Raw genomic sequence first — 141235 nt, 5'->3', positions numbered from 1 at the left:
CTGTACCAGGTGGAGCAATCAGATCATCACATGGAAATTAATTTGCAGAGCCACTGTTCCCATCTCACACACCCCACACACCCCCCAGACTCACAGCCAAGCACACAGCCCTGAGTGCTGCTAATTGTGATTGCAGCCAAAGGCCACAGGGCACGCTGCCCTCCATCCCAGGGAAGCATAGCCCTCCTCCTGCTTCTACCTTTTCAATTCCTTTGACATTATCTTTCTAATCTTCAGGTAGGCTCCTGCATTTCAGCAGCACCTCAGAAATGAGCATCATTGAGTGGGCTTGCTGATAGGTAGTTCCCATCTCAGGCTCCCTCTCAGGAAAGCAGGGCATGTTCTTGGCCTGGAAATGGAAAGACAGATTGTGTGAGTGGTTTGGTCAGGCTCAGTCACCCACCAAGACAATGATCAGTGCTACCAGAATCACAGAATGTTAGAGGTGGGAAGGGACCTCCAGAGATCATCCAGGCTAAGCCCCCTGTCAGAGCAGCAGCACCCAGGGGAGTCCACACAGGAATGCATCCAGCTGGGGTTGGAAAGGCTCCAGAGAAGGAGACTCCACAACCTCTCTGGGCAGCCTGCTCCAGGGCTCCAACACCCTCACACCAAAGAAGTTCCTCCTCATGCTGAGCTGAAACCTTCTCTGGTCAAGTTTGGCTCCATTGCTCCTTGGCTTACTGCTGTGCACCACCCAAAAGAGCTTGGCCCCCTCCACTTGACCCCCAGCCCTCAGCTATTGATAGACATTGATCAGATCCCTCTCAGCCTTCTCTTCTCCAGACTCAACAGCCCCAGGGCTCTCAGTCTCTCTTCCCAGGGGAGATGCTCAAGTCCCCTAAGCATCCTCCTGGCTCTCCCTTGGCCTCTCTCCAGCAGGTCTTTGTCTCTCTTGAGCTGGGGAGCCCAGAACTGGACCCAGGATTGCAGGAGTGGTCTGAGCAGGGCAGAGCAGAGGGGGAGCAGAACCTCCCCAGCCCTGCTGGCCACACTTTGCTTGCTGCACCCCAAGTGTCCTATATCCCAACAGTCAGACACTCTTGTCTTCATCCAGCCCTTCTGTCCCTGTGTTCAGACACTGAAAACCACTTGGTTGATTTCTGAACTGAACAGCCAGGGTGTCACAATGGCCAGGGAGGGCTGCAACAAGGCACAATGAGACAGAGACAACTTCAGTGCAAGAAGCCATAATAAAATATTCATGAGAACAGTTCCACCAACACTAATTTCAATCCCATCCTGTATTCTCATTTGAAGTGGCCAAAACTCTGACTCTCATAAAAGCAAGGATTCTGGTGGTGGGAAACTCTGCTAGGCATTGCAATTTCCTCTCTGGGTGGGATACTTTTCCTGAAGCCTCTGGGTGCTCCTTACATTCATTGCCTATGCACTGCTTGGCCCCTCCAGCAGGAGCTGGAGCTGGTGACTTGCCCATGAGCTGGACCTCCTCCAGCACACATCAAAGCCTGGCAGGCACTGGCCTGCAAATGGAGCTTGGGAGAGTGCAGGGAGCTCTGAGGAAAGCCTTCCCAAGGCAAACTGTAATTGAATGTGTTTCTCAGTGAGCTGTTAAAATCAGCATGTGAAGACAGCACCATGTACAACCTACCCTGTGCTGCTCCTGGGGACCCACACTTCTGAAGGAGGTGAACCAGGAGCTGAAGGATTGCTTCAATGTTTGGGATTATCTCAAGAGCAGAGTGGTTAGTTAAAGCACCTTAAGCACCTGCTGCAGGCTGTCCCCTCAGAAGCTCAGCACAAGGAGCTGGCAAAGAGCTGTCCAGCATGGAATTACATCTCCATCCTGAATGAAAGAATCTTCCTCCTTGGCACAGCACTGCTGGGCTGGAGCAGGGTTGCAGCAGAACTCTCGAGATCCTCACAGCAAAAGGGCAGATACAAGGTGTATCACAGGATCCCAGGATGATAGGGGTTGGAAGGGACCCAAGGACATCATCAAGTCCAACCCCCCTGCCAGAGCAGGACCATAGAATCCAGCACAGGTCACACAGGAACACATCCAGACAGGGATGGAAAGGCTCCACAGAAGGAGACTCCACAACCTCTCTGGGCAGCCTGCTCCAGGGCTCTGGGACCCTCACAGTGAAGAGGTTCCTCCTTGTGTTGAGGTGGAACCTCCTGTGCTGCAGCTTACATCCATTGCCCCTTGTCCTATCCCAGGGCACAAGTGAGCAGAGTCTGTCCCTGTCCCTTCCTTCCTGACCCCCAGCCCTCAGCTATTGATACACATTGATCAGATCCCTCTCAGCCTTCTCCTCTCCAGACTGAACAGCCCCAGGGCTCTCAGCCTCTCCTCCCCAGGCAGTGCTGCAGTCCCTTCAGCATCCTCATAGCCCTCCCTTGGTCTCCCTCTAGCAGATCCCTGTCCCTCCTGAACTGGGGAGCCCAAGATTAGATGATTACAGCCCAGGCAAAGGGACTGGAAGCTACTCGTGGTATCTGACCCCCACCATCTCTCCCCTTCTCAGCTCATCCAAGCTGCACATCTCCTACCCACACAGGAACTCTGTGACAAGTGGGCTCCATGGGGCTTTCAGACACCTGGAGGGACAAAACCATCTGCATTCTGCATTTGAGTCCTGCCTGGTCCCAAACACACCTTACCTTCAATTTCTCAGCACTGTACAAGAAGGAAGGAAACATTTACCTTATTGTTACCTGACTGGAGAAAAAAGCCACATCAGTCATCAGCTTTGTGTCCTGTGTTCCAGCAAAGTCTGAAGCCTAAGGCATCCAATCACCCAGGCATGCCAGGGCTGCCACTGGGGGGGTTGTCTTTCATTCTCTCTACCTATCATTAAGGAGAAGAAAATGAAAATGAAGGGATACTCTAATACTCTGTAGGTAGAAGGAAAAAGAAAAGAAACAGAATTACAGAGTGCTAGGGGCTGGGAGGCACCTCCAAAGCTCAGCCAGTCCAACCCCCTGCCAGAGCAGGAGCACCTAGAGCAGATCACACAGCAACACATCCAGGCAGGGCTTGAATAGCTCCAGAGAGGGAGACTCCACAACCCCCCTGGGCAGCCTGCTCCAGGGCTCTGGCACCCTCACAGGGAAAACATTTCCCTCCTGTTTCCATGGCACTTCCTCTGCCTCAGCTTCCACCACTGCCCCTTGTGCTGGCATTGGGCATCCCCCAGCAGAGCCTGGCTCCAGCCTCTGGGCACTCACCCTGCACAGCTTCATCAGCAACAATGAGGACACCTCTCAGGCTCCTCCTCTCCAAGCTCCAGAGCCCTCAGCTCCCTCAGGCTCTCCTCATGGGGAAGATCTTCCACTCCCTTCAGCATTTCTGTAGCCAGCATTCCTCTGATGCAGCAGGAGGAGCAGGCAGCCATTCTCAGCAGAGCTGGGATTAAACCAGCTCCTTTCCAGAGGTCTGTGTCCATCTGAGTTGCCAGCAGAGCAGGGATGTGTCACCAGAACAGTGGTGTAAAGCGCAGCATCCCCCACTCAGCACTGAAGGCTGTGCTGGTGGCTACTGGTAGCTCACATTTAGGCACAAGTTTGTGATCAGCACAGCTCAGCAAGATCTCTGTCTCACTCGCCTCCCATTTTGGCTGATGTTCCTGACAGTTCCAAAGCAGTCAGAGCCACAGGCAGAGCCTGGCTGGTAGCCAGCTCTATTTCCAAGGGATATCTGTGCTGCTTGAGCGCTGTCTCCCAGAGGGCACTCCCAGCAGGGCCTTCTCAGCACTGAACACCACTCTGCCATCATTTGGGGGTCAATAGCTCATTGTCCCCCAAAGCATAAAGCAAAGCCACATGTGCACTGTCAGGAGGGGAGAACATGACAGAATTCCTTGCTAATACCATCCTGGTTCCAGCCACCCTCATGGCTACTTTCTAGTACATGCAGGTTATTCGTTAAACAGGAATCAGCTTTTATAGGCTCAGGATCACAGAATGACAGATCAGAGGATGTTAGGGCTTGGAAGGGACCTCTGGAGATTGAGTCCAACCCCCCTGCCAGAGCAGGACCACGGAATCCAGCACAGGTCACACAGGAACACATCCAGACAGGGCTGCAAAGGCTCCACAGAAGGAGACTCCACAACCTCTCTGGGTAGCTTGCTTCAGGGCTCTGGGAGCCTCACATTGGAGAAGTTCCTCCTCGTGTTGAGGTGGAACCTCCTGTGCTGGAGTTTATAGTCATTGCCCCTTGTCCTATCCCAGGGCACAAGTGAGCAGAGCCTGTCCCTGTCCCTTCCTTCCTGACACCCAGCCCTCAGCTACTGATAGACATTGATCAGATCCCTCTCAGTCTTCTCCTCTCCAGACTGAACAGCCCCAGGGCTCTCAGCCTCTCCTCCCCAGGCAGTGCTGCAGTCCCTTCAGCATCCTTGTAGCCCTCCCTCCAGCAGATCCAGTATCTGAAGGGGGCCTACAGGAAGGCTGGGGAAGGACTTCTCAGGATCTCAGGTAGTGATAGGACTAGGGGGAATGGAATGAAGCTGGAGGTGGGGAGATTCAGGCTGGATGTGAGGAGGAGGTTCTTCACCATGAGAGTGGTGAAACCCTGGAATGGGTTGTCCAGGGAGGTGGTCGAGGCCCTGTCCCTGGGGGTGTTTAAGAGCAGGCTGGATGAGGCTCTGGCCAGGCTGATGTAGTGTGGGGTGTCCCTGCCCATGGCAGGGGGGTTGGAACTAGATGATCCTTGTGGTCCCTTCCAACCCTGAATGAAACTATGAAACTATGAAACTATGAGATCCCTGTCCCTCCTGACCTGGGGAGCCCAGAGCTGGATGCAATATTCCAGGTGAGGTCTCAGCAGGGCAGAGTAGAGGGGCAGGAGAACCTCCCTGACTCTGCTGGACACACTCCTCTTAATGCTCCCCAGGACCCCATTGGCCTTCCAGGTTGGACTGGATGATCTTGGAGGTCTCTTCCTACCTGGTTGATTCTGTGCTTCTTGTCCCCCCAGGGCACATTGCTGTCCCATGCAGAACTTGCTGTCCACCAGCACTCCCAGGTCCTTCTCCACAGGGCTGCTCTCCAGCAGATCACCTCCTGGATTGATAGCAAGTGCTGGGGCACCTGCAGCAGAGAAGCAAGGCTTCCTTTTCTCATTTATCAGTGTGAAAATGCAAAGCATTACATCTGGAACCTGCATGTACAGCAGTTACAGAATCACAGAATGGTCAGGGCTGGAAGGGACCTCAAGGATCAGCCAGTCCCAACCCCCCTGCCATGGGCAGGGACACCTCACACTACAGCAGGTTGCTCACAACCACCTCCAGCCTGGCTGCAAACACCTCCAGGGATGAGGCTTCCACCCCCTCCCTGGGAGTTATGATGAAGTCCTTCTCAAGTTCAACTAAGCTCACAAGCAGATGCAGCACAGCCAAGCTAACTTTACTAAATTAACTTCTGTCCTTAATTAATAGCACACAGAACAACTGCAGCTGACAAATCATCCAGAGCCAGGACCAGCGAGTGAAGCCTGACACCATGTCTCTGCTTCACACCATTAAGCTTTTGTCACAGCTTGGGGGGTTAAGAGGCAGAACATCAGTCTCAGCTTTAAAGCAGGAGAGATGCCTCATCCCTCCCATTGTTTCAGCTTAGCCTTTCTAGTTGATTGCAGATTACCCTTCTGATGCAGGGAGCTTACTGCCAGTTTCATTTGCTCTTGTTTACATTTTCCTATCGATCCCCCTCCCCCCCCATCTGCAATTTAGAGCCTGCTCAATGGCACTAATGTTAATGGCATATATTAGGCTTCTGTTCCACAGCACTGCATCGTTTGTAAAAACATGAAGTGCCCATTTTGCAGATGCTCTGACAGGCTCAGACTCTTCTCCCTGCCTCTGCTCTGCAGTCAAACAGAGCCCTGACCAAAAGGGACATCAAGAGACCAAAACCACCTGAATTCGTCCCATGCAAGGTCTTCTCTCACCCTCTCACTGCCCTGGCAGGGGAGGCTTGTCTGCAGTGCTGCTGATGCAGCCAAACAGTGTCCAAAGGGCTAAATCAATATGGAAGAAGAGCAGATGTTGCCCAGGATTGGTCCCTACCTCATCACTGGGGAACTTTCTGGTGGCAGGATGTCACTGAAGATCACATAGGGGATCATAGAGTCACAGAAATGTCAGGGTTGGAAGGGACCTCAAGGATCAACCAGCTCCAACCCCCCTGCCATGGGCAGGGACACCTCACACTGCAGCAGGTTGCTCACACAGAATCATAGAATAGAATCACAGACTCAACCAGGTTGGAAAAGACCTCAGAGATCATCCAGTCCAACCTATCACCCAACATCATCTGACAACTAAACCATGGCTCCAAGTGTCACGTCCAGTCCCCTCTTGAACCCCTCCAGGGATGGGGACTCCACCACCTCCCTGGGCAGCACATCCCAATGGCCAATCTCTCTTTCTGGGAAGAACTTTCTCCTCACCTCCAGCCTAGACCTGCCCTGGCACAGCTTGAGACTGTGTCCTCTTGTTCTGCTGCTGGGTGCCTGGGAGAAGAGACCAACCCTCACTCACAGCCACATCGAACCTGGCCTTCAAAACCTCCAGGCATGAGGCTTCCACCACCTCCCTGGGCAACCTCTGCCAGTCTCTCACCACCCTCATGGGGAACAACTTCTTCCTAGCATCCAATCTGAATCTACACACTTCTAGTTTGGCTCCATTCCCCCCAGCCCCATCACTCCCCGACACCCTATCATGAAAGGGACAAGACCTGGGCAGCACAGGGGTCCTCACAGCTTCAAGCAGAGCCAGGTGGGGAGGACTGTGGCGATTTCAAGACTCAGGAGATGCAGGTCCTTCCTAGCCAACCTGAGCTGAGCCTGGGAAAACACAGAGCTGGCACTGCCACTGGGCTTTAAACACCAGAGTGAGGCCTTTTGCCTGGCAGCCACAAAGCTTCCTGAGAACCTGTAGAAGTCATTTCAGAACAGATACTCAGTTCAGGGAATTTGTTTAAAGCCCCAGGTGAGGCCAACAGAAAGGATCTGCCCAGTGCTTGCTGCAGACAATAAGAAGGACAAGTGTTGATACCAGCAATAATGGGAGAGCTGTTGCTGTTCTTCCTGGTGAGCAGCAAGACTGAGTCTGCTCACAGTGAGACAATACTCAGAGCCTGTTCCAAGGCAAAGTGCTCTTCTCCTGAAATTCTTGCTTTCTCCAACAGGAGAGGTCACAAATGTTGGTCAAGCTTTGTGTTCCTTCACAGGAATCTGAGTTTCCACAACCTCTCTGGGCAGCCTGCTCCAGGGCTCCAACACCCTCACACCAAAGAAGTTTCTCCTCATGCTGAGCTGAAACCTTCTCTGGTCAAGTTTGTCTCCATTGCTCCTTGGCTTATTGCTGTGCACCACCCACAAGAGCTTGGCCCCCTCCACTTGACCCCCAGCCCTCAGCTATTGAGAGACATTGATCAGATCCCTCTCAGCCTTCTCTTCTCCAGACTCAACAGCCCCAGGGCTCTCAGTCTCTCTTCCCAGGGGAGAGGCTCAAGTCCCCTAAGCATCCTCCTGGCTCTCCCTTGGTCTCTCTCCAGCAGGTCTCTGTCTCTCTTGAACTGGGGAGCCCAGAACTGGACCCAGGATTGCAGGAGTGGTCTGAGCAGGGCAGAGCAGAGGGGGAGCAGAACCTCCCTTGCCCTGCTGGCCACACTTTTCTTGCTGCACCCCAGGATCCCATTGGCTCTCTTGGCCACCAGGCCACATTTGATTCTTCATAATACAACAGCTGGAAAAAAAAAAGTATTTATGGCCTCATATTATCCCAAAGCTCCAGCTGTTCTTTTTCCTTGTAAAACCAGCAAAGGCAAAGAGAGGAAAGTGACACAGTGTGGTGCACTTACTACAGCAAGATGCAAACACTTGATTTTGTCCTACTGGTGAAGCTATTTTCGGCTTTAATTATATGAGTTGTCCTTGCTCATTAGCCATACACTACTGAAGTGCAACAAAAATAAGTGATTCATTGCTGACACATGGCATTTCATGAGCAGTCATTAATTAGCAAAGTAGCACTTGGATATAGATTGGTGAAGAGCATCAGTAAATGGAGCTTTAATCAGAGCCTCCCTTAACCCTCCCGAGGTGTGCAGAGGCTGAGCTCCTGTGGAATCACAGAGTCAAAGCACTGGCAGGGTTGGAAGGGATCTCAAGGATCAGCCAGTCCCAAGCCCCCTGCCATGGGCAGGGACACCTCACACTACAGCAAGTTGCTCACAGCCACATCCAGCCTGGCTGCAAACACCTCCAGGCAGGAGGCTTCCACCACCTCCCTGGGCAACCTCTGCCAGTCTCTCACCACCCCCATGGGGAACAACTTCTTCCTCACATCCAATCTGAATCAACTCACTTCTAGTTTTTTCCCATTCCCCCCAGTCCTATCACTCCCTGACACCCTCAAAAGTCCCTCCCCAGCTTTCTTGGAGCCCCCTTCAGATACTGGAAGGCCACAATTAGGTCTCCTCAGAGCCTTCTCCTCTCCAGACTGCACAACCCCAACTCCCTCAGTCTGTCCTCAGAGCAGAGCAGCTCCAGCCCTCTGCTCCTCCTCATGGCCCTTCTCTGGACACCTTCCAGCACCTCCAGATCCTTCCTGGAAGAGAGGCTCCAGAACTGGCCCCAGAGCTCCAGCTGTGGTCTCAGCAGAGCAGATTAGAGGGGGAGAATCACCCCCCTCACCTGCTGGCTATGCTTCTCTTCACAGTATCAGTAAGGTTGGAAGAGACCCCAAGGATCATGGAGTCCAACCTGTCAGCACATACCTCATGACTAGACAATGGCACCAAATGCCACATCCAATCCCCTCTTGAACACCTCCAGGGATGGAGACTCCACCACCTCCCTGGGCAGCACATTCCAATGACCAATGACTCGCTCAGTGAAGAACTTTCTCCTCACCTCCAGCCTAAACTTCCCCTGGTGCAGCTTGAGACTGTGTCCTCTTGTTCTGGTGCTGGTTGCCTGGGAGAAGAGACCAACCCCCACCTAGCTACAACCACCTTTCAGGTAGATGTAGAGAGCAATGAGGAAGCGCACAAACACACACACAGAGGTGTAAATATTGAATTCAATGCCCAAGAGCAAGCAGAAGGCTTCATAATCTACCACCCTTTGTGCTCTGCAAGGTATAAAGCACTGCTGGTTACGGTTTTGTTTTCAAAGGAGATCAAACCATGATAACCAGGGGGTTAAGGAAAGGGCTTTCCATGCCACAGCACAGAACCTTTCCTGCTAACACAAAAGGCTTCAGCTTGCTAAACTCCACTGCTGTGAGAATCGATGCAATTAATGATTTGTCAGTTCTGCCACAAGGCTAAGGGCAAACCTGGCTTTGTTTTTCCAGTCCCACGAAATGGGGGGGGGGGGGGGGGGGGGGGGAGGGATCAAGCTTTTACAACAGGAGAGCTTTGTGGTCCCTTCCTAGTTGGAGGGACCTCGACAGGCTGGGCAGATGGGCAGAGTCCAAGGGCAGGAGATTGAACACATCCAAGTGCCAGGTGCTGCACATTGGCCACAACAAACCCATGCAGTGCTACAGGCTGGGGTCAGAGTGGCTGAGAGCAGCCAGGCAGAGAGGGACCTGGGGGTGCTGGTTGATAGTAGGCTGAACATGAGCCTGCAGTGTGCCCAGGCAGCCAGGAGGGCCAATGGCATCCTGGCCTGCATCAGGATCAGTGTGGCCAGCAGGAGCAGGGAGGTCATTCTGCCCCTGGACACTGCACTGGTTAGGCCACACCTCGAGTCCTGTGTCCGGATCTGGGCCCCTCAGTTTAGGAAGGAGGTTGACTTGCTGGAACACATCCAGAGAAGGGCAACAAAGTTGGTGAGGGGTTTGGAACACAGCCCTGTGAGGAGAGACTGAGGGAGCTGGGGTTGCTTAGCCTGGAGAAGAGGAGACTCAGGGGAGACCTTCTTGCTCTCTACAACTCCCTGAAGGGAGGTTGTAGACAGGCAGAGGTTGGTCTCTTCTCCCAGGCAAGCAGCACCAGAACAAGATAGGTTGGACACAATGATCTCAAAGGTCTCTTCCAACCTGGTCTGGTCTATTCTACTCTGCTCTACTCTGCTCTAAAGGAGGCATTCATCCATGTGGACAGGTTTCAAACCTGGGTATTGCCCTGAGCTTGAAAGCACTCCCCATGAAGGGGGGTTAGGGCACCCTGTAAGGTGGTGGTGGTGGTTTCTGTGCGTTGCTGTGGTGCAGGTACCCTTCTTAAGAGTTGCATTTGCCAGGCAGATGTGAAACTGGTGCTGGGCTGAGCAGAGGCTGCTTGTGCATTCAGGATCTCTTTGCAGCTGCCTGAAGCTATTAAACCAGAAGAGCACCAAAAAAATCAAATTCTCTGCTGAAAGTCACTGTTATTTTTCTCAGCTGGAACATCAATTTAACATTTTAGGGCTTTCTGTTTAAAGTGAGGCTGTGAAAAGAAATTTCCACTGGTAGGTGACCAGGAGCAATTTATTCATCCTGTGGTAGCTGTGCTAAGCTTGATCCCAGATAAAGAGTTGGTAGAGAGCAGATGCAGCTGACCCCCTTCCTGGAATGGTCCTACACTGTCTGTGGGAACATAACTGAATCATAGAGTCACAGAGTTTTCAGGGTTGGAAGGGACCTCAAGGATCAGTCAGTTCCAACCCCCCTGCCATGGGCAGGGACACCTCACACTACAGCAGGTTGCTCACAGCCACATCCAGCCTGGCTGCAAACACCTCCAGGCATGAGGCTTCCACCACCTCCCTGGGCAACCTGTGCCGGTCTCTCACCACCCTCATGGGGAACAACTTCTTCCTAACATCCAATCTGAATCTCCCCACTTCTAGTTTTGCTCCATCCCCCCAGTCTTACCCCTCTCTGGTTTGGGGTTTGGGTTTTTTTTTCCCTCCAACATGGTGATCAAGCCTGTGACAACCTGGGGAGTGCTACCATTGAAGTTCCACAGGAAATGGAAAGCAAACTGTACTTTGATATAGCCTGAGACACATTTAAGGCATCAACAACAAGACATCATTAATCTCTCTGCTGAAATGGACCAGGAGAACTAGCAGGTCACTAATTAACTAGAAAATCTAATGAGGAATACAGACTTTAGTAGACAACAGAACAGGTAAGTTCTACATTAGCACTAAAATTGTAGCTACCATCCAACCTGGCTTTGAACATATCCAGGCCTGGAGCCTCCACAGCTTCTCTGGGCAACCTGTTCCAGTGCTTCACCACCCTCCTGTGGAAGAGTTTCTTCCTAATGTCTAAGCTAAACCAAGCTTCTTCCAGCCTGAAGCCACTACCTCTTGTCCTATTGCTCTGTGCCTGTGTAGAAAGTCGCTCTCCATCTCTCCTGGGGGCCCTTAAAATGCTGGAAAGACTCTGCAAGATCTCCCTGCAGCCTTCTATTTCCCAGGCTGATTAACCCCAATTCTCTCAGCTTGTCTCTCTAAGAGGGATGCTCCAGCACCCAGATCATCTTTGTGGCCCTTCAGTAGACCTGCTCTAACAGTTTCATGTCCTTCTTGTGTTGTGGGGTCCAGAGCTGGATGATCTTTCAGGTCCCTTCCAACCCAAACTGGGCTCTAATTCTATACTCTCAGTTTAAACCTCTCTGCTCCCCAAGAAGGACACAGAGCAGGCTCTACAAATGAGTAGGAAACACAGTATCACAGTATCACAGTATCACTTAGGTTGGAAAGGACCTCGAGGATCATCGAGTCCAACCTATCAACACAGACCCCATGACTAGACCATGGCACCAAGTGCCACGTCCAATCTCCTCTTGAACGCCTCCAGGGTCGATGACTCAACCACCTCCCTGGGCAGCACATTCCAATGACAGATGACTCTCTCAGTGAAGAACTTCCTCCTCACCTCGAGTCTAAACTTCCCCTGGTGCAGCCTGAGACTGTGTCCTCTTGTTCTGGTGCTGGTTGCCTGGGAGAAGAGGCCAACCCCTTCCTGGCTACAACCACCTTTCAGGTAGTTGTAGAGGGCAATGAGGTCACACCACACACTGAGGAAATTCTTCTGCACACACATTACAAAGTCTGTCAGTTTCTGAATCCACCATTTAGACACATCCTGAGGATAGCTCTAAGAACACTGAAACCACTCAGACAATCTTCAGACGTTCTAGAGGTGGCAACTGACTGACTTGCTTGTATGGGCATCCAACCCATGCTGATAAATGATATTGGTGCTTTGATTTCACACAATCACAGAGACATTCAGCTTGGAAAAGAGCCTCAGGCTCACCAAGGCCAACCCAGAACCCTGCTCTACAAGGCTCACCCCTAAACCACAGCCCCAAGCACCACAGCCAAACCACCTGCAAACACAGCCAGCCTTGGGGACTCCACCACCTCCCTGCCCAGCACATTCCAATGCCTGACCACTCTTGCCCTGAAAAAAAGCTTTCCTAATGTCCAGTCTGAACCTCCCCAGGGGCAGCTTGAGGCCATTCCCTCTTCTTCTGTCACTAATGACCTGGGAGCAGAGACCAGCAGCAACCTCTCCACAACCTCCTTGCAGGGAGCTGTAGAGAGCCAGGAGGTCTCCCCTCAGCCTCCTCCTCTCCAAATTCAACAGCCCCAGCTCCCTCAGTTGTTCCTTATCAGATTTATTCTCCAAACTCACCTGTTCCTGTGACACAAGAACCAGAAGGCTGCTTCAACATAGAGATTTTCATAAGTACATTGGATAATCCTCTCATAAACTCATCTTCAAACACATGCGCACACTAAGCTCCAGCCATGCTCATAGTCTGCCCTTATGCTGGCAAGAGCATGGCAGTCTCATCTGTCATGTTTTACCAGAGAGGTTCAGTGTAGATTCTGTTCCTGTTGCATCACATGAGACCTCAGGGATCAGGAACTCCATCTGAGCTTCAGCTCTCTGTGAGTACTGACCAGAACACTCCACACTGAGATCTGAAGACCAGAGTCACAGAATCACAGAATCAACCAGGTTGGAAGAGAGCTCCAAGATCATCAAGGCTCCAAGGATCTGAAGGGGTCTCCAAGAAAGCTGGGGAGGGACTTTTGAGGGAGTCAGGGAGTGATAGGACTGGGGGGAATGGAGGAAAACTAGAAGTGGGTAGATTGAGGTTGGATATTAGGAAGAAGTTGTTCCCCATGAGGGTGGTGAGAGCCTGGCACAGGTTGCCCAGGGAGGTGGTGGAAGCCTCATGCCTGGAGGTGTTTGCAGCCAGGCTGGATGTGGCTGTGAGCAACCTGCTGCAGTGTGAGGTGTCCCTGGCCATGGCAGGGGGTTTGGAGCTGGCTGATCCTTGAGGTCCCTTCCAACCCTGCCAACTCTGTGCTTCTAAGTCCAATGGATCACCCAACCCTAACTAATCAAGCAGACCATGGCACCACTTCAGTCCTTCAGTGTATTGTTAACATAAACAAGAACCAGAGAGTGAGCAGCTGTGAGTCTGGCTGTGGTTTCAGCTAGCAGGGCACCATCCCCTGCTCCAGCAGCCATGATGCATTTTAATGAGACCACATTAGAAGGGTGACCTTCAGGTTAAGTGGGATATGCAGAGTTTGTCAGCTTGGTTTGGTGGGCTTTTTTACTTCTTTTATGGTACAATTCATGCTCTTCAATTTCAATCCATCTGTGTCTAATCAAATACTCTAAAGCTCTAAAACTCTTCATCCCATCATTTTCCTTTCTTGACTGCACAGGGTGACAGAGCATTGCTGCACTAAAGGTCAGTGGTGTGATGGTTTAACTGAGCTGCAGCAAGCAGTACTTGGCTAATGCTGGGAGCTGCCTCTCGCAACAGCCCTGAGTGCGCTTCAGAGTTTGTGGTTTCTGTCCTTGGGCAGCCTTAATTCTCAAATAAGGCAGTGTGCATTGCTTGTCTACAGCAATTAGACCCCAGATGAGGTCCTAGGTGACTCAGCTCTCTATCCACAGCCCTACCAAAAATCATAGGATCATAGAATCCACCAGGTTGGAAAAGACCTCAGAGATCAGCAAGTCCAACCTATGACCTAATACCTAACACCTCCTGACAACTAAACCATGGCTCCAAGTGCCACATCCAAGCCTTTCTTGGACACCTCCAGGGATGGCGACTCCACCACCTCCCTGGGCAGCACATTCCAATGGCCAATTATTCTTTCTGGGAAGAACTTTCTCCTCACCTCCAGCCTAAACCTCCCCTGGCACAGCTTGAGACTGTGTCCTCTTGTTCTGCTGCTGGTTGCCTGGGAGAAGAGACCAACCCCCACCTGGCTACAACCTCCCTTCAGGTAGTTGGAGAGAGCAAGAAGGTCTCCCCTGAGTCTCCTCTTCTCCAGGCTAAGCAACCCCAGCTCCCTCAGCCTCTCCTCATAGGGCTGTGCTCCCGACCCCTCCCCAGCTTTGTTGCCCTTCTCTGGATACCTTCCAGCATCTCAACATCTTTCCTGAACTGAGGAGCCCAGAACTGGACACAGGACTCAAGGTGTGGCCTAACCAGTGCTGAGCACAGGGCACAATGACTTCCCTGTTCCTGCTGGCCACACTGTTCCTGATGCAGGTCAGGATGCCATTGGCCCTCTTGGCTGCCTGGGCACACTGTAGGCTCATGTTCAGCCTACCATCAACCAGTACCCCCAGGTCCCTCTCTGCCTGGCTGCTCTCAGCCACTCTGACCCCAGCCTGTAGCACTGCCTGGGGTTGTTGTGACCAAGTGCAGCACCTGGCACTTGGATGTGTTCAATCTCCTGCCCTTGGACTCTGCCCATCTGCCCAGCCTGGCAAGGTCTCTCTGCAGAGCTCTCCTACCCTCTACAGATCAACTCCTACCCCAGCTTGGTGTCATCTGCAAAGGCAGCAGTGCACAGAGGGGCTGCTTCTGCCAAAGCCAAAGGAAATCAAAAGCTGCCCATATGGAAACAGGGCACTTGGATAAGTGCAGGAGCCACAACAGCCACACTCCTGAGGTTAGACAATAATGAACACAAACACAGATACTATGCTTGTAAGGGCCACAAATGGCTTTAAAAGACAAATCTGAGAATTGTGAGGGTTGGGAGGGACCTCAAGGATCATCCAGTTCCAGCCCCCCCTGCCATAATTCCTTCATAAAACTCCTTTGAACTTCAACCCTTCAAACCCTTTCAAAGTTATCACACATGAAACAGCAGGGTCAAGCTTGAACAGAGAAGGTTTCACTTCAGCATGAGGAGAAACTTCTTTGCAGTGAAGGTGACAGAGCCCTGGAGCAGGCTGCCCAGAGAGGTTGTGGAGTCTCCTTCTCTGGAGCCTTTCCAACCCCACCTGGATGCATTCCTGTGTGGACTCCCCTGGGTGCTGCTGCTCTGGCAGGGGCTTGGACTGGAGGAGCTCTGGGGGTCTCTTCCAACGTCTAATGTTCTGTGATTCTGGCTCAGTTTAGGCAAAGTCACAAAGTCTTTGTGCTCCTCACCAAGGTGCCTGCCACCACCTAACAGAGGAGGGAGTGTTGTACTAGCTCTGTACTCACCGTGTCTCAACCGTGCTGAACTCTGAAGCTGCTCAGCCCAAGCTCAAACCAGGAGTCACAGCAGGAGGAGCAGCAGACTGAAAACGTGAAACAGGACAAAATTACAACCAGGGCAAAAAATTGTGCCAAGAGTTGTGCTTCTGATCTGTTCCTCATCCCTGTGTCTGAGCAGAGGGTGGTGAATTTCCCAGGGAAAAGCCTAGCTGCTATGGAATCAAATCAGAATAAACCCCAAAGAAAGGAAATATGAGGCTGGAGCTGATAGATTGCAGATAACTCTATTTTATCTCCCTCATGCAAAGCTGCATCCCCTGAACACAGACAACTCACAGACAGCTGATGCAGATTACATGGGTGCCTCCGGGGTGTATGTATTGTTGCTCTTCCCTGGTTTGGTTGTTTATATCCTTATTTTCATCTGTGATATAGGAACTAATGTTCTGAGAAGCCAGATTTGCCACTGAGGGTCTATATATTTGCTGGCCAGCTCCTCAGAAGCCAGCATCCATTCCCCCAGTCTCATATTTAAGAGTGATTGAGTGTGTGTTGTTATTCATTGGTCCATTTTGGTGGGGAGTTTTTTTGGTGGGGGGGATTTTTTGTTGCTTGTTTGCCTATTTTTATGAGAGTGTTTTGTTCAAAGATAAAAGAAAGGCAAAAAAGAAAGGGCAAAGCAAAAGGCTCCCACAGACTTTCAGCAGTAAATCAGCTGCTACCATTGCCATACACACAGCAGAGCTGCAAATATCCTCTCCCTGTCCCTCCTGGATTTCAGGGTTTATCTTCCTAGAACATCTGCACATTCTGAATTCAAGACATGCCATGACCTTTATTTCCTTAGTCTGCTGTGACCCCTGGGATGGAACCAATACTCCTTTTATTCTTGTTTTTGACATGGAAGCAAATTCAGATGTTAATGGAGCTGGACGCAGCAACTGGGTGACTTACATAAGTGAATTGAGAACACAGAGCTCTCACTCAGGGGAGTTTGAGGAGTTTGCAAAAGAAAACCAATATGAACAAAAATCACAGAACCACAGAAACATTCAGCCTGAACAAGAGCCTCAGGATCACCAAGGCCAACCCAGAACCCTGCTCTGCAAGGCTCACCCCTAAACCACAGCCCCAAGCACCACAGACAAACCACCTGCAAACACAGCCAGCCTTGGGGACTCCACCACCTCCCTGCCCAGCACATTCCAAGCCCTCACCACTCTTGCCTGAAAAAAAGCTTTCCTAATGTCCAGTCTGAACCTCCCCAGGGGCAGCTTGAGGCCATTGCCTCTTCTTCTGTCACTAATGACCTGGGAGCAGAGACCAGCACCAACCTCTCCACAACCTCCTCGCAGGGAGCTGTGGAGAGCCAGGAGGTCTCCCCTCAGCCTCCTCTCTTTCACACTAACCATCCCCAGCTCCTTCAGTTGCTCTTCATCAGATTTCTTCTCCAGGCCCTTCCCAGCTTCCTTGCCCTCCTCTGCCCTGGCTCCACCACCTCCACATCTCTCTTGTCCTGAGGTGCCCAAAACTGGACACAGCACTGGAGGTGTGGCCTGCCCAGAGCTGAGTGCCAGGGGACAATCCCCTCCCTGCTCCTGCTGGACACAGCATTGCTGATCCCAAACAGGATGCCTTTGGCTCTCTTGGCCCCCTGGGCACACTGCTGGCTCCTCTTCAGATGCTTGTCCATCAGCACCCCCAGGTCCCTTTTCTACCAGCAGCTTTCCAGCCACACTGCCCCAAGCCTGGAGCCTTGCTTGGGGTTGTTGTGCTCCAAGGGCAGGACCTGGCACTTGGCCTTGCTGAAGCTCCTCCTGGTAACGTTGGCCATGGATCCAACCTGCCCAAGTCCTCTGCAGAGCCTCCCTGCCCTGGTGCAGATCAACACTGCCACCCAACTTGGTGTCATTTGTGAACTTGCCGCTGACACACTGCATCTACTACTAAAACCAGAGCTGCACTCAAGCAAATGAGTGTCATTAACAGATTGGAGCCCAGGTTTAGGAAAGGTCCAGATTCACCAGGCATGAGTCTATCTATCTGGAAGCTCTCACTACTGCCACACAAAAAATAACCCCAACAAACCCCACACCCTGACAGCTGCTCCTGCTAATCACTACAAAATTTTCTGGCTAATCCCTAACCATTTCCAAACAGATGCTGCAGTCCCTGCATTAAGTCACTCTGAATTCAACAAGTGGGGATGTAATAAAATGGGATCAGGTGGGGATTTTACAGCATCAGTTATAAAGTACGATGTCAAAATGCTCTTTTCCAGTGATCAGAGGGGAGGAAAATACAATAGTGGCTAGCTGAGCCCTGGGGGTAGAATAGACAACACATTGCAGCCAGCTGCCCCACAGGTGGGAACAATGAAGGGCATCAAAGGTAAAGGAGAGGCAGAAGGAAAATAAATAAATAAATAAAATTTGGAGGCTATAGAGACCACTCCTGCAATCCTGGCTCCACTTCTGGGCTCCCCAGCTCAAGAGAGACAGAGACCTGCTGGAGAGAGGCCAAGGGAGAGCCAGGAGGATGCTTAGGGGACTTGAGCATCTCCCCTGGGAAGAGAGACTGAGAGCCCTGGGGCTGTTGAGTCTGGAGAGGAGAAGGCTGAGAGGGATCTGATCAATGTCTCTCAAGAGCTGAGGGCTGGGGGTCAAGTGGAGGGGGCCAAGCTCTTGTAGGTGGTGCACAGCAATAAGCCAAGGAGCAATGGAGACAAACTTGACCAGAGAAGGTTTCACTTCAGCATGAGGAGAAACTTCTTTGGTGTGAGGGTGTTGGAGCCCTGGAGCAGGCTGCCCAGAGAGGTTGTGGAGTCTCCTTCTCTGGAGCCTTTCCAACCCCACCTGGATGCATTCCTGTGTGGCCTACCCTGGGTGATGCTGCTCTAGCAGGGGGTTGGACTGGATGTTCTCTGGAGGTCCCTTCCAGCCTCTAACATTCTGTGACAAATGTCACAATCCAGAAAGCTCTTCATTAATGTTTTGGGGGTTTTAATTATCCAGTTTCTTCTGCCAAAGTTTGTGGACAAAATGAATGAAAACAATTTACAAAACCTCTATCAAAACATTTCAGCTCCTCAAAATTGCTTTTCCAGGCCAAAAATATGTCCATACCATGGCATTAAAGGCATAATGAAAGACACTACCAGCAACAGTGGGAAATGGATTCATCTGGCAAATTGCAAAGTGAGAACTGAGAGCATTCCCCTAGCTTTTACTGATGACACTTCAGGCTTTGTAATACTTACAATCATAGAATTGTCAGGGTTGGAAGGGACCTCAAGGCTCAGCCAGCTTCAACCCCCCTGCCATGGGCAGGGACACCTCACACTACAGCACGTTGCTCACAGCCACAGCCAGCCTGGCTGCAAACACCTCCAGGGATGAGGCTTCCACGACCTCCCTGGGCAACCTGTGCCAGTCTCTCACCACCCTCATGGGGAACAACTTCTCCTTAATATCCAATCTTAATCTTTCTAGTTTTGCTCCATTCCCCCCAGTCCTATCACTCCCTGACTCCCTCAAAAGTCCCTCCCCGGCTTTCTTGTAGGCTCTCTTCAGATACTGGGTACTCCTCCAGGAGAAAAGCAAGGCGAGGCGCGGCAAGGCAAAGAGAGGCGAGGCGAGGCGAGGCGAGGCAAGGCGAGGCAAGGCAAAGCGAGGCGAGGTGAGGTGAGGTGAGGCAAAAAGAGGCAAGGCAAAGCAAGGCGAGGCAAGGCGAGGCGAGGCAAGGCTAAGCAAGGCTAAGCAAGGCAAGACAAAGCAAGGCAAGACAAAGCAAGGCAAGACAAAGCAAGGCAAGACAAAGCAAGGCAAGACAAAGCAAGGCAAGGCAAAGCAAGGCTAAGCGAGGCTAAGCGAGGCAAAGCAAGGCAAAGCGAGGCAAGGCTAGGCAAGGCGAGGCGAGGTGAGGCAAGGCGAGGCGGGGCGAGGCGAGGCGGGGCGAGGCGAGGCGGGGCGAGGCGAGGCAAAGCGAGGCGAGGCGAAGCGATGCAAGGTGAGGCAAGGCGAGGCAAGGCAAGGCGAGGCAAGGCGAGGCAAGGCGAGGCGAGGCAAGGTGAGGCGAGGCGAGGCAAGGCGAGGCGAGGCAAAGCGAGGCAAAGCGGGGCGAGGCGAGGCAAAGCGGGGCGAGGCGAGGCAAAGCGGGGCGAGGCGAGGCAAGACAAGGCAAAGCGAGGCGAGGCGAGGCAAGGCAAAGCGAGGCGAGGCAAAGCGAGGCAAGGCAAGGCAAGGCGAGGCGAGGCGAGGCGAGGCGAGGCGAGGCGAGGTGAGGCGAGGCGAGGCAAGGTGAGGCGAGGCGAGGCGAGGCAAGGCGAGGCGAGGCGAGGTGAGGCGAGGCGAGGCGAGGCGAGGCGAGGCGAGGCGAGGCGAGGCAAAGCGAGGCAAAGCGAGGCGAGGCAAAGCGAGGCGAGGCGAGGCAAAGGAAGAGAGGCGAGGCAAAGGAAGCGAGGCGAGGCGAGGCAAAGGGGGCGAGGTGAGGCAAAGGGGGCAAGGCGAGGCAAAGGGGGGCGAGGCGAGGCAAAGGGGGGCGAGGTGAGGCAAAGGGGGCGAGGTGAGGCAAAGGGGGGCGAGGTGAGGCAAAGCGGGGCGAGGTGAGGCAAAGCGAGGTGAGGCGAGGCGATGCAAGGCGAGGCAAAGCAAGGCAAATCGAGGCAAGGCAAGGCGAGGCGAGGCGGGGCAAGGCAAGGCGAGGTGAGGCGAGGCGATGCAAGGCGAGGCAAAGCGGGGCAAGGCGGGGCGAGGCAAGGCGAGGCAAGGCGAGGCAAGGCGAGGCAAGGCGAGGCAAGGCGGGGTGAGGTGAGGCAAGACAAGGCAAAGCGAGGCGAGGCGAGGCGAGGCAAAGCGGGGCGAGGCAAGGCAAAGCGAGGTGAGGCGAGGCGAGGCAAAGCGGGGTGAGGCGAGGCAAAGCGGGGTGAGGCAAGGCAAAGTGGGGCGAGGCGAGGCAAGACAAGGCAAAGCGAGGCGAGGCGAGGCGAGGCAAAGCGGGGCAAGGCAAGGCAAAGCGAGGTGAGGCGAGGCGAGGCAAAGCGGGGCGAGGTGAGGCAAAGCGGGGCGAGGCGAGGCAAGACAAGGCAAAGCGAGGCGAGGCAAAGCGGGGCGAGGCGAGGCAAAGCGGGGTGAGGCAAGGCAAAGTGGGGCGAGGCAAGGCAAGACAAGGCAAAGCGAGGCGAGGCGAGGCGAGGCAAAGCGGGGCAAGGCAAGGCAAAGCGAGGTGAGGCGAGGCGAGGCAAAGCGGGGCGAGGCGAGGCAAAGCGGGGCGAGGCGAGGCAAGACAAGGCAAAGCGAGGCGAGGCGAGGCAAGGCAAAGCGAGGCGAGGCAAAGCGAGGCGAGGCAAATCGAGGCAAGGCAAGGCGAGGCAAGGCGAGGCGAGGCGAGGCGAGGCAAGGCGAGGCGAGGTGAGGCGAGGCGAGGCAAGGTGAGGCGAGGCGAGGCGAGGCAAGGCGAGGCGAGGCAAGGTGAGGCGAGGCGAGGCGAGGCAAGGCGAGGCAAAGCGAGGCAAAGCGAGGCGAGGCAAAGCGAGGCGAGGCGAGGCAAAGGAAGAGAGGCGAGGCAAAGGAAGCGAGGCGAGGCGAGGCAAAGCGGGGCGAGGCGAGGCAAAGGGGGCGAGGTGAGGCAAAGGGGGCAAGGCGAGGCAAAGGGGGGCGAGGCGAGGCAAAGGGGGGCGAGGTGAGGCAAAGGGGGCGAGGTGAGGCAAAGGGGGGCGAGGTGAGGCAAAGCGGGGCGAGGTGAGGCAAAGCGAGGTGAGGCGAGGCGATGCAAGGCGAGGCAAAGCGGGGCAAGGCAAGGCAAATCGAGGCAAGGCAAGGCGAGGCGAGGCGGGGCAAGGCAAGGCGAGGTGAGGCGAGGCGATGCAAGGCGAGGCAAAGCGGGGCAAGGCGGGGCGAGGCAAGGCGAGGCAAGGCGAGGCAAGGCGAGGCAAGGCGGGGTGAGGTGAGGCAAGACAAGGCAAAGCGAGGCGAGGCGAGGCGAGGCAAAGCGGGGCGAGGCAAGGCAAAGCGAGGTGAGGCGAGGCGAGGCAAAGCGGGGTGAGGCAAGGCAAAGTGGGGCGAGGCGAGGCAAGACAAGGCAAAGCGAGGCGAGGCGAGGCGAGGCAAAGCGGGGCAAGGCAAGGCAAAGCGAGGTGAGGCGAGGCGAGGCAAAGCGGGGCGAGGTGAGGCAAAGCGGGGCGAGGCGAGGCAAGACAAGGCAAAGCGAGGCGAGGCGAGGCAAAGTGAGGCAAAGCGGGGCGAGGCGAGGCAAAGCGGGGCGAGGCGAGGCAAAGCGGGGCGAGGCGAGGCAAAGCGGGGCGAGGCGAGGCAAGACAAGGCAAAGCGAGGCGAGGCGAGGCAAGGCGAGGCAAAGAGAGGCGAGGCAAAGTGAGGCGAGGCGAGGCAAAGATAGGCGAGGCAAAGTGAGGCGAGGCGAGGCGAGGCAAGGCGAGGCAAGGCGAGGCGAGGTGAGGCAAAGTGGGGCGAGGCGAGGCAAGACAAGGCAAAGCAGTTGAAGTTAACCAATGGCTTCCCCCTCAGTGCTGTGGAATCTATTAAATGGGTTTGTGCCTGTGTGCTGTCTAGCAACAGGCATTTGGCACAGTGGAAGGTGGCAACCCCTTTTGTAAAAGAATGGGTAGAGTTCAAGCCCAAAAGGGACTCAGACTCTCCGTCCTCCCTCGGTGCTGCCTTTCAAGGGGAAAGCATAGTGGCATGTTTCTGTGGCACAAAATGCTCCTGGGTAGGGTGCTTGCATCAGCAGAGGACAGAGATGCTGATGAGGAGCAGCAGAGCCAGAGGCAAGTCTGCACTGGCAGAGCAGCTCCCCAGGCTGGAGAGGTGCTCTCTGTCATGGAACCAGAGGCCCAGGGGAGCTGGGCAGCTGGTGCTGGGTGCTGGCAAGGCTCCCTTGGGGGTAGCCTGGTTTCTTTTAGCCTTTCCCTGGGGGCCTGCTGCCAGCCACCAGCAGAGACAGTGTGTTTTGGCACTCCTGTAACGTGCCGGCTCCATACATAAGGCAGACACTGCACTTTCTGCCTCTGAATCCACAGCCAGAGGGTACAGCAAAAGCAGCAGAGACTTGGTAGACATCAGATCTGAGCTTATCTCTCTTGAATCCATTGCATTTCAGAGGCCTTGTGCTGATCAAAATGCTCTTTAATTCTTGACAAACTATCTACATCTATTTCTTCTCCCCCCCTGCCACTGCATCTTAAGGGGGAATCATTCTAGGATATTAAACGCCGTGGATGGCAGCTAGGGATGTGCTTCTTACCACCAACAGAAGGAAATGAGAGGCACATATATTAATTCCCAATTCCCTTCAGAGAAAGAGCTCCAGCCCCAGTCTCCTCCACACACACTATCACTTCAAGGCTTGCCTTCATTAAAGGCCATTCCCACTGCAAACAAGGAGGTTTGTATTTGCTCAGCATTGAGAACAACACATTGGGGCTTTGGTTTAATTGAACTTTTCTGCCCTCTTCTAACTTAAATAAAATCCAGCAAGCAAACAGCAAGCAGAAACCAATCATCCTTCTGCCACAGTTTTAATCTTTCAACCACCTTTTTTCCCTTCCCAACCTGCCATGTTATTAACCACTGCACAAAGCCATGCAGGACAAACCCACTGCATCACCAGAGATGCACAGCTCAAGCACAGGCTCCTGAAGGGAAACATTTTTAAACCCCACCTCACTGTAAAGCATCTGCAGTGGGGCTACCTTCTCCCCACCTGGGGCTCAACAAACCTCATCCAGCAAGGAATTACTCTGTGCCTGGCAGCAGGACTGGCAGAAGTGTCTCTCTGTCATGGTGGCTGAGACTGGGCACAGCACTCACAGAGTCACAGGTCACATCAGGTCAGAAGGGACCCTTCAGAGGTCATCCTGTCCAGCCCCCCTGCAGTCAGCAGGGATCCCTCCAACTAGACCAGGCTGCCCAGGGCTACATCAAGTCTGATCTTGAATGTCTCCAGGGATGGGGCCTCAACCACATCTTTGGGCAACTTGTTCCAGTGTTCCACCACCCTCACAGTGCAGAACTTCCTCCTGATGTCCAACCTAAGTCTCCCCTGCTCCACTTTCAAACCATTGCCTCTCATCCTAGCACCACAAGCCCTTGTAAAAATCCCTCCCCAACTCTCCTGTGTAGCACCCTTCAGATACTGAAACGCTGCTCTAAGGTCTCCCTGGAGCCTTCTCTTCTCCAGGCTGAACAACTCCAACTCTCTCAGCCTGTCCCCATAGCAGAGGTGCTCCAACTCTCTGATCATCTTTGTGACTTCACCCAGGTCCACACCTCTTGGGTTTAGACTCCTGCAGACCACAGGCAGGCAGTTTCTGTGCCTGAATTCATCCAGGGAAAGCACACTTTGGGATGGTTTAGGGGTTTCTTTATGGAAGTCTTCTACTACCCCTTCGTATGAAATCCATAGGAACTGCCTCAGTGTTAGTCAGACTGTTAAGAGCTGAGTGCTCTTCCTCCATGATTACAGAGTGGACCTGGTTCTGAGAGCTTTCCTGCTTCCATGCAGGCTGGATGCTAAATGAAACTAGAGAGCCTACCTGAAGGGTCAGCAAAGAAGCAATGGGAGCACTTAGATTGTAGGAAATCTTGAGAGGGGCTTCAGGATTGTTTGAACATTGAATCACTGAACTGTCAGGCTTGGAAGACACCTCAAGGATCAGCCAGTTCCAACCCCCCTGCCATGGCCAGGGACGCCTCACACTACAGCAGGTTGCTCACAGCCACATCCAGCCTGGCTGCAAACACCTCCAGGGATGAGGCTTCCACCACCTCCCTGAGCAACCTGTGCCAGTCTCTCACCACCCTCGTGGGGAACAACTTCTTCCTCACATCCAATCTCAGTCTACCCACTTCTAGTTTTGCTCCATCCCCCTCAGTCCTATCACTCCCTGACACCCTCAAAAGTCCCTCCCCAGCTTTCTTGGAGCCCCCTGCAGATCCTGCAAGGCCACAATTAGGTCTCCTCAGAGCCTTCTCCTCTCCAGACTGAACAGCCCCAGCTCCCTCAGTCTGTCCTCAGAGCAGAGCAGCTCCAGCCCTCTGCTCATCCTTGTGGCCCTTCTCTGGACACCTTCCAGCACCTCCAGATCCTTCCTGGAAGAGAGGCTCCAGAACTGGACACAGAGCTCCAGCTGTGGTCTCAGCAGAGTGGAGCAGTGGGGGAGAATCACCTCCCTGGCCCTGCTGGCTCTGCTATGTCTCCCTCTGCAACCCAACTTCTGCCAGTCAGTGCATCTCAAGCTTTTGGCTAATCCAAGACAGCCCTCTGAGATCAGTCATACTGACTGCTGGAACTCCTGCCCCAGGCTGGAGATGCTGGAATCTGTGTGGTCTCTGTGCTGGAGCCAGGCTGCTGGTGGAGCCTCCCAGAGTCCCAGTGGGTGGCAGGCGCCAGCAGCTGCTTGAGGAAATTGGCAAGGCTGCCTGCCTGCGCTGGAGGTGGCAGCAAAAGTGACAAGAACATCAGTCTCACTCAGCTGAAATGCCCTGTCCTGGGAGCCTGTCATTTGGCAACGAATTTCCAGCTCAGAAAAAATGCTTCAGCACCAAGTAACATTGAGATCAAAGCTGGAGAGGGAGGGGGAAGAAGGTTAGTTCCCATTAGGGGAGCTTCTCTCTCAGGCCAACTCTTCTCCAGGCTGACAACTAACTCCCTAGTACCTGTGCTTTGACAATGTGCCCTCAGCCAGGCCCACAGCTGGCCACACTGCCTTTCAGTTCCACCTCACTTCTCCCCTCCAAGCACCCTAGAGTTTTCCAACATGCCACCAAATCAGCCCTGGCTCTTCCAAATCAGTTTGGACACAGTGCACTTCCATTAAACAAGGTCACAGAATCACAGAAACATTCAAGTTGGAAAAGAGCCTCAGGCTCACCAAGGCCAACCCAGAACCCTGCTCTGCAAGGCTCACCCCTAAACCACGGCCCCAAGCACCACAGCCAAACCACCTGCAAACACAGCCAGGGTTAAAGGTGCCCAGTAATGCATTTCAAACCTTGCTCACTGAACACTGCACTGTGTAAAACTGTTTGGGAGGAGTAGCAGAGCTCTACCTGGGGACTGTATCCTGCAGAGGAAATAAGTGGAAGGTGGCTAAGCACTTTTGCACTGCATAATCAGTTTGTACTCTTAGCATCCCGAGACAGTGGCATGTGTACAAAGGGTGCTCCAGGTGGGATCATTACTCCTTACCAGGTGGGATCATTACTCCTCACCAGCAGCAGCTGCTGCAGCATCTTTCTGACATCAGTTTCCAGCAAGAGGCCCAGAGGAAAGAACAGCAGTGGACTGCAAAAGTGCTGTGAGCAAAAAGCCACTCCCTTCTCCCCACAGTCTGACCTCCACCGGCAAGAGCTCCCTCCCCAGGCCCTGAAGGTGCAGCTAATAAACCTCAAGCCTCTGTTCTGCCAGTGAAAGTGCTCTCCTGGGAATGGGCACCAGGGTCTGGGGTTTCCTGTAACTCTAAGGAACATCCCCAAATTTTGCAGGAAAATATCACTGGGGAAAACACAGCAAAAGAAGGATGGACAGGAGGGTGAGGTGCTGCTAGGATCCCTGGAGCTCCTCTCTTCCCCACACATCCTGCCCTGCAGCCTCACAGAGCTCCCTGTTACTCCCCTTCTGCTCCCTCCCTGTTTCAGTACCAGCTTTCAGCCTCCTCCTTCTGGGGCTTCTTTCCTGTGCCCTCCCTGGGAAGATCTCTTTTGCTATGGGACTCCCTTGCGCTGGGCTCCTCTGAGAGCAGAAGGAGGCTCTCACCATGAGCAATGGGTGGAAAGGAGCAGTGGTGGAAGCTGAGGCAGAGGAAATTTCACATAAATATGAGGAAAAAATTTTTCCCTTTGAGGGTGCCAGAGCCCTGGAGCAGGCTGCCCAGGGGGGTTGTGGAGTCCTCCCTCTCTGGAGCTATTCAAGCCCTGCCTGGATGTGTTCCTGTGTGATCTGCTCTAGGTGCTCCTGCTCTGGCAGGGGGTTGGACTGGATGAGCTTTGGAGGTCCCTAACATTCTGTGATCCTGTGATGTGCATCCTGAGCCTGCAGGAAAAACCCCCAGATGCTGTAGCACAGCCTGAGACTTCCAAGCAGAAGTCCTTTCTGTCTCAGAGCTGAAGTAAAGCTTTGGAGGCTTTTTGTGGCGGCTTCACTAACTGGAAAGCACAGAATGGGTAGGAGCTTGGTGCAAGTCTTTCACCAACATGCAGCTAAGAAAACCTCTGAAAAAGTCCCAACCCAACCAACCAAATCCAGGTCCATGTTGTCATTTACTTACATGTGAACACTACTCCCACTTCCTGGCATTTGAAGCACATCAGTCTTTGTTAGAGAGACTTCCCATCTTCCACATCACTACCTTTAATTCTTCAGGGTTCTAAGTGCTAGTGAGGACAGGGTTTCAAGCTGTTATGAAACAGGAAAACAGATGCCTGTTACATAAACTTCTATGAATGCAGTGGAACTAAAAGCTGTGCCATGATGTTCATACTACTGAAAATACACATCTATATGTGTGCATATACATGGGGTGGGGGTGGGGAGGGGGGCTACAGAGATACAGCAAGTGTGTGTGTGTGTGTGTGTGTGTGTGTGTGTGAAAAACCAGCCCACTGCTATCAGCTGCAAAACTCTGCATCCAAAATGGTACATAACCACGTCTCAGATGCATTGCCAGCAGATCCAGAGAGGTGATTCTGCCACTTTGGTCTGCTGAGACCTCACCTGGAGTGCAGTGTGCAGCTCTGGAAGCCTCAACACAGGAAGGACATGGACCTGGTGGAGCAGGTCCAGATGAGTGCACTGAAAGTGATCAAGGGTTTGAAGTAGGTCTGCTATGAGGACAGGCTGAGGGAGCTGGGGGTGTTCAGCCTGGAGAAGAGGAGGCTCCAGGGAGACCTAATAGCAGCCTGCCAGTACCTGAAGGGGCTACAAGAAGGATGGAGAGATACTGTTTGCAAAGGCCTGCAGGGACAGGAGCAGGGGCAATGGCTTCAACCTAGAGCAGAGCAGATTTAGATTGGATGTTAGGATCAAGCTCTTCACTCTGAGGTTGGTGGAACGCTGGAACAGGTTGCCCAGGGAGGTGGTTGAGGTTCCATCCCTGGAGATAGTCAAGGTGAGGCTAAACAAGGCCCTGAGAAGCCTGATCTAGTTGGGGATGTCCCTGCTGACTGCAGGGAGGTTGGACTGGATGAGCTTTACAGGTCCCTTCCAGCCTGGACCATTCCATGATTCTATATGAGGAAAAGATTTACAGGTGTTCTAGCTGACATAAGAGAAGACTACCAGCAGGATTTGGCATCCAAATTCCACATGGGACCTCAAAAGTCTTAACTTTGAACACTTTTGCCTATGCAACCAGCTGCAGTGGTTATCTACAGCTGCAAGTTGCTGTCAAATTATTGTTTATTAGCTACAAGCAATTTCCTGTGCACATTGATGTGAACCTCTGCTCAGGAACACATTTTGCCAGGGAGCACACCTGTGGCTGCAAATGCACACATCCCATCACACAATCACAGAGACATTCAGGGTGGGAAAGAGCCTCAGCATCACCAAGGCCAACCCAGAACCCTGCTCTGCAAGGCTCACCCCTAAACCACAGCCCCAAGCACCACAGCCAAACCACCTGCAAACACAGCCAGCCTTGGGGACTCCACCACCTCCCTGGGCAGCACATTCCAAGCCCTCACCAGTCTTGCCTGAAAAGAAGGTTTCCTGATGTCCAGTCTGAACCTCCCCAGTGGCAGCTTGAGGCCATTCCCTCTTCTTCTGTCACTAATGACCTGGGAGCAGAGACCAGCACCAACCTCTCCACCACCTCCTTGCAGGGAGCTGTAGAGAGCCAGGAGGCCTCCCCTCAGCCTCCTCTGTTTCCATCCTGACAACTCAGTCCTTATCTTGCAACCTGTTATTTGCTCCCTAAACAAATAAACACAAAAAAATAATTAAAAAGCTTTTTTCCCCCCTCCAGACTTCGCCTGGAGCAATCTCCAAAGTGCACTCTCGGCTTATCCCTGACGAAATCTTGACATAAAGCAAGCAAAACCCTCAGATGAACTCCCCAGGCCCCAACAGATTTCGTTTCATTTGCCTCAGTCCTTCGTGGAGCTGCGGCTCCAGGGGAAAGCAGCAGGTCCTGATCCTGGGCTCTAACAGATGGCCCCAGCAATATGACAGTAATAGCATCTGACATGTGTTGTTCCAATGATCTCTCTGACTCAGAGAAGTGTGCAAGCCTTGCATGCTGTGTGTGTGCTGCCTCAGATTGTTATTTTTGGCATGCTTCTGCTGGCATATGCTGCCCTGAACCGTCCACAGCGGCTTACATTCCCATCACAGAATGAAGAGGGAAAGAGAGGAGGGCCAGAAGCCTACCCACCAGTTAACCTCCTTCCCAAGGTAACAGCTCCTTTGCACCTGGGTCGGCTTCACAGAAAGCAAGCCCCCAGAGTGTGCCTTGAGGGATCAGCTTTGTGCTGCGGGAAGCGGAGCCCCGGGGATGGCAGAGAGGCAGGCTCAAGGAAATGGTTATGGGCTGGCCCTCAGAGCTGCTCGCAATGACAGGGCACCAGAGGTCTCTGCAGCGTGCATTGAAGAGCGCCAGGCTGCAGGCTGAGTGGCACCTGGGGACTGGGGGGCGGAGAGCAGGGGGATGGGAAGGCACCGAGTGACCCGTCGAGGTGCAGCTCCCCTGCTAGCTGCAGGGGTAACGACCACGACCCCTTTGAGATCGAAAGGAGTCAGAAGGGACCCATCGAAGTGGAGCTGCCCTGCTAATTGCAGGGGTAATGAACTCGTCCCCTCTGAGGCCGAGAGGAATGGGAAGGGACCGAGTGCCCCACGGAAGTGGAACTGCCCTGCTAATTGCAGGGGTGATGAACTCGGCCCCTTTGAGACAGAAAGGAGTCAGAAGGGACCGAGTGCCCCATGGAGGTGGAGCTGCCCTGCTAATTGCAGGGGTGATGAACTCGTCCCCTTTGAGACAGAAAGGAGTCAGAAGGGACCGAGTGCCCCATGGAGGTGGAGCTGCCCTGCTAATTGCAGGGGTAATGAACTCGTCCCCTTTGAGACAGAAAGGAGTCAGAAGGGACCGAGTGCCCCATGGAGGTGGAACTGCCCTGCTAATTGCAGGGGTAATGAACTCGTCCCCTTTGAGACAGAAAGGAGTCAGAAGGGACCGAGTGCCTCATGGAGGTAGAACTGCCCTGCTAATTGCAGGGGTGATGAACTCGTCCCCTTTGAGACAGAAAGGAGTCAGAAGGGACCGAGTGCCCCATGGAGGTGGAGCTGCCCTGCTAATTGCAGGGGTAATGAACTCGTCCCCTCTGAGACAGATAGGAGTCAGAAGGGACCGAGTGCCCCATGGAGGTGGAACTGCCCTGCTCATTGCAGGGGTGATGAACTCGTCCCCTCTGAGGCCGAGAGGGCTTTTCCCAGGCACGTGTGATTTGTCTCAGTGTCAGCTTTAACCAAGCAGGACTTCAGGCAGTGCAATGCTTTAAGCTGCAGGCAGCGAGCCCTGGCTAAAGCAGCAGCACCGATGATTTTCACCGTGCACGAGTCCCTGCGATGTCTTAGCATGGTAAACTGCTCCTGATTGCTTTCCTCACAAACGAGCTGCTGCCAAGCAAGGGGACAGAGGGTGACAGGGAAACCCATCTCAGCTGCTTTCCTCCTCAGTTTGCAGTTACACTCTCTGCCATTTTCCCCCTTAAAAGCTTATCTGGCTCCCCGTAATGTTACTTATTGCTGTTGCTGCGTGGGTTGTTTATTCAGTCAGGGACAGGCAGGCTCTGACAGCCCTCCCTCCCCTACTCCTCCAGGCCCTTACCTCTCCTTGACTTCAGCTGGTGGTGCCTTTTCCTCTGGCTTGGCTCAGCCTTGCTCAGCTCCTGCAGTCCCATCTCCCCCTTCACTGTCCCTTGCCTTTTTAACCATCTCTCCTCCAAAGAGGCAGGGGCTCCTCTTAGTCCATTTGAAGTGGCTCTTAAATGGAGAGGTGTGAAAAGAGCTACCACAGAGGGAGAGAGAGAGAGAGGCGGTAAAAATCATGGGGCTTGGCTCTTAGGTTTAAAAGAAGAAAGCCAGACATTTTTCAGCATAGCCTTCAATCCCCTTCTGTGTGAAGAGGAACAGGCACCCTGCACCAGAACAAGAGGACACAGTCTCAAGCTGTGTCAGGGGAAGTTTAGGAGGAGGTGAGGATAAAGTTCTTCCCAGCAAGAGAGATTGGCCACTGGAAGGTGCTGCCCAGGGAGGTGGTGGAGTCACCATCCCTGGAGGTGTTCAGAAAAGGTTTGGATGTGGCACCTGGAGCCATGGTTTAGTTCTCAGGAGGTGTTAGGGATTAGGTCATAGGTTGGACTTGATGATCTCTGAGGTCTTTTCCAACCTGGTTGATTCTATGATGCAAAGGTACCAAAGCTCAAGCATTGACACCAGAAGCATCAGAGAGAATTCAGGAGTTGTGAGCCCCAGTGTTGGCCATTGCTCTCTGATTCTGGCTACAAACCATGGGAGCAGCTCAGAAAGGGGGGGGGGGGGGAAGGAAACTAAAAATGGAGAGGCTTCTCCAAGTGGAGAAGTGCAATTCCCTGCAGTGTAATGAAAATCCACTGGGAAAAGCAGTGAAGAGGAGTGCTTCCACAAAAGCACCTGAGCAGGGAAGGAAGCACTGTGCTGGAGACAAGGCCAAACCCAGGCTGAGGCTCTCTGGATACAGGCAGACAGAAAAAGACTCAGGCCTCCGTGGAGCTGCTGGGATGGCAGTGCCAACATCCCCAGTGAGCAGCACTTGGGCTAATGACACAAACTCACTTGCACCAGCTGAGGCATAGGAAGTTCCATGGAAACAGGAGGAAGTTGGAACCGGATGATCCTTGAGTTCCCTTCCAGCCCTGACAATTCAATCATTCTATGAGATTAGTCCTCCTGGTTCCAATCCACCACTTCATGACTTTGAGGAAGCTTGCTCTGACAAATGCTTGAGAAAGGTCACAATCAGACTTAGGCAGGCACCTAGTCCTGACAGTGGCACTCCTGAGTGTTTCCAGAGCATTAGACACCAGGAAAGGCCAGAGTCAAGCTGTGTGGCATGGAAGGAATTCAAATACCCCTAGAAGTGAGCAAGAAAGGAGCTGGCTTTGGCCTGGCTTTTCAAGTCAGGTGTTTGCACTTTGCCTAAGCTACACTTTCATTCCCTTTAATTTGGCACTGATGCCTGCATCCAGCTTGTTGAAGACACAGGTCCTGCCAGCTGGTTAATTAACACCTCCATGAACAGGAAATTGGCAGCCTGGTGTCATGTTTGGTGTCAGTGCTGGTGACATCAAGGCTGAGAGTCGGTGTCTATCCATTCCACAGCGAGGCTGGTAATGTACCCAGTTCCTGGTGAAAGGTAGAGAGCAGGCAGGATTAGGCTGGTGGAAGATGGCAATGTTCCTGTGAGGAGCAACCAAGGCAAGAATTAGGCTGGTGGAAGATGGCAGTGTTCCTGTGAGGAGCAACCAAGGCACGCTATGAACAACCTGCTGATCAAAGGAGCAATGCTTCAGTTTGCAACCCACAGCCCTGGTTAGCTGCCTAGCCAGCACCTGGCAATCATGGGGCTGCATTAGCTGGCATGGGGTCTCTCAGCTCCAGCTGGTCAGGAGCTGTCCATTACATTTATTAGCTCCTGATTATTCTATTTACAACTCTCTTTCCCCAGGGAGCCCTCTAAGCACCCGCCCCCCCGGATGAGCTGCTGCAGAGTCCCTGAGTGCAGCAGTTGTGCCGTGGAAGCTCCTGCTGTAAGCACACGCCTTGTGCACTCCAGAATCTGCACTGGCAAGCTGTTAGTTTTCACCTATAATTACCAAAATGGCTTGGGATCTGCTTGTCTGCGAGACACTTCTCTCCCCAGGTGATCAGGCTGTCACAGGGGCACGCAGCAGATGCGCTCAAGCTGTCACCTTCCCAATTTAAGAGAGAGCAGGACCTGCTTGCAAGGATTTTTGCTGAAGAGGGCTTCAAGTTTCCAGAGTTTTTTCCCTGAGCTTGAACAGAAAGGTAAAACTCCCTGCATTCTCTTGACTTTTACAGGGGCCTCATGAACTCTAATGAAGCTTTTGCAGAGATGATAGACAGCAGTGGTAAGGCTGGGGGGGGGGGGTGCAAGCAGGATTTGTGAGCTGGACAGATTATTGCTCCTCTACATCTCACTGCTTAAAGCTTGGTCTGCAAATAAAAAGGACACCACTGGATTAGGCACCCAAAGCAGCATAAAGGAAAGAGAGTTTCCTTTGGGATAACCTGATCTAGTGTAAGGTGTCCCTGCCCATGGCAGGGGGGTTAGAACTGGATGAGGCTTGAGGTCCCTTCCAAGCCTGACAACTCTGTGATTCTATGATCCTTGAGGTCCCTTCCAAGCCTGACAACTCTGTGATTCTGTGATCCTTGAGGTCCCTTCCAAGGCTGACAACTCTCTGATTCTGTGATCCTTGAGGCCCCTTCCAAGCCTGACAACTCTTTGATTCTGTGATCCTTGAGGTCCCTCCCAAGCCTGACAACTCTGTGATTCTGTGATCCTTGAGGCCCCTTCCAAGCCTCAGAATTCTGTGATTCTAACAATTCTGTGATTCTATGATCCTTGAGGCTCCTTCCAAGCCTGACAACTCTGTGATTCTAACTCTGAGGAGAGTTTAACAATTTGCACAGGTCCCACTCTTGTCCCCTCTCAAAGGACAAAGGGCCCCAAGAACACTGTACAACCACACCTGCTCCCTTTCAGCCCTCCCTCTACCTTTAGAGAAGCACAGATAGAGAAGTCCTAGGTCAGAGGGAGGATAACACAGCCCAAAGCAGAGCAGCAAAGAGCAAGCAGGCAGAGGACAAACCCTGCTGCAAGATGTAAGGTTCTCAGTACACCAATGGAATTACATTAACCTATCTGTTGTTAGCATTCAGTATCCAATCCCTTGCATTATTTATCTCATACTCAAAAGTCTCTGGAATGTTCCTAATTACAACTAGTGTCTTAGCTGGGGACTAGCTTAAAGCACCACAGGAGGAGAGGAGGGCCAGGCAGGTCACTGGCAGACAAATCAGATGAATGGTAAAATTTGCACTGCAGAGAGTTTTGCATTTCAGAGTGGGACATGAGAGCCCTCCACGTTTCCATCAACAAAAGAACTCATGGACCACTATTTCCAAACAATCCACCCACAGTGCTGGGTTCAAACACCCAAATACTCAGCCTGTGGGAACACAAAAATGCAGCTTGAGCTTAATTTGCTTCTTGTGTCCCCCCCCCCTTTGTAAAGCACCACACATTTTTAGCTTGATGCTCATCTCTCTGCAGCTCTACCTGATTTACATTCCCCTGCCAGCACACCTGCTGTAAAATGTGCTCACACCATTTCCTTGTAGACCCCCAGAGCTAAGCAGGGGAAGTTAATGTGGGTAGTTTAATGCCTTGAGAGGGAGCATTAAAATCTGCTCTCCTGGCATAAAATTAACCCCAGCTTGTTTGACTATAAAGTCTATATAGCAAGGAGTGAGTCCATTGATCTGTATCAGATGGGTGAAATGTGCCCACACCAGCCACAGAACAAGAGGACACAGGCTCAAGCTGTGCAGAGGGAAGTTTGGGCTTCATCTTAGAGAGAAGATCATAGTATCAGTCAGGGTTGGAAGGGACCACAAGGATCATCTAGTTCCAACCCCCCTGCCATGGGCAGGGACACCCCACACTAGATCAGGCTGCCCAGAGCCTCATCCAGCCTGGGCTTAAACACCTCCAGGGATGGGGCCCCAACCACTTCCCTGGACAACCCATTCCAGGGCTTCACCACTCTCATGGGGAAGAACTTCCTCCTCACATCCAGCCTGAATCTCCCCACCTCCAGCTTCATTCCATTATCCCTAGTCAGATCTTCACAGACAGAGAGATTGCCCTTTGGAACGTGCTGCCCAGGGAGCTGGTGGAGTCAGCATCCCTGAAGGTGTTTAAGCAGCACCTGGATGAGGCACTCAGTGCCATGGTCTGGTTGATTGGATAGGGTTGGGTGATTGGTTGGACTTGGTGATCTTGGAGGTCTCTTCCAGCCTGGTTGATTCTGTGATTCTGTGCAGAGCTTGAGGGTTAGGATGGATTTACATAAAGCTGTGTGAGCAACACAGAGCCATGGGAAGAGTGGGCTGATGGAGTGTGAGGTGTCCCTGCCCATGGCAGGGGGTTTGGAACTAGATAATCCTGCAGGTCCCTTCCAACCCTAACAATTCTGTGATTCTATGTACAAGCAGCATGGGAGGGGCACCTGGAGATTGTCTAGTCCAAGCCCAGCCCAAAGCAGAATCAGCCAGAGCAAGCTGCTCAAGGCAGCAGGAGCTGAGCACCTTCACAGTGAAAATGTTTTGCTTCTGCTCATGCTCCCTTTCTTTCACTGCTGCACTTGCACTGTGTCCCACTTTGCTCCACTGTGTGAGCAGCACAGAATCACAGAATTATCAGAGCTGGAAGGGACCTCAAGGCTCAGCCAGTCCCAACCCCCCTGCCATGGGCAGGGACACCTCACACTACAGCAGGTTGCTCACAGCCACATCCAGCCTGGCTGCAAACACCTCCAGGCAGAAGGCTTCCACGACCTCCCTGGGCAACCTGTGCCAGGCTCTCACCACCCTCGTGGGGAAGAATTTCTTCTTAGCTTCCTCCACCCAGTCATGAGGGCCCTTGCTGCCCAGGCTGGGCTTTCCACCTCTTTGTCTCACTCCCTCCTGCCACCAGAGCAGGGCTGTCACCTCCAAACGGTCACTGAGTGCCAGGAGACACCCAGTGCTGGAGCATGAGCTTGTCCACCTGAACAGCAAGGGAGAAGAGGGAGGTCCTGGTGCCACTCCACGCTATGGCACCTCCCGTGGGTGTAAACCCAGCCTCTCCCCCTGCTGCCTGACCGGAACAGACAGGGAACAGGAGCTCAGAGGCCACCCACCCTTTGGGCAGGTATGGCTGCATCTGTTAGTTTTACCACATCAAAACGCAGCCTGGGGCTGTGCCTCCTCACATTGCTGCACAAGCATCAGCCCTGGCATGTCACTCACACAGAACTTTTCCTGGGGCTTGCCTCAAGCCAGTCACTGACCTCCAGGGACTCACAGAAAACAACTGGTTGGAAGAGACCTCCAAGATCATCCAGTCCGACATCCCACCCAGCACTGAAGAGTCCTCAAAAGACGTCTGGGTCAAAGCCTGCAGCCCTGCAGCCCTGCCTAGAGCTAGCAGACAATCACAGAATCACAGAATTTCAGGGCCTGGGAGGGACCTCCAAAGCTCAGCCAGTCCAACCCCCTGCCAGAGCAGCAGCACCTAGAGCAGATCACACAGCAACACATCCAGGCAGGGCTTGAATAGCTCCAGAGAGGGAGACTCCACAACCCCCCTGGGCAGCCTGCTCCAGGCCTCTGTCACCCTCACAGGGAAAACATTTCCCTCCTGGTTCCATGGCACTTCCTCTGCCTCAGCTTCCACCACTGCCCCTTGTGCTGGCATTGGGCATCCCCCAGCAGAGCCTGGCTCCAGCCTCTGGGCACTCCCCCTGCACAGCTTTATCAACAGCAATGAGGTCACCTCTCAGGCTCCCCTTACCTAAGCTAAAGAGCCCCAGAATCAGGAGGACTAAATCTTTCACTGAATAATGGAGCTGGTGTGGGCAGGAATTCCTTTCCCCACCAGGAGAATCCCCTGTGCCCATCCTGAGGAGGGGAACCTCTGCTCTCCTCAGTGGCTCCTGCAGGTCACTTACCCTGCTTTGACACAGCAGCTGTGATTTGTTCCCAGCCTGCCTCCTTATCTAGTGAAGGTGCAGCCCAGCCTCACCTCACCACACCTTCTGGGCTGTAATTACCACATCATTAAGGGTTATCCATCCTCTGTGAAGTGAAGCAAACCAGATAATCAATACCTGGGCAAAGGAGCTGCGTTTTTCTCTGGGCTAGGACAATTGATGACGAGATGTGATCATCCGGTGAGGTGCAGTCACCAACACCTGCCCTGGCAGAGAAGTGAAGCTTTAAATGCCTACCAGAAGCCTCTGCTCTCACAGAGGCACTGTCTCTTTAAGTCTGGTTAGGCACTTGTCAGAAAGCATTAGCTCTGGCTAATCAGTCAGCCTCCTTCTGAGGAATGAGAAGTTGGAGCCTAGCGGACTGGCTGCTGAGATCCCCTCGCTGGCACTGTTACCCATCTGCCTGTGCCAGCACAGAGCAGAAGGCAGCACATGCACAGGGAGGTCACAGGGCAGTGAAGGCAAGACCATCAGGAGGCAGAGTGGATGCAGACCAAAGGAAACAGCGATTCATTACTAGTCTTGAACGCTGTGAGACATCTGGTAGTCAGCTTGGGTTAGTCACATCGTGTTTGCTCTGCTTTCTGCATGCAACTGCACAAAACCCCGGGCAGCAGTTATGGCATAGGAGACAGTGTGGGGGGAAACTCAGAGCAGAATCTGGCCTCTTGTTCACTGACAGCTTGAAACAGCCCACACTGAAAACTCTGCTGCCTGGCTGAGGAGCACACACAGAATTAACCTGGGCAAATGGCACTTGGGGATTGCTCAGCATGGAGAAGAGAAGGCTCTGAGGAGATCTAATTGTGGCCTTCCAGGATCTGAAGGGGGCTCCAAGAAAGCTGGGGAGGGACTTTTGAGGGTGTCAGGGAGTGATAGGACTGGGGGGGATGGATCCAAGCTAAAGGAGGGGAGATTGAGATTGGATGTGAGGAAGAAGTTGTTCCCCATGAGGGTGGTGAGAGACTGGCCCAGGTTGCCCAGGGAGGTCGTGGAAGCCTCATGCCTGGAGGTATTTGCAGCCAGGCTGGATGTGGCTGTGAGCAACCTGCTGTAGTGTGAGGTGTCCCTGCCCATGGCAGAGGGGTTGGAACTGGCTGAGGCTTGAGGTCCCTTCCAAGCCTGACAATTCTGTGATTTGCACACAGAAGGGAAGCAGGACAACACAATCCCAGTTTGCCTTTGTGCTGGTGTGAGCTGGGATAGAGTTAATTTTGTGGTATGTGGCCTCAGTTTGGATTTGTGCTGAAAATGCTGTTGATAGCACAGGGCTGCTTTTGCCATTGCTGAGTGGTGCTTTCAACACAGCATCCCAGAATGTTAAGGATTGGAAGGGACCTCTGGAGATCTTCAAGTCCAACTCCCTCTGCCAGAGCAGGACCATAGAATCCAGCACAGGTCACACAGGAACACATCCAGATGGGTCCTGAAAGGCTCCAGAGAAGGAGACTCCACAATCTCTCTCGGCAGTCTGCTGCAGGGCTTTGGGATCCTTACAGTGAAGAGGTTCCTCCTTGTGTTGAGGTGGAACCTCCTGTGCTGCAGCTTACATCCACTGCTTGTCCTCTCCCTCCTGACACCCAGCCCTCATGATGTCCAACAGTAAGGGAGGTGTGCAGGCTGCAAGCATCTAGGCAAATGTCTGAAAGCAGAGGCACAGTCTGGCACCTCACCTCAAAGCATTTGCCAGCATCTGCAAGAAATGAAGCTCCTTGCTGCAGCAGCAAGAATGGAACCATCTTCTGCAAGGGAACCACGAGTCACCTTTCACCATGCTGCTCTGCCCCAGGCAACTGAGAATGAGGTTGTGAGAGGGAATCACAGCAAACAAATGCTGTCTGTTTCTGGGGTGAGAGTGTCAGGGAGGCTGGGAGCAGAGCAGTCACTCTCTTGAGCTCAGTGGTGCTGGAAAGGAGGAGTTCAAGAGGGGACTGGACGTGGCACTTGGTGCCATGGTCTAGTCAAGAGGTCTGTGGTGACAGGTTGGACTCGATGATCTTTGAGGTCTCTTCCAACCTTAGTGATACTGTGAGTTTCTGTTTGCACCACTCACTTACCAACAGAGGGGAAATACTTTCTTCTTTTCCTTCTTCTCAGGGGCTTAAGGGAATGCAGGGAAATTTGCTGTACTTTCTTAAGCCACAGCAGCACCTTTGTGCAAACCCTGCCCCAGTTTACTTAGAGGCAGCCCTGGGCCCACTGCCATAGCTACCTAACTGCCAAGGACCAGCACAGCACAACAGCTCTCTGGGGACATCCCTCCTGCTCCTCCAGGTACCTGATTTATCCCAGAGCTAAACAAACTGGCAGAGTTCAGCTAAATTCAGACCACTGGCAAAGTGTGTCTGGTACTTGCTGAGGTCAAAGACCCAGGGGGAGAGCCACCCAGCTGAGAGGAGATCCCTAGGAAAGCAAAACCAGCAGCACCTCCCCAAGGCTGACTGCACAGAGAAGAACACTCACAGGATCCATTCCATCTCATTTCACTCTGAAGGAAATATCTCATGCCCCTGTTGCCCATCTTCAGCCCTGCAATCCAAAGGCAATGCTGCATTCTGCTGTTCCACGGGGAGAGGATTCACTGTGCCACTGAAAATCCCAGCATGAAGGCAGTGCTGCTGGCTCAGCCACCAAACCCAGGCCCTGTGGACTGCCTCCAGAAAGAGCAGCAGTGAAATCACCCAGGGGGTCAGCAGAGACCTTAAACCAGGCACCTCTATCCCAGTGGCGTTGAGGGAGGTAGCCCTGGACCTGAGGAGTCTCCTCCTGTGCACAGACAGAGGGAGCTACTGATCCTAGGATACTGATCCCTTAGGATTTACAAGAAATTTGTGCTGTAAAAGGGCAACTCCTGTCCCAAAGTGTCAGTTCAGCAGAGCTTTGAAAATCCAGTGAGAGACAACAGCTTGGGTGGAAGAAGGCCATGGCTATAAGGATGGCTGTGCAGGCTATTCATGAAGGTAAGAGCCTGCACAGCTAAGGAGTTAGTTTTCAGCCTGAGAGCTTAGGATTTATTAAAAAACAGTATTTTTTTTTCCCTTAATAAGCTAAGATTAGGAAAATCAACTCTTCTGCTACTGATAATCTTAAATCTCTCTCCCCTGGTTTTGTTCAACCTTCTGTCCCTTTTCCATTACAGAATCACAGAAACATTCAGGCTGGAAAAGACCCTCAGAGGCTGAGGGAGCTGGGGGTGTTTAGCCTGGAGAAGAGGAGGCTCAGGGGAGACCTTCTTGCTCTCTCCAACTCCCTGAAGGGAGGTTGTAGCCAGCTGGGGCTTGGTCTCTTCTCCCAGGCACCCAGCACTAGAACAAGAGGACACAGTCTCAAGCTGTGCCAGGGGAGGTTCAGGCTGGAGGTGAGGAGAAAGTTCTTCCCAGCAAGAGAGATTGGCCATTGGAATGTGCTGCCCAGGGAGGTGGTGGAGTCACCATCCCTGGAGGTGTCCAGAAAAGGCTTGGATGTGGCACTTGGAGCCATGGTGTAGTTGTCAGGAGGTGTTAAGTATTGGGTCATAGGTTGGACTTCATAATCTCTGAGGTCTTTTCCAAGCTGGTTGATTCTGTGATTCTTGTTTTGGTGATTTAAGAGCATGAATCAGCAGAAATCAAGCAGAGTCACAGAATCACAGAAGCATTCAGGGTGGAAAAGAGCCTCAGGATCACCAAGTCCAACCCAGAACCCTGCTCTGCAAGGCTCACCCCTAAACCACAGCCCCAAGCACCACAGCCAAACCACCTGCAAACACAGCCAGCCTTGGGGACTCCACCACCTCCCTGCCCAGCACATTCCAAGCCCTCACCACTCTTGCACTGAAAAAAGCTTTCCTGATGTCCAGTCTGAACCTGTTGTATCTATAGAGGAAGGAGCTGATAGCCTCTGCTGTACAGGGTTACCCCTTGGATCTCCAGGAACAGTGTGCAGAATGGGTGCTGGGGAATTCCTCCTCTTCAGCTGCTTGGAAGCCACTGATGGGCTCCCTTCCCAACAATGCCAGTCCCCTCCACTGCCCACCCTAGCTCCTCAGAAGTCAGCTTTGCTGCCCACCCTACCTCCTCGCATAAGGTCCCAAGTTTCAGTCCCCACATGGACTGCTGCTGCTGCTGCCACCAGTTTAGGCAGCTCTCAGATCAAAGCATTTTCAGCATCAGCTTTATGGTCATGGTTCATGGTGAGCATCGGGGTTGGAGTTAGGTTCTCCCATGATGTGACAGCGTCCTCCCAGCCAGCAGAAGGGGCTGCAACAGGGAACTGCTGCTACTGACTTGCATTTGTTTGCATTTTAGTTTGGAATAAGGATCCTAACTCCTTACCTGTGCAGGCTGATGCCTTTAGGAGTAGCTTTCACAGCCATCTTTATAGACACTGCCTCCTTCCACCCAACCTGTTGACTCTCACTGGATCTCAGGTAGTGATAGGACTAGGGGGAATGGCATGAAGGTGGAGGTGGGGAGATTCAGGCTGGAGGTGAGGAGGAAGTTCTTCCCCATGAGAGTGGTGGAGCCCTGGAATGGGTTGTCCAGGGAGGTGGTTGGGGCCCTGTCCCTGGAGGTGTTTAAGCCCAGGCTGGCTGAGGCTCTGGCCAGGCTGATCTAGTGTGGGGTGTCCCTGCCCATGGCAGGGGGGTTGGAACTAGATGATCCTTGTGGTCCCTTCCAACCCTGACTGATACTATGATACTATGATTTTCAAAGCTCTGCTGAGTTGACACTTTGGGACAGGAATTGCCTTTTCCAAACAGATTTGTCCATGATCTTCTTCCAGACAGCCCTGATAAGCACTGACACATCACCCAGAGGCAATGGTAAGCAGGGGGTACCTACTCCCTTCTGCAAGGCTGTTCCTAGATTTTCTCCTCATCCTAACACTCTGATCCCCTGAGCAAGAAATGTGTTCACAAACATTTCCAGACGGAAAACTCCTTCTAGCCCAAGTGATTTCTTCTCTCAATAAAACTGAGGTGAAGAGCTGAAAAATGTCAGCCTGTCTTGTAAGGCAGCTTAGCACATTAACCAAATGCCTCTGGGAGAAGCATCCTGCTTTCACCCAAGCTTTATGTGGCCAATTCAGCTGTAGCAGTCCCTGGCTGCTTTACTATCTACAACTGGACAAGGGGAGTAGAATATGAATCATGGAGCCATAGAATTGTCAGGGCTGGAAGGGACCTCAAGGAGCATCCAGTTCCAACCCCCCTGCCATGGCCAGGGACACCTCACACTACAGCAGGTTGCTCACAGCCACATCCAGCCTGGCTGCAAATACCTCCAGGGCTGAGGCTTCCACCACAAAATACAGAATTAACCAGGTTGGAAAAGGCTTTTGAGATCATCAAGTCCAACCTATCGCCCAACACCATCTCATCAACATAGCACTGGGTGCCTCATCCAGGCTCTCTGCCCCACTCCCTGGGCAACCTGTCCCAGTCTCTCACTACCCTCATGGGGAAGAACTTCTTCCTAACATCCAATCTGAATGTCCCCACTTCTAGTTTTGCTCCATCCCCCCCAGTCCTATCCCTCCCTGACACCCTAAAGAGTCCCTCCCCAGCTTTCTTGGAGCCCCCTTCAGATCCTGCAAAGCCACAGTTAGGTCTCCTTGGAGCCTTCTCTTCTCCAGAGTGAACAAGCCCAACTCTGAGGCGCCTTGTGAGCTCCTTTCACAAAGCTGGGGGGGGAAAACATCAAACAGAAACTGAAAAGTGAGTTCCATTGGGTATTTTTCTTTTGGACCTCATTTAACTCCAGCTTTGGAGGAAAGCTAACACTTGCTTCATTTCCCTTCCCTCCAGCCTTGAACAGCCAGGAGCTACACTGGTTGGGGTGTGTGCTTTTTCTGTGCCATTCAGCAGCCTGTTTATACAGTGTAAGAGGCAGAGAGATAATTGCAGTATTTCACCAGCAAACAGGGAGCTGACTCTGAGACTGAGCTCAGGCCTGGAACCCCTGTCAGAGTGTTGGTGAATCGCTGTAGGAAACAAATGGCTCACTCCCTGCTCAGTCCATTAGCTGCAGGCAGAGAAAGAATTGCTTGCTCTCACAAGGCATAATGCTGCAATTGCCTACATTCACTTAGCCCTTCCCTTCCCCTCCTGCAAAGCACAGGCATTACAGCTGAGATTTAATTTGCTCCCTCTAACCACGTTTGCATTCCCAAGCTACTGCTTGGTGAAAATGCAGCAGCTTTTACAGAGCATCCCTGAACACAGCCCTCTTCCTCTCCTTGGGAAATAAGGTAATGGCAGGGAAGGGGAGAGAATTAATTATGCAGAAGCCCCTGTGCCTATCCAGCTGCAAACAGCCCACCCTTGAGTCTCCTGAGCTTTATGAGAGATGTCATATCACAACTGAACCCTCATGAGCCCCACGTTGTTTGTATGCCAGACTCTGTGCTGATGTTGTGATGAGAAAATCACAGAAACATTCAGGTTGGGAAAGAGCCTCAGGATCACCAAGGCCAACCCAGAATCCTACAAGGCTCACCCCTAAACCACAGCCTTCTCTGTTGGGGTTGGACTTGATGATCTTTGGAGGTCCCTTCCAACTCCTGACATCCTGTGATATTCAGGTTTGTCTCTATTGTTACTTGTCTTATTACTGTGCACCACCCAAAAGAGCTTGGCCCCCTCCATTGCACCCCCACCCCTCAGACATTGATCAGATCCCTCTCAGCCTTCTCTTCAGACTAAACAGCCCAAAAGAAAGAAACTGAGCTTCCCATCCTGGACAGAACTGGGCTGTCCACCTCTGCATGGCAATGTCCTGGGGGCAAGCAGCCCTGGCTGGGCACAGCAGTGAGAGCTCATGCAGCCCTTCAGATACACCACTGCCTGTCACTGGCTCTGGAGAAGAGGGAGGCTACCCTGGGCAGCTAAGAGTGGCCACCAGCAGTCTCTGTGGGATGACTGCAATGGGAGACAAGGCTGGAAAGAATGACTGTCCTCTGTGCCTGGTACCCACAGGGATGGTGATGTTAAGCCTCTGTTGCAGCAGCTTTCTCAAGCAGAAGCCAAGTATGAGGAGAAGGTATTTGGAAGGGAAGCTATGAAATAAAAGTCTTGGCACTTTTCAACCTCTCTTTGTTATCTTTCCTGCACACATGACAGCATATCTTGACTGGTACTGCCACAGTCACCCACAAAGCCTGAGGAGCTGCTCTGCAAGAACATTTCACATCACCAGCCCATGAATCAGTGCTTCCCTGTTTGACTCTCTCCTTCCCTTCCTTAGCTTTTGGGGTTTCCTCTGCAGGGCTTCCCCCCAGCTGTGGTTCACCAACCTGCCACACCTGTGCTTCCACTGGGCTTTAGTCTCAGTCACTGGCAGCCAGGCAACCATCACCATTAGCACTGACACAGGAACATTTATTTGCCTGTTTCTGTCCTGCCAGTGGGAAGAGAGCAAGCAGTACTGCAATGATGATTGCCACATCCACTCATCACTCACTGCACACCAATGCACAAAACCTGAACCTGAAAGCAGGCCCTCAGGTGAATCTAAGAATCATCTGAAAGGTGGTCAAGAGACAGAGATCACTGGTGAAGCACTCATCTTCATCTCACTTAGTGTCACAGTACATTAGAGAAGGGACCCCCAGAGCTCATCCAGTCCAAACCCCTGCCAGAGCAGCACCACCCAGGGGAGTCCACACAGGAATGCATCCAGCTGGGGTTGGAAAGGCTCCACAGAAGGAGACTCCACAACTTCTCTGGGCAGCCTGCTCCAGGGCTCCAACACCCTCACACCAAAGAAGTTTCTCCTCATGCTGAGCTGAAACCTTCTCTATTCAGGTTTGTCTCCATTGCTCCTTGGCTTATTGCTGTGCACCACCCACAAGAGCTTGGCCCCCTCCACTTGACCCCCAGCCTTCAGCTATTGATAGACATTGATGAGATTGATACACATTGATAGCAAGCAGGGTGGCAAGATGGAACATTACATAGAAAAGCTGTACCTGGAACTGAATACAATAATCAGTTAGAAAACATGGTATTATTTGGGGCTGGGCACTTAGGACTGAAGAACCTCACCTGCAGTGCTGTGTGCAGCTCTGGAGCCCTCAACACAGGAAGGACATGGACCTGGTGGAGAGGGTCCCGAGGAGAGCCACAAAAATGCTCAGGGGGTTGGAGCAGCTCTGCTATGAGGCCAGGCTGAGGGAGCTGGGGGTGTTCAGCCTGGAGAAGAGAAGGCTCCAGGGAGACCTAATAGCAGCCTGCCAGTACCTGAAGGGGGCTACAAGAAGGATGGAGACTGTTTGCAAAGGCCTGCAAGGACAGGACCAGGGACAGAGGCTTCAAACTAGAGCAGAGCAGATTGAGATTGGATGTTAGGAACAAGTTCTTCACTCTGAGGGTGGTGGAACACTGGAACAGGTTGCCCAGGGAGGTGGTTGAGGCTCCATCCCTGGAGATAGTCAAGGTGAGACTCAAAGAGGCACTAGGCAGCCTGATCTAGTTGGGGATGTCCCTGCTGACTGCTGAGGGGTTGGATTGGATGAGCTTTGGAGGTCCCTTCCAGCCTGGACCCTTCTGTGATTCTATGATGACAAAGAGTGGATATCTCAGGCCACAGAAGCAGGCAGGAGTGGGAGCTCTTCTCTAAGATTCAGATGGCTTCCTAACTTCTGCCCCTGTTGATGAGCATGGGCCAAGAGCTTCCCCTTGGACATATGACCTGTGTTGACCAACACTGGGATCAGATCAGATCAGATCAGATCAGATCTTGTTGCCTCTGCATCTTCTGCACACTACACTTTCATTCTGGAGGCAACCTTGCAAGAGAGACTCTTATCACATGCCTGCAAATGAAGCAAGCAGCAGGCTCTGCCAGCCTGCCAGACAGCTGCAGCTCCTGCTCCAGCAGGCACACATCTAGCTCACAAAGCAGTGGCTGGGTCGAGACCTGAAGCTAAAACGCAGCCTTTCAGTTCAGCAACTATGAAATCTTGTTTGAGCTACTTCTAATTGAACTCACTGGCACTAAAATGCCTCTTGGAACACGTTGTTGCAGCAGCTGGGATTCTCAACCCACAGCTCCCCTTTGATGTGAGACACTTGCCTTGTCGTATCCTGACCTTCCAGGGGGTCTGTCAGGGATGCTCATTAAAAGGGAACTCAACCAAACTGATCCTCCAGACAAATTCTGCTAGAGTGGCAAATCCACTGTCTGAATCACCTCAAACACATTCACCATTGGCTGCCCTTATTTACATCTCTGAGGTTCACTGCCAGGAAGGGTGGTGAGGGAGGGTAGTGGTTCAGGTGTCCTCAAGCCCTGGGAAATGACAGCATAGGAGGTTTCATGTGAAGATGAGGGAAGTTTTTTTCCCTGTGAGGGTTACAGAGCCCTGGAAGAGGCTGCCCAGGGGAGTGTCCCTTTTTGGAGATATTCAAAACTCACCTGGATGTGTTGCTGTGTGATCTGCTCTGGCTGCTCCTGCTCTGGCAGGGGGTTGGGCTGGATGAGCTTTGGAGGTCCCTTCCAGCCCCTAACACTCTGTGATTCTGTGATCACATCTTCAGCATTAGTCTGCTTTCATGTAAAGGAGCAAGACTGGGAAGGGAATTTGGTGGCAACAAGGAAAGCTGGAAGCAGGAAGTGCCAAGAATATCAACCATTCCATCATCATCCTATCTCTTTATACTCCTTACACCTCTGCTATGAGGACAGGCTGAGAGTTGGGGGTTGTGCAGTCTGGAGAAGAGAAGGCTCCCAGGAGATCTAATTGTGGCCTTCCAGGATCTGAAGTGGGCTCCAAGAAAGCTGGGGAGGGACTTTTGAGGGTGTCAGGGAGTGATAGGACTGGGGGGGGATGGAGCAAAACTAGAAATGGGGAGATTGAGATTGGATGTCAGGAAGTTGTTCCCCATGAGGGTGGTGAGAGACTGGCACAGGTTGCCCAGGGAGGTGGTGGAAGCCTCATGCCTGGAGGTGTTTGCAGCCAGGCTGGATGTGGCTGTGAGCAACCTGCTGTAGTGTGAGGTGTCCCTGCCCATGGCAGGGGGGTTGGGACTGGCTGATCCTTGAGGTCCCTTCCAACCCTGACAACTCTGTGATTAAATAAAACAGTGGCACATTTCACAAGGCATCTTGCAAAAGAACTCTAAAATAAAGCTGATTTAACAGGGAAGAAAAGCTCTTTTCTTTGTCTCCAGTCACTGCCTGTGTGGCCAGTAAGGAAGCAGTGCTGCCTGGCCCTGGAGTGCTTCCTTGGTGCTGTGTTAGCAGAGCCCTCCTCACCCCCCAGCTCCGGCAGCAGCCAGCGAGGCAGGCGTGTTTGGGCTGTGTTTCAGGTCAGGCACCAGTTACAGCAAGGACTGAAATCCACCTTCTGCTGCTCTGCAAACTCTTTTCCTCCAAAGCTGGAGTGGAGGCAACCAGCAGCTACTCCTCCATTATTTTTCCTGGACCTTTGAAACTTCTGAGTACATTGTAGAAACATCCACCTGAATCTCCATCCCCCACCTGCACTCTCAATGAGGTGACTCAGGAACCAGTGTCACACTTCCTCCACTCCAGGCCACATCCCAAGAAGATGCCAGCAGTTACCTTCACACTCACCTTCACATCTCAGCTGTTGGCAAAGGATTCAGACATGAATTCTTACTCTAAGGTTTTGGGGGGGGTGTCTCTTCTCAACTAGGTGGAGTCTCTTTTGAACAGACTTCACTGCTCACTTGGTGTTTGCTGACTTTTGCTGCAGGACCAGATACAAAAGGAAACAACTCAAGCTTCATGGAGTATTTCAGCTGAGGAGGACATTATTTAGCCTCTGAGCTCAGTTAAGTCGCAGCAAATTGCCAATAAGGATGCCAAGGACATCTCTGCAGCCTTAACTATGTCAGCTAGAGGGACTCATTACTGATGAATATTTGCTGTCTCTTAACTCTGTGTCTCAGCTGAAGCCCAGGTGAGGAGTCTGGCTCTGCTGACCTATTTCACCGAGAGGGCAAGAACCTGCAAAACACCTGCAGAGCTGGAGTGATTCAAGCCACAGAGTACACCCCTTAGGTACCAAAACCAGAATTACCACTCCCTTGGCACGTGGTCTGGGAGTATGAGAATGGCTCCTCCTGAGACACAAGGGAACTCCCATGTTTCTAGAAAAGGCACAGACTGTCCTGCTGGAACCAGAAGTTTCCGGGCTGGGATGCAGAGCTCATTTCCTGAAGGGAAGAGCATTGCACTCACAGAATCACACAAACATTCAGCTTGGAGCAGACCCTCAGGGTCACCAAGTCCAACCCACAACCCTACTCTGCAAGGCTCACCCCTAAACCACAGCCCCAAGCACCACAGCCAAACCACCTGCAAACACAGCCAGCCTTGGGGACTCCACCACCTCCCTGGGCAGCACATTGATCCTTACCTGGTCCTTAGTGTGACCCTAGGCTGAGCAGGAAGGTGTGGTCCCCAAAATTCCCTGGCCAGCTACATCAGGAGCCTGAACCAAAGCTTCTTGCTGGGCTGCCCCAGTGCATCTCTTCCCCCTGGAAGCCAGGGGAGTTAGGAAGAACAGGCTGCTCCATGCCCAGACTTCAGCAAGACACAACTTTATTGTGGGGGTGGAGACCACTCAGGCTCTGCAGCTTGGGAAAGCTGCAGGATCCCCAGGGTGTTCAAGCAAGCAATCTTCCCAATGGCCCAGACACAGGCACAGATAGGATGGAACATGCATTTCTGTTTGGTTGATAAAGCTGAGCAGCTTTATAAACCCTGCTTACAAGAGGGACAAATGTGAGTTGCTCACTCTCAGCCTTGCCTCCAGGTAGCTGTAAGTAGAAGGTAAGTCACACAGAGAGCTCTCTCAAACCATAGAATCACAGAATCAGCCAGGTTGGAAGACACCTCAGAGATCAGCAAGTCCAACCTATGACCTAATACCTAACACCTCCTGACAACTAAACCATGGCTCCAAGTGCCACATCCAAACCTTTATTGAACACCTCCAGGGATGGGGACTCCACCACCTCCCCAGGCAGCACATCCCAATGGCCAATCTCTCTGTCTGGGAAGAACTTTCTCCTAACCTCCAGCCTAAATTTCCCCTGGCACAGCTGGAGACTGTGTCCTCTTGCTCTGGTGCTGCTTGCGTAGGAGAAGAGACCAAGCCCCAGCTGGCTACAACCTCCCTTCAGGGAGTTGGAGAGAGCAATGAGGTCTCCCCTGAGCCTCCTCTTCTCCAGGCTAAGCAACCCCAGCTTCCTCAGCCTCTCCTCACAGGGCTGTGCTCCAGACCCCTCCCCAGCTTTGTTGCCCTTCTCTGGACACCTTCCAGCACCTAAATGTCCTTAAACTGAGGAGCCCAGAACTGGACACAGGACTCAAGGTGTGGCCTAACCAGTGCAGTGTACAGGGGCAGAATGACCTCCCTGCTCCTGCTGGCCACACTGTTCCTGATGCAGGCCAGGATGCCATTGGCCTTCTTGGCCACCTGGGCACACTGCTGGCTCCTGTTCAGCTGCTGTCAACCAGTACCCCCAGGTCCCTTTCTGCCTGGCTGCTCTCCAGCTACTCTGTCCCCAGCCTGTAGCCCTGCATGGGGTTGTTGTGGCCAAAGTGCAGCACACACCTCAGGAACTTAGCACAGCACAGTGAGCATCTGGGGCCACACTCAGACTGTTGAGGCCATGCACTCCCTAAGAGAATGCAGAAAGATGAAGAACTGCTCTTTAGGGTTATTCAAAGACCAAAGAAGAAGGCAGAGGTGCAGGTCATGTGCAAATGCTCTGCACTGCTGGATTTTGGCCATTGCTGGGGTTGTGAGCCAGCTGAAGCCTTTCCCAGGCAGTTGCTCCAATGGACTTCAAGGCATCCTGCCGCCTCTCCCTTGATCTCAAGGTGGGACCAAATGTGCTAATATCATTCCTGAGACACAGCAGCCTAACCTATGCTCTTCAAACATGATGGAGGCTCTGCTGCCTCCCTGAGCAATCTGTGCTCCATATGCTTCACTGTGACCTGACTGCATGCTCCTTTCCCACAGTTTAAGTCCATTACTTCTCAAGGCTGGAGCAGAGTCTGTTCCTGCCACGTTGCAGCTACTTCTGTGTGTTTGAAAAAGGGTTATCATGGCTCCCTTCTATCTCCTCTACTCCAGACTAAGCAATCCCAGCTTCCCAGTTCATCACACAGGGGCCAGACTACTGCTGGCGGGTGATACCTTTCAGCAACTGCTGACTGGGCAGGATTTGTCCCAGCAGCCTGTAGGTGAAAGCCTGCAGCAGCTTTAGCTCTCTGAGCAAGGCTGTCCCCTCCACGATGTGCAACTTTCTTCTACAGCCCATTACAGCAGCTCAGTAAATGCTGGAAACTCCTGGAAATTTCCCCATCCCATGAAGATATCACCACAAGAGGAAAGGACAAGACTCCCTGTTTGGTGAAAGTACACCAAAGGGTTACACCTAAACCAGGCTGCTCAAGAGACCTAAACAAAGAGAAGAGAGGGGAACCACACAACAGTTACTGTTAACACCTCCTGCACTCCATCCCCTCTCCTGGAAAAAAAACCTGAAATGAAATGCATGAAGCATGCCTTGGTTTGCAAAGAAAACTTGGTATCTGTATTTGCTGCAGTGCTGTGTCCAGTTCTGGGGCCCTCAGATTAAGAAGGATATTGAGAGACTTGAAGGTGTCCAGAGAAGGGCAACAAAGCTGGGGAGGGGTCTGGAGCACAGCCCTGTGAGGAGAGGCTGAGGGAGCTGGGGTTGCTTAGCCTGGAGAAGAGGAGGCTCAGGGGAGACCTTCTTGCTCTCTCCAACTCACTGAAGGGAGGTTGTAGCCAGGTGGGGCTTGGTCTCTTCTCCCAGGCAAGCAGCACCAGAACAAGAGGACACAGTCTCAAGCTGTACCAGGGGAGGTTTAGGCTGGGGGTGAGGAGAAAGTTGTTCCCAGCAAGAGAGATTGGCCATTGGGATGTGCTGCCCAGGGAGGTGGTGGAGTCACCATCCCTGGAGGTGTTCAGAAAAGGTTTAGATATGGCACCTGGAGCCATGGTTTAGTTGTCAGGAGGTGTTAGGCATTAGGCAATGGGTTGGACTTGCTGATCTCTGAGGTGTCTTCCAACCTGGCTGATTCTGTGCTTCTGTGCTGCAGTGTCTGAGTGTTGTTTTTCATTTCAGACTTGGCATGGCAGTAAACACTGCAATCCTTTACATTCATTAAGCTTGGGCCCATTTCCTCTGTGCAGGCAAAGCAAGTGCAGATATCTCATAAAGCATCAGCTCAGGATTACATAGGAAATAAATGAGCCTAAGCATGAAGCCCAATTTCCAGAGTCCAGCTAACTACAGCTAAACAAGCACCTTGGATAAATATGGCCTGTTGGAAAGGAGACCTTGGGGTAATTTGATAACTGTCAATGATTCCCTCATTACACCTAGAGCAGCCTGTCAGCCAAGGAGACTGCTGCAGGCCTGATCTTAATTTGCTGATAAAAAAAAAGGCAAGAGGATTTCAGCTAAGCTGGAAGCATTTCACAGAAGCACAGAACCAGCCAGGTTGGAAAAGACCTCAGAGATCAGCAAGTCCAACCTATCACCTAATACCTAACACCTCCTGACAACTAAACCATGGCTCCAAGTGCCACATCCAAGCCTTTATTGAACACCTCCAGGGATGGTGACTCCACCACCTCCCTGGGCAGCACATTCCAATGGCCAATCTCTCTTGCTGGGATGAACTTTCTCCTCACCTCCAGCCTAAACTTGCCCTGGCACAGCTTGAGACTGTGTCCTCTTGTTCTAGTGCTGCTTGCCTGGGAGAAGAGACCAAGCCCCACCTGGCTATAACCTCCCTTCAGGGAGTTGTAGAGAGCAAGAAGCTCTCCCCTGAGCCTCCTCTTCTCCAGGCTAAGCAACCCCAGCTCCCTCAGCCTCTCTTCACAGGGCTGAGCTCCAGACCCCTCCCCAGCCTCGTTGCTCTTCTCTGGACACCTTCAAGTCTTTCAATGTCCTTCTTAAAGTGAGGATCCCAGAACTGGACTCAGCACTCATGGTGTGGCTTAACCAGTGCTGAGCAGAGGGGCAGCACAAAAGTGCAAGATCCCTGAAAGTGTTAGAGTCCACTTTTTGATGCCTTCCTTCCCAGTCCTAGCTCCTGATGGGCTGAAGCTCCAAGGCAGTTGGCCCTGCAGCCTCTGAGAAGGAGCTTTGCTACAGCAGACCAGTGAGCAATTGTCTCTCTAAATCACTCTTATTCCTCAGCCCATTATATTTAATTTATTTTTAATCATGCTGTATAATAGAAATAAAATCATTGGATTAAGCATCCATCTAGCAGCAGGGGCCCATTATCCTTTGACAATGCTCTGTTCCACTGACATTATGTCTTCATTGTAGACAGTTCCCCTGCCATCATTAGTCCTAAAATGACTATTGGATTTCAAGGGTTTCTCCCTAATCCATAATGAGATTTACTTGCTAGCAGCACAAACCCAAACATGCTTCCCTTGGTTTACTGCTGTGGAATTACTCATTTAATCTCTGCAGAAGAGGCAAGAATAAATCCAGATCTTGTCAGCATTCAGAGTGTTCTTGCCTTAATGCTGGCTGAAGTGAAAGCCTCAGTGACTTTGTCAGCCTTGGATTGCTGTTACCCATCATGGGCTTCATTTTGCTCAAGCAAGCCGCAATGCTTTGTCAGCTCTTGAGAGGAGGAAGAGTTGCTAGGCCTTGCACAAGGATTGTTTTCAGGCCACTGAATCACAGAGATATTCAGCCTGGAAAAGAGTCTCAGGATCACCAAGGCCAACCCAGAACCCTGCTCTGCAAGGCTCACCCCTAAACCACAGCCCCAAGCACCACAGCCAAACCACCTGCAAACACAGCCAGCCTTGGGGACTCCACCACCTCCCTGGGCAGCACATTCCAAGCCCTCACCACTCTTGCCTGAAAAAAAGCTTTCCTAATGTCCAGTCTGAACCTCCCCAGGGGCAGCTTCAGGCCATTCCTTCTTGTGCTGTCACTAATGACCTGGGAGCAGAGACCAGCAGCAACCTCTCCACAACCTCCTTGCAGGGAGCTGTAGAGAGCCAGGAGGTCTCCCCTCAGCCTCCTCTCTTTCACACTAACCAGCCCCAGCTCCTTCAGTTGCTCTTCATCAGATTTCTTCTCCAGGCCCTTCCCAGCTTCCTTGTCCTCCTCTGCCCTGGCTCCAGCACCTCCACATCTCTCTTGTCCTGAGGTGCCCAAAGCTGGACACAGCACTGGAGGTGTGGCCTCCCCAGAGCTGAGTGCCAGGGGACAATCCCCTCCCTGCTCCTGCTGGACACAGCATTGCTGATCCCAGCCAGGATGCCTTTGGCTTTCTTGGCCCCCTGGGCACACTGCTGGCTCCTATTCAGTTGCCTAGAAGGCACATGATGATGTGTAGAAGGGCTTTGTACTCACATCTACCAGCCTGGAACCAACACCAGCCCTTCCTCCCTTATTGCCAGACAGCCCCTGCAGAGGCCCTGTGCTCAGGACTGCCACAGGTAAGAGGTGCATGAATTAGAACTACCTTTCTACATGAGTTGCAGAGGGTTGTGGGTTTTATTGTATTCCAATTACTCAGCCATGTTGAGTCTTTGTCAGCTGTGAGTCCTCATAATCTCTTCTCTCCACAGCCCTTTTAGCACTGATTCACAGCCCTCCGGATCCTGGCACCGGTGCAGAAATTGTGCTGCTCAGCCACCAGAGACACTCAGCTCTGTTACAGAGAGATGGGCAAAGCATTGCCTTCACCACCATGGAAAGAAATACAGATTCTCTGACAAAGAAACTGAAAATGCTGCCAAGGTTCTTTTTTTCCCCTCCTCTGGATTCTTATGGGAGAGAAGGGATCACAGAGAAACAAACTCAGACCCGGCGAGACCAGCAACACCACTCCTTAAGACACCAAAGTGAATCATCTGATGGAAACAAAACCCTTGGCAGGCAAGTTTTTAATGGTGTGCTTGCACAGGAGTGTGTGCTGAGGGGCTGAGGAGTGTGTTCTGCCACGTTTCACCTTGAGCTTACCGATTAGCACTGCCTTGGTTTGCCTGCGCACATCACAATCAGACAAGAGCTACACAACGATGCAAGCCACGGCCCAAGCTGGAAAGGGGAAAACTGATGGGTGTGAGGAGTTAGCCACATCAGGTGATGTTGCTAGGCTGGCTACAGGAAAAAAAAAGCAGCAGAGAGCAGAGGGCAGTGGCAGGCCCCTCAGATCCCCAAGTATCTGTTCATTTTGCTCAAGGCATCGCAGACGGTGTTCAGGTCGCTGCGCAGGTCCTGGACCACGTTTTCTATGCTCCTGGTGTCCTTCAGGATCTCAATGCTCTGCGTGTAGGGGTTGAAATACACAGAGAAGGGACGATTGATTGACTTGGCAAAGTCCCTGAAAGGAAAGGAAAAAAGAACATGGACAGCTCTTCTTTGTCGATTCACAGGATCCCAGGATGTCAGGGGACAGAAGGGACCCAAAGAGATCATCCAGTCCCACCCCCTGCCAGAGCAGGACCATGCAAGCCAGCTCAGGTCACAGAGGAACACATCCAGATGGGCCTTGAAAGGCTCCAGAGAAGGAGACTCCACAACCTCTCTGGGCAGCCTGCTCCAGGGCTCTGTAAGGCTAGCAGTAAAGAAGCTCCCCTTTGTGTTGAGGTGGAACCTCCTGTGCTGCAGCTTACATCCATTGCTCCTTGCTCTATCCCAGGGAGCAAGTGAGTAGAGCCTGGCTCCCCCCACCCCCCCCCACCCCCCACCCCTCAGATATTTATAAACATCTATTAAATCCCCTCTCAGTCTTCTCTTTCCCAGACTAAAGAGCCCCAGGTCCCTCTGCCTCTCCTCACCCCGCAGTGCTGCAGCATCCTTGTGCTAAAGAAGAGAGACTGAGATTTATTTTCCTTTGAGTCAAGGGAAATAGTTTACCTCATTTTTTCTTTGGCTTCTTCAAAACTTTCTGAGACAAAGTAAGCTTCCTGGAAAGTAGTGATAAGGCATTCCTGCAAACAGGTTGTCTTTGGGTCAAACGTTTTCACGTTGGCCTTGTCAGAGAGAGCATGCTGCAAAAACACACCACAGGAGCTGTTAAATGCTATTTTGATACTGCTGTGCAGCTACACAGCTCCTCTTATAGCACTGTGCTGTGTGCTTCCCATTGCTTGGTAGCCTCTCTGGCTCTGCAGAGAGTAGATTTTCAGTTTGAGCAGAACACATCATTTGTTACTTTAAAAAGCTCTCTTGATGAGAGCATTTTCCCCCCAAAATACTTATCAATATAACTACAGATATGTACTACCCAAAAGATGCACAACCTCTGCCCTGCTCAGACCACTCCTGCAATCCTGGGTCCAGTTCTGGACTCCCCAGTTCAAGAGAGACAGAGACCTGCTGGAGAGAGGCCAAGGCAGAGCCAGGAGGATGCTTAGGGGACTTGAGCATCTCCCCTGGGAAGAGAGACTGAGAGCCCTGGGGCTGTTGAGTCTGGAGAAGAGAAGGCTGAGAGGGGATCTGATCAATGTCTCTCAATAGCTGAGGGCTGGGGGTCAAGTGGAGGGGGCCAAGCTCTTGTGGGTGGTGCACAGCAATAAGCCAAGGAGCAATGGAGACAAACTTGACCAGAGAAGGTTTCAGCTCAGCATGAGGAGAAACTTCTTTGGTGTGAGGGTTCCAGAGCCCTGGAGCAGGCTGCCCAGAGAGGTTGTGGAGTCTCCTTCTCCGGAGCCTTTCCAACCCCAGCTGGCTGCATTCCTGTGTGGACTGCCCTGGGTGCTGCTGCTCTGGCAAGGCTTAGCCTGGATGATCTCTGGAGGTCCCTTCCCACCTCTAACATTCTGTGATTCTGGCAGAACTGATCATTGTCTTGGTGGGTGAATGAGCCTGACCAAACCACTCACACAATCTGTCTTTCCATTTCCAGGCCAAGAACATGCCCTGCTTTCCTGAGAGGGAGCCTGAGATGGGAACTACCTATCAGCAAGGCCACTCAATGATGCTCATTTCTGGGGTGCTGCTGAAATGCATTGCCCTTCTGTCACCCACACTTGAGCAGGAACACTCCCTAAAGAAACTCCAGAGCTAAACAAACAGGCATCAAGCAGGCACTGGACAGCTGAGGCTACCCAGAGGGGAAATTTCCAAGAGCCTTTCTCCTGGCATGACTGGCACAAGCCACTGGGAGGGACATGGAGGTTTCAAATCTGAAGTGAGGTATCTAGGTATTTTCCAGCAGGATCCTTCTCCAGCTCCCCCTTCCACATGAATACGTGCCCTAGCTTTGGCTCTAGCCTTCCCAGGACACACAATGTATTCATTCTCAGTGCTCTCTACAACAGTACAAGGTAAGGAAGGAGAGGATATTTAGGTCAATGTTCAACCTTCTTTAGTCCCCTAACATCTATCCCTAGTGCAGATCTGCATGAAAAGCACAAAGAAATGGCACAGAGGGAGCAGATCCCTGAGGTCCCTGAGGTGCTTCTTATTTCTTCACTTACTTTCTACCTGGATATCCTTTACAGCAGAGTAAGGCATTAGCCTTAAGGTATTCACCACACCTTTGATCCAAGCTCTTGCTTATTCTAATTCCCAAATCCCTGGGAAGGGCTCTGAAAATACCACACTAGCTCTCCACCTGCAGTCTCCAAACAGAAGGACATAAAACTGGAACGAGAACCTCTTCCTCCCACCTCCTCTCTCCCCAGAAATAAGTCCATGAAAAATTAATGCATGGGATCTTCAATAGCAGGGAATGAACTTTCTTTGGTGCATGCCTATTTTCCTCCTCACGAGGTGGTCTGTTTCTAGCCAGCCATCAGTTAAGTAAGTTTGGAAACAAAAGCCAGAAATAGTCTGTCTGAGAAGAGAGCAACTGCAGACTCTAACCACAGCTACCTCTAGAAACTAGGATGTCTGATGCATCCCTGTAGAAGGATGGAAGAAACTCTGCAACACAAGACTTAAAGATCCCAGGATGTTAGGGGATGGAAGGGACCTCTGGAGATCTTCCAGTCCAAGGCCCCTGCCAGAGCAGGAGCATAGAATCCAGCACAGGTCACACAGGAACACATCCAGACAGGGCTGGAAAGGCTCCACAGAAGGAGACTCCACAAGCTCCCTGGGCAGCCTGCTCCAGGGCTCTGGCACCCTTACAGTGCAGAAGTTCCTCCTCATGTTCAGGTGGAGTTTCCTGTGCTGCAGTTGACAACCATTGTCCCTTGTCCTGTGGAATCATAGAATGGTCCAGGCTGGAAGAGACCTCCAAAGCTCATCAAGTCTGACCTGCCTGCAGTCAGCAGGGACATCCCCAACTAGAGCAGGCTGCCCAGAGCCTCTCCGAGTCTCACTTTGACTATCTCCAGGGATGGAGCCTCAGCCACCTCCCTGGGCAACCTGTTCCAGTGTTCCACCACCCTCATGGTAAAGAACTTGTTCCTCACATCCAATCTCAATCTGCTCTGCTCTAGTTTCAAGCCATTGCCCCTGGTCCTGTCCCTGCAGGCCTTTGCAAGCAGTCTCTCTCCATCCTTCTTGTAGCCCCCTTCAGGTACTGGCAGGCTGCCATTAGGTCTCCCTGGAGCCTCCTCTTCTCCAGGCTGAACACCCCCAGCTCCCTCAGCCTGTCTTCATGGCAGAGGTGCTCCAGCCAGCTGAAGATGATGTGAGGCTCCTTTAATGAAAGTTCAAGAGAGCATCATAGGAATTAAATGGCTTAAAGCCTCTGAAGGTATGTGGCCTGCCTTTTAGAAAGAGTCTTAATAATTGAAATGTACATTATTTCTGCCTTATCTCAAAGCCCCAAACATATCCTGTGTAATAGAGTTAGCTAGAGTTAACCTGCCTGTATTAGGCAGAACAATTTGTAACTACTTACTGTATTATTCCTTTCCCCCCAGGCTTCATTTTTAATCTTCTATTTCTCCTTATTTTTGTTGTGCTTTTGAATTTGTATTTTATTTTCCCCTTGATGCTTCCATCTCCCTCTCTGGAGCTATTCAAGCCCTGCCTGGATGTGTTCCTGTGTGATCTGCTCTAGGTGCTCCTGCTCTGGCAGGGAGGTTGGACTGGATGAGCTTTGGAGGTCCCTTCCAGCCCCCAAAACTCTGTGATTCTGTGACAGCATGCACATCAGCACTTGGATTTTTCAGTATCCAGAATCTTAAGTCTAAATACTGAGTGGGGGATAAAAAAACCCAAACTTGAAGGAAATCCTGGGGAGGGACTTTTGAGGGTGTCAGGGAGTGATAGGACTGGGGGGGATGGAGCAAAACTAGAAGTGGGGAGATTGAGATTGGATGCCATAGAATCATAGAACCACAGAATTTTCAGGGTTGGAGGGACCTCAAGGCTCAGCCAGTTCCAACCCCCCTGCCATGGCCAGGGACACCTCACACTACAGCAGGTTGCTCACAGCCACCTCCAGCCTGGCTGCAAACACCTCCAGGCGGGAGGCTTCCACCACCTCCCTGGGCAACCTGTGCCAGTCTCTCACCACCCTCATGGGGAACAACTTTTTCCTCACATTCAATCTGAATCTCCCCACTTCTAGTTTTGTTCTATCCCCCCCAGTCCTATCCCTCCCTGACACCCTCAAAAGTCCCTCCCCAGCTTTCTTGTAGCCCCCTTCAGATACTGCAAGGCCACAATGAGGTCTCCTCAGAGCCTTCTCTTCTCCAGACTGAACAGCCCCAACTCCCTCACTCTGTCCTCATAGCAGAGCAGCTCCAGCCCTCTGCTCCTGCTCGTGGCCCTTCTCTGAACACCTTCCAGCACCTCCAGATCCTTCCTGGCACAGAGGCTCCAGAACTGGACACAGAGCTCCAGCTGTGGTCTCAGCAGAGTGGAGCAGAGGGGCAGAATCCCCTCCCTGGCCCTGCTGGCCACACTTCTCTTGCTGCAGCCCAGGCTCTGCTTGGCTCTCTGGGCTGCAAGTGCTCACTGCTGGCTCCTGTTTAGCTTCTCATCCCCCAGCACCCCCAAGTCCTTTTCTTCAGGGCTGCTCTCAAGCCAGTCCCTGCCCAGCCTGTATCAGTGCTTGGGATTGCCCTGACCCAGCTGCAGGACCTTGCCCTTGGTCTTGTTGCACCTCCTGAGGTTGTGATGGGCTCAGCTCTGCAGCCTGTCCAGGTCCCTCTGGATGGTTCCCTTCCCTCCAGCATGCCATCCACACCACACAGCTTAGTTAAGATCCCTTCTGTTCAGGTGAAAAGAGAGTTGATTCTGCTTTCAAGGCACCTACCTTTAATTCCCCAATGGATGAGAGGAGTCCTGCCCCATAAGCACGGAGCTGTCCCTCTTGCTTGCAAAGGCCAAACTCAATCGTGAAGAAATAGCACTGTAAAACACACAGACACAGAGCAGTGTGGCTGGAAACAGGCCCTTCAGCAGTGACAGCTGGCATCAGACCCACCTGATTGCCCCACTGTGCCAGAATTTCAAGTCTTCAGCATATAGACAGATAGGACAGGTTGCTGCTATTGTTAAGTACTTCAAATGTCATGCTCTGCAGCCAGGCAGCTTGGCACACAAGTGTGAGACTCTGCTCTTTTTGCCTAGGCACCCAGGCACTTCTCAGGACTGGCCAGTTACCTACATGCACTTCCTCCTCTGATGCTACCAAAGGTGCCAAGAGTCATCTGCACAGGTGTTTTTAATCCACCTGATGCTCAGCACCGGGGAGGCCACACCTCAAGGATTGTGCTCAGTTGTGGGACCCTCACTACAGGAATGACATTGAAGGTCTGGAGCCTGGCCAGAGAAGAGCAAGGGGGCTGGAGAAGGGCCTGGAGCACCTGGGCTACAAGGAGGGGCTGAGGCAGCTGGGGGTGTCCAGGCTGGAGAAGATGAGGCTGAGGGAGACCTCATTGCTCTCTGCAGCTCTCTGAAGGGAGGTTGGAGTGAGGAGGGGGCAGCCTCTGCTCCTTGGTGGCAAGAGACAGAACCAGAGGAAATGGTTCCAAGCTGCCCCAGGGGAGGTTCAGGCTGGATGCTAGGAAATATTTCTTCACTGAGAGGATTATCAAACATTGGAATGGTCTGCCCAGGGCAGTGCTGGAGTTCCCCATACCTGGGGGTGTTCAAGCAGCTGTGGAGCTGGTGCTAGGGACATGGTTTAGTGTTGACCCTGCAGTGCTGGGTCAGAGGTTGGACTGGATGAGCTTGGAGGTCTCTTGCAGCTGGATGGATTCTGTGATTCTGTGATATAAACAAGGTGCCTTAACATGGAATCATACAAGGCAGTTGTTCTGCCTGTCTAGGAACCTCTCTGAGATCTAGTTCAGAGCACACAGCTGCAAGGTCCAGCTGCTGCTACTTTGAAGCCCAGCACCTATTTAAGTGCTGTCTTGAGTTAGAAAGAGCTTATTCATATGCATGTGTTGAACTAAGGCCTTAGTCTTCACTGGGTCTTACTCTGGCATAAATGAAGAACCAATATGCCACTGGGCTTCTTAAGCTACAGGAGGAAAATGACCAATCCCTCCAGTTCCGTAGGTCTACACTCAACCAGGCAACTGATCTGCCCTGTCAAACCAACCTGCTAAATCAGCACAGCAGTACTGATAACAGCACCACAGCTAGCCTTGCTGTATCCACCCAAGGAAGAGAAATGTTAGCAATCATACAATGGCCTAGGCTGGAAGAGATCTTAGAGATCATTCAATCCAACCTCCCTGCTGTGGGCAGGAAGCCTCTCACCTAAGTCCAGGTTACTCAAGGCCCCATCCAACCTGGCCTGGAACATCTCAAGTGTCAAGTGGAGAGAGCAAAGCTCTTTTGGGTGGTGCACAGCAGTAAGCCAAGGAGCAATGGAGACAAACTTGACCAGAGAAGGTTTCAGCTCAGCATGAGGAGAAACTTCTTTGGTGTGAGGGTGGCAGAGCCCTGGAGCAGGCTGCCCAGAGAGGTTGTGGAGTCTCCTTCTCTGGAGCCTTTCCAACCCCACCTGGATGCATTCCTGTGTGGACTCCCCTGGGTGGTGCTGCTCTGGCAGGGGGTTGGACTGGGTGGTCTCTGAAGGTCCCTTCTGACCTCTAATGTTCTGTGACACTGTGATCTCCAGGGAGGGGGCATCCACAACCTCTCTGGACAATCCATTCCAGAGTCTTGCCACCCTCAGAGTGAAGAAACTCTTCCTAAGACCCAACCTAAACCGATTCTCCTTCAATGCAAATCCATTTCCCCTTGTCCTACCAGTGGACACTCTTGTAAAAAGTCTCTCTCCTGCCTTCCTGTCAGTTCCCTTCAAGTATTTTAAGGCAGCTATAAGGTCCTCTCAGAGCCTCCTCTCCTCCATGCTGCACAATCCCAGTTCCTTTAGCCTATCCTCACAGCAGAGGTGTTCCAGCCCCTGGATCACCTTTGTGGCCCTCCTCTGGACTTGTTCCAACAGATCTATGTCCCTCTTACTGTGGGGACACCAGAACTGGAGGCAGTATTCTTTTGAGGGTGTCAGGGAGTGATAGGGCTGGGGGGGATGGAGCAAAACTAGAAGTGGGGAGATTCAGATTGGATGTCAGGAAGTAGTTGATCCCCATGAGGGTGGTGAGAGACTGGCACAGGTTGCCCAGGGAGGTGGTGGCAGCCTCCTGCCTGGAGGTGTTTGCAGCCAGGCTGGATGTGGCTGTGAGCAACCTGCTGTAGTGTGAGGTGTCCCTGGCCATGGCAGGAGGGTTGGAACTGGCTGAGCCTTGAGGTCCCTTCCAACCCTGTCAGTTCTGTGATTCTATTTGAGGTGGGGGTCTCAGCAGAGCAGAGCAAAGGGGGAGAATCACCTCTCTTGATCTGCTGGCCACACTGCTCCTGATGCATCCCAGGATGTGGTTGGCAGGAAGTGCAGAGAGCCAGCCCATTGTCCATTCAATGAAAGAGAAGACAGCCCTGCTCCTGGGGCACTGAGCTTTAGTCTGGTTTTGTTGTTACACATCAAGGTTGCTTTTTGATGTCAGATCAAACAGGCCAGACTAAGCTGGTAACTATTTCTACACAGAAAGGCTGTGAGGAGTTGATTTCTAACTCACCCAAACCCACATTGCTGCACATTGCTGTGCATGGGTGTGCACTTGTCACCTTCAGGCTTTGTCCAAAGGGACCCAACCCCACTGAGCCTACAACATTAACATGTCTTTGCAGGGAACATGCATTTAAGATGAGAAGCAGCCCAGGATTTGGTACTAAATCTAATGCTTTTCTGAATAACTTGAGAATGGATCTCAGTGTGATAGCCTTTTTTAGGTCTATTTCCTCTTCAAGCCCTCCTCCTCTTCCAGGCTGAATATCATGCTAAATGCAAAAGAGCAGAAATTAACAGCTCTTTTCTGTAGCACAAATGTTTGGGAATGGAGAAATGATTCATTTCTCTGCCTCTCAGAAGTTCCTGTAGGGCCAGTGATTCATGCAGCACGGCACAATGGAGGAAGAAGCAATAAAAAAGACTCAAAACATGAGCCCTGGTGTCTGATCCCAACCTCTGAAGTCAGCTGGGAGGAAGAAAAGGTTGCAGAGACTTCAAATGTCTTGAGTCAGATTCTATCACAGCAGTCAAAGGCACTGAGGTCCACGAGAGGAGGTGAAGGCACAACATTGCCAAACAAAAAGAGTCACAGTTCCATCGCTGGCTTTGCAATGGAATCAGCTAAGCCAAGCTGGCACAAAGGTTCTCATGAGATGCAGTGGCTGATGTCACCACTTGAGAGGGAGGCCAAGGCAACTGGTTTCCCAAAAAAAGACATCTCAGGGTCACACAGCCAGGCAGAGAAAATGACCAAAGCATCACTAGAGGAGTGAAGAGTGAAGCTGAGAGTCCTAGTGCCAAGAAGAGCACCAAGTGTAGCTTCCCTGCCTAAAGAGTTTGCCAGACACTCCTCCAGGAGGCTGCAGTCCTGGTACTGTCCATGTTGCCCCTGCCAGCACTGAGCCACTCACTTCAACCTCACTAAGAGCTTTTCCATTTCTCCCTCCTGCTCAACTCACTTCAAAGAGCCTGTCAAGCAGTGGTTCCTACACCCTGAACATGAACACCCCGACAGCTACACAGCAGGTCTGGTCTCCTGCTACAACACAGTCATCAGAGGCATTATAGCAGAGAGAAAGGGGAGGTCCAGTGTGTGTTTGTTACAGACCTGTAAAAGCAGTCATGACTTTGTCCCTAACCCTAACCCTTATGAGCAGACTTTCTTCAGGCTGAGGAGGACCAAAGCAATGTCATGCTGCTGCAGGAGAATGCCCACTAAAGCAATCTATAGGGGCAGCAGAGGGAGGGAAGAGGATTGCTCTCCATCCCTCTTGAGGAGGTGCATGCCTGGGGAAGGAAGGGGCAGCTGGTGGAGAGCTAACAGTCACAGAAGCACAGAAACATTCAGGTTGGAGCAGAGCCTCAGGATCACCAGGTCTAACCCAGAGCCCTACTCTGCAAGGCTCACCCCTAAACCACAGCCCCAAGCACCACAGCCAAACCACCTGCAAACACAGCCAGCCTTGGGGACTCCACCACCTCCCTGGGCAGCACATTCCAACCCCTGACCAATTCCTTGCCCTCAAAAAAGGTTTCCTCATGTCCAGTCTGAACCTCCCCAGGGGCAGCTTGAGGCCATTCCCTCTTCTTCTGTCACTAATGACCTGGGAGCAGAGCCCAGCACCAACCTCTCCACAACCTCCTTGCAGGGAGCTGTAGAGAGCCAGGAGGTCTCCCCTCAGCCTCCTCTCTTTCACACTAACCATCCCCAGCTCCTTCAGTTGCTTTTCATCAGATTTCTTCTCCAGGCCCTTCCCAGCTTCCTTGCCCTCCTCTGCCCTGGCTCCAGCACCTCCACATCTCTCAAAGGCACAGGGGAGAGCCATGCAGGCTGCCCAGGGTTGGGGTGTTCATGAGGCAGAGGGAGACCTTGATTTCACTTCCTCTGTGATGGAAAAGCAGCACATGAAGAGGAAGCTTTTTTTACCTACGTTCAAAACCTGTTATAATTGTTACTGTTCTGAAAGGCAGTTATGAGTCAACACTTGCTGGTGGGAGCCTGTCTTCAGCACGGGTAAGACTTGCACTCTCAGTATAGCTCACCCAAATAAAGTGCATACAAAGTGACCAGATGAGAAAAGCACTTCTGCCTACTACTGACTCGTGGCATTAAGGCTGCAGCATCTAGAGAAGCACTTCAAAGGGAAAGCTGATTTGGGGATCAATTTGCCACATGCAGCAAGGACAGCTCCTGTATTTAAGCTATGGAAATGAGATAGCTCACCCAATGCTGCCATCTTCAGATCCTTAGCCAGCAGCACACCGTTCCTGCCACCTCCCACTCAACGACACAGAGACAGCTTGGTGCATTAGGAGACTCTGCAGGCTTGGGAAAGGTGTGCTCCCAACTCTGCTAACATTGAGGTATACTGATAAGGAAGTTAAATATTAGCTATGTAGAGACACACTCATAGAATCACAGAATTGTCAGGGCTGGAGAGGACCTCAAGGCTCAGCCAGTTCCAACCCCCCTGCCACGGGCAGGGACACCTCACACTACAGCAGGTTGCTCACAGCCACATCCAGCCTGGCTGCAAACACCTCCAGGGATGAGGCTTCCACCACCTCCCTGGGCAACCTGTGGCAGCCTCTCACCACCCTCCTGGGGAAGAATATAGAATTAACCAAGTTGGAAAAGACCTTCGAGATCATCCAGTCCAACCTATCACCCTCCTTGTGGCCTTCCAGTATCTGCAGGGGGCTCCAAGAAAGCTGGGGAGGGACTTTTGAGGGTGTCAGGGAGTGATAGGACTGGGGGGGATAGATCCAAGCTAGAGGAGGGTAGATTGAGATTGGATGTGAGGAAGAAGTTGTTCCCCATGAAGGTGGTGAGAGCCTGGCACAGGTTGCCCAGGGAGGTGGTGGAAGCCTCATGCCAGGAGGTTTTGAAGGCCAGGCTGGATGTGGCTGTGAGCAACCTGCTGTAGTGTGAGGTGTCCCTGCCCATGGCAGTGTGGGTTGGAACTGGCTGAGCCTTGAGGTCCCTTCCAACCCTGACAATTCTGTGATTCTATGACTTTCACGAATTCCATAGTCAGGAATTAATCCTAAGAATCCATGCAGCAAAGTTGTTTTCTTTCCCCGCCTGTGAGCTGCCCAGGTGGCAATGTGGATGCTGATGCAGAGCTTCCAGTGACTCCTGTCGGTGCTTGCTTTCTTCGCGCAGGGTTGGTGCAACTAAATATGTGAACAGCTGCTCATTTTTCAATCCCAAAGACATCAATGGGCTCAAAAAAAAAGGAGCTTGCATTCCACATTTGACTGAAATTATTGGAAATTCACAGTCTGCTGGGTGTTACCAGGACTGCTCCACTACAAGACACAGAGAGATGTAGCCCAGGTAACCCAGGCAACTAGGCAGCCCCCGTGCTGGAGCCGGGGCTGTAAGTCACAAGGGCTACCTGACAGCTATTCGTGGGGCAACACCAGGGAGGAGAAATGCAGGGAGATCTTGCTTTTTTAACAACAAATGAACCTCCTGAGGAGCTTCTGAATAGATCAGAAAGAAGCAAAGGAGTAAAATTCAATGGCTAAGTCTCTCATTACAGATGATTCTTCTACCGGCACCAAAGGCAGCGACCCCAGGCACAGCTCAATAAGAAAACAGACTTCAATTCTTCAGTTGCCTTCTCAAAGTAGTTTGTTCAGTCTGCCACTTTGAGATGCATTTAGGCTCACTGAAATGAGGTTTCTTTGGGGGATTTTGAGTTGTGTGTATATTTAGTGGTATTCTTCTTTCCTCCCCCCTCCCTCCTCTGACTGCTTTGCATTCAGAGCTTTCACTAAGGGTGAATGCTTGGAACAACCTCTTTACAAACAGAAGTTTGAATGGATGTGCTGCTGCTCATTAGAGGGAGTGCTTCAGGAGAGTTCTTTACCTTGCTGTTGCTGGCCACAGCACACAGTATCCCTGCACACAAACACCTTTGAGGCCTGACAGGCTCAGAGCAAGCAGGTGCTGTAGATAGTGAGCACAGGGGGGGCTTACCCCCTCGTGAACACCATGAAATCATCTCCTTCTCTTCTCTTCAGCAGTTTCTAAAGAAAGGCTCATAATGGTAACCACAAGGAAAACATCATCCTGAGTTTGTAAGGCAGCAGAAAACCATGTCTCAAACACCACTATGCCTCCAGCAGGGAGGCAGCTCTGCACCTCCAGCAGCGGGGAGGCCAGCCAAGGCAAGACACTGGGCATGGCAGCTACCTGCCTTGCAGGTGTACTACTGGGAGCATCCTCTCTGGAACATGCCTGGCCTTCAAAACCTCCAGGCATGAGGCTTCCACCACCTCCCTGGGCAGCCTGTGCCCGGCTCTCACCACCCTCATGGGGAACAACTTCTTTCTAACATCCAATCTGGATCTACCCACTTCTATTTTTGCTCCATTCCCTCCAGTCCTGTCACTCCCTGACACCCTCAAAAGTCCCTCCCCTGCTTTCTTGTAGCCCCCTTCAGAGACTGGAAGGCTACAATAAAGTCTTCTTGGAGCCTTCTCTTCTCCAGACTGAAACACACCATCCACCACAAACCTTCACACCTCACAGGTAGCAAGAAGGGATTGTCCTTAGGGCTCTGCCATTCTGCTTTCCACATCTTTATCCTGCTGGTTCTTCAAACTAGGACCTAACAAAGCCAACAAAACCCAGTCCAGGTTTTATATGCTGTGTAGGCAAGGGCTGGAACCCCAGGAGTGCTCCCTCCGTGCTGTGGTTTGTACTACAGCTTGGAGACTATGACCCTTCCAGCCAAGAGCCAGGGATCTGAACACTGGCAGGTTGGCAGGACCTCTGGCAGCTGGAGCCAGCAGCTCTACAAAAGCCTAGCCCAGCCCTCAGGACCTGCTCTGCACAGTTACCTGTAGACCTCAGCAGTGGCCAAATACAGTTACCCCTTCTCCAGAAGGACCAAATTCCACTCCTCAGCAAGCATGATAAAAGCAAGACTCAGGAAGGCATAAAGTTGGCACACTCCTCGAAACACCAAGAAAACCTCCCCAGGCTGCAAAGGCAGAGTCTGTCCTTTCAAACAGGCTGCACTGCTCTAAGGAAACTGCCTAAGGGGAATCCTGGCCCTGGATTCTCCTCCTCTTATCCTGGGAGAAGCTTTTGACTGGAGGTAAATCCACAGATTACCAAGAGGCAGAGGTGCAGCAGCAAATGAGGGTACAGGAGATCTTCATTCTGTAAGCAGAGTGTTTACTGAATCAATGCCCCATGCCAGTCCACTGCCAGAAATAATTACTGCAGCCTGCAAGGCCTCTGTGATAACAATCCTTGGCCAGCCCAGCAACAGAGCCTTAAAGCCCTTCCTGACAGGCACTGCCCTGCAGAAGGCACCAGACACATGTGGTGCTTCTCATCTTCTCACGTTGTTCCCTGGAGCAGGCTGTGTCCCCCACTAGCTGCCAAGCCAATTGCTGCACTGGCAATGGCACTGCAGGGAGCAATGCAGAAGGGCCACTGAGCTTCCCATGACAGTTTAGACAGGGAGGGGCATGAGGGTCTTGCATGATCAGCAGCAGACTCACAGAAACATTCAGGCTGGAAAAGAGCCTAAGGATCACCAAGGCCAACCCAGAACCCTACTCTGCAAGGCTCACCCCTAAACCACAGCCCCAAGCACCACAGCCAAACCACCTGCAAACACAGCCAGCCTTGGGGACTCCACCACCTCCCTGCCCAGCACATTCCAAGCCTTCACCACTCTTGCCCTGAGAAAAGCAGTTCCTAATGTCCAGTCTGAACCTCCCCAGGGGCAGCTTGAGGCCATTCCCTCTTCTTCTGTCACTAATGCCCTGGGAACAGAGCCCAGCACCAAGCTCTCCACAACCTCCTTGCAGGGAGCTGTAGAGAGCCAGGAGGTCTCCCCTCAGCCTCCTCTCTTTCACACTAACCATCCCCAGCTCCTTCAGTCTCTCCTCATCAGATTTCTTCTCCTTCCCAGCCCTTGCCAGCTTCCTTGCCCTCCTCTGCCCTGGCTCCAGCAGTCCTAATGTACCTGCTAACAGGGGGAAGTTCTGTCTTCAGAAAGGAGAGCAGCTTCCTGGGGCTGGAAGGATCTCAGAACCAGCCAATGAGGTTTTTCAAACTCTTATTCCAAGGGGGAAAAAAATTAATAATAATCATAGTGCCCCACTTCTTCACTGTCATAGCTGTTTCACATTTATTCTGGAGGAGCAAGAAAGGATAGGGCTGCATTGCAGAAAAGCCCAAACCAGCATCCACACTCATTTTCTAAGCATTAAATAGAATCACAGGACCATAGGATCAACCAGCTTGGAAAAGACCTCAGAGATCAGCAAGTCCAACCTATCACCTAATACCTAACACCTCCTGACAACTAAACCATGGCTCCAAGGGCCACATCCAAGCCTTTCTTGGACACCTCCAGGGATGGGGACTCCACCACCTCCCTGGGCAGCACATTCCAATGGCCAATCTCTCTTGCTGGGATGAACTTTCTCCTCACCTCCAGCCCAAACCTCCCCTGGCACAGCTTGAGACTGTGTCCTCTTGTTCTGGTGCTGCTTGCCTGGGAGAAGAGACCAACCCCCACCTGGCTACAACCTCCCTTCAGGGAGTTGTAGACAGCAATGAGGTCTCCCCTGAGCCTCCTCTTCTCCAGGCTAAGCAACCCCAGCTCCCTCAGCCTCTCCTCACAGGGCTGTGCTCCAGACCCCTCCCCAGCCTCACTGCCCTTCTCTGGACACCTTCAAGTGTCTCAACGTCCTTCTTAAACGGAGGAGCCCAGAACTGGACTCAGTGCCCATGGTGTGGCCTAACCAGTGCTGAGCACAGGGGCAGACTTCTGGCATCTGTTTACTGATAACTCATTTAACGGTTCAGACTTGTTTTCAAACATCACAGTTTCCAACAGCAACACTGCATTTACATTCAATGCTCTTTTAATCACACAAGTGCAAAGGGACTCCCAAAAAGCTTTTGTGGCTCTTAATGCATCTGCTTAACCTGCCTTGCCAAAAAAAAAACAGAGAGAAAAGATAGTAGGCATCAGCACAAAAAGTTCTATTCATGTCAAGCTGACAGACAGATCAAAGCAAAGTAGCTCAGGGAATTTCAAATATCTATTAATTTTGCTACTAAAAATATAACCAAATTGAAGATGTTTTTCACAGCCCCAAACAAAATCTGTTTCAAGGATAGTTGAGCATCTCCTCCTGGCTCCCCAGTACTTAAGCAGTGAGGGCATGCAAAATCAATCTATCACAAGCACAGGGCAGGCAACTGAGGCACCACTGAGGTGCCTGCCAGAAGTCTGCAAGCACAGAGCAAATCCCGTGAGCCTGTACTCAGCAAGGTGGGAAAAGGCACGCTGAGCACGTGCCTGTGAGCAGAGGGAGCACGCATCCTCACTCTCCAAAATGCAAGCGTCCAGGGAAGGGCCACGAGGATGAGCAGAGGGCTGGAGCTGCTCTGCTGTGAGGGGAGGCTGAGGGAGTTGGGGTTGTGCAGGCTGGAGAAGAGAAGGCTCTGAGGAGACCTCATTGTGGGTTATCTGGCAGATCCCAGCCAGACACCTGGGCAGCATCGTTCAGTGAGCTTCTGGCAAGAGAACCTCACCTGCAGTCTCCGAAACCTGTTTTGCGCAGCACTCCTCAGCTGCTCTGGCTCCATGGGAAGCATGGATGAAGCCAAGGCCCCCACCTGTGCATCCACACCACCGACATTCCTCAGTCCTAAGTGAGACCAATACCACAGCTGAAAGGAGTAGCTACATGCTGAGCTCCTTCACTTCCCCACACACCTGTGTGCTGCTTTTGGCAGAGCTTCACATCTTGTGCAAAAGACTCAAATCATTACCCCTGAGGTGACAGACTCAAGTATGTCAACCTACACCACAGAAAAAGCAAGGAGTCTGTACAGTCAGCAGGTCTGGACCAGGCATGAATATCTTCACAAGGGATTTTCACAGGGGCATGCTATGACCAAAGGAAAATGAGTGTAGCAGTATCAGTATGGAAGATATCTTCACAGAGCCTAGGATTAGCTCTTTCCTTTAGCATACCTGTGCAAGCACAGGGGCAGTCAGGAACAGCAGCAGCAATATATTAGAAGAGAAGAGAGGAGAAGAGAAGAGAGAGGGGAGAGGAGGGGAGGGGAGGGGAGGGGAGAGAGGAGAAAGGAGAAAGGAGAGAGGAGAGAGGAGAGAGAAGAGAGAGAAGAATAGACCAGACCAGGTTGGAAGAGACCTTCAAGATCATCGTGTTCAACCCATCAACCAATCCAACCCACCTAAACAATTAACCCATGGCACCAAGCACCCCATCAAGTCTCCTCCTTCAGTTCTGGGCTCCCCAGTTCAGGAGGGACAGGGATCTCCTGGAGAGAGTCCAAGGGAGGGCTACAAGGATGCTGAAGGGACTGCAGCACTGCCTGGGGAGGAGAGGCTGAGAGCCCTGGGGCTGCTGAGTCTGGAGAGAAGACTGAGAGGGATCTGATCAATGTGTATCAATAGCTGAGGGCTGGGGGTCAGGAAGGAAGGGACAGGGACAGCCTCTGCTCACTTGTGCCCTGGGACAGGACAAGGGGCAGTGGATGGAAACTCCAGCACAGGAGGTTCCACCACAACATGAGGAGGAACTTCTTCACTGTGAGGGTGCCAGAGCCCTGGAGCAGGCTGCCCAGAGAGGTTGTGGAGTCTCCTTCTGTGGAGCCTTTGCAGCCCTGTCTGGATGTGTTCCTGTGTGACCTGTGCTGGATTCTATGCTCCTGCTCTGGCAGGTTGGACTTGATGTTCACTTTGGGTCCTTTCCAACCCCTGACATCCTGTGATCCCAACCATTTCCCTTGCTGCTTTGCACACACACACATTACCTTTGTTTAAACTTTTATTACTGTAACATCTGTGCTTGCTTTGTAGTTGCTACCCATAATGATTGTGCAATGAGCAGCTGCTCTCTGGAAGCTTATCACAGAACTACAGAGTGGTCTGGGTTGGAAGGGACCTCCAAAGGCCATCCAGTCCAATCCCCCTGCAGTCAGCAGGGACATCCCCAACTAGATCAGGTTGCCCAGGGCCTCACTGAGTCTCACCTTGAATATCTCCAGGGATGGAGCCTCAACCACCTCCCTGGGCAACCTGTTCCAGTGTTCCACCACCCTCATGGACAAGAACTTGTTCCTGACATCCAATCTCAACCTGCTCTGCTCTTCTGTTGGGTTCTTCCTTTTGGTTCAGCTCCCCCTGTTCTAAGGCTATCTGTACATCTATAAGGCTGTCTTTACATTTCACAGAATCACCAAGGCTGGAAGAGACCTCAAGGATCATGGAGTCCAACCTGTCACCACAAACCCCATGACTAGACCATGGCACCAAGTGCCACGTCCAATCCCCTCTTGAACACCTCCAGGGACGGTGACTCCACCACCTCCCTTCGGCACTTGGTGCTTTTCTGCTGACACCTTTGCTACTCTAGGTCAAAAGAGAAAACAAACATTGGGGGGGGGGGGGAAAACAAACCCCTACAAAAAAAAAATCATAAACTCCTTTGCACCTATTTCTGAGCCTCTCTCAAGCACAGTATCACAGTGTCACAGTATAGCTAAGGCTGGAAGAGACCTCGAGGATCATCGAGTCCAACCTGTCACCACAGACCTCATGACTAGACCATGGCTCCAAGTGCCACATCCAATCCCCTCATGAACACCTCCAGGGATGGTGACTCCACCACCTCCCTGGGCAGCACATCCCAATGATGAATGACTCTCTGTGTGAAGAACTTTCTCCTCACCTCCAGCCTAAATCTCCCCTGGCACAGCTTGAGACTGTGTCCTCTTCTTCTGGTGCTGCTTGCCTGGGAGAAGAGACCAACACCCACCTGGCTACAACCTTCCTTCAGGGAGTTGTAGAGGGCAATGAGGTCTCCCCTGAGCCTCCTCTTCTCCAGGCTAAGCAACCCCAGCTCCCTCAGCCTCTCCTCACAGGGTTGTGCTCCAGACCCCTCCCCAGCTTTGCTGCCCTTCTCTGGACACCTTCAAGTGTCTCAATGTCCTTCTTACACTGAGGAGCCCAGAAGCAGATCCAACACTGAGCTGGCAGAGGCCTGCCCTCCTCAATCCCACAGGTTCCTCCCGAGCTCTTTCTCTGGTGGTGAGCCTCACCCTCATTGCTGTTGCAGCGGAGCACATGCTCAGAGTGTGAGCCATTGAGCCACCAGCAAAGCTGACTATTGCAGAATCTGCAACTCCTTAATGAAAATGAAGTTGCTACTGAAAATAAACAAGCATAATTAGAAAGGCAGTGCTGTGTGAAATTTGCACCCTTCTCTTGTTAACCTCCATGTCAAAATGTATTACTTGTGTGCACATAAATTTGCATTTGCAGCTCAATAACCTCACAGATTATGATCTAACCACTTTGGGAGGCATCATGCTACAAGAAATAAAAACAAGCCCAGTGTCTGCCTGCAATTTGTTATTTTATTAGAGGCTTTTTTTTCTTTTAGTGTTTCCCACTGCTCAAGGCTTGATCTTCATAAATTGCATCCTGTCTAAAAGCAGCTAAATTATTTCTATGGCAGAAGTTCTGATTTCTTCCCTGCTCCCAATTCAATCAACTCAGCTCTCTCCTGCATCTATCTTCCTCACCACAGGGCTGGGCCCAAGCACACAAATGCACAAGCCTGCTGGAGAGTAACACCAGCCCCAGTTATTCAACAGTGCAAAGTGTTGTCTGTTAGGGCAGCCTGAGGTCCTCTCAAGGAGCAGGGCAGTGAGCACTGCAGATTGAAGGGGGAACTGTCATGGAATCAGATGATCACAGAATCAACCAGCTTGGAAAAGACCTCAGAGATCAGCAAGTCCAACCTATTGCCTAATACCCAACACCTCCTGACAACTAAACCATGTCTCCAAGGGCCACGTCCAAGCCTTTCTTGAACACCTCCAGGGATGGGCACTCCACCACCTCCCTGGGCAGCACATTCCAAGGGCCAATCTCTCTTTCTGGGAAGAACTTTCTCCTCACCTCCAGCCTAAACTTCCCCTGGCACAGCTTCACACTGTGTCCTCTTGTTCTGGTGCTGCTTGCCTGGGTGAAGAGACCAACCCCCAGCTGGCTACAACCTCCCTTCAGGGAGTTGGAGAGAGCAAGAAGGTCTCCCCTGAGCCTCCTCTTCTGCAGGCTAAGCAACCCCAGCTCCCTCAGCCTCTCCTCACAGGGCTGTGCTCCAGACCCACTACAGTGACCTAACCAACCAGGCACCCTCATAACATCAGCTGAAGCCTCTTTCACATTCTTAACTTTGACTGACACAGTACAGAGCAGGAATGATCAATTTCCAGATGTAACACATCCCATGTTGACCAACTCAGCCCAGAAACCACCTAAAGCGGGATGTCTGCCTTTGAAAATATTTTGTAGAGCAGCTTTTCACACCTCTGCCACAATCCCAACCCTAGCACTCCAGCTCCATTCACTGCAGTGGCTGGCACAACATTTCTCCTTCTCCACCACCTAAATTACTTCTCCCATCCTCTCACAAAATGAGCAGCACAGAATAACCTCTTCCTGCCTTCTGCTGATCAAAGAACCACAGAAATGTTCAGGTGGGGAAAGAGCCTCAGGATCACCAAGGCCAATCCAGAACCCTGCTCTGCAAGGCTCACCCCTAAACCACAGCCCCAAGCACCACAGCCAAACCACCTGCAAACACAGCCAGCCTTGGGGACTCCACCACCTCCCTGGGCAGCACATTCCAAGCCCTCACCACTCTTGCCTGAAAAAAAGCTTTCCTAATGTCCAGTCTGAACCTCCCCAGTGGCAGCTTGAGGCCATTCCCTCTTCTTCTGTCACTAATGACCTGGGAGCAGAGACCAGCACCAACCTCTCCACAGCCTCCTTTGAGGGAGCTGTAGAGAGCCAGGAGGTCTCCCCTCAGCCTCCTCTCTTTCACACTAACCATCCCCAGCTCCTTCAGTTGCTCTTCATCAGCTTTCTTCCCCAGGCCCTTCCCAGCTTCCTTGCCCTCCTCTGCCCTGGCTCCAGCACCTCCACATCTCTCTTGTCCTGAGGTGCCCAAAGCTGGACACAGCACTGGAGGTGTGGCCTCCCCAGAGCTGAGTACAAGATAAGAAACTGTGCAAGGGACTTGGACCCTTCAATCAAATGCTGGTTGCTAAAGAAGGATTCTCTAAATCCTATTTCCCTTCTGCATGCAGCCCATTCCTCCCATCCCTAAGCAGCAAACTATGTCATCTCTACAATATTAGATCCACTCTTCCTGGCATATAAAAAGCTCCCAGGGCTAAGCACATCCCAAACTAGCTTAACTCCACCGTGCTGCTCTCAAGCAAAACTTGCATTAGGGTTTGACCTGCTTGCTTGCTTTCTTTTCCACTTCTAGCTGCAAAGGTGGAAAGGATTCAGGGAGGGAATAATATACTCAGAGTTACAGAGCATCCTCCACATGATGTACAACTAAAGAAAGTATTGCTCCTTGACCCAGAAAATGAAAGAACTCTGTAAAGTCATGATGGCATAAAGTGTAGAGGGATGGTATGAGCCTTCTCTCTTCAACTACCAAGGAGTTGGTAGGAAGCAGGTTAAAAGTAACAGAAGGACATAGTTAGCCAGACAGTGAAGAGTTGAATCATAGAATCAGCCAGGTTGGAAGAGACCTCCAAGATCATCCAGTCCAACCTAGCACCCAGCCCTATCCAATCAACCAGACTGTGCCACTAAGTGCCACATCCAAGCCTTTCTTGAACACCTCCAGGGATGGGCACTCCACCACCTCCCTGGGCAGCACATTCCAATGGCAAATCTCTCTTGCTGGGAAGAACTTCTTTCTAAAATCCAGCCTAAACCTCCCCTGGCACAGCTTCACACTGTGTCCTCATGTTCTGGTGCTGCTTGCCTGGGAGAAGAGACCAACCCCCACCTGGCTACAACCTCCCTGCAGGAAGTTGTAGAGAGCAAGAAGGTCTCCCCTGAACCTCCTCTTCTCCAGGCTAAGCAACCCCAGCTCCCTCAGCCTCTCCTCACAGGGCTGTGCTCCAGACCCCTCCCCAGCTTTGTTGCCCTTCTCTGGTCACATTCCAGCAGCTCAACATCTTAATTAAACTGAGGAGCCCAGAACTGGACACAGGACTCAAGGTGTGGCCTGACCAGTGCTAAGTACAGGGGAAAAATAACCTCCCTGCTCCTGCTGGCCACTCCATTCCTGATGCAGGCCAGGATGCCATTGGCTCTCCTGGCCACCTGGGCACACTGTTCAGCCAACAGTCATGGAGCTCTTTGTCAAAGTCACTGCAGCTACTGAAAAATGCATGTCTTCAGAGATCAGCAGCTGTCTCTGCACAAATATAAAGTACTCACATTTGACGCCAGGGGATTGGAAGTTTCTGAGAGGTCAGACACACGGAAAACATTTGAGAAGACTCAGAAATGCTCACCCTGTTCTTTCCTACATCCCTCTTAAGCAGCTCTTTGCAGCTGCACCTGGGCACCAAGCACCAGCCATGTGGCCTCACCAGTACAGCAGCTCTTACAGCCCCAAACCTGGACTCAGACTCCCTCCAAGCCTAGAGCAAAGGCATCAACAAACTGTCACAATTCCTGCAGAAAGCACTGAGCATTTGCTCCTCTTTCAGAAACTCAGCTCTTCACAGTACCTTCTCTGGACTGACAGCTGATTTTTATGTACTACAGAGCCCATCCAGTTCTGAGCTAAAAGCCCCTAGTTAGAGAGGGCTGCTGAGATTCTGGCTCTTGTGCCATCAATCTCTGCTGTGATGACCCTGGAAACACACTGCAGGGAAACACTGCACTCTTCTTCAATATTAAATATTGATCCCTGGAATCTACAAGTTGTTTTGCCCCTCAGCCCTGTTCTGTGATGTATGTATCTATTTGCTTACATCTGCTGTGGGAAGGACTTGACAGCAGTGCTTCAGATGCTCTATCAAAAACTATCACCCAAAGAAACCCTTAAAAAAAAAAGAGGAGACCATTACCTGTTATCATTTCCTTTAGAACACTCCTTGAAGCTCATGAATTAGGGTCTGCTTTCAGAGGAGTCAGTGAGCCCAGCAACACCTTACCAATCCATCAGTAAGTCAGCCTTCTCTCCCCATTCATAAAGACCTCTGTGGGTTTGGGGTCACAGGATGTTACGGGTTGGAAAGGACCTCTGGAGATCGTCCAGTGCAAACCCCCTGCCAGAGCAGGAGCATAGAATCCAGCACAGGTCACACAGGAACACATCCAGACAGGGCTGCAAAGGCTCCAGAGAAGGAGACTCCACAACCTCTCTGGGAAGCCTGCTCCAGGGCTCTGGCACCCTCACAGTGAAGAAGTTCTTCCTTATGTTCATAGTATCAGTCAGGGTTGGAAGGGACCACAAGGATCATCTAGTTCCAACCCCCCTGCCATGGGCAGGGACACCCCACACTACATCAGCCTGGCCAGAGCCTCAGCCAGCCTGGGCTTAAACACCTCCAGGGACAGGGCCCCAACCACCTCCCTGGACAACCCATTGCAGGGCTTCACCACTCTCATGGTGAAGAACTTCCTCCTCCCCTCCAGCCTGAATCTCCCCACCTCCAGCTTCATTCCATTCCCCCTAGTCCTATCACTCCCTGAGATCCTGAGCAGTCCCTCCCCAGCCTTCCTGTAGCCCCCTTCAGATACTGGAAGGCCACAATGAGGTCACCTTGGAGCCTTCTCTTCTCCAGACTGAACAGCCCCAACTCCTTCAGTCTGAGGTGTTGAGGTGGAACCTCCTGTGCTGGAGCTGACATCCATTGCCCCTTGTCCTATATCCCAGGGCACAAGTGAGCAGAGGCTGTCCCTGTCCCTTCCTTCCTGACCCCCAGCCCTCAGCTATTGACAGACATTGATCAGATCCCTCTCAGTCTTCTCTCCAGACTCAACAGCTCCAGGGCTCTCATCCTCTCCTCCCCAGGCAGTGCTCCAGGCCTTTACTGTTTAAGACATTCACAGGGTTCCATCAGCTTTCTCCTTTGCTTCTTGTACCAGTTTCAGATTCTGCCCTTGGGCAGTGTTCAAACACATCCACACCTGGTCACTGTCAGGAACACAGCCCAGCCCATCTACCAGTGAGCTGTAGCAACCACAGTGTTTTCAGGCTCATGACATGTGGCAGGACAATACCTGGCTACAGTGACCCATCACACCTGATTTCAGCTCTGTAGTTCTGGCATTTCCCCTGGGGATTGGTTCCTCTTCCCTAAGCGACACACACCAAAATCAGAGCCATTTCACATCTCTCCCAGAAGTCTGCCAAAACTGACTCAAGCAGTGATTAAATCATATTCACTCCCAGCTCTGCATGCTGCAGCTCCTTCATCCAGTAACTGCAGCTGGAAGCAGCTTCTTTGCAAGCCCCTTCAAATCACAGAGGCACAGAGAAAGACATTTTGGCCACTGGGATGTGCTGCCCAGGGAGGTGGTGGAGTCACCATCTCTGGAGGTGTTCAAAAAAGAGCCTGGATGGGGCACTCAGTGCCATGGTTTAGTTGATGAGATGGTGTTGGGTGGTAAGTTGGACTGGATGATCTCAAAGGTCTTTTCCAACCTGGTTAATTCTATTCTATTCTAAGATTCAGGCTGGAAAAGAGCCTTAGGATCACCAAGGCCAACCCAGAACCCTACTCTGCAAGGCTCACCCCTAAACCACAGCCCCAAGCACCATAGCCAAACCACCTGCAAACACAGCCAGGCCTGGGGACTCCACCACCTCCCTGGGCAGCACATTCCAAGCCCTCAACACTCTTGCTCTGTAAAAAGCTACCAACTAGGCCCAAATGACTGAATTCCTGGGTGGAACAGGCTGCCCAGGGGGGTTGTGGAGCCTCTGAAGATATTCAAGACCAACCTGGATGTGCTGCTGTGTGATCTGCTCTAGGTGCTCCTGCTCTGGCAGGGGGGTTGGCCTGGATGAGCCTCCCAGGTCCCTTCCAGCCCCTAACACTCTGTGACTCTGTGAAAGATTTGGTGATAAACTGCAGACAAAGGCACTCTGCTCACCTCTTTTGTGAGCCCCCCACCAGACAAGGAGCCCCACTTCATTTCACAGACACAAACACATCCTGCATACACTGCATCACCAAGAGGGCAACCTGAGCCGTGCTGAGGCAAGCCAACAGGATCTGGGAGTCATTTCTGCCATCCACAAGAGTGACAGACTCCTGCTTATCAGTCTGCAGCTTCACAAATGCAGAGGCTCTCTGGCTCCCAAGTCCACAAATTACAAGGGAATGCTGAAATGTCAGCCAAGGGGTGTCTTTTGGGTACAATTTTCCTGACAAAAATGTCTTACCTCCTGTGCAGTTAAAGGTGCTGCAAATGATATATAAATTAGTTGAAACACCTCACGTCAAGTCCTCCCTCCAGAAGGCAGGCAGCAAAGACAGCCTTGGTTTCTTTCTGTGCTGTGTGGAAGTAGAAAGACCAAGCATGCTTGGGGCAAAAAAACACCAAAATCACCTTACAAGGTCACAGGGAGCAGCACGAGCCATCAGTGCTGATGAGGACAATAATAATTAGCACCTAGCCATCCACTGCCAATATTGGATTTCCTCAACTAGCAACTGCATTGCACCACACTCTGAGCAGAGAAGTGACTCTGAGGACATCTGGGGTTGTTTCAGTAATAGGTCTCTCAGTCTGGCTTTGGTTTTGTGTTGTGTGTGTCACAGAATCACAGAATGTTAGAGGCTAAAAGATCTCCAGAGCTCATCCAGTCCAACCCCCTGCCACAGCAGCATCACCCAGGGGAGTCCACACAGGAATGCATCCAGCTGGGGTTGGAAAGGCTCCACAGAAGGAGACTCCACAACCTCTCTGGGCAGCCTGCTCCAGGGCTCCAACACCCTCACACCAAAGAAGTTTCTCCTCATGCTGAGCTGAAACCTTCTCTGGTCAAGTTTGTCTCCATTGCTCCTTGGCTTATTGCTGTGCACCACCCACAAGAGCTTGGCCCCCTCCACTTGACCCCCAGCCCTCAGCTATTGATAGACATTAATCAGATCCCTCTCAGCCTTCTCTTCTCCAGACTCAACAGCCCCAGGGCTCTCAGTCTCTCTTCCCAGGGGAGATGCTCAAGTCCCCTAAGCATCCTCCTGGCTCTCCCTTGGCCTCTCTCCAGCAGGTCTCTGTCTCTCTTGAGCAGGGGAGCCCAGAACTGGACTTGAATAGAATAGAATTAACCAGGTTGGAAGGGACCTTTGAGATCATCATGGCCAACCTATCATCCAACACTATCTAATCAACTAAACCATGGCACCAAGCACCCCATCAAGTCTCCTGGACACAGGATTGCAGTTGTGGTCTCAGTAGAGCAGAGCAGAGGGGCAGCAGAACCTCCCCAGCCCTGCTGGTCACACTTTGCTTGCTGCACCCCAGGATCCCATTGGGTCTCTTGGCCGCAGGGGCACATTGCTGTCCCCTGCAGAACTTACTGCCCACCAGCACTCCAAGCTCTTTCTCCATGGAGCTGCTTCCCAGCAGGGCAGTCCCTAACCTGTCCTGGTGCCTGCTGTTATTCCTCCCCAGATACAGGACCCTGCACTTGTCCTTATTGACCTTCCTGAGGTTTGCTTGCACCCAGCTCTCAGCCTGTCCAGCTCTGGCTGGATGGCAGCACAGCCTGAGGGGTGTCAGCCACCCCCCAGGTTGGTATCATCAGGAACTTGCTGAGGGTACTCTCAATGCCCTCAGCCAGGTCACTGATACAGATGTTGAACAAAACTGGACCCAGCACTGATCCCTGGGGAGCACCACAGGCCTCCAGGCTGACTCTCTGCCACTGATGACAACCCTCTGAGCTCTGTTGTCAAGCCTCTTTCTGTGTCTTTCCTCTTTCTGACTCTCCTGTAACATTGTAAATGAAATGGAAAAGCAACCACCCAACCAAAGCCCCAAACACTGCCAAGGCATTCCTCTGGCTCCCTCGGGATTCCAGCCTGCTGGTAAGAATGATTAAGTTTTAAAAGGAGCAGAAACCATTCCTCTCTCCTGATCCCCACCTGGCTGCCAGAATCAGCGAGGAGGATGACAGGAGCTCACATCCTTCCTTTCATCCCTCTTGCCCTGCCGCTGTCCTCCTCCCTCCAGCGGGCCAGCGCCACGCTCACCTCTCTAATCCCTGCTCTCAGCGGGGCTGCCTCGATGTGACTGATTGCAATTGAGCAAACACTTGAGGCCTGCCCGGGGGCCGGGCTGGGGCTCGCTCTGCATCAGCTGTGTCAGCTCTGCAGGGACACGGGCATCGCTCTCCTGCGCAGCTCAGGGCTGCCGGGGCGCAACGCGCGGATCCGTCGAGGCCAATCCCCGGCGGCTCCCGAGAGCAGAACGGAGCAGAAGATTAGGAAACGGCTCGCAACGATTCTCCCCTTTGTGCTGCGAATTCCTAGGAGGTGTTTGCCATTGTCCTGCCTGCCAGGGCTCAGCTGTTCCCGTGGCTGCCTTTTGGAATGGGTCGGGCCGGCGGCAGGCTGGGGCTGGGCGCAGGGCTTCCAGCTCATCAGTATGCAATGCGCTCTCCCTCTCCATTTGTTTCCCTGTTTACTTTGAAGTTGCCTCGCTGGAAGCCGCCCCGCTTTGCTCTGCTAAGGCTCTTGGCTGGCATTTCTCAGCACGCCGTGCCTCTGCTTTTTATCTAGGATGGAAATGGGCCCCAGTGCTGCAAAAGTCACTTAATGGCACCTCGGGTGACGTTTGGTGCCCAGCTGAATTAATTCCTTGGCCTCCTTACCCTCCATTCTGAGAGATGATCTTTCCACTTGCTCTCAAGCTGACTGTTTACCTGGCAAATTCTAGGGCAAGTAAGGTCTCTAATTGCCAAGCACCTTCCCCAGGGGATCCAGCCCCTCACTGTGCCTCAACAAAACAAAGTACCACCACCTGGAGCACCCTAAGCTCTCTCTCTAAATGCCTCTTCCACCTGAAAGAGCTATTTCCAGCATGGGAGGAGAAATCAGCTTTGACTCAGATACCAAACTCTGGCTGTGGTAAGGGAAAGTGATTCAGCTGTCTCCCTTTATTTTTGGCTGTGTGATTCAGGAGCAGCTCATTGTGCAGATGACAGAGTCAGTCATAACTGGGAACTTCTGGGAGGAGGGGGGGAGGAGTGAAAGCATTTATATAATACCCAGAGGTCACTTGCTGTTAATGCCTGGCCCCAGAGACACCTGTCCCAACAGGGTCCTCTGCAACAGGCCCATGCCATGCAAGGTTGTTCTGGAGTGAAAGTCCAGGCCACACCACCTTCCTCAAAGTGCCTACAGGGACAGGCAGTGTCTTTGGAGCCTGCAAGACCTGACCTCTGCTTTCCACTAACTCCACCCCTAGCAAATGTGCCAGGGCACTCACTGCTTGCAGGACTCCTCCATGCAAACAGCATTGTTTCCTTGGCAGACATCCATCAGAAAACACCAAGGGCCATACCCTGAAGCATGCAAGAGGAAGTGGCCCTGAGGAAAACATCCAGTCTGCCTAAGGCTGCTTTGGTTAAATACATTTAGTGGCCTCTTCTGGAGGACTACAGGATTGAAATGGCTGACTGGAGGAGGTGAGGGGTGTTCTTGGGGGGGTTCTCGGGGCCTGGGGAAGTTGTTGGGTTCCCATCCCTGGAGATGCTCGGAGGAGGCAGAGATGTGGTGCTGGGGGCCGTGGTTTGGCCCCAGCCTTGGCAGAGTTGGAGAATGGTTGGAGTGGACGCTCTGGGGGGGCTTTTCCACCCAAAACAATTCTAGGATTCTATAACATTGCCTGTGAAGAGGCTGTGTGAGACCTCAGATCCAATCCCTCCTGTCACTGAGAGGTTCCTTACAGCAGCCTGCTGGAGAGGACAGACATGAGCCACCAGTGACACCTGAGAAAGGAAGCAAGCAGAGGTGGAGGAAAGAGCAGATCCATCATTGCAGCAGCAAGAGGAAGGTCAGGGTAGGATCAGCTCTGGAATAAAATCACCTGGACTTCAATTTGAATGGAGAGAGAGCTGAGGAGCAGAACAAAGAGAGGAGGAGCCTGAGAGGTGACCTCATTAATGTTTATAAAGCTGTGCAGGGTGAGTGCCCAGAGGCTGGAGCCAGGCTCTGCTGGGGGATGCCCAATGCCAGCACAAGGGGCAGTGGTGGAAGCTGAGGCAGAGGAAGTGCCATGGAAACAGGAGGGAAATGTTTTCCTTGTGAGGGTGACAGAGCCCTGGAGCAGGCTGCCCAGGGGGGTTGTGGAGTCTGCCTCTCTGGAGATATTCAAGCCCTGCCTGGCTGTGTTGCTGTGTGATCTGCTCTAGGTGCTGCTGCTCTGGCAGGGGGGTTGGACTGGATGAGCTTTGGAGGTCCCTTCCAGCCCCTGACACTCTGTGATTCTATGAAATCACATGGGTACAGTCACCTTTTTTCAGCAGATGAGACTCCAAGCCACTGCTAAACCAGTGAGTGTATCAAAACTGGCAGTTTGGATCCACCTTCAACTCTGTGTCCCAGATATTTCCAGCCCTTTCAATCCCCACTGCACTTCTTGCCTCGAAAAGCAGCAGCATGCTGGATAAACTTGGAAGCAATCAATTCTTCTGCTGGCTCTCACAGGATTTGCCATGAGGTGCAGTGTGTAAAGATGGGAGCTGTTTTCTCATGCAATATCAGTTGTTGAGTTATTCCCAGCATCAGTTTTAACAGGGGAATCATACACTAAGCAAAACAACCAAACACACAATCATAGAATCAACCAGGTTGCAAGAGACCTCCAAGATCATCCAGTCCAACCTGCCACCCAGCCCTATCCAATCAAGCAGACTGTGCCACTAAGTGTCTAATTCAGGCTTCTCTTGAAGATCTCCAGAGACAGCTACTCCATCACCTCCCTGGGCAGCACATTCCAAAGGCAAATCTCTCTCTGTGAAGAACTTCTTCCTAACATCCAGCCTGAACTGCTCCTGGCACAGCTTGAGACTGTGTCCTCTTGTTCTGGTGCTGCTTGCCTGGGAGAAGAGACCAAGCCCCACCTGGCTACAACCTCCCTGCAGGTTGTTGTAGACAGCAAGAAGGTCTCCCCTGAGCCTCCTCTCCTCCAGGCTAAACACCCCCAGCTCCCTCAGCCTCTCCTATCCATACAGTGAGCTGTAGAGATGAGGTCACTAACTCACATCCTGACGCAAAGGGCTGCTGCATGACAGTGATTTGGAAATAGCAGTGCAGGAAGGCTGCCAGGGCAGATGGAGCTGAGAGCCCTGGCAACATGACCAGGGCCTTCTGGTGCAACCTGAGGGTCCCTCAGGCAAGGGCCAAGAAGGCTCCAGTAGGGTGGGCAGCAGCATCTGACCTCTTTAGCACACAAACTCTTGCAGATGTTGTGAACACACTGTGGTCTGGCACGTGCCTGAGTGTAGGTAAGATAGAACCCACCTCACACCTACTGCCTGAGGCACTTGACTTGGCTCTAGACCTGCAGCTGCACAGCTTTGGCTTAGTCATCACACATCTCCAACAGGAGCTGTAGCAAGGATGCTGCAAAATGCCCACCTCGAAATCCCTCACACTGCAGTGCAGGGAACAACTGCAAAACAGAGCAGTGAGGACAGGAACAGCCATGCAGAGAGCCAGAGTGGCCACCTGTGGAGGAGTGAGCAGTGCAGAGCTGAGAGCACGCACACACAAGAAGTGGGGGTGGGTTGGGGTTGGGGTCTTTTAACAAAATTACGTTGCTTGCTTGTTTTCACAATTTCAAGGACACAAAACCCATCTCTGTGAGGGTCCCAGAGCCCTGCAGCAGGCTGCCCAGGGAGGTTGTGGAGTCTCCTGCTCTGGAGACTTTCCAAGAAGGCCAATGGGGTCCTGGGCTGCATGCAGAGAACTGTGTCCAGCAGAGCCAGGGAGGTTCTCCTCCCCCTCTACTCTGCCCTGCTGAGACCTCACCTGGAATATTGCATCCAGCTCTGGGCTCCCCAGGTCAGGAGGGACAGGGATCTGCTGGAGAGAGTCCAAGGGAGGGCTGCAAGGATGCTGAAGGGACTGCAGCACTGCCTGGGGAGGAGAGGCTGAGAGCCCTGGGGCTGTTTAGTCTGGAGAGGAGAAGACTGAGAGGGGATCTGATCAATGCCTATCAATAGCTGAGAGCTGGGGGTCAAGAGGGACAGGACAGGCTCTGCTCACTAGCACCCTGTGACAGGATCCAGGGCAATGGATGTAAGCTGTAGCACAGGAGGTTCCACCTCAACATGAGGAAGAACTTCTTGACTGTGAGGGTCCCAGAGCCCTGGAGCAGGCTGCCCAGAGAGGTTGTGGAGTCTCCTGCTCTGGAGCCTTTCCAGCCCTGTCTGGATGTGTTCCTGTGTGACCTGTGCTGGATTCTGTGGTCCTGCTCTGGCAGGGGGGTTGGACTGGAAGCTCTCCAGAGATCCCTTCCAACCCCTAACCTCCTGGCATCATCCTGTCATGATCTGTTGTTAATTACTCTACTCCAAGCACAACACAGAGCATCTTGGCTGTAGATCACTACATATCATTTTCACCTATTATGTGGGGTTGGACTCCAAGATCTTCAGAGGTCTCTTCCAACCCCTAGCACCCTGTGACCCTGTGCAAGAACTGCTCTGTGTGGCTGGTCAATACTTAATGAAAACAGATTGAGGTGTTTGAAGGTTGGTTTGAATGCCTTTTGCCTAGAAAAGATGATAAGGTATCAGAAGTCCTATGAGGACAGACTGAAGGAGTTGGGGCTGTTCAGTCTGCAGAAGAGAAGGCTCCGAGGTGACCTCATTGTGGCCTTCCAGTATCTGAAGGGGGCTACAGGAAGACTGGGGAAGGACTTCTCAGGATCTCAGGTAGTGATAGGACTAGGGGGAATGGAATGAAGCTGGAGGTGGGGAGATTCAGGCTGAAGGTGAGGAGGAAGTTCTTCCCCATGAGAGTGGTGAAACCCTGGAATGTGTTGTCCAGGGAGGTGGTCGAGGCACTGTCCCTGGAGGTGTTTAAGCCCAGGCTGGATGAGGCTCTGGGCAGGCTGATGTAGTGTGGGGTGTCCCTGCCCATGGCAGGGGGGTTGGAACTAGATGATCCTTGTGGTCCCTTCCAACCCTGAATGATATTATGATACTAAGTGGTGCTCCCAAACCACAGAGCATTTGATTTTCACATCTGGTACCAAAGAGGGGAGAAGTTTCCAAAGCAGAAGAAGACTTCTGTAAAAGCACATCTGTGATCTCAGCTAGCCCTCACAACTGGTGGTGACTGCATGTAACAAGAAAAGGTGACTAGCTGAAGACCAGGGTGTGCAGCTTTGCTCCTTGTGGTAGTTTGAGGCTGTGCCTAGAAAACTTCCCACAGACCTTGAAGAGGAAGTGAGAGAATGTAGATAAATTACCCTGGGATGTGAAAGGGAAAATAATGATAGGGTCTAACCAATGCCCTTGGCCTGCAATCTAGCACAAAGTTAGTTGTGTGCACTGACTCTTTCTCTCTTTGGCTTCTCTGCTCTAGCTGGGGCTTCTGCTGGCTTGGCTGTGCTCCTTTGCTGGGGCTAAGTACTAACAGCTACTCTCTGCTCTTCTCTCTTGTCCAGAGGGGAAGGCAGCAGGGAGGGGGAAGCTGTTGGTATCCCCTGGTTTTGTCCAGGGGGGATTCTTGTGTTGCACACCTATGTAAATACTGCATGGTTTGTACACATCCATTGCATTCCACACGTCTAGGTTGTAGTTTTGCTTGCAAACACAGCTTCATCTGCTTCCAGCTGGGCTGGGCTGGGCTGGCTAATTTTGTGGTGGGGGGTGTTGTGTGTTGTGTGTTGTAATTTCAACCCCCCACACTCTTATTGAAAACAGCTTGAAAATACCCAAACCTCTGTGGCTGTCACACTGCAGTCATTTGCCAGCTGAAAATGCAGTCAGCTCCAACGAGACAAAGCACATCAACTCCATCAAGCAAAGAGGAGGACAGATGAGAGAGCATGCCACACACACACACAAGGGGTTGACTCACAGTGGCTAATTTCTGAACATCTTCATCAGATGCTCCCAGGGAAGCAAGGCCTATCTCCTGGGAAAACTGTGCAAACTTGGGATCAGCAAGCAGGGGCACGTGTCCCAAGAGCTCGTGGCATGTGTCCCTGAGGGAAGGAAATGAAAAGGAAGAAGAGAAACAAGAGTAATGAGAGAAATCAATGCCATCATCACCCCACAGTTCACTGAACTCATTTCACATGGGTCTCACCTCTGCTTTTAAAAGCATCACCACGAAACATGTTTTCTACTGCGCAGTTGGTCTGCCCTGGGCATGGTTCTGTAGGGACTGACAGGTTTGCTTCTATTCAGTGGCTTAATCCCTCCTGTTCTGTCATTTCCACATCATGCACTTCAAGCCCAGAGAGCCAAGCAGAGCCTGGGCTGCAGCAAGAGAAGTGTGGCCAGCAGGGCCAGGGAGGGGATTCTGCCCCTCTGCTCCACTCTGCTGAGACCACAGCTGGAGCTCTGTGCCCATTTCTGGAGTCTCTGTGCCAGGAAGGATCTGGAGGTGCTGGAAGGTATCCAGAGCAGGGCCATGAAGATGAGCAGAGGGCTGGAGCTGCTCTGCTATGAGGACAGGCTAAGGGAGTTGGGGTTGTGCAGGCTGGAGAAGAGAAGGTTCTGAGGAGACCTAATTGTGGCCTTCCAGGATCTGAAGGGGGCTCCAAGAAAGCTGGGGAGGGACTTTTGAGGGTGTCAGGGAGTGATAGGACTGGGGGGGAATGGAGCAAAACTAGAAATGGGGAGAGTCACATTGGATGTGAGGAAGAAGTTCTTCCCCATGAGGGTGGTGAGAGCCTGGCACAGGTTGCCCAGGGAGGTGGTGGCAGCCTCCTGCCTGGAGGTGTTTGCAGCCAGGCTGGATGTGGCTGTGAGCAACCTGCTGTAGTGTGAGGTGTCCCTGCCCATGGCAGGGGGGTTGGGACTGGCTGAGCCTTGAGCTCCCTTCCAACCCTGCCAATTCTGTCCCACTCTGTGTGACAAGTTTCTCACTTAGTGCTGAGCTCCTAGCACAATTGCTGGGCACCCTCTGCCACAGCCCACTTTTCCCCAAGCAGATTTCAGCAGAAGCAGAGGGACTGAAGCCTGTTTCCAAGAAGAGCTGCTGTCCACACCTGTAAGTGCATGATTAGTCCTGACAAAGTGCAGAGCTAAGTGTTCAGAGAGCTGCTGAGCAGCCTAGGAGAAGTGCACCTGCAGCAGCCACAAAAGCTCTCAAACAATTCTGGAAGTTTTGGTGCATTTGCTCAGGGGAAATAATGGACTTGGTAGTAAAGTTCACTTCAAAAATCAGATCTGACATTTCCTTTGCTTTTGTCTCTTCAAAGACATTTCTCCCTCTTCCCCTCCCCCCCCTCTTTTTTTACCCCCTTCTTCCCCCCTCCCCCCCCCCTTTCTTTTCCCACGCTGTAAACAAAGGTTTTAAAGGCAAGGAGAAAACACTCAAGTTTTCTGCTTTCTATCCAAAATCATCCAATTTTGTCTTTTACACTATTTTTGTTTGAGAAGGCACAGAACCTGGCACTTCAGATAAATCATGAGGAGAAAAACAACGCTCTCTGTAATTTCAAGTCTTCTTACCCAGCGCTCTGCACCCAGCAGCCTGCCCCTGCTGTGTCTAGGCAGAGCAGAGCAGCCAGCAGGCTCTGAAGGCATGCAAATGAGGGTCAGCCTTTTTGGCATCCCTCATTTGCCTCACCAAAAGCTCAACAAATACAGCTCCAGGACTGGAGGGTTACATCCCAGCCTCTTTTCTCAGCCCCAAGAGCCTCAGTGGCAGATGCTCAGCAACATCAACGAATTTGGGTGAGACGAAGAATCTCAGAACTGTCAGAGCTGGAAGGGACCTCAAGGCTCAGCCAGCTCCAACCCCCCTGCCATGGACAGTGACACCTTACACCACAGCAGGTTGCTCACAGTCACATCCAGCCTGGCTGCAAACACCTCCAGGCAGGAGGCTTCCACCACCTCCCTGGGCAACCTGTGCCAGGCTCTCACCACCCTCATGGGGAACAACTTCTTCCTCACATCCAATCTCAATCTGCCCATTTCTAGTTTTGCTCCATCCCCCTCAGTCCTATCACTCCCTGACACCCTCAAAAGTCCCTCCCCAGCTTTCTTGGAGCCCCCTTCAGATATTGGAAGGCCACAATTAGGTCTCCTCAGAGCCTTCTCCTCTCCAGACTGAACAGCCCCAACTCCCTCAGTCTGTCCTCAGAGCAGAACAGCTCCAGCCCTCTGATCATCCTCATGGCCCTTCTCTGGACACCTTTCAGCACCTCCAGATCCTTCCTGGCACAGAGGCTCTAGAACTGGACAGAGTGCTCCAGCTGTGGTCTCAGCAGAGCGGAGCAGAGGGGGAGAATCCCCTCCCTGGCCCTGCTGGCTCTGCTTCTCTTGCTGCAGCCCAGGCTCTGCTTGGCTCTCTGGGCTGCCAGTGCTCACTGCCGGCTCCTGTTTAGCTTCTCCTCCCCCAGCACCCCCAAGGCCTTTTCTGAAATGGTGCAGGACAAGTTGGAGCCAATTTCATATCAAAGAAATTCGTTCAACAGTACAAAGTCATTAACCAATCTCATTTCCTTCCTTCCTTCCTAGCCATGGGTGTTTCCCACTGATGCAGGGGAGGTAAAGCAATCCTCTTAGCGTGGTGAATGCCTTCTCTGCTTCAGGCTTTACAGCTAAGGCTGGCCCTCAGCCCCTGAAGAGAAGAGAGGAAGTCTGGAGGGAGGAAGTCTCTCCCTCAGTCAAGGCCTGGCTCAGAGATCACTTAGACAAGCTGGACACCCACAAATTCATGGGCCCTGCTGGGTGCACCCACGAGTGCTGAAGGAACTGGCTAAGGTTGTTGCTGATCACTTTTGAAAGGTCATGGAGAATGGGGGAGGTGCCTGAGGACTGGAGGAAAGCCAAAGTCCATCCAGTCTTCAAAGAGGGCAAGAACCCAGGAAACTACAGGCCAGTCAGCCTCTGCCCCATCCCTGCCAAGGCGATGGAACAGCTCACTCTAGAGGTCATCTCTAGGCACATGGAGGAAAAGAAGATTCACCAAGTGGAAATCGTGCTTGAGCAATCTGGGTGCCTTCTGCCATGGTGTGCCAGCAGGGCAGAGGAGTGGGGAGCAGTGGATGCTGTCCACCTCGACTTCAGCAAGGCTTGTGACTCTGCCTCCACTAACATCCTCACAGGTGAGCTCAGCAAGGGTGGGTCAGAGGAGTGGACAATGAGGTGGGTTGAGAAGTGGCTGAATGACAGAGCACAGAGGGTTGTGAGCAGCTGTGCAGGGTCCAGTTGGAGGCCTGTGGCTAGTGGTGATCCCCAGGGATCACTGCTGGCTTCAGTCTTGTCCAACAGATCCATCCAGGACCTGGATGAAGGAACAGAGGGTGCCCTGAGCAGGTTTGCTGAGGTGGGGAGCGGCTGACACACCAGAGGCCGTGCTGCCCTCCAGTGAGAGCTGGGCAGGCTGAGAGCTGGGCAGAGGTGAACCTCAGCAAGTTCAACAAGGGCACCTGAGGAGGAGTAACCTCAGGAATCAGTCCAGGTTAGGGCTTTGCCTGCTGGGAAGCAGCTCTGTGGAGAAGGACCTGGGAGCAGTGATGGACAAGTTCACCATCAGCCAGCAATATGCCCTCAGGGCCAAGAAGGTCAATGGCACTCTGGGGTGCCAGCAGGTCTGCCCTGGTCACACCACACCTGGAGCACTGTGTCCAGCTGTGGGCTCCCCAGTTCAAGAGGGACAGGGAACTACTGGAGAGAGTGGAACAGAGGGTCAGAAGGATGCTTAGGGGACCGGATGATCTCCCTTAGAAGGAGACCTGGGGCTCTTTAGGCTGGAAAAGAGAAGTCTGAGAGGGGATCTTATAAATGCATAGAAATACCTAAAGGGTGAAGGTGATGAGGATGGGGCTGGGCTCTTCTCAGTGGTTCCCTGCAATAGGACAAAGGGTAACAGGTCCCAGCTAAAACACAGGAGGTTTCACTTGAACTTAAGGAAAACATTCTTACTTTGAAGGTGGTAGAGCACTAGAACAAGAAGCTCAGAGAGGCTGTGAAACCTCCTTCCCTGGAGACTTGGAGAGCTTTAAAAACCTGCCAGGCCATGTTCCTGTACAACTGATCCAGGCATCCCTAGTTCAAATTACAAAGCAAAGCAACAAGATCCAGCAGGATTGGCTTCCAGCTGCTGGCTTCAGGTAAGCATGCTTGTCTCCAGGCAGGCTGCTGCAGCAGCAGCATTACTGTCGGTACGTCTGTGGGGGTCTGGGGCTCTGCTCTCCTGTGCTGAAGACACAAGTCCAAGAAATAAACAAGTAAAGCCACACTTTTCAGTCTGGAGAAGAGAAGGCTCTGAGGAGACCTAATTGTGGCCTTCCAGGATCTGAAGGGGGCTCCAAGAAAGCTGGGGAGGGACTTCTGAGGGTGTCAGGGAGTGATAGGACTGGGGGGGATGGAGCAAAACTAGAAGTGGGGAGATTTGGGTTGGCTGGAAGGAAGAAGTTGTTCCCCATGAGGGTGGTGAGAGACTGGCACAGGTTGCCCAGGGAGGTGGTGGAAGCCTCATCCCTGGAGGTGTTTGCAGCCAGGCTGGATGTGGCTGTGAGCAACCTGCTGTAGTGTGAGGAGTCCCTGCCCATGGCAGGGGGGTTGGAGCTGGCTGAGCCTTGAGGTCCCTTCCAACCCTGCCAGTTCTGTGATCCTATGATTATTTCTAGCTCTGCTCTGCCACCCAGGCTGTGTCACTTCCACCCAGGCTGTGTCACTTCCACCCTTGCAGACAAAATGAGGGCAGACAAAGCCTAGCTGCATTAACTTGCCCTTCCTAGCAAGGAGAGGCAGATGTGGAGGCAGAAGTTATTCCTCTTCCTGCCTTTAACATGAGGGGAAACTTGAAACAAAAAGCACATAGTATCATAGTATCATTCAGGGCTGGAAGGGACCACAAGGATCATCTAGCTCCAACCCCCCTGCCATGGGCAGGGACACCCCACACTACATCAGCCTGGCCAGAGCCTCAGCCAGCCTGGGCTTAAACACCTCCAGGGACGGGGCCCCGACCACCTCCCTGGACAACCCATTCCATGACAACCCGTTCCATGAACAACAGAAACAAAAACCAGCCAAAAAAATGGCAAAATCACAATAAAATAAACCAAAACCCCTTGCAGGCAGGACCATGGACCAGCATTTGGGGTTGCCAGCGGAGCCTCTTGGATCTCCCTGCCAGGCTGGCCCTTTGTAGATAGTCTAAACAATATAATTCCTCACTTAACTACCAAGGCTGGGTTCCTTTGTGTTGTTTTATTCAGCAAATAATTAAGTTCCTTTCATTTATTCACACACACTGCTGGGAGAAAATAAGATTTCTGTGAGGCACTTTTCACAGCAAAAAGATTTTTCTTGGAGTAAATTAGTTAAGCAGAACAGAGGAAATCTATACAGCCCTGTGAAGGCAGCAGCAGCAGCAGCAGGGCGGAAGGCAGGAAGAGATGGTTTAAAATGCATCTAGTGGCGATACAGATCAAACCAAATGAACTCCCTAATTTGTACCTGGCTCTCCAGCCTGGCTGTTAAAGCTGATGGAAAGCCCACTGCAGTCAAAGGGACTCTTTTCACCAGGTTTATATCATTGAAATGCAATATTCACCAACCCAGGGACCTGCAGCAAACCTCATTACGGCCTCATATATCAAGCAGCGGATCTCAGGGCACTGCAGCTACTGCAGAAGATGAAGAGCTGTCCCCACTCCACTCAATTTAGTTTTGCCATTGATTTCTTTATTAAAAAAAAAAAAAAAAAGGTGCCAGGATTTCACAGAAATCACAGAAACAGAAATGTTCAGGTGGGGAAAGAGCCTCAGGGTCACCAAGGCCAACCCAGAACCCTGCTCTGCAAGGCTCACCCCTAAACCACAGCCCCAAGCACCACAGCCAAACCACCTGCAAACACAGCCAGCCTTGGGGACTCCACCACCTCCCTGCCCAGCACATTCCAAGCCCTCACCACTCTTGCCTGAAAAAAAGGTTTCCTAATGTCCAGTCTGAACCTCCCCAGTGGCAGCTTGAGGCCATTCCCTCTTGTGCTGTCACTAATGACCTGGGAGCAGAGACCAGCAGCAACCTCTCCACAACCTCCTTGCAGGGAGCTGTAGAGAGCCAGGAGGTCTCCCCTCAGCCTCCTCTCTTTCACACTAACCATCCCCAGCTCCTTCAGTTACTCTTCATCAGATTTCTTCTCCAGACCCTTCCCAGCTTCCTTGCCCTCCTCTGCCCTGGCTCCAGCACCTCCACATCTCTCTTGTCCTGAGGTGCCCAAAGCTGGACACAGCACTGGAGGTGTGGCCTCCCCAGAGCTGAGTGCCAGGGGACAATCCCCTCCCTGCTCCTGCTGGACACAGCATTGCTGATCCCAGCCAGGAGGCCTTTGGCTTTCTTGGCTCCCTGGGCACACTGCTGGCTCCTCTTCAGCTGCTTGTCCATCAGCACCCCCAGGTCCCTTTGTGCCAGCAGCTTTCCAGCCACACTGCCCCAAGCCTGGAGCTTTGCTTGGGGTTTGATGCTACATTTCTGGTAACACTCACCATTAGCTCTCTGTCTTATGAAAAGAATTTAACACATTTTAAAAAGAGGCTTCCAAACTTCCTATGGAGACCCTGAAAATGAGTTAATTTGTGTGAGCAAGGAGATCAGCAAGAATAGACTCATGTCATTAGTAAACTATAACCTAATTCCTCTGTTAAATCATAGATTCATAGAGTCACAGAATTGCCAGGGTTGGAAGGGACCTCAAGGTTCAGCCAGTCCCAACCCCCCTGCCATGGGCAGGGACACCTCACACTACAGCAGGTTGCTCACAGCCACATCCAGCCTGGCTGCAAACACCTCCAGGGATGAGGCTTCCACCACCTCCCTGGGCAACCTGTGCCAGTCTCTCACCACCCTCGTGGGGAACAACTTCCTCCTGACATCCAATCTCAATCTCCCCACTTCTAGTTTTGCTCCATTCTCCCCAGTCCTATCCCTCCCTGACACCCTCAAAAGTCCCTCCCCAGCTTTCTTGGACCCCCCTTCAGATACTGGAAGGCCACAGTTAGGTTTCCTTAGGGACTTCTCCTCTCCAGACTGCACAGCCCCAACTCCCTCAGTCTGTCCTCAGAGCAGAGCAGCTCCAGTCATCCAATCAGATCTAGAGATGTCAGGAGCATAACTTGGATTTTTTTTTAGCCCAAGTAAGGGATCGAAACAAATAAATCTTAATTCTAAATGAAGAGTTAGAACTACACAGTGACCTTCCCAACACCATGACCTGAGAGCTTACCTAAAGAGTAGTAGCCCTCACTACTAAGGAGCAGCTACCATACACTGCTTAAATCTGAGTGTAAACAATCCCCTGGGAACTCCAGGGGTCTGAAACATACAAACCAATGAACCAGAGAACATCAGCCAAAGCACAGGTGTGTCACAGCATCACAGCATGTTAGACCTTAAGAGATCTCCAGAGATCATCCAGTCCAACCCCCTGCCAGAGCAGCAGCACCCAGGGGAGTCCACACAGGAATGCATCCAGGTAGGGTTGGAAAGGCTCCAGAGAAGGAGACTCCACAACCTCTCTGGGCAGCCTGCTCCAGGGCTCCAACACCCTCACACCAAAGAAGTTTCTCCTCATGGTGAGCTGAAACCTTCTCTGGTCAAGTTTGCCTCCATTGCTCCTTGGCTTATTGCTGTGCACCACCCACAAGAGCTTGGCCCCCTCCACTTAACCCCCAGCCCTCAGATCTTTACATTCAACTGTGTGCTGGAGGATGGCCACTCCTTTGGTCCTGTGGGAGTTATCACAGTATCACCAAGGTTGGAAGAGACCTCAAAGATCATCGAGTCCAAGCTGTCACCACAGACCTCATGACTAGACCATGGCACCAAGTGCCACATCCAATCCCCACCTAAAGCCTCTACCAACAGATGAGACTGCTCCTCCAGTCAGTATGGAGTTAATAGAGGTCATCATTCTTTTGCTGAACACTGGCAGACAGAATCAGTTTCGTTGGGAAAGACCTTTAAGATCACTGAGTCCAACCTCTGTCTAACTCTACCAAGTCTTGTGCTAGTCCATGCCCCTTAACCCCACATCTCTGTGTCTTGTAGACATCTCCAGGGATGGAGATTCCACCACCTCCCTGAAGGGGCCTATCCCACTGTTTAGTAACTCCTTCACTGAAGAAGTAGGTCCAGCATCATATAGCTAAGCTTTGTTTGCGTGATTTAACACTACAAGAGGGACATTTTGGTTCTGGAACAGGTCCAGAGAAGGGCAGCAGCCTGGAGCACCTGGGCTATGAGGAGGGGCTGAGGGAGCTGGAGGTGTTCAGGCTGGAGAAGAGGAGGCTGAGGGAGACCTCATTGCTCTCTGCAGCTCTCTGAAGGGAGGTTGGAGTGAGGAGGGGGCAGCCTCTGCTCCTTGGTGGCAAGGGACAGGAGCAGAGGAAATGGTTCCAGGCTGCACCGGGGAGGTTCAGGCTGGATGCTAGGAAGTATTTCATCCCAGAGAGGGCTCTCAGACATTGGAATGGTCTGCTCAGGGCAGTGCTGGAGTCCCCATCCCTGGAGGTGTACAAGCAGCTGGGGACCTGGTACTTAGGGACATGGTTTAGTGTTGACCCTGCAGTGCTGGGTCTAAGGCACTGGATGAGCTTGGAAGTCTCTTCCAATTGGATGTTTTCTGTGACTCTCTGACTGTAGTAATTTGCCCACATGATCAAGAGATTTTGATTACAGAAGTCAGTGAATTCCTTCAGGGGTTATACCCTCTTCCCCAAAAGAAAACAACACACACACCAGGCCAGCCTCCTGGCAGTTCAGCAAACCCTCTTCCCAGCTCACGTGCTGAGGAAAGGAGCTAAGCAGATGAGTGTATAACAGCACCATCTGCTGCCTTCTGCCAGAGGAATGCCAGAGCATTTTAGACACAGCTTCATACCTGCTGCCATTCATCCTTCTGCATCAAAAACCACTGCTCCGTGGGTTTGGCAGTCACAGAATCACACAATTGTCAGGGTTGGAAGTGACTTCAAGGATCAGCCAGTTCCAACCCCCCTGCCATGGCCAGGGACACCTCACACCACAGCAGGTTGCTCACAGCCACATCCAGCCTGGATGCAAACACCTCCAGGCAGGAGGCTGCCACCACCTCCCTGGGCAACCTGTGCCAGTCTCTCACCACCCTCATGGGGAACAACTTCTTCCTAATGTCTGATCTGAATCTCCCCTCCTCTAGCTTGGATCCTTTCCCCCCAGTCCTATCACTCCCTGACACCCTCAAAAGTCCCTCCCCAGCTTTCTTGTAGCCCCCTTCAGATCCTGAAAGGCCACAATGAGGTCTCCTTGGAGCCTCCTCTTCTCCAAAATGAACAGCCCAACTCTCTCAGCCTGTCCTCACAGGAGAGGAGCTCCAGCCTCGTGGCCCTTCCCATTCATGAAATCCGAGTTAGGCATGGGTGCAAACAGCTACAGGGCTGGAGCTGAATATATATCTATGAACCCTTTGTGTACATTTTTGGCAGCAGTAAAATGCACTCTAACAGCCCAAGCTGAGGCCACAAGAGCTACAATTCCACACTAAGCACCTGATGATTGATTCACTGTGAAAATGTCACTCCTGTGCTTACAAGAGCAGCAGCTGCCCTTGGTAAAACTGCTTCCATATTATCCAGCTGACTCTGTGCTGTTATTACTGCCCAGAGCACTCCATGCATAACAGCACAAGCCAAGAACTACAATCACTTCCCTCTTTTATTTCCCCCCACTTCTCATCAAGAGACCAAATGCCAACATATTTCATCCAAACTTGCACTGCTCTGCTTTAGGATAAGCTGCAGCCCTGTGCCACGAAAGTCATCCTGGCAGTCTTGCTCCTGCCACGTCCCCTAGAGGAGCTCCATGTCCAAGAGCCTCAATGGCTGAGACAACACTGCCTCATGGCTTGTTTGCTTTGGCTTGTAGGACAGAAATGAAGGTAATGGAGCGAAAATAGAAGTGGATAGATTGAGATTGGATGTGAGGAAGAAGTTGTTCCCCAGGAGGGTGGTGAGAGCCTGGCACAGGTTGCCCAGGGAGGTGGTGGAAGCCTCATCCCTGGAGGTGTTTGCAGCCAGGCTGGATGTGGCTGTGAGCAACCTGCTGCAGTGTGAGGTGTCCCTGCCCATGGCAGGGGGTTGGGACTGGCTGATCCTTGAGGTCTCTTCCAGCCCTGACAGCTCTGTGATTGTGTGATTCAGCTGTGGGGTCTGGCCCAAAAGGACAGCTGGGGACACAAGAGCAAAGTGGAATTATAAAAGAATCCTTTTTTCCCAGCCTTTTCCCCTCAACTTCTTTCCTTAGATGTCCAACAGAAAACAAAACTGCAGACTCTTGCACAATGTGTAGTTGAGATCTCCACCTCCCACTGAGGCACAATCCAAACAGAATCTTTCTGACCCACCATATGAACAACTCAGTTGCTTAGGACCCTTGTAGAAGTCCAAAGGAAGCTTTTGAATTCAGTGCTGGCTCACCAGCATGAAGGGTTCTGCCATCATCAGTGTAAGCAGATCTTGACCTTTGAAGGCAAGCTCTTCTTTTCAGTCTTAGAATCACAGTATCAGTCAGGGTTGGAGGAGACCACAAGGATCATCTAGTTCCAACCCCCCTGCCATGGGCAGGGACACCCCACACTAGATCAGGCTGGGTTTAAACACCTCCAGGGATGGAGCCCCAACCACCTCCCTGGGCAACCTGTTCCAGTGTTCCACCACCCTCATGGTACAGAACATGTTCCTAACATCCAATCTAAATCTGCTCTGCTCTAGTTTGAAGCCATTGCCCCTGGTCCTGTCCCTGCAGGCCTCTGCAAACATTCTCTCTCCATCCTTCTTGTAGCCCCCTTCAGGTACTGGCAGGCTGCTCTTAGGTCTCCCTGGAGCCTCCTCTTCTCCAGGCTGAACACCCCCAGCTCCCTCAGCCTGTCCCTATGGCAGAGGCGCTCCAACCCCCTGACCATTTTCGTGGCCCTGCTCTGGACCTGCTCCATCAGCTCCAGGTCCTTCCTGTGTTGGAGGAAGGCTTGTTCAGCCCTACAGCAAAGGTAGGAACTTACGGTTCGGGTGTGTAGAGCGGGTCGGAGCCGTGCCGGATGTACTGAGTGCAGTGGAACACTCTGTAGGCTAAGCCAGCCAGAAAATCCCGTGGGGACAGGTACCCAGCAACTGGTCTCACTGTGAAGCCAGACCTTTCTGAGGAGGAGAGAACAGAAGATCCTGTCACACATGTCACTGTAGCAGTGTCTGAGGACAGGTGCATCCAGAGGAGTGTGTGCAGCAGAGCCAGGGAGGTTCTCCTCCCCCTCTGCTCTGTCCTGGGGAGACCTCACCTGGAATATTGCATCCAGCTCTGGGCTCCCCAGGTCAGGAGGGACAGGGATCTGCTGGAGAGAGTCCAAAGGAGGGCTACAAGGATGCTGAAGGGACTGCAGCACTGCCTGGGGAGGAGAGGCTGAGAGCCCTGGGGCTGTTGAGGAGAAGACTGAGAGGGATCTGATCAATACCTATCAATAGCTGAGGGCTGGGGGCCAGGAAGGAAGGGACAGGGACAGCCTCTGCTCATTTGTGCCCTGGGATAGCACAAGAGGCAATGGATGGAAACTCCAGCACAGGAGGTTCCACCTCAACATGAGGAGGAGCTACTTCACTGTGAGGGTGCCAGAGCCCTGGAGCAGGCTGCCCAGAGAGGTTGTGGAGTCTCCTGCTCTGGAGCCTTTCCAGCCCTGTCTGGATGTGTTCCTGTGTGACCTGTGCTGGATTCTATGGTGCTGCTCTGGCAGGGGGGTTGGACTGGAAGCTCTCCAGAGGTCCCTTCCAACCCCTAACCTCCTGGCATCATCCTGTCATGATCTGTTGTTAATTACTCTACTCCAAGCACAACACAGAGCATCTTGGCTGTAGATCACTACATATCATTTTCACCTATTATGTGGGGTTGGACTCCAAGATCTTCAGAGGTCTCTTCCAACCCCTAGCACCCTGTGACCCTGTGCAAGAACTGCTCTGTGTGGCTGGTCAATACTTAATGAAAACAGATTGAGGTGTTTGAAGGTTGGTTTGAATGCCTTTTGCCTAGAAAAGATGATAAGGTATCAGAAGTGGTGCTCCCAAACCACAGAGCATCTGATTTTCACATCTGGTACCAAAGAGGGGAGAAGTTTCCAAAGCAGAAGATGACTTCTGTAAAAATGCATTAAAAGCTAACAGAAGAGAATAGGATGAATAGGATTCAATCCAATCTGCCTTTATTTTGACAGACAAAACACTGTGAAAGCAAAACACTGACTTCCACAGATGAGCTCCTCATTTAAATATTTAACAAAATGTTCCTTTGTCAGATTAGTCCCAGAGGGGACTCATTTCACACTCAGTGACTTTGAAAAGCACATTGCTCTTCCATATTCAGCCTTGACTCTCATCAAGTGTTTGCAGGAGAATGTTCCAAGTTTTTCCTCAACAGGCTCCACTGCTGCTGAAAGAAGTGGCAGGTTTGGAGTCTCTGGGTAGGGAGAACGGCCCTGTACTGAACGTGGGCATCACTCCTTAGAGGCTCTCTACAGCTACCTGCAAGGAGCTGTGGAGAGGTTGGTGCTGTGTCCAGTTTTGGGCACCTCAGGACAAGAGAGATGTGGAGGTGCTGGAGCCAGGGCAGAGGAGGGCAAGCAAGCTGGGAAGGGCCTGGAGAAGAAATCTGATGAAGAGCAACTGAAGGAGCTGGGGATGCTTAGTGTGAAAGAGAGGAGGCTGAGGGGAGACCTCCTGGCTCTCTACAGCTCCCTGCAAGGAGGTTGTGGAGAGGTTGCTGCTGGTCTCTGCTCCCAGGTCATTAGTGACAGCACAAGAGGGAATGGCCTCAAGCTGCCCCTGGGGAGGTTCAGACTGGGTATTAGGGAGGATTTTTTCAGGGCAAGAGTGGTTAGGTCTTGGAATGTGCTGCCTAGGGAGGTGGTGGAGTCCCCAAGGCTGGCTGTGTTTGCAGGTGGTTTGGCTGTGGGTTAGGGGTGAGACTTGCAGAGTAGGGTTCTGGGTTGGACTTGTTGACCCTGAGGCTCTTTTCCAACCTGAATGATTCTGTGATAATACAGAAGGACAGCACCAAAATCACAGTGTGGAGAATCACTTATTAGCAAATACAGATGAGTTTGGGATAAAGCAGGGTCTGAGAGGTGACCTCATTGCTGCTGATAAAGATGTGCAGGGGGAGTGCCCAGAGGCTGGAGCCAGGCTCTGCTGGGGGATGCCCAATGCCAGCACAAGGGGCAGTGGTGGAAGCTGAGGCAGAGGAAGTGCCATGGAAACAGGAGGGAAATGTTTTCCCTGTGAGGGTGCCAGAGCCCTGGAGCAGGCTGCCCAGGGGGGCTGTGGAGTCTCCCTCTCTGGAGCTATTCAAGCCCTGCCTGGATGTGTTGCTGTGTGATCTGCTCTAGGTGCTCCTGCTCTGGCAGGGGAGTTGGACTGGATGAGCTTTGGAGGTCCCTTCCAGCCCCTGACACTCTGTGAAGCCTTATCATTGACAAACCAAACATGAATCTTACCTTTAAGGAAAACAGAGACATCTTCCAGCTGAGGCACATTGTCCTCCCTGTACCCACAGTACTTGGTCAGCAGGGGGAAGTTCTTCAAGTACTCCCGGCAGGCATGGGTAGGGTAGAGCTTGCTGAGTTCCCTAAATACCACCCCCCAGGTTTTGATTTCTTCAGCTGTGTACTCCACTCTGGGAATGGGTTGGCCACTGTGGAAAAAAAAAAAAAAAGGAAGGAAGACAAAGGCCCTTTGAATAAAGTAATACCAAACACATTTGCATGCACTGAGATTCCAAACAGACTGGATAGCAAATTTGCTGTGAGAAGTGTTCTTTAACTAGGCAAAGGCAGGCAGAGGCTGTCCAAACCATTTTCAAATGACAGCTAGATGCTTTTTCTTAGAATTACTTTAGCATGAGGGAGGTGAAGCCCTGGAACAGGCTGCCCAGGGAGGTGGTGGAGGCCCCATCCCTGGAGATATTCAAGGTGATGCTCAAAAGGGCTCTGGGCAGTTTGATCTAGTGGAATAGGAGCCAGCAGTGTGCCCAGGGGGCCAAGAAAGCCAAAGGCATCCTGGCTGGGATCAGCAATGCTGTGTCCAGCAATAGCAGGGAGGGGATTGTCCCCAGGCACTCAGCTCTGGGCAGGCCACACCTCCAGTGCTGTGTCCAGCTTTGGGCACCTTAGGACAAGAGAGATGACTGCAGGGGGCTCAGACTTGATGACCTTTGGAGTTCCTTTCCAGCCTGGACCATTCTATGACGAGTCTCACCTTAGAGCAAACCACCTAACCTAAGTGAAACTAAGCCTCTCAATGCATCCATCCTTTCCTCTGCAGTGTTCCTCTTCCTCCTTCCCCTTATACAGGTGTGGAGAAATGGCAAAGCAGGAGCCTTGCAGCCCATCTGTAATCTGTCTCTGACATCCAGCATTTGCCTTGAGTGGTTACAGCTAATTCCACACCAGCAGTGTGAGGAGTGTGAAGAGTTTCTTCCAATTTGCACTGCCTGGCATTTAGCTGTAAGGAATCCCCCCTGCCATGGTCACAGGCCACCATCTCATGTCATTAACTTCCCCCAGAACTGCAGAACCTTTCTCTGGGTTTAAGGTGCACAACCCTTCCTAAGTAATCTCTGCAAACTGCCTGCTGCTCAGGCATCCTCTTTCCCCACACAGCCACAAAGTATAGATTGGAAAAGGGATGCATAGGGTCCTGCTCTACCCCATCAGACCCCATGTACCATGCCCATGCAACGTTGGCACTCCCAGCCCAGTGCTGTAGCTTCTCCCAGCGCTGAATCACAGAGTGTTAGGGGCTGGAAGGGACCTCAAAAGCTCGTCCAGTCCAACCCCCCTGCCAGAGCAGGAGCACCTAGAGCAGATCACCCAGGAACACCTCCAGGTGGGTTTGGAATATCTCCATAGAAGGAGATTCCAAGCCCCCCTGGGCAGCCTGTTGCAGTGCAGGGGTGTATGGAGCATGGGCAATCCCAGTGCAGGAGAAGTGCAGTGCTGGGCTTGTGCTGGGGGCTGGTTCTCCATCTCAGTTGTTGCCTGGTTCACAATCCTGCCCCCACTGTATGAGGTAACAAGGAATGAGCTCTCATGTCACATCCAATTGCTGTTCTGCAGGTGAGGCAGTTCCTGCATGCTCAGGAGAGGATCACTTCATCACCTGCCCTACATTCACTGTGGCTGGCCCCTCATCTTTATTAAAACTTCCCCTCTAATCCCCTTGCCTTTCACTATATTAAAGGATTTTGATCCATGGCACTTATCTGTCAGTCAAAGGCTCCTTTGTATGAGGTACTCATACTTGTCAAGCACTCACTGAACACCCACTACATCTGCTGGCTCCCCTGCAGCCACTCTGCTGCAGACACGACAAGAATTGCAAGGCACTGAGCGCAGCATTGCTCATCGACAGATCCGCACTGCCCCCGGGCCTCTGCTGCAGGGGGACTCAGTCCTTCAGGCCTGCTCTGTGCCTTCACCTTTACACTTTGTAGAACCACAGAATTGTCAGGGATGGAAGGGACCTCAAGGATCAGCCAGTCCCAACCCCCCTGCCATGGCCAGGGACACCTCACACCACAGCAGGTTGCTCACAGCCACATCCAGCCTGGCTGCAAACACCTCCAGGGATGAGGCTTCCACCACCTCCCTGGGCAACCTGTGCCAGTCTCTCACCACCCTCATGGGGAACAACTTCATCCTAACATCCAATCTCAATCTACCCATTTCCAGTTTTGCTCCATCCCCCCCAGTCCTATCACTCCCTAACATCCTCGAGAGTCCCTCCCCAGCTTTCTTGGAGCCCCTCCAGATCCTGGAAGGCCACAATTAGGTCTCCTCAGAGCCTTCTGTCCTCCAGACTGCACAACCCCAACTCCCTCAGTCTGTCCTCACAGCAGAGCAGCTCCAGCCCTCTGCTCATCCTCGTGGCCCTTCTCTGGACACTTTCCAGCCTTAAGCTGCCTCCCAGCTCATGGAAAGCATAGCACAGCTACTCTAAATTGTACTGCAAATGACAGACACAAGCAGGCTGCTGCTCAATCCACCTGGGGTTGCCTGAATACCCTGCAGGAGCCTCATCCCTCTTCCTTAGGCCTGACCTCTGTCATTTTAGGTCAGCTGTCATTTTAGGATGCTGTCATTTTAGGTCAGCACTGACCCACCAGAGAGGAAAAGTGTGCACCAGTGGGAAAAGCTGAGGCTTCTATTCAGGCTGTCACTAGAGAGGTACAAACACAATCAACAACCTGAAGCTTGGCCACCACTCACTGAAAGGTTTATAACTTAGTTATTGCCCCAATTAACTCTTCACTACTGAAGTAAGGTTCACTGAACTTTCAATTCCTTAGTAGGATTTATGCCTAGGAGAGCTAATCTTATTTCCAGCTGACCATGATACTGCTTGCTTTATCTAGAGGATCAAGGCAGGCTGACTGGAGGGAGGACCTGTGCCTTTCTCACTCAGCTCTGCAGATCTCATTTGTCTCACCCTCTTACTCCAAGAAGCAAGACTACCTCCTGCTCAAAACATCTCCATGAAGCACAGCAATGGCCAGGCCTGCAGAGACAGCTTTCTTGTGGGTAGGTAAGATGACTCAACAAGCCAACCTGTCCTGAGTAAGACAGGGAACAACAGGTTCAAGCTTGACCAGAGAAGGTTTCAGCTCAGCATGAGGAGAAACTTCTTTGGTGTGAGGGTGTTGGAGCCCTGGAGCAGGCTGCCCAGAGAGGTTGTGGAGTCTCCTTCTCTGGAGCCTTTCCAACCCCACCTGGCTGCATTCCTGTGTGGCCTACCCTGGGTGATGCTGCTCAGGCAGGGGGCTTGGACTGGATGAGCTCTGGAGGTTCCTTCCAACCTCTAACAGTTATTCTGTGCTTCTGACTTTCTAGTTCCCCTTATTGAAATAAAGAATTGCCCTTGTGCCATGGCCATGAGCTATCAGCTCCTGCCATGAATGCCTTCTCAAACATCATATTTTCCCTCCACATTTCATTTCCTCAACACTTTTCCAATCCCTAATCAGCCTCAAAGGACTAATTAGCAAGATTAAGACATTTTCACTGTCTTTAGGATGGCAGCTAAGTGAAAGAGGAAGGCTTAGTTATTTTTATGTGTCCATTTACTTCACACAGCTGATCTTCACTGCTCTGCTCATACATTTTTCCCTCTAACAACCAGTCCCAGCCAATATTTGCTCTTCTAAGGCAACTTCTTAGTGTTTTTCCATCTCTCATCCCTACAGAGGCCTCTTCATGTCCAAGCAAAGTAGAACATAGAATCACAGAACTGTCAGGGTTGGAAGGGACCTCAAGGCTCATCCAGTTCCAGCCCCTCTACCATGGGCAGGGACACCTCACACTACAGCAGGTTGCTCACAGCCACATCCAGCCTGGCCTCTCTGTTGGCTCAAATTAGACCTACCAGAGCTGCTCCTTCAGTTGTTTCCTTCCAAATCCTGGATCAAACTTCATCATTGGTTTTCACAGTGAAGAAGTCTCTCTGATCACCACTGACCACTTGAGAGGGGTCTTTATGTTTGGTCACTCCTAGACCATAGCAACTGTAAATTACAGAATCAAAGGGTGGCCTTCAAACACCTCCAGGGATGAGGCTTCCACCACCTCCCTGGGCAACCTGTGCCAGTCTCTCACCACCCTCATGGGGAACAACTTCTTCCTAGCATCCAATCTGAATCTACCCATGTCAAGTTTTGTTCCATTTCTATTTTCCCAAGTCGTACCTGGAGACTGACTGCACAGCCCAGTAGGGATAGCACATCCCTGGGGTTAAGATAACCACTGCAAGAGACCTGAGGGGAGTACAAAGAAGATTCTGCCCTATCTTAGGGAATGGCCCTAGGAACTGCCTCCCAGACACTTTGAGATCCCTGACTGAAAAACTGTTTGAGAGTAGGAAGAGTTTGAAATCTTTTCAAAAGATCAGTGGGGTGAAGAACCTGTCAGGGAGTGACAGGACTGGCGGGGATGGAGCAAAACTAGAAATGGGGAGATTGAGATTGGATGTGAGGAAGAAGTTGTTCCCCAGGAGGGTGGTGAGAGACTGGCACAGGTTGCCCAGGGAGGTGGTGGAAGCCTCCTGCCTGGAGGTGTTTGCAGCCAGGCTGGATGTGGCTGTGAGCAACCTGCTGTAGTGTGAGGTGTCCCTGCCCTTGGCAGGGGGGTTGGAACTGGCTGAGCCTTGAGGTCCCTTCCAACCCTGAGAATTCTCTGATTCTGTGAAGAAATACTTTTAAGCAGATTTGCTGAGGTACAAGATCTGCCCCCCCACACCAAACAAGATCAGGTTTGAGTGGTTTAATCTTTATGATATGTGTGCAGAAATGGTTCTTGACCCTTTAAAATGTATAGAAGGAAGATAGTTATCCTTTCACAGGATCCCAGGATGTTAGGGGTTGGAAAGGTCCTCTGGAGATCATCAAATCCAACCCTCCTGCCAGAGCAGGAGCATAGAATCCAGGTCATGCAGGAGCACAACCAGACAGGGATGGAAAGCCTCCAGAGAAGGAGACTCCACAACCTCTCTGGGCGGCCTGCTCCAGGGCTCTGGCACCCTCACAGTGAAGAAGTTCCTTCTCCTGTTGAGGTGGAACCTCCTGTGCTTCTGTTTCTCTGGGGCTAGGCAGGATTGCTCTAGATGATTCTTGGGAAAAGCCATTTCTCACTGGTTTCAGGGCACAAAACCAACCACCCTCGTATCAGGAAACCAATCACTGCTTACTGAGCCTGCTGCAGGATCTGTCCAGCACTTAAGCAGCTCAGGAGAAAGGAGGAAGCTATTTCCAGCAACTTAGCAGCTGTGAAATGCACAGCACTACTACTACCATTCATGGGTAGATGGAGAGCTAACCAAGAGCTCTAGGAGCACACACAGTCTGTCCTCACCCACAGGCAGCTGCAATAAATGCTAGCCATGAAGCTCTGACTCTACCCTGAGCAGTAGGCTGAACAAAAAAGACAATAAATCAATCAGCTGTAAACAACCAACCAGGAAAGAGAACTGTCTCAAGTTCCTTTTGAAAGCTGGCTACATCCAACATTGACCTGCTCAGCCTGGGAAGCTTCTTTAGCTAGCAGCACCATGCCCCCCAGCAGGCAGCAGCCCAGTGTGCTGGATGAAGGTTAAGAAGCATCCAGCTAAATAAATGCCCACAGTGGGCAGAAAAATAAAGAGGGAACCACCACCACCTCCTGCACATTCATTACATTACCAACAGAAATGGGACCCAAAGTAAAGGAGAAATAGGATCAGGATTACACTGGTCACAAATCAGGACCCAGCAGAATCAACCAGGCTGGAAGAGACCTCCAAGATCATCAAGTCCAACCAACCACCCAACCCTAACTAACCAATTCAACCATGGCACTAACTGCTCCCCCTCCCTTGACTTCTAGAGGCTGTATTAAAACACACCAAAACAAAAACCCACCAAAAAGGAAACAGAACTGAAAGATCTTCCCCAGCTCAAGAGAGACAGAGACCTGCTGGAGAGAGGCCAAGGCAGAGCCAGGAGGAGGCTTAGGGGACTTGAGCATCTCCCCTGGGAAGAGAGACTGAGAGCCCTGGGGCTGTTGAGTCTGGAGAAGAGAAGGCTGAGAGGGATCTGATCAATGTCTATCAATAGCTGAGGGCTGGGGGTCAAGTGGAGGGGGCCAAGCTCTTGTGGGTGGTGCACAGCAATAAGCCAAGGAGCAATGGAGACAAACTTGACCAGAGAAGGTTTCAGCTCAGCATGAGGAGAAACTTCTTTGGTGTGAGGGTGTTGGAGCCCTGGAGCAGGCTGCCCAGAGAAGTTGTGGAGTCTCCTTCTGTGGAGCCTTTCCAACCCCAGCTGGATGCATTCCTGTGTGGACTCCCCTGGGTGATGCTGCTCTGGCAGAGGGGTTGGACTGGGTGATCTCTGGAGGTCCCTTCCCACCTCTAATGTTCTGTGATTCTGTGACTGCTTCCTGACAAGGACTGCCTTCCATGAGAGGAGAAAACTTTGTTGTGGCTTTAAACAATGCAGGTAGAAATCTCAAAGGAGACCAAAAAAACCAAATGAAACCCCTGCAGAAGTGCAGCACAATGGAAAAGAACATGAAATGAGAGTGTTCTTTCCCTCGGGAATGAGGGCTTAGGGCTGCTGCAAATAAAACCTGGAGCATGCTTGGAATTAGCTGAATGCTGCCATGACAAGAAAATTGCAGCACAGGAGGGGTTTGTAGGCAGCACAGAAAGTTTCCTAACTTCCAGGGAGGGAAGTGAAGAGGAAATACTGCCTTGAGACTGGAAAATGAGAAAACACAGGCAGTGCATTTGTGCACAGGCAGCAGCTCCAGCAGCTCCAGAGAAATCACAGAATGGTTTGGGGTGGAAGGGACCTCCAAAGCTCATCCAGTTGAACCCCTCTGCAGGCAGCAGGGCATGGTTTAGTTGATTAGATAGGTTGGACACAATGATCTCAAAGGTCTCTTCCAACCTGGTCTATCCTATCCTATCCTATCCTATCCTATCCTATCCTATCCTATCCTATCCTATCCTATCCTATCCTATCCTATCCTATCCTATCCTATCCTATCCTATCCTATCCTATCCCCAACTAGATCAGGCTGCCCAGAGCCCTGTCCAGCCTCACCTCGAATAGCTCCAGGGAAGGAGCCTCAACCACCTTCCTGGGCAACCTGTGCCAGTGTTCCACCACCCTCATGGTGCAGAACCTGTTCCTCACATCCAGTCTAAATCTGCTCTGCTCTAGTTTGAAGCCATTGCCCCTGGTCCTGTCCCTGCAGGCCTCTGCAAACAGTCTCTCTCCATCCTTCTTGTAGTCCCCTCCAGGTACTGACAGGCTGCTCTTAGGTCTCCCCAGAGCCTCCTCCTCTCCAGGCTGAACACCCCCAGCTCCCTCAGCCTGTCTGACTGAATTCTGAGAAGTCTAGAGCCCAGCTGGCAAAACTGCTCACTAGCATTTGGCAGCATCCAGGATAGTAAGCAGGTGAAAATAAAGCAGTGTGGGGGTTTAGTGAGCTTGCTCAGCTGCACAGCACCGGCAGCTCTGCATGATTCTGCAGTGCCTCAGTGTGTCACCAAGGCAGGCAAGCACCTCTGTGACAGCTTTAGGCTGATACCTGGAGCACTGTGTCCAGTTCTGGAGCCTCTATTACAGGAAGGGCCTGGACATACTGGAAGGTGTCCAGAGAAGGGGCAGGAGGATGAGTGGAGGGCTGGAGCTGCTCTGCTGTGAGGACAGACTGAGGGAGTTGGGGTTGTGCAGTATGGAGAAGAGAAGGCTCCCAGGAGACCTTCTTGTGGCCTTCCAGGATCTGAAAGGGGCTACAAGAAAGCTGGGGAGGGACTATGGAGGGTGTCAGGAAGTGATAGGACTGGGGGGGATGGAGCAAAGCTAGAAGTGGGGAGATTGAGATTGGATGTTAGGAAGAAGTTGTTCCCCATGAGGGTGATGAGAGCCTGGCACAGGTTGCCCAGGGAGGTGGTGGAAGCCTCATCCCTGGAGGTGTTTGCAGCCAGGCTGGATGTGGCTGTGAGCAACCTGCTGTGGTGTGAGGTGTCCCTGCCCATGGCAGGGGCGTTGGAACTTGCTGAGCCTTGAGTCCATTCCAGCCCTGACAATTCTGTGATGCCTGGGAAATTTTGCACAGATCCTGAGTGAAAGTGGTAGAATGTAAACAAATTACCATTGGGTGGCAAAGGGAAAATCATGATAAGGTCCAACTAATCCCATTGGTCTGATAACCAACATAGAGTGAGTTGCATAAAGTAACTCTCTCTCTTTCTCAGCTCTTCACTCTAGCAGGTACCAGCTGGCTGCTTCTGCTGGCTCGCTGACCTTGGCTGCATCTCTTTCTTGTGGCTAAGTACTAGCAAGATACACTAACTCCTTTCTCCTTTCCTCCTCTTCACTAACAAGCTACTCTCTGTTGTTTTCCTCTTTGTTTCCTTGTACAGGGTGGGGCAAGAGAGGGGGAAGCTGTGGGTAAGCCCCTGGTTTTGTGCAGGGGTGGTGTAACTGTAAATCCCTGCAGATGCTGTCTGTTTGGTACATATCCATTGCATTCCATATTTCTAGGCTGCAGCTTGGCTTGTAAATGGAGCTTCAGTTGCTTCCAGCTGAGCTGGCCTGGCAAGTTTGATTTTGGGGGGTAATTTCAACTTGTGAAAGTTTGTTTCTTGAGTTTAAGCAGCTCTGGCTAAAATGCTGAAGAGAGAGCACTCAGCTCTCAAATGCTTTGCTTGCCTGTGCCTGCACCTAGAGTGCAACAGGATCTCAAACATCAGGCTTGTTACTCCTAGCCTAGATTAAACTAGTCAAAGTTTAAAGAATGACTTCTTCATCCTACAGCATTAAGTGGAGCATGAATTCTAACTAGTCAGCAGCATGGGGAAGAATCATGCCAGTACTTACTATTTATAGCTCATGGCAACATCCACAAAGTACTTCCTTCTCTGTCGATAGGCATTGTCTTTAAATCCCTTAAGCAAGGAAGAAGAGAGTCATTTACCATCAGGACAGAAAATTGGCTGTAAGGCTTCTCAAAGAAATCATTAGAGTGTTTATCCAGCACCTAATTGTATTGTATTTTGATTAACACCAGCTCCTGGGCTGCTGGAGGAGATACACCACGTCTTCAACTCTTTTTTCCCCCCACCACAGCCCCACAGGAGTTCTTCAGGAGAGGTCTGTGGGTAGGCACAGTCCTTAACCCCAGCTATTGAGAAAGGCAAAGTCTTTTCTTGTCCTTCTGTCTCACTCAGGTTTCCTCTGATCTCAAAGGAGATCTGCACAGAGCAGAATGCTTTCCCTATCCTTGTACAGCTTTCTTCACTGGGTGAATCAGGCACTCACAACTCATCTTGAAGCTGTTACTTCAGCAGCTGCCACCCTAACAAACACCTCAGGGGCTGAGCCACCAGACTCCAGCTTTAAATAAGGGCATTGAGCTACAGAGGGAGGGCTCTACCTCCTGGACTACAGTAGGCTCATGCCTTTCCTTTGCTAAGCCAGCCACAGCCCTTTGAGCTACTCAAAACCAAGATCTCCTCTGTGCCTGGGAAAGATGTTAGATACTTCAGGCCTTGGGCTTGCCACAGTTTTAGGCTGATGCCTAAAAAAAATTCCAGAGAAAACTGTAAAATGTAAACAAAACTACCCCTGGATGTAAGAAGGCTACCAACAGCTTCCCCCTCCCTGCTCCTTTCCCTTCCCCCTGTACATGGGACAAGAGAAAGAGCAGAGACTGGTTTATTAGTACTTAGCCACAACAAAGCAGCGCAGCCAAGGTCAGCAACAGCTAAGCAAAAGCTTCCAGGTGGGGTCTGCCAGAGCAAAGGAAGCCAAAAGGAGAGGGAGTTAGTGGACACAACTAACTTGACGTAAGAGCCCAGGCCAGTGGGATCGTTTAGACCTTACCACTATTTTCCCTTTCACATCCAACAGTGATCCATTTACATTCTATCACTTTCTGTACAAGATCTGCAGAACATTTTCTAGGCCCAGCCTAAAACTACTACAGATAGAGTGAAGTTGTAAATGTCCTTGTGTGCACAGGTGGGAGGGTCTGTTCCTGAGCTCCCACCGTGGCTTGGCCGCTCTAGGAGCTGTGGAGAGGACAGGACAAAAGGCAGAGGTCTGAGTGCCATTGCTGCTCCGACACTGAGCCCCAAATCCAGGGCCCCCAGGGCCCTCTCCTCAGCCAAGGCAGCCAACACTGCAGCCAACTGCAGCACCATGGTGCAGAGATGCATCACTGAGAAGTTCCCTACAACAACCTGATCTTCCTGCAGCCACAGACTCTTTGGGGCTATTTTTCACCACCTTGCTCCATCCCAGCCAAGATGTGCATGACAAAACCCCAAGGTGTCTGCCACCTCCAGGCAGAGTTTCATCTGACTCTATTCCAGGACAGTCTCATGGTTAGGTATTTGAGATCATTACCTTTCCCCTTTCAGGGGCAGGTTTCCTACACCACCAGTTTAATCCACCCTGGCTCAGGAATGAACACAACAAGCTGCCACCAGCCTCTGCCAGCCAAGCGGCCCACAGCAGAGATCTGAGTTCCTGCAACACCAATTCCTGCCATGGTGTGCCACCTAAAGGCTCACAGGCTAAGCATGAATGGGCACTGGCCAAAGAAGTAAAGCAAGGCCAGGTATCTCCTTTTTCTGCCTTTCACACTGAGCATTTGGCACCAGTGAAGATGGAGCTTGTCTGAAACACAGGCTTGGCCAGCACACAGGTGAGACACCTTCTCATTCAGGTAAAAGCAGGAGCATCTCTCCCTGGTTGATTCTGTAACTAACTCCTGAGGGCCCAAGGAAGTCTTCCTTCATAATTCTTCAGAGGTTAGTATCAGTTCTTCCCTCAGAGCTGCTTGGGGCAGAACCAAAGGTTATGTTGATCTAAACTCTTCAGAGCTTGAAATCTATCTATCAGCTGGTTAATGAAAAGGATTAATGAATGAAAGCAAGTACAAAAGGTGACCCAGTGTCAAACACTGAGTATGTTTTGTGGAAGACCTCATTTTTGGGGTGTCCTGCTAGAGAAAAGGAAAAGTAGCTCACTGAAACTGCTGAAGAGAAGTACATCCACACCACCTGAACCCTAACCCTCCTGAACCCTAACCCTAATCCAAACCTTCTGAACACCAGCTGCACCCAAAAGCACTCAGAAGCAGCAGCCAGCAGCTTTTTGGTCTGACTACAGAACCTGAACAAATAACAACCTGGACACATTCTCTACAAGGCAATATTACGTCACACTTACAGGGTGGTCTGCGTCCAGCTCAGATCCATACATCAAAACTCTCTGTGAGCATTTGTCTAGCTCAGAGATCTTCCTGGGGAACCAAGGGACGCAGTCGAGATCTGCAGGAGACAGAAAGCAAGTTGGGTGTGCTGGAGTGCAAGCTATGGAGCACAGCCCTGTGAGGAGAGGCTGAGGGAGCTGGGGTTGCTTAGCCTGGAGAAGAGGAGGCTCAGGGGAGACCTTACTGCTATCTACAACTCCCTGAAGGGAGGTTGTAGACAGGTGAGGGTTGGTCTCTTCTCCCAGGCACCCAGCACTGGAACAAGAGGACACAGTCTCCAGCTGTGCCAGGGGAGGTTTAGACTGGAGGTGAGGAAGAACTTCTTCCCAGCAAGAGAGATTGGCCATTGGGATGTGCTGCCCAGGGAGGTGGTGGAGTCACCATCCCTGGAGGTGTTTAGGAAGAGCCTGGATGAGGCACTTGGTGCCATGGGTTAGTTGATGAGATGGTGTTGGGTGATAGGTTGGACTGGATGATCTCAAAGGTCTTTTCCAACCTGGTTAATTCTATTCTATTCTATTGAGATCCCTACACAAGACCCTTGTCATGAGTCGGAACAAAGTGACACAACAGCAGCCTTGCCTTCCTCATCAGTCCAGATGTTTTCTGGGGGGTTGAGGGAAACGATGTGAGTCTGAAACTTGAGCAGCTGGATCAGTTCATTGAACTCTTTCTTGCTGCAGTCGCAGTCCACAAAGATTTCCACCTCCGAGCTCCTCCGCTTGGACCTCCGCGATTCAATATGAACCATGCTCACGTGCTTCTCCTGTGGGAGGATGGAACAACAGAGGAGAGGCAGACACAGCAGCTAGGAAGGCCCTAACTATGGCTCCCCAGAGACAGGATGAACCTTACAGGTGATCTGTTTCTTAACACCCACAGCCACAGGCCAGCTCTGTGGTGCTGCGGCTAGAACAACAAAGGAACAAAGGTTTCTCAGTCCATGGCTGTATGTCCTCCCGTCCTGGCACTGATGTGGGGAAGTCCATCTACAAAATACAAGCTGCAAAAGCACATCCAGGGAGGTTCTCCTCCCTCTCTACTCTGGCCTAGTCAGGCCCCACCTGGAATGTTGAATCCAGTTCTGGGCTCCCCAGGTCAGGAGGGACAGGGATCTCCTGGAGGGAGTCCAAGGGAGGGCTGCAAGGATGCTGAAGGGACTGCAGCACTGCCTGGGGAGGAGAGGCTGAGAGCCCTGGGGCTGCTGAGTCTGGAGAGGAGAAGACTGAGAGGGATCTGTTCAATGTCTATCAATAGCTGAGGGCTGGGGGTCAGGAAGGAAGGGACAGACTCTGCTCACTTGTGCCCTGGGATGTAGGACAAGGGGCAATGGATGGAAACTGCAGCACAGGAGGTTCCACCTCAACATGAGGAAGAACTTCTTCCCTGTGAGGGTCCCAGAGCCCTGGAGCAGGCTGCCCACAGAGGTTGTGGAGTCTCCTTCTGTGGAGCCTTTCCAGCCCTGTCTGGATGTGTTCCTGTGTGACCTGTGCTGGATTCTATGCTCCTGCTCTGGCAGGGGGGGTTGGACAGGAAGATCTCCAGAGCTCCCTTCTAACCCCCAATGTGTTGTGATACTGCCATATTCCTTAGGAAAGCTTTGTGGGGTTTTTTCCCCCACTTATTAAAAGGTGTTTTCACTCCCTTTGTGTTTACACAATTAGCTACTGATGTTTAATAAAACCCTGGAGACCAAAAATAATCTGGATACTGAAAGTGGCAATAAAAATTTTATCTGCCAAGTATAACATTTTAATTGTTAAAAAGAACAACAAAAAATATATAATCTCATGCAATTTTATCTTTGCCTTGGCTAAAAACATTCAATTCTAAGGCAGTTTTATGAGGCAGTGTCAACCAGATTTGAATGTGCTTCTCTAAATCAATGCTATTAGACACAAACTCCTTCAGCAGCTCTTAGGAACTTGTGAGGAGGAAAACATTTCTGCAAGGATAACTGTGCATCAGGTACTCAGCTGTCTTCCCTGCAGTAATCTTCAGTACCTTCAAGTGTTCACAGGATGTTAGGGGTTGGAAGGGACCTCCAAAAATCTTCCAGTCCAACCCCCCTGCCAGAGCAGGAGCACAGAATCCAGCACAGGTCACACAGCAACACATCCAGACAGGGCTGGAAAGGCTCCAGAGAAGGAGACTCCACAACCTCTCTGGGCAGCCTGTTCCGGGGCTCTGGCACCCTCACAGTCAAGAAGTTCCTCCTCATGTTGAGGCAGAACCTCCTGTGCTGGAGTTTCCATCCATTGCTCCTTGTCCTATCTGAGGGCACAAGTGAGCAGAGGCTGTCCCTGCCCCTTCCTTCCTGGCCCCCCCAGTCCTCAGCTATTGATAGACATTGATCAGGTCCTCTCTCAGTCTTCTCTCCAGACTCAACAGCCCCAGGGCTCTCAGCCATTTTTCATAGCAAAGATGCTCAAGTCCCTTAATCATCCTCATATCTCTTTGTTGGACTCTCTCCAGCAGGTCCCTGCCTCTCCTGAACTGGGGAGCCCAAAACTGGACACAGCACTGCAGGTGCTGGGCAATGCCAATCCAAGCCAGGACTGGTATCACCCAGTGTTCCTGCATGTACACCCCTCTGATGGTTTGGCCTTAGAGGCAGGCTCCAAGCCACCACCTAACTCTGTCTTCACTGCACTGCAGAGGCTGAACCACCTCAGACTTCTATTGTACTGCTCTAACTGCCTTCAGGCACACCTCAAAGCCTCTTGTAGGTGCAGGACCAGCAGCCTGACTGACAAGCACTGATTTCATGGGGATCTCTATGGGAACCAGTGCTTCCCAGCTTACATTCTAGACACATAAACCACTGACCCTGTGAGCACTTCAAGGTCCGTCTAACTTCATAACCAAATACTGTCCTGCAGCAAGGCTGCCACCATCACCTGATGATGTGTAACTTACACTCTGATCTGCTCTCTCTTCCCATTGTGGCCTGCACAGACAACTCCAACCTAATTGATGATGCTGAGAGTCACACCAGACATCTGCAGTGAGTGGTGTGAACACCAGCATCACTGTTGAGCTTTGTTCCAGAAAAGGCTTCCTGAGCCCAAAGTGCTTTGTTGGATGGTCCCTAAAACCTTGAGTTACTTCCATTCAGCTCTGCAGAGTACAACTGCATCCTGTTCCATCTGCCATGGCCCATTAGAATTACACCAACAAAGCAACTGCCCTCAGTGGCCTTCCTCAGTGCAGCCAGCATGGGGCTTTGTGATCTTTACCTGGAACAGTCGCAGAGCTTTCACCAAGCCACCGACTTCATTCTTCAAAGAGAACACCACGGCTGTCTTGCCACTTTCAGAGGCAGATTCACCTTTTCCATTTCCCTTATTCCCCTTTTTGTCCTCATTCTTCCCAGAGCTTGACCTGTTCACCTAGAAATGGATAGAGAACAGCACAATCTCAGATGTAAAGAGGCTCTCCTGGTGCTAAGTCCTGTTACACACAGAGAAGGTTTTGCTAGAAAGCAGCTGCATGGAACTCATCCAAGCTTGATTTAGAATCATTGGATGGTCAGGGTTGGAAGGGACCTCAAGGATCAGCCAGTTCCAACCCCCTGCCATGGGCAGGGACACCTCACACTACAGCAGGTTGATCACAGCCACAGCCAGCCTGGCTGCAAACACCTCCAGGGATGAGGCTTCCACCACCTCCCTGGGCAACCTGTGCCAGGCTCTCACCACCCTCATGGGGAACAACTTCTTCCTCACATCCAATCTCCATCTCCCCTCTAGCTTGGATCCATTCCCCCCAAGTCCTATCACCACCTGACACCCTAGAAAGGGAAGAAGTTCTTTTACTTGAAACCAGAATCAGAGGCCAAAGGCAGCTCTCAGGGATGATTGTCCAAGAGGCCAGACCATTAAAAATAATAACCAAAGCTTAAAGACAATCCTGTGGGTGTTTGGGACACAGACATGACAACATTACTAGGGCAGAGCTATCATTAGTAATAAATAGGAAGCACATGGAGGAGGACTAAATTACTTCAGAGCCTGCAGTGATGCTGCTTATGAAGAGCAACTGAAGGAGCTGGGGATGGTTAGTTTGAAGAAGAGGAGGTTGAGGGCAGACCTCCTGGCTCTCTGCAGCTACCTGAAAGGAGGTCATTTACTTCCACTGTGCTAGTCTGGCAGTTTTTATTCTGGGGGTAATTTCAACCCAGCACACCAGGTTAAGCTCCACTCAAAGTGATAAAGGTGTTACCTTTACAGCATCCTTGATTTTCACTGTGTGCTGCTTTCTGGAAGCTATGTGCTGAGGATCCTGTAGTGAACTGAGACTGTCAGTATCAGAGATCCCTCTGAGAGATCAGAGCACTTGTTGCTTCCCAAGACTGTCACTGCTTCCCTAATACTCTTAAGCATGACAGACCCTCTCAGGCATATGAAAAGTAGAACATTTGTTTGCTATGAGTCCAGCAGAAGAGACTGTGGCAGTGCAAGAACTCAGAATCTCATCAGGCCCGATCATTAGTACACTTTATCATGAAACAGGGAGGAGCAGATCATCTTCCCTAATGGAAACTAATTACCCGGGCCAGGTGCAAGGAGGCAAAGCCACCTGTAGCAGACCTCAGCGAAGAAGGTAACTCCCAAATGAAGACAGCAAACCCAACTTCTCCTGCCTAATTCAGTATTTCCCACAGAAGCAAGCACAAAGACAATAAACCAGCTCCTGGCTGCTACAAACTGCTGCAGTCTATTGGTGCAGCTCAAGGGACCAGAACGTGTCCCAGCAATTTGTAGGAGGCAAAGTCTCCACAATCCTAAACAGCTCAGACATTCAGAGCAGATTACATCATTAGCACCTTTACTCATATTAAACTGCACCTATCCAGCTACATTTACCTGGAAGCATAGAGTTTACCCTGGGCTTGGAATCACCCAAGCACCTGCTGCACCCACATCCTCCTCTCCCACAGAGGTGCTTCTGCCTCCAGACATGGCTTTCAACAGGGGAAACTGGAACCCCCTTGCAGCCCTGCGAGCAGGCAGAAGCTGGGAACCTCAAACCAGCTGCTCAGTAATGCAGGAGCCATGGGCACCAATGCAGTGAGTGCCTGCAACTCACACACTGCCACAAATGTTTCACGCATTGTGCTGGCAGCTCTCTGAGCTCCTCAGAAAGGCAGATCCAGGTGACACAGACAGTCCACAGGGCTAACCAAAGTCTTTCAAGCCCAGACTACAGTGCTGTTGTACTATTCCAATAGCAACCTGGTTCACTTCTGTGCTAAGATTTGTCTTTGCAAGTCAACTTTTACTCTTCCCCAAAGACACCCTTTTGGCTGGAGTGAGGACCCATTAGACTGCAAAGTTAGTTTGGTTACAGAATCACAGAAACATTCAGGCTGGAAAAGAGCCTCAGGATCACCAAGGCCAACCCAGGACCCTGCTCTGCAAGGCTCACCCCTAAACCACAGCCCCAAGCACCACAGACAAACCACCTGCAAACACAGCCAGCCTTGGGGACTCCACCACTTCCCTGGGCAGCACATTCCAAGCCCTCACCACTCTTGCCTGAAAAAAATAGTTCCTAATGTCCAGTCTGAACCTCCCCAGGGGCAGCTTGAGGCCATTCCCTCTTGTGCTGTCACTAATGACCTGGGAGCAGAGCCCAGCACCAACCTCTCCACCACCTCCTTGCAGGGAGCTGTAGAGAGCTATTAGACTGCAAAGTTAGTTTCATCGGCCCCTGCACCTGCTGGAAAACTATCCACTTAACCTTAAAAGTTAAAAGGAAGGGGGGAAGCCCCCCTGGCACCGGGACCCCCGGACCAGCCGGCTGCACCCCGCCCACCTAGCAGCCGCCCGGACCGGGAAGCTTCCTCTCCTGCTCTTGCCGCCGGGGGTGCCGCTCCCAGCCCGGCCACTTACGGTGATGCTGCCGGCGGCGGGGCGCTCCTCCGGCAGGGCCGAGTCCAGCGAGAAGCCCCTCCGTGCCCAGTACTTACTGGAGAACATCATCATGGCGGGCTGCATGGGGCCGGCCGGGCGGGGGGCAGCGCCGCTCTCTGCCCGCCTCGCCCCGCCGCCGCCGCTTTTATACGCCCCCGCCGAGACTGATGGAAACCCGATTAGGGGAGCCCTGTCTCCGGGTGACGAGAGCCGCCGGCTGACAGACGCCCACGGTCCCCGCTTACCTCAGCCTCCGCCGCGCACCGCCGGCGCTACCGGGGCGGGACGGGACGGGGAACGGAGTGGCCGCCGAGCGCAGGCCGGCTCCGCCGCCCCCAGCCCGGCAGGACCCCCTCCCCGGGGCAGGAGGGCAGCGGCCGGCCCGAGGGAGCTGTGCCGAGCTCATTCTCGGAGGTCCCCGCTGCGGGGCGGCTCCGTCCGCCCGCCCCTGGGGCTACCTTTGGGCGACGCCTTCGCCGTCCGCGAACGCTGCTGCCCACCTCGGCCCCGCTGCCCTGGCACCTGGCTTGCCCGCACAGCTGTAAGCCTAACCCAGGAAGCCAAACCAGGCTGCCCTCTGCCTCTGCCGCAGTCGGGGCAGGGCTTACAGCCCAGGCACAGGCTGCCACCGACACCCCGGGAGCTCTGGGAAGGAATAATGCCCAGGGCTGCCAGGACAGGGGCATGAGGACAGTGTGGCAAAAGGAGGGGCTGAGCTTCCACACGGGAAAGCTGCAGAGGTGTTTTTGTGTGAGAAATTCTTTCACGTAGAAAGTCATCTTTCTCCCCGTTCACAGAATCACAGAAACATTCAGGTTGGGAAAGAGCCTCAGGGTCACGAAGGCCAACCCAGAACCCTGCTCTGCAAGGCTCACCCCTAAACCACAGCCCCAAGCACCACAGCCAAACCACCTGCAAACACAGCCAGCCTTGGGGACTCCACCACCTCCCTGCCCAGCACATTCCAAGCCCTCACCACTCTTGCCTGAAAAAAAGCTTTCCTAATGTCCAGTCTGAACCTCCCCAGGGGCAGCTTGAGGCCATTCCCTCTTGTTCTGTCACTAGTGACCTGGGAGCAGAGCCCAGCACCAACCTCTCCACAAGCTCCTTGCAGGGAGCTGTAGAGAGCCAGGAGGTCTCCCCTCAGCCTCCTCTCTTTCACACTAACCATCCCCAGCTCCTTCAGTTGCTCTTCATCAGATTTCTTCTCCAGGCCCTTCCCAGCTTCCTTGCCCTCCTCTGCCCTGTACTGCTTTGAAAAGCATAGGCTGGTTCAGGGAAGATTCACCAAGGGACAGGAATTGTACCTTGCAATGAAGGCCTTAACATACTTTATATATCGAAGGGTAATTGGTGACACCCCAAAACTTCAACTGAAAAAGAATGCTGAAGTGGAAGAAGCTTTTTAACCAAGAGAGCAGCGTCTGTGGTTTGTGCCTGAGCTTGCTGAGGGCCTGACAGCGCTGATCAGACTCTCCTCTAACCACCACAGCAGTAATTAACCACCCATGAGGGCAAAACAATTCCACAGAGACCCTGGAGGTCTTTCACATTTCTCTCTGTGTGGCAGCTTTGCTTGTCTCCAGAGCACTCCTGGCTCTGTGGTAAAGATTCATTTTGCCTTAAGGATTTGTTTAGTAAACTTCAGACTCCTGTAAGCTCAGAAGCAAGCAGAAGGCAGCTGCTGAGGCAGTAGCTCGAGTGCAGTGTTAAGGTGCTGTCTTGGGCTCTCAAACCTACCTATCAGCTTGGTTTAGGACTTTAATTTCTCTTAGGCTAACATTCTGAGGCCAAACACTCATTATGCTACCTTCAATTGTCACTTGCTCTACCTCTAACTTGCCTTTCCCCCTTCTCCCATTGTCCAAGACTTTCCCATGACTCACTTTGAACAAGCAGCTTACCTTACAGAGAGCAGGACTGAACAGCACATCTGCTTTGGGAGCACTGCTTCAGTAAGGTGCCTCCAAACACATGCACAATTTGCTCTGCTCCAACGCACCAGGTGCAGGAAATGGTCTTTGCTTCCCCTCTAAAAGTAGAATCATAGAATCAACCAGGTTGGAAAAGACCTCAGAGATCACCAAGTCCAACCAATTACCTAACACCTCCTGACCACTAAACCATGGCTCCAAGTGCCACATCCAAGCCTTTCTTGAACACCTCCAGGGACAGTGACTCCACCACCTCCCTGGGCAGCACATTCCAATGACTAATTCCTCTTTCTGGGAAGAACTTCCTCCTCACCTCCAGCCTAAACTTCCCCTGGCACAGCTTGAGACTGTGTCCTCTTGTTCTGGTGCTGCTTACCTGGGAGAAGTACCATTAGCAACTTGCCCTGTAGCCACCCCCAGACAGAATCACAGAATGATAGAGGGTGGAAGGGACCTCTGGACATCATCCAGTCCAAACCCCCTGTCAGAGCAGGTTCACCTAGAGCAGGTTACACAGCACAGGACTTGGGAATGGATCCAAGCTGGAGAAGGGAAGATTTACATTAGACTTAAGGAAGAAGTTGTTCCCCATGAGGGTGGTGAGAGCCTGGCACAGGGTGCCCAGGGAGGTGGTGGAAGCCTCATCCCTGGGGGTGTTTGCAGCCAGGCTGGAGGTGGCTGTGAGCAACCTGCTGTAGTGTGAGGTGTAGATCACTACTGAACACAAGGGAAGGGCAAAACAGAAAACAACTTAAAATGATCCAAGTAATCCAAGCATTTAATGCCTTCTTTAGTCTCTCTTTTTGTTCCCCCTTCCCCCCCCCCCCCCATCACTGTTTGATGAAAGAACCAGCTGTGAGCCAGGGCTCTATCAAAACTGATGGAGAGGACAGAGGTAAGCTCTTCACTTTTAACAAGATGAAACAATGTTGGGATGAGGCTGATCATAGCAAATGACTTGGCACAGAAACCACGCTTTGGGAGCAGGCTCATGGAATCTCTGCCCAGCATAACTATTTTACTGACTCAGGGGCTGGACAGGTGGTAAAAGACTGGGAGGAGGCCAGACTGATGTAGGTTTTCAAGGAGATGTTGAGGAGGAGAGAGGGATGAGGAATTCTGGAGCAATCTCATTTCATTTGTTTGAGAAAGCAGAAGTTTTGCAATTATTTGCAAAGCCCTGGAAGATAACAGATGATTAAACAGTCAGGATGGATTTGCTGAGAACAAATTGAGTCTAGCAAATCTCATTTCCTCTTAAGCCAGCCCTGTAGGCCAAGGCAGAACACTGCATGTCATTCATCTTGACAGTGCTGAAGCACTTGGCAGGGTGTCTCATAGCCTTCTCCCAAGACAAAGAAACCAGGTCCAGAGGAAGCAAACAGATTGGACAAAGGAGTGGCTTCACTGTTACATGAAACCACAGAATGTCAGGGTTGGAAGGGACCTGTGGAGACCCAGTCCAACCCCCCTGCCAGAGCAGGTTCACCCAGGGCAGGTCACACAGGAACGCATTCAGTCAAAGCCTTGAAGTCTCCAGAGAAGGAGACCCCACAGCCTGGGTGGGCAGCCTGTTGCAGTTCACCATCACCCTCACTGGAAAGAAGTTTTCCCTCATGTTGAGGTCTCAAGCTGCGCCAGGGGAGGTTTAGACTTGAGGTGAGGAGGAAGTTCTTCACCGAGCGAGTCGTTCGTCATTGGAATGTGCTGCCCAGGGAGGTGGTGGAGTCACCGTCCCTGGAGGTGTTCAAGAGGGGATTGGACGTGGCACTTGGTGCCATGGTCTAGTCATGAGGTCTGTGCTGATAGGTTGGACTCGATGATCCTTGAGGTCCTTTCCAACCTAAGTTATACTGTGATACTGTGAAACTTGCTGTGTTCCAGTCGCCCCAGGGGACCACTGGGGAGAGCCTGGCTCCTGCCTGGCCCCTTCTTGGCAGCCACCCTGCAGACACTTCTCATAACTAGGAAGATCCCCTCTCAGTCTCCTCCAGGCTAAACAGCCCCAGGTCTCTCAGCCCCTCCTCGCAAGACAGATGTCCCAGGCCCTTCCAAGCCAGCCCATTCTGTGATTCTATGATTCCCTATGCAGCCTTTCTGGTTCTTATTGACAACAATGAATACAAAACCTCCACTCCTGCCAGAGGCTTTAAGGCCTTTCCCTACAATGCTCAGTGGGTGCACCTGCAGTCACTAGCGATGAACAAGGCACACTGGGCTAAAGCTGTTCAGCACAGCTCAAGCAGGAAGGGATTACCACGGGTAGTCAAGTACAGCCTTGTCCTTTCATAGGTTGGGGATTTTTAGTATCAAAAGCATTCTATAAACATTCACAGAATCACAGAAAACATCCAGTTGGAAGAGACTTCCAAGCTCATCCAGCCCAACCTTTGATCCTGTTTAGGGTCACTCCTAAACCGTGTCCCTAAGTGCCAGCTCAAATACCTCCAGGGATGGTGACTCCAGCACTGCCCTGTGCAGACCATTCCAATGGCTGAGAACCCTCCCTGGGAAGAATCATTTCCTAGCATCCAGCCTGAACCTCCCCTGGTGCAGCTTGGAACCATTTCCTCTGCTCCTGTCTCTTGCCACCAAGGAGCAGAGGTTGCCCCCTCCTCAATCCAACCTCCCTTCAGGGAGCTGCAGAGAGCAATGAGGTCTCCCCTCAGCCTCCTCTTCCCCAGCCTGAGCAGCCCCAGCTCCCTCAGACTGCTAAGCAGCTTTGGCCAGCTCTTGTAAGCCATCCTCCTGCCCTCAAACAGAAGAAAAAGCTCAAGAATGTACTTTCCAAACAAATCAAATTGCCAGAACAGGCAATGTGAGTATGAAAAAAGCTTCTCTCGAGGGCAGAGCAACCCAAATGAAACGTTTACATTCAGAGAGAGAACACTGGCACGGGGCTAGGGTTGAACAGTATGAAGTTGTTAAGTACTCATCCCCAAAAGAATTATGTGAAAGCAGTGGAAAAAAGGGTTTGCAGGAGGAAGAATTGTCTCACCTAGCCTGGGAACTGTAACCAAAACAGATCTGTTAATTCTGAGCAATCCACATCGCTCACCCACAGAAGAAACCCCTCCTTACACACCCAGAAACCACAACCCAGGCCGGGTTTTCAACCATTGTGATCTTCCTTAAGGCCCTTCCCAGCGTTGGTAGTCTCAACTTAGAATAGAACAAACCAGGTTGGAAGAGACCTTCAAGATCATCATGTCCAACCCATCAACCAATCCAACACCACCTAAACAACTAACCCATGGCACCAAGCACCCCATCAAGTCTCCTCCTGAACACCTCCAATGATGGTGACTCCACCACCTCCCCTCCCCTGGTGCAGCCTGAGACTGTGTCCTCTTGGTCTGGTGCTGGCTGCCTGGAAGAAGAGACCAACCTCTGCCTGTCTACAACCTCCCTTCAGGGAGTTGTAGAGAGCAATAAGGTCTCCCCTGAGCCTCCTCTTCTCCAGGCTAAGCAACCCCAGCTCCCTCAGCCTCTCCTCACAGAGCTGTGCTCCAGACCCCTCCCCAGCTTTGTTGTCCTTCTCTGGACTCGTTCCAGCAAGTCAACCTCCTTCCTAAACTGAGGGGCCCAGAACTGGACACAGGACTCGAGGTGTGGCCTAACCAGTGCAGTGTACAGGGGCAGAATGACCTCCGTGCTCCTGCTGGCCATAACTTAGCCTAAATCACTCCCTAACAACCCAGAATCGTTTAGGGGATGAGGAGGTTCCCCCTGACCGCCACTCTTTGCAAGGCTGCCTGGCAGCAGGGGAAGGGAAGCCACAGATAAAGAATGCTGCAAAGGGCACTTCACAGAAGTGTCAGGGCTGGAAGGGACCTCAAAGACCATCCAGTTCCAACCCCTCTGCCACTGGCATTGCTGTGGGGAAGCAGAGCAACCTGCTCCAAGCCTTCCACAGCAGCTGCTCACTGTTCAGTCAGGAGCAACCTTCTCATCCTTGGCATCTCAGTGCTTAATACAGAAGGAAAACATCACCAATTACACCCAAAAGGGAAGGGCAAACTTCAAGGGCTGGTAGTGCTCCTTAGCAGCCACAGCTGCAATTCTGAGAAATCACCAATTCCCCTAAAATTTGCTTCTCCTCCCCATGGGGATGGCCATGGTCAGTCAGTCAGGATTCTTTTCCAAGCTCTCGATATGCTGCTTTTAGTTTTCCTGTGGCTGCAGATCCTGAACAACTCAGAACCACACAGAATTAACTGACAAACTTGCCCACTGCAATTCTCACTTTCAGGCATCCCCTTCTCCCCTTCTGTAGTTTCATTTTAACAGCACTTTTGACACAAAAAAACCACCATTTTGCAAGTACACTTCAAAGGTGCTCAAGAAGTATTGAAACCAGCTTGCTTAGGCTATCTGAACCCAAGTGTTGATTATGTAAGCCCTGATGCCTTGATGTATTTCCATGCTACATTAAATCAGCTGTCAAAAAGCACAATGCTCACCAGTGAACAAAGGCAGTGATGCTTCACAGTCATTTCCTGGACAGGAAATGAAAGGCTCTAGATATGCTGAGCTGTGAATCCTTGACTTCCACCACAGAAAACTCTTCTTATTAACTGATGAGAGATAACACCTGGATGATATTAAACCCCAAGCCCATACTGATTCAGCTCTCCAGTGTTTGTCCACAGCTGGTGAGAGAAGCTTCACCCAGCCTCCAATTATTGTTAACAACTTGATTTATGTGCGACAGCCTTCTTGTAGGACTTGTGCTTGCTGTAGATGGTACAAGGGACATTTGTACAAGTAGGGCTGCTCCAGAAGGAAAGAAAGCTCTGCCACATCCCACACAGCAGCAGCCTAGGGAGGAAAGGTAGGTTCCACTCTCTAGTAATTATCCCCAGTGCTCCACATTACCCACACCACTATTTAATATTGATGCACTGTCACAGAACATAGAATTAAGCAGGTTGGAGAAGACCTTTGAGATCAGCCAGTCCAACTTATCACCCAGCACCATCTGATCAGCTAAACTGTGGTACCAAGTGCCTCAGCCAGGCTCTTCCCAAACACTTCCAGGGATGGGGACTCCACCACCTCCCTGGGCAGCACATTCCAATGGCCAATCTCTCTTGCTGGGAAGAATTTTCTCCTCACCTCCAGACTAAACCTCCCCTGGTGCAGCTTGAGACTGTGTCCTCTTGTTCTGGTGCTGCTTGCCTGGGAGAAGAGACCAACCCCCACCTGGCTACAACCTCCCTTCAGGGAGTTGTAGAGAGCAAGGTCTCCCCTGAGCCTCCTCTTCTCCAGGCTAAGCAACCCCAGCTCCCTCAGCCTCTCCTCACAGGGCTGTGCTCAAGACCACTCCCCAGCTTTGTTGCCCTTCTCTGGACGCCTTCAAGTGTCTCAATGTCCTTCTTAAACTGAGGAGCCCAGAACTGGACACAGGACTCAAGGTGTGGCCTAACCAGTGCTGAGCACAGGGCACAATGACCTCCCTGCTCCTGCTGGCCACCCTGTTCCTGATGCAGGCCAGGATGCCATTGGCCTTCTTGGCCACCTGGGCACACTGCTGCCTCATATTCAGCTGCTGTCACCCAGCACCCCCAGGTCCCTCTCTGCCTGGCCGCTCTCAGCCACTCTGACCCCAGCCTGTGGCACTGCCTGGGGTTACTGTGACCAAAGTGCAGCACCTGGCACTTGGATGTGTTCAGCCTCCTGCCCTTGGACTCTACCCAAGGTCCCTCTGCAGAGCTCTCCTACCCTCTAACAGATCAACTCCTATTGTGAGCTGTCCCTCTCTCTCTCTCAAGTTCTTAGACCAACAACCAGACAACTAAAGATTTGCTTGGGTTTGTTGTTTGTTTTTTTTTTTCCTCTAAAGATGATGTAATTAAAACCACTAAATCAGCTTTGATTTTTATTTTAGCTCTGTACAACAGTTTCCAAAGAATGAATACACCGATTCAGTTCTGTTAAAAGTTTCACATCACTTCCAAGGACATCAGCATGGCATGGCATCAACTCACACTGCCTTCTGCAGATACAGGGAAAAGAAATGTGCACTTAATGTTAACTGTGATGGCTGTTTGGGATCATGGGTTGGTGGGTTTTATAGCTTAATCGCTCTGCAAACAATCTTGGCGTAAAACCAGTGTGAGCAGTTAACTGATCAGTCCATGTATTAGCAAAGGTTAAACATCAGTAAAGTTTCTGCAAGAAATCAGTTGCAAAATTGCCCTCAAGTGTAGGACTGAGATGAAAGTTACCTCCTGTTAGGGAAAGTTCTGCAAAAGAGCCCAGGCTGGAGCTGTTCATCAATTTGGTCAAAGGGATTCCCCTGACCAAGGAGCCAAGTTCATTCAGCTACTGCAAACAGGACTGCTAGGCCTTCTTCAGTACTGACAAACATTGGTGGCTACAGTGTGTGTTTGTGGGGAGGGTGGGTGTCAGGACAGATGTATATAGAAAATGAAGACATGTTAATGTAAAAATATACTGTTCCTCCACTCCCAGAATTCAGGCTGTGGACATGAAGCTCTCTGCAGGATAAATGTCCTCTTCAAAGCTACATTCAACCAGCAACAAATACTTACAAAGTCTTTTTGTAAACATTTGAGACAGGGAAAACCCTTTCAGTTACAAAACAATCCTCCTGGGACACATCAGCATCTCCTCCCAGCCAGAGGGTTTGGTGGAGCAGCTCCAGCTGCCCTCCTGTGAACCTGCTCCGGGAGCTCAGACTGTCTGAGAGCAGGAGGTGTGAAAGCTCAGCAGATGCGCGGCTGCCACATCCGTCCTTAACCACCGCTCTCTTTCCAGTTCTTCTGCAAGAAAAGAAAATGCACTTGGCTACAAAAATATTAAGGAATGTTATTGGAAACAAAAAGGCTGTTTTGGTAGAAGAAACTACAAAAATAGTTAAGTTGAGTCATGTTGTAAAGCTTTAATGCAAGAGCATTACAGTACAGATTTTTCTTTCCAACCTTAAAGCTTAATCAACACCGAATTTAAATATCCATCTCTCAAGTGCTTGAAAAAACAACGTGCTCAGTCAAAGCCTCTCTCCAGCTCAGCCCACTGTCACTATGCAGGTGTCAAGCTCTGTGTCTCAGATGGCTGTGGAGTGGGGTCTCCTGTTCCATTGGCAGCAATCACAGGTGTGGAGATGCTCTGGTATAACGACGGGGGACAGCTCAGCACAGCTCCGCTTTCGTCCTCTCCAGGATCCGAATCCGGTGTTACAGAACTGCTTTCTATCCCCAGGATCTCCCCAACTGCTTGAGGCAATTCCTAGAAAGGAGGAAGAGGAGGAAAGAAATTGTAAACATTAGAAACCACTGCAACTCAATGAGGAACATTAACAACAAGGATGCAACCAATGAGGGCTGGACTGGATGATCTCTTGTGTTCCCTTCCAACCTCTAATGTACTGAGATCCTCCTCCCCCAAAAGCCATTCTTAGCCCTGTTTAGCTGCACTGAAAGCATCTCTTTCAGCAGTAGTTCCAATTAAGTTACCCTTTTCTGTATCTGCTTTCTGAGAAGCCAGAAGAGGACAGGCTCAGAAATTACCTCCTGGTTAACAATGTAATCTTCATTACAAAAACAGAAGACTGGTATAACGACACACATCAAAGTCAGTGTTGGCTGAACCCTTGGGTGAACTCTGCTGTGCTTTCAGAGCAATGCACCTTTCACCTCACCTTTAATCAAATCACTCACCCTGAGGTTATCTGGTAAGAGCCAAGAGCTCAGGAGCAAAAGCCCAAAGCAGGTCTCCCCCAGTGCACAGCATGACTCCATAGCATTAATCACTCTTGCTGCACTTGTGGAGCCACGGCACATTCTTTACCATGCCCACTGTAAGCCACCCCTGTGGCCAACCACATAGTTCTACTGTCCAGAAATGCTCACAGCAGCTATGGTCAAAGTATCTTTACCTTGCAGTTCATCATCTGCATAGAGATTGCTTCTGCTTTGCAGAGTATATATTCCACGTCGATTTTCATGGACAGTTCATTAATATGCTGGAAAACAGAAGAGTCAGAGTCACAGATGGTAAACACCCTTCATTGTACAGCACACTGCTGGCAACTATCACCCTGCAAGCTCCCCCCCTCTAGTGAAGGAGTGATGAACACACTTTGCTTGGGCAAACAGGCAATGAAAAGTTGTACTATGCCACAGCTGCCTTCCACCAGTAGCCAGGAGCTGCAGGAGGAAACTCTGCTACTTGTAAGTGTGACAAACTACCCAGCCCCTCCAGGTGCTCCAAAGAGACAGCAAGATCAATGCTTGCTTTTCCTCCTGTGAACACATGAAGCACCTAGTCAAAGGGGGAGAACACTTTTCCATCTGCTAATGATCTGGTCACTGAACACAGACATCAGAGAAGCACTTTGCAAGCATGTAGGACAGGAGAATAAATCTGATGAGGAGCTGGGGCTGGTTAGTGTGAAAGAGAGAAGGCTGAGGGGAGACCTCCTGGCTCTCTACAGCTCCCTGCAAGGAGGTTGTGGAGAGGTTGGTGCTGGGCTCTGCTCCCAGGTTATTAGTGACAGAAGAAGAGGCAATGGCCTCAAGCTGCCACTGGGGAGGTTCAGACTGGACATTAGGAACTATTTTTTTCAGGGCAAGAGTGGTGAGGGCTTGGAATGTGCTGGGCAGGGAGGTGGTGGAGTCCCCAAGGCTGGCTGTGTTTGCAGGTGGTTTGGCTGTGGTGCTTGGGGCTGTGGTTTAGGGGTGAGCCTTGCAGAGCAGGGCTCTGGGTTGGCCTTGGTGACCCTGAGGCTCTTTTCCAACCTGCATGTTTCTGCGAGCCTGTGACAGACATTCAGTTCACATTTGATGCTGTACAAGCTGGCACACCCTCCCCTCCACATGGAACACTCCCCAAAGTTCATTACCATTTAAATAATGCATTAAAGATTGAGTACCTTTAATATTTCATTGAAGCCATAGTGCTTGTCCATTATTTGCTGCTTTTCAGATTCCAGGATGGCACAACAAAGGAGGAGATGGAAATTCTGGCAAGGCAATTCTGTCCACATGACCTGGTGAAAGATGAGAACTGCTTGGGAAATGCTCCTGCTTTTTGTCTGAAAAGAAAGGCACTTCTTGGAAACCAAGGAAGCTCTCAAGCCAAGTGGCTTTAATAAACTACTTCTGAAGGGAACTAAGTATTTCTCCAACTCCTCTGGAACTTTTCTTTTAGCCATAGATTACATTAAGGAAAAGCAGCCTGAGAAGTCCTGGAAGTAAGGAGTAGAATCTCAAGAGGGCACCTCTCCATCCCACCCTCTGCAAATGAATGCATCACAGGGTAACATCACAATCTGTCCATTCAGCAGGACATGGACAGACTGAGAGCTGGGCAGAGAGGAACCTCATGAGGTTCAGCAAGGATGAGAGCAGAGCCCTGCAGCTGGGAAGCACAAATGAACTGCAGCAGGACAGGCTAGGAGGGGATCTGCTGGAGAGCAGCCCCAAGGAGAAGGATCTGGGGGTGCTGGTGGGCAGCAAGTTCTGCATGGGACAGCAATGTGTCCTGGGGGCCAAGAAGGCCAAGGGGGTCCAGGGGAGTATTCAGAGGAGTGTGGCCAGCAGAGCCAGGGAAGTTCTCCTCCCCCTCTACTCTGCCCTGCTGAGACCTCACCTGGAATATTGCATCCAGCTCTGGGCTCCCCAGGTCAGGAGGGACAGGGATCTGCTGGAGAGAGTCCAAGGGAGGGCTACAAGGACGCTGAAGGGACTGCAGCACTGCCTGGGGAGGAGAGGCTGAGAGCCCTAGGGCTGTTTAGTCTGGAGAGACGACTGAGAGGGGATCTGATCAGTGTCTATCAGTATCTGAGGGCTGCGGGTCAAAAGTGAGGGGACAGGCTCTGCTCTGTTGCACCCTGTGACAGGACCCAGGGCAATGGATGGAAACTCCAGCACAGGAGGTTCCACCTCAACATGAGGAAGAACTTCTTGACTGTGAGGGTGCCAGAGCCCTGGAGCAGGCTGCCCAGAGAGGTTGTGGAGTCTCCTTCTGTGGAGCCTTTCCAGCCCAGTCTGGATGTGTTCCTGTGTGACCTGTGCTGGATTCTATGCTCCTGCTCAGGCAGGGGGCTGGGACTTGAAGATCTCCAGGGGTCCCTTCCAACCCCTAATATCCTGGGATCCTGTAACATCCCTTTCAAATGGGTTCCCTCAATTCATGTGCAATAAAAGCCAGCACAAATTCTGCTCAGACTGAAAACACCCTCAAAGTAGTTCCTTTCTCTCTCCTGAATATAAAGGGGAAATTGCTCTCCTGTGCCTGCAGCTTGCCTTTGTCAATGCCACATACACACCCTGCTAAGGCCAAGGAAGCTGCACAGCCCCAGAGAGGAAAACACAAACACCAAAAAAACCCAAACCAAAACTAACCCCTCAGTGTCTTAAGTGGGACAGAAGTGCCCCTGGCTTTCACTGCTGCCATGAACACAATGCCTTAGCTTGTTTTAAAAACAAGTCAGCCCTCTCCTCTCCCACACCCCCCAGCAAAAGAAATGGAGCCTCTGCAGTAAAGATGTATTATGATGTGCTGGAAGGAACCTGCAAGACTATCATATCAATAGGTTTCCATCACCTTCCTAAGGCAGACAGAAATACACTTAGGAGTTAGAAATACAGTGTGCTGCTTTCCTCTATGCACATATTAAAGCAGATGCAATAAAACCCTGCTAACCTGGGACTAAAACCTGTGAGAAACCCTAATGTGCTCATCAATTTAAAGAGATGAAAACGGCCTTCAGGAGTACTGTGCTAACACCCAGGGGAGGAAACAGGCTGGGGGATTTCCTCCTTCCCCCTCAAAAATCACAGGGTCAGAGGGTGTTAGGGGTTGGAAGGGACCTCTGGAGAGCTGCCAGTCCAAGCCCATCATCGTAATTTATGCTTGGAAGAGATAATTCACTTGGTTGCCTCATTTATGAATGTGATGAATAAACCTCAGTCCTCCTCCAGTTAAAACATCACTTCAATCCTCTATGATAATAAATGCCACCAACTGCTGACAAAGAGCTAAAGATGATCTACTTCAGACAGCTTTAAACACTGCTCCTCCTCTTTATGTGACTCCTTTCTCATTAGAGGAAAAAAGGCAATAAAAGCATCAACTTTTATTTGTTATTGTATCAGAAACCTTCTGCTTCATCACAACACAGAGTTTATGCACCTCAGCCCTGCTCTTTTCACTACCCTTCTGTTTCCCAGCAGGACTCTTGTGATGTTATGTGCTAGAAAATCCACCTTCCAGTTATGTGAACGCCTCCTGTGCTGTGTGGGAGTTTGCAGTGGAGCTGAGACAATAAGCCTGTGCTGTTGGGGTGCTTCTGCATTCCCTTGGAACAAAGAATTGGAGAGAATTCATCAAAAACATGAGTTCACCTGAACTGCCCCATCTGACCTCAAGGTCATGGGAAAAGATCATCAAAAAGAGATTTGATTAACCTGAAGCTATCAGACCATCCACCTTCTGCTGCTTTACATGATGCCATTTGGCATCATGAGGCCTTAGCAAGCTCCTCTTCTGGCATCATCCTCTTTATGGTTTTAGCTAACACAAAACCTACCTTACAAGTGTTGCATTCCACCAGCATCAAGGAATTCACCACACACAAATGCTACTGCTTCTAGCATAAGCTCTTTCCTATTACAAGTAGACAGATACTCTCCACTTGCTAGTCTCACTTAAGAGCCTCATCTGAAGGATGAGTGTGGAGTCCCTCAGGGGTCAGTCCTGGGACCAGGCTTGTTTAACATCTTTGTGGGTGCCATGGACAGTGGCATTGAGTGCACCCTCAGCAGGTTTGCTGATGACACCAAGCTGTGTGGTGCAGCAGACAGCTGGAGGGACAGGCTGCAGAGGTGAGCCCATGACAACCTCATGAGGTTCAACAAGACCAAGGGCAAGGTCCTGCAGCTGGGGCAGGGCAACCCCAGGCACTGATATAGGCTGGGCAGGGACTGGCTTGAGAGCAGCCCTGAAGAAAAGGACTTGGGGGTGCTGGGGGAGGAGAAGCTCAACAGCAGCAAGCAGTGAGCACTTGCAGCCCAGAGAGCCAAGCAGAACTTGGGCTGCATCAGGAGAAGCAGAACCAGCAGGGCCAGGGAGGGGATTCTCTCCCTCTGCTCCTCTCTGGTGGGACCACAGCTGGAGCTCTGTGTCCAGTTCTGGAGCCTCTGTGCCAGGAAGGATCTGGAGGTGCTGGAAGGCATCCAGAGAAGGGCCATGAGGATGAGCAGAGTGCTGGAGCTGCTCTGCTGAGGACAGACTAAGGGAGCTGGGGATGTTCAGTCTGGAGAGAAGGCTATGAGGAGACCTTCTTGTGGCCTTCCAGTATCTGAAGGGGGCTCCAGGAAAGCTGGGGAGGGACTTTTGAGGGTGTCAGGGAGTGATAGGACTGGGGGGAATGGAGCAGAACTAGAAATTGATAGATTCAGATTGGATGTGAGGAAGAAGTTGTTCCCCAGGCTGGATGTGGCTGTGAGCAACCTGCTGTAGTGTGAGGTGTCCCTGCCCATGGCAGGGGGGTTGGGACTGGCTGATCCTTGAGGTCCCTTCCAACTCTGTACAATTCTATGGTTCTAAGGATCCTGACCAAACCATTTTCAAAAAGCCAGTTTACCCCCCACCAGCTCTCCAGCATTGTATTCATCAGCTTCCTCTGTTCTGGCTGAGGAGATGTGACAGGCAGGAAATCACAGCATGGCTCAGGTACGCTAAGATGTCCTCCCCTCACTGCATTGACCCAGCTTAACAAATAAAAACCAATCTAGTGGAGTGTTCAGCACTCTGCAGCAGGAGCCCTGCCTTTTGTTCCAGAGAGCTGGGATTAGATTTTGAACTCTCCTTACCTCCCAGAGGCGAAGAATGTCTTGAAAGCTGAACTCCCTTTTGAATCTGATAAGAAGCCATCGGAAGCAAAAATAAAGGTAGCCTGAGTCTTGAGATTCTAGGAATAAGATTGTTACATTCCATAAACACCACATTTAGTCAGGACAAGAGAGGAGGGGAAACCCAACAGACCTTCCAGGTACACAACCATACCCCTGATGTTTAAGATGGCAGCCCCTTTCCAGAACCCAAAGCTTCTGAGGGTACCATGTCATTAGAACCAGCAGCAGGACGGTCCTGCTCATGGCAACAGGCATGGCATCCTAACTGGAGTCTCGGAGGGGTCACTGATTTACAAGTCCTGCATTCACATGAGATTACTACAGGCATCATGTTTAAAGGCTGGCAGGGATATCAAGGCACAGAGAATGCAGGAAGCTGCTGGAGCTGCTGTGAGTGAGGGCACGATGCACCTACCTAGATAGCTGCAAAAGCCACTGTCTAGCAACCGAAGCAAAGTGCTCAGCTGAATCAGCTGTGTCTTCATACCCTGCATCTGCTCTTCAAAATTCTGGTGCTGGATGGGAGTGAGGGGAGAAAAAAAAAGGGTAAAAAGTAAGGGCATTGTCATTGTTATTAACTCCATGATAAGAAAACTCAATAGCTAAATGAATAACCAAACCCCAGCTGTAAATCTCAAGCTGAATCTTTGTTATTGCAAGAGTGGCTCTCATCCTTTACTTAATCAATCTGTGGATCTGACTGCACTACTACTGAGATGGCTGCCTTCTGCTGGAAGGTGTAGCTAAAGCAGTGACCTGTGTGTCTTCAGCAACACTCTTGTACATAACAAAGGTTATTTTCCATCAGCCTATGCTCTGTGCCTCCATGCAGCACCGCTGCGCTCAAGCCAACCAGGCAGCTTTGCTTTCACTCCTGTGCAACTCTTCAAAGCCTCAGCTTGTGTCAAGTCTAAATGGCATTTCACAAATCACAGCAAACCAGGATCCTGAACAAATTTCTGCTGGAGGGCTCCTGATTAATACAAACTCATCTGTGAAGGCTCTGAGTTACTCTGGAATCTGCCAGGAGCCAGACCTGCCTGCACTGCACAGCAGCAGCACTGCAAACCCACCACAACCTGGGTGGGTCAGGAAAAGCCTATTGACTCCAAGCAGAGGATGACTGCTGCAGAAGGCTCTTTAACACCCACTGAAAGCTGTAAAGAATTAAGCCCCAAATGCTATCCACAGCTGATCTGTTTCTATGGACTGCAAAGCCTTATGTTACCATTTGCTCCATGTATGACACAAAGCACCAAAAGGCATCTACTTCATTCTCCATGACATACAGGACAGGTGAAAGCAAGTCGCTCATCCCCTGGACGTAACCTTGAGGGAGGAAAAGATGGGGGAAAGAACATTTGCATCCCAAGCTTCTACAGAGAATTTCCCAACTCAAGCACCAACAGAAACATTTTTGTGTTAATAATAACCAACATCCAGGAGAGCTAACAGGATCTAGCAACTGTTCCTGCCAGTCTTAAGAGAACAGAAAAGAAACATAAAACACAAAGCAACTGAGCTGGCACAACAGACACAAAGGGAAAGAACAACCCCATGGAGCAGGAGAGGTTGGGGACTGAGCTGTTGGAGAGCAATGAAGGGGAAAAAGGATCTGAGGGTCCTGGTGGATGGGAGGTTGAGCATGAGCCAGCAATGTGCTCTGGTGGCCAAGAAGGACAAGGGCATCCTGGGGTGGGTTAGAAGGGCTGTGGTCAGTAGGTCAAGAGAGGTTCTCCTCCCCCTCTGCTCTGCCCTGCTGAGGCCACATCTGGAATATTGTGTCCAGTTCTGGGCCCCTCAGCTCAAGAAGGACCTCAGGAAACTGCTTGAGAGAGTCCAGCACAGAGCCACAAAGATGATGAAGGGAATGGAACATCTTCCTTAGGAGGAGAGCCTGAGGGAGCTGAGGGCTCTGGAGCTTGGAGAGGAGGAGCCTGAGAGGTGACCTCATTGCTGCTGATAAAGCTGTGCAGGGTGAGTGCCCAGAGGCTGGAGCCAGGCTCTACTGGGGGCTGCCCAATGCCAGCACAAGGGGCAGTGGTGGAAGCTGAGGCAGAGGAAGCTCCATGGAAACAGGAGGCAAATGTTTTCCCTGTGAGGGTGCCAGAGCCCTGGAGCAGGCTGCCCAGGGGGGTGGTAGACTCTCCCTCTCTGGAGATAGTCAAGCCCTGCCTGGATGTATTACTGTGTGATCTGCTCTAGGTGCTCCTGCTCTGGCAGAGGGTTGGCCTGGCTGAGCTTTGGAGGTCCCTTCCAACCCCTAACATTCATTCTGTGACTCTGATTTGTAGTTAACAGTCCCCATTCAGTGCTCAGAAGCATATCTTGATACTTGTAAGAAGATTAAACACATCCCTTGCATCATCACAACTACAGGCTCCTGTTTCTTCTCTTCTCCACGTGGACCTCACTGCTTTCTCCCATCTATTTAAAATCTTTTCATGCCTTCCCACTTTCCCTCCCAGCTGAAGATTTTCTTTCCAAGCAGATTTCAAGAAGAGATGTTGAGTTTCAATCCCAGGAGAACAGATGGCACAACAGCTTTTATGAAGAAAACTTCACACTGCACAGTTCTTTTCTGAGAGGCACTGAATATGCTTTAAGGATCTGTGTTTAAGGCACTAGGGACTTGTCCTGCTTGCATGGACTTTAAATCCACTGAAGCCTGAGACCATCTACCCAACCAAACAGCCAAGACTGAGGACTAGTCCCCATCAAACTGCAGGAAGGGTATTAACAACAAAGTATTGCTTGAGAATACAGAATTAAGCAGCTTGGACAAGACCTTTGAGATCATCCAGTCCAACCTGCCACCCAACACCATCTCATCAACTAAACCATGGCACCAAGTGCCTCAGCCAGGCTCTTTTTCAACCCTTCCAGTGATGGTGACTCCACCACCCCCCTGGGCAGCACATTCCAGTGGAGAAGCTCAAAGCAAACATACCCAGACCTGATTCAAGGAAGTGCCTTTAGGTTTCTGTGCCCAGAAACAGGGAACCAAATTGCTGTGTCCTATCAAGCACTCACATCCCTTGTAAGAAAAAGCTTTTCTTCAGCACCAGAACAAACCACCTGGCTTTGGAGACTGACATCTAGAACACCTGGGCCCTTTTAGCTGTATATAAAACATTTTCACAGTTCACCATTTTAGTGCCTCTTCCAGCCTCCTTATTTTGCAATTAACAACCCAAAGAAGAACAGAGGACAAGGATTTGCAGTGCTCATTCTCCCCCTTCTTCCTGACTCTTCCAATCCAGCTTTTCACTGATGCTGAAGTCAGCTTATCTGCTGCCCTACTGCTGCTGACCTCCCTAAGTAAGGGAGAGTATGATTTACGTGCATGTCTGCCAGCAGTGGTTGGTTCAACACAACAGGAGATTGCTCACTTAGACCCAAGCTTGGCTGATTCCCTTTCTTAATGAGGTAATTGGAACTGAGTAACTGAAGAGAGGGATTGGCATCAGTGACTGTCAAAACACAGAGAAGAAAAAAAAACAGGAGGGCAAAATTCAGGTAAAATAATGAAAAGCTCAAGGGAAAAGACAGTGTTTTATTCCTCACCATACAGCAAATGAGAAGTGAATGGAGAGAAATTTCTGTCCAAGGCAGATCAGAAGTCTCTCAGATAATAAAGCAGGCTTGAGAAATTCATTCATAAAAAGGTTGTTCTGGCAGCTGTTCTGCCTCCTCCCCTATCTGGTACTTTGTGGCACCAGGCAGACCTCCCCACAGCTGCTGCTGGAAGGATTAAGAGCTTGAGTAGCTGAGGAGCCTTGGTCAGATGTGCCAAGCTTCCATTTCCCTTGCTTGTTTCCCAAACAGAAAGCTTACCCACTGCAATACATTTAAGGCACCTGGACAATACCTTTCAGAGTGGGCAGTGAATGTGCTGTCATTTCCCTTCATTACTGCCAGATAATGCAGGCTGAAATGTAGGGGGGGGAAAAAAGTGGAACAAAGCTACATGGTTATACAGCCTCTCTCTCTTACACAGTTGGCTCTCTGGGCTGCAAGTGCTCACTGCTGGCTCATGTTGAGCTTCTCATCCCCCAGCACCTCCAAGTCCTTTTCTTCAGGGCTGCTCTCAAGCCAGTCCCTGCCCAGCCTGTACCGGTGCCTGGGATTGCCCCAACCCAGAACACAGCAGCCAGAGGTCATGCCAAGGGTGGAGGGGGGAAGCAGCTAGAAATACCTTTTCACTCCCTCCTCTCCAGGACAACCAACAGAAGCAGACAGCTATTGCTTACACACTGTGATCAGAGGGAGATGTTGCATGCTCTTCCTTCTGCAACAGCTGCACACTCTAAAGCAACTTCTGCCCAAGTGTTATGGATACTTCCAAAGCTGCTTCTTACACTTCAGAACTCCCATGTTTACTAACAGCTGCTGCAGCATGCTGTGCTTTAATTACAGCAGGGGCAGCTGCTTTGTCATTTTTATTGACATATCCATCTTAAAAGCAGCTGTAAAACTCTAGCTCCAAGGACTCCAATCCATTTAAAACTCCAAGCAGCAACCAGAACCAAACAATAGAAACACCACCACCATCAGGGCTATGGTGAAGACAAACTGGCTCTTAATTTTCCAGTCCCAACTCAGCTGATGAATTCAGATGCCTGTGATAAGCATCAGACAGAAGAGAACAAGAAATAGGAGGAGAAACTGAACAAAGTTATCTACACTACTGGAATATGAATCTTGACACTTACAAACCACACTGTAATCAATACAAGATGAGGAACAGGGCAGAAATTTGGGGGGGGGGAAACAGCATTAAAGTAGAAAACAGGGTAAGAATAACAATACCTCAGTGACAATGTTATTGCTATTATGACCTGTGAGTTCTGAAGTGGATCAGTAGCAAATGAAGAAGGAAAGATTATTACTTGTACACCCTGTTTCCAGGGGAAGCTTTCAGAGGTCTCAGCAATGGCAGATTTTGCATTATTTCCACTGAGAGGTGCCCATTATACAGAGATTAGTTTTTATGGTGCAGTGCCTCTCTCCAAGTTCAAGCCTTTCAGAACCAGGCATTTTCATTTAATGCCAATCAGGGTGAAAAAGAAGGGGGGGGGGGGGGAAATCCCTGTAATTGTTCAAGGCTAGGCTGGATGAGGCTTTGATCAACCTGCTCTAATGGAAAGGATCTCTGGCCATGGCTGGGAGTTGGAACTGGTTGATCTTTAGGTCCCCTGCAGAGGGACCTTGACAGGCTGAACAGATGTGTGGAATCCAACAGGATGACATTGAACAAGTCCAGGTGCTGGGTGCTGCACTTTGGCCACAGCAACCCCAGGCAGTGCTACAGGCTGGGGTCAGAGTGCCTGAGAGCAGCCAGGCAGAAAGGGACCTGGGGGTGCTGGTTGACAGTAGCTGAACATGAACCAGCAGTGTGCCCTGGCGGCCAAGAAGGCTGAGAGCATCCTGGCCTGCATCAGGAACAGTGTGGCCAGCAGGAGCAGGGAAGTCATTGTGCCCTGTGCTCAGCACTGCTTAGGCCACACCTTGAGTCCTGTGTCCATTTCTCACTTTAAGAAAGATGTTGAGATGCTGGAAGGTGTCCAGAGAAGGGCAACAAAGCTGGGGAGGGGTCTGGAGCACAGCCCTGTGAGGAGAGGCTGAGGGAGCTGGGGTTGCTTAGCCTGGAGAAGAGGAGGCTCAGGGGAGATCTTCTTGCTCTCTCCAACTCCGTGAAGGGAGGTTGTAACCCGGTGGGGGTTGGTCTCTTCTCTCAGGCACCCAGCACCAGAACAAGAGGACACAGTCTCAAGCTGTGCCAGGGGAGGTTTAGACTGGAGGTTAGGAGGAAGCTCTACACAGAGAGAGAGATTGGCCATTGGAATGTGCTGCCCAGGGAGGTGGTGGAGTCACTGTCATGGAGGTGTTCAAAAAAGGCTTGGGTGTGGCACTTGGAGCCATGGCTTAGCTGTCAGGAGGTGTTAGGTAATAGGTTGGACTTGATGATCTCTGAGGTCTTTCCCAACCTTATTCATTCTATGATTCTATGACCAAGGTCTCTTCCAACCCAAAGCATCCCATAAGCATTAAGCAAAAGTGCCTATCAGAAACTAGAGAGTTTTGCATTCAGAACTCAACTTACCTAAGTCAAAGTCATACATGCAGTAGGTCATCAAAATATCATGCAGTAAAATCAAGCCTGGGTTATCTTCGCCTTCGTAGAACTTGTTTGTCCGGTCTGTCCTGTTCACATCCTTCTCTAAGGAAACACAACACATCACAAAACATTCTCAGAGTAAGCTCTGCAGAGCCAGCAGCAAATCAATGCAGAATGGGGTTTAGGCTGCTGCTCTCTTCCTCAAACACTGCTGCAAAACTTGGGAAGCACAGGAGGTTCCACCTCAACACGAGGAGGAACTTCTGCACTGTGAGGGTCCCAGAGCCCTGGAACAAGCTGCCCAGAGAGGTTGTGGAGTCTCCTTCTGTGGAGCCTTTCCAGCCCTGTCTGGATGTGTTCCTGTGTGACCTGTGCTGGATTCTATGCTCCTGCTCTGGCAGGGGGTTGGACTGGAAGATCTCCAGGGGTCCCTTCCAACCCCTAACATCCTGGGATCCTGTAACATCCCTTTCAAACACCTACCATCCTGGAGTCCTGGGATGTGTTTTCACTTTCTTGTTGTCTGTCATTATTTTAATTAAAAAGAAATTACATCCTGAAGTAAAAACCCCCTTTTATTAGTAACTGACTGTGATCTGGAAGGCTGGAGCACCTCTCCTATGAGGACAGACTGAGAGGTGGGGCTGTTCAGTCTGGAGAAGAGAAGGCTCTGAGGAGACCTAACTGTGGCCTTCCAGTACCTGAAGGGGGTTACAGGAAAGCTGGGGAGGGACTTTTGAGGGTGTCAGGGAGGGATAGGACTGGGGGGGATGGAGCAAACCTAGAAATGGGGAGATTCAGATTGGATGTTAGGAAGAAGTTGCTCCCCATGAGGGTGGTGAGAGACTGGCTGTGGCGGGGTGCCCAGTGAGGTGGTGGAAGCCTCATCGCTGGAGGTGTTTGCAGCCAGGCTGGATGTGGCTGTGAGCAACCTGCTGTAGTGTGAGGTGTCCCTGCCCATGGCAGGGGGCTTGGAACTGGCTGATCAGTAAATTTGCGGATGACACCAAGCTGGGGACAGGAGTTGATCTGCTGGAGGGTAGAGAGGCTCTGCAGAGGGACCTCGACAGGCTGGACAGATGGGCAGAGGCCAAGGGCAGGAGATTGAACACATCCAAGTGCCGGGTTCTGCACATTGGCCACAGCAACCCCAGGCAGTGCTACAGTCTGGGGTCAGAGTGGCTGGAGAGCAGCCAGGCAGAGAGGGACCAGGGGGTGCTGGTCAATGGTAGGCTGAACATGAGCCTGCAGTGTTCCCAGGCAGCCAGGAGGGACAATGGCATCCTGGCCTGCATCAGGAACAGTGTGGCCAGCAGGAGCAGGGAGGTCATTCTGCCCCTGTACACTGCACTGGTTAGGCCACACCTCGAGTCCTGTGTCCAGTTCTGAGCTCCTCAGTTTAGGAAGGAGGTTGACTTGCTGGAACGAGTCCAGAAAAGGGCAACAAAGTTGGTGAGGGGCTTGGAGCACAGCCCTGTGAGGAGAGGCTGAGGGAGCTGGGGTTGCTTAGCCTGGAGAAGAGGAGGCTCAGGGGTGACCTTATTGCTCTCTCCAACTCCCTGAAGGGAGGTTGTAGACAGGCAGAGGTTGGTCTCTTCTCCCAGGCAGCCAGCACCAGAACAAGAGGACACAGTCTCAGGCAGCGCCAGGGGAGGTTTAGGCTGGAGGTCAGGAGGAAGTTTTACACAGAGAGAGTGATTGCCCATTGGAATGGGCTGCCTGGGGAGGTGGTGGAGTCACCATCACTGGAGGTGTTCAGGAGGAGACTTGATGGGGTGCTTGGTGCCATGGGTTAGCTGGTTGGGTGGTGTTGGATGATAGGTTGGACACGGTGATCTTGAAGGTCTCTTCCAACCTGGTTTATTGTATTCTATTCTATTCTACCCTTGAGATCACTTCCAACCCCAACAGTTCTGTGATTCTACATGAAGCTAAAACCCCCAGCCATCATCTAACACCAGCATGTAAAGCTCTGTAGTACTCCAAGATAGTTTTAGTACTACAAATATACCAAAGCTGAGACACCTCTGCCAAGGCCAACACAGTAGCTTGTAGTGGCTGTCCATGCAGTTCCCCGTGAGCTGCCAAGGTGTGATCTGGGCACTCAGGTGTTTCTAATCCTGCCCTTACCTATAAGGCTCCGATAGTCTCTTAACCTTGAATTCCGCTTCTCCTGTTCCTCACTGACAGACTTCCACTGCAGCTTCATCCTGAAGTATTCATCCCTGGAGAAGAAAGGTCATTTTGAAACCAAACCATGCTCAATTATCACATCCCTTTCTGTTTAAGGCATTCCTTCATGCCATCCTTTCTTTACCACAAATGGGACAAATCCTGCTCATGTACCATTTGAACTGTAGTTTACAGATCATGCATGAGGAATCCCCACACAATTCTCTGCATTCAGTAATCTTTAGCACCTGTCTTTCCAAAAAGCTTCCCACATCACTGTATGCCTTAAGAAAGCAAGCAGGGTTTAGTAGTTGCTCCTCTTTAACCCCCAAGCCCCAGCAGGCTCACGTTTTCCTCTTCTGCAGGTTTGCTCTCTCTTCTTTAGTGCTATTCCAAGGAAAATAGCCCAAAAGAAACTTCCATGCCTCTTTTCTCAAAGTATGACAGAGACCCTAAGGGAAAAACAGAGAAGAAGCATTAACAAAAGGCTGCTCCCTTTTGGTGGGGAAAGTTCCCTGTAGTGATAAAAAACTGCTACAAGCAACAAGTTCCAAGAGAATCTTTACCAGTAAGCTTCTGTTTACATCCCACCCAACTCTTACCTGCCAAGTAAGTATCACACTCGAAGGGAACTGGAGGAAAAGAGTCTGAGTAGAAAACTTCTGAATCATAGAATGAACTGAGTTGGAAGGGACACAGAGTTGTCAGGCTTGGAAGGGACCTCAAGGATCAGCCAGGACCAGCCTCCTCTTCTCCAGGCTAAGCAACCCCAGCCCCCTCAGCCTCTCCTCACAGGGCTGTGCTCCAGACCCCTCCCCAGCCTCGTCGCCCTTCTCTGGACACCTTCCAGTACCACAACATCTCTATTGAATTGAGGAGCTCAGAACTGGACACAGGACTCAAGGTGTGGCTTGACCAGTGCTGAATACAGGGGAAGAATAACCTCCCTGCTCCTGCTGGCCACCCTGTTCCTGATGCAGGCCAGGATGCCATTGGCTTTCCTGGCCACGTGGGCACACTGCTGGCTCATGTTCAGCCTATTATCTATCAGCACCCCCAGGTCCCTTATTGCCTGGCTGCTCTCCAGCCACTCTGACCCCAGCCTATAGTGCTGCTTGAGGTTGTTATGGCCAAAGTGTAGAACCCTGCACTTAGCCTTATTAAATCTCATCCCCTTGGCCTCTGCCCAATGGAATGGTCACCATTCTCTACTTCTCCTCCAAGTCCAAGTGTGCAGGGCTGCATGCTTGCAAAGATACATCAACAGGTGCAGAAAGTATGAATTAAGGCAGCCAGATTCTCACCAAAATAGAATCATACCAAAGTAACACTAGGCAGGATACCTACAGAAGATAACTGAGCCTCATTTCACATTCATATTGCAAAATCCTTCAGCTCAATGAAGAAACGCCAGCTGAGGAGTTTGGGACTGCTTGGATGAGGGACAAAGCCAAGCAGATTGCTGGGCAAAGAAGAAAAGCTTTTGCTAAAGAAAGATAGGGAAAAGCCCTTAAAAAGAAAAGAATAAAGCAAATATTCCAACACTGAAGCAGTAGTGTGTTCCTGAAAGCCACTCCAATTTATCTCCTTTACTACTTAAGCCTTTGTGTTCTCAACTCTTCCACCTGAGCTGCCACAAGATCACTCTCCTTGCAGAGCACTTTGTATGGTTGCAAGACTGCTGAGGTTATTTGATGAGCATGAAGCTGTGCTCTATGAGGTCACTCCAGCAACAGGGACTGGCTCAAAGCCTTGCACAAGGCATTGAAAGTACCATGAAAATAGCACAGGCAGGTGTGGGCAGGGAAGGGAAAAGCACCAAGCCACAGGCCCTGCCAGCTGTAGAAAGACAAATTACCCCTTTGAATATCAATCGCTTTATGTAGTTGACATCCAGAATCCTTCCTTCAGAGTCCATATTCTTAGCCCATTCTTCAGCTGACACAGGCTCTCTCCTGCTCACTTCAGGCTGGCTGCCCAGATCAATCTGAAACAGAAGCAGATGTGTTGCATGAGTCTCACT

The 141235-nt window shown here is 51.5% G+C and overlaps 2 protein-coding genes and 1 long non-coding RNA gene across 3 annotated transcripts in view; all 3 read right to left on the bottom strand.

Moving 5' to 3' along the window:
- Positions 1-2794: 2794 nt before the first annotated feature.
- On the bottom strand, positions 2795-26786 carry LOC137454188 (uncharacterized). Its single transcript, XR_010990554.1, has 3 exons — positions 26741-26786; positions 15466-15542; positions 2795-2815 (listed from the first exon to the last, which is right to left on the bottom strand). It is a non-coding gene; the product is annotated as an uncharacterized lncRNA (long non-coding RNA).
- Positions 26787-53181: 26395 nt separating this feature from the next.
- Positions 53182-116182, bottom strand: TPH2 (tryptophan hydroxylase 2). Its single transcript, XM_068164129.1, has 11 exons — positions 116078-116182; positions 113420-113572; positions 110763-110946; positions 110138-110238; positions 107780-107847; positions 98856-99052; positions 96378-96513; positions 85230-85356; positions 58496-58591; positions 54190-54323; positions 53182-53653 (listed from the first exon to the last, which is right to left on the bottom strand). Exons 1-11 carry the CDS (start codon positions 116180-116182, stop codon positions 53479-53481), a joined length of 1476 nt encoding a protein of 491 aa, XP_068020230.1. The 3' UTR covers positions 53182-53478.
- Positions 116183-124924: 8742 nt separating this feature from the next.
- TBC1D15 (TBC1 domain family member 15) overlaps positions 124925-141235 on the bottom strand; it is a 16388-nt gene continuing 77 nt past the window's right edge. Inside the window, exons 1-10 of the mRNA XM_068164761.1 lie at positions 141071-141235; positions 139561-139664; positions 139171-139265; positions 137026-137142; positions 132148-132248; positions 131335-131434; positions 130878-130975; positions 126932-127048; positions 125936-126022; positions 124925-125286 (exon numbers count right to left, since the gene is read on the bottom strand). The exon at positions 141071-141235 is cut by the window's right edge and continues 77 nt beyond it. Coding sequence (XP_068020862.1) covers positions 125080-125286; positions 125936-126022; positions 126932-127048; positions 130878-130975; positions 131335-131434; positions 132148-132248; positions 137026-137142; positions 139171-139265; positions 139561-139664; positions 141071-141235 — 1191 coding nt within the window. The 3' untranslated portion in view covers positions 124925-125079. The remainder of the gene's footprint in view (positions 125287-125935; positions 126023-126931; positions 127049-130877; positions 130976-131334; positions 131435-132147; positions 132249-137025; positions 137143-139170; positions 139266-139560; positions 139665-141070) is intronic.

The sequence above is a fragment of the Melanerpes formicivorus genome, unplaced genomic scaffold, assembly GCF_026170545.1.
Source record: "Melanerpes formicivorus ecotype bairdi unplaced genomic scaffold, bMelFor1.0.p_v2 SCAF_3, whole genome shotgun sequence".
NCBI lineage: Eukaryota > Metazoa > Chordata > Aves > Piciformes > Picidae > Melanerpes > Melanerpes formicivorus.
Note: the sequence above shows the minus strand (reverse complement) of the source record. Positions and strands in the feature narration are given on the sequence as shown.

Excerpts from the sequence above, each read along its gene's own strand:
- TPH2 (XM_068164129.1), bottom strand. The coding sequence starts at position 116,182 with ATGCAGCCCGCCATGATGATGTTCTCCAGTAAGTACTGGGCACGGAGG. Across the intron at positions 110,239-110,762 it reads CATCTGGACTGATGAGGAAG|ATCTCGACTGCGTCCCTTGG; the intron begins GCAAGGCTGCTG and ends TGTCTCCTGCAG. Across the intron at positions 53,654-54,189 it reads GAAGCCAAAGAAAAAATGAG|GGACTTTGCCAAGTCAATCA; the intron begins GTAAACTATTTC and ends CTTTCCTTTCAG.